This window comes from Phyllobates terribilis, unplaced genomic scaffold (genome assembly GCF_046119375.1).
Source record: "Phyllobates terribilis strain yellow unplaced genomic scaffold, ASM4611937v1 Scaffold_2__4_contigs__length_985480577, whole genome shotgun sequence".
Lineage (NCBI taxonomy): Eukaryota > Metazoa > Chordata > Amphibia > Anura > Dendrobatidae > Phyllobates > Phyllobates terribilis.
The window spans coordinates 904,724,018-904,845,913 of NW_027362762.1; the positions used below are offsets into that span (position 1 = coordinate 904,724,018).

Genomic DNA, 121,896 nt, shown 5'->3' on the forward strand with positions numbered 1-121,896 from the left:
GCAGAGGCAAAAAAGCCTTGTCATAGCAGCAGACAAGTTTTTGAAGCTGCTGGTGCCTCCAACGTCCCCCGAACAACAAGATGCAGGGTCCTTCAGAGGTTTGCAGCTGTGCATACGCCATCCTGTCGACCTCCTCTATCCACTTCACACAAGCAGAAACGGCTCCAGTGGGCCAAACATTACATGAAGACTGATTTCAAAACTGTTTTGTTCACGGATGAGTGCCGTGCAACGCTCGATGGTCCAGATGGACGGAGTGGAGGATGGCTGGTTGATGGACACCCCACGCAAACACGGCTACAGCGCCAACAAGGAGGAGGTGGAGTAATGTTTTGGGCTGGAATCATGGGGAGAGAGATTGTCGGCCCCTTTAGGATCCCTGAAGGGGTAAACATGAACTCCATAATGTATGTGGAGTTTCTCAAACAGCACTTCCTGCCATGGTTCAAGAAGAAGAACCGTGTATTCCACAGCAAGATCATTTTTATGCATAATGCACCATCTCATGCTGCACATAAAACATCTGCATCTCTGGCTGATATGAGCATAAAAGGGGACAAACTTATGGTGTGACCCCCATGCTCCCCTGACCTCTACCCCATTCAGAACCTCTGGAGCATCATCAAAAGGAGTGTCTATGATGGCGGGAGGCAGTTCACATCTAAGCAACAGCTCTGGGAGGGTATTCTGTCCTCATGCAAAACAATTGAAGCAGAAACCATCCAAAACCTGACAAATTCAATGGACGAGAGAGTTCAGAAGCTCCTTTCGAACAAGGGGTCCTATGTGAAAATGTAACATCACCTAGAATAAAGTTTTGAGTTGCAAACTGTTTGATTTCAGTTTCTAATAACCTGCTAATGCTTATAATTTCAAAAATGACCATTTTTTTGGTCTTTATTAAAATGAAAAGGTTGATCGAAAAGTTTGGGGGATCTAAGAGTGTGGCAACCCAGTAGTCAGGATTACTTCGAATTCTGACAATATGAGGGTCATGCTGCAGGTAGTGCAGCAAGAAGGCACTTATGTGTCTTGCGCATCTCGGAGCCCCAAAATTATTTTCCAGGCTAGATGCAGCTAAAAATTATTATTAATTTTAAATCTGGTGGAGCTTAGTATAGATGGCCTAATAGAATCAGTGCTGCACACTGCTACAAAGCCCAAATTATTTTCCAGCCAAGGTACAGATAAACATGATTAGTAATTTTAAATCTGGTGGAGCTTAGTATAGATGGCCTAATAGAATCAGTACTGCACACTGCTACAAAGCCCAAATTATTTTCCAGCCAAGATACAGATAAACATGATTAGTAATTTTAAATCTGGTGGAGCTTATTATAGATGGCCTAATAGAATCAGTGCTGCACACTGCTACAAAGCCCAAATTATTTTCCAGCCAAGATACAGATAAACATGATTAGTAATTTGAAAGCTTAAAACGGTTGGTGAGGTGATTTTAACCAATCATCAAGCTTTTACTCTCCCCAGGATGACACAGGGGTAGAAAAGTCGTTTCGGATCCATGATTTGTTCATCTTTATGAATGTGAGTCTGTCTACATTATCAGTGGAGAGCCGCGTGCGCTTATCTGTCAGCACACCACCAGCAGCGCTGAACACACGTTCAGACAGAACGCTGGCTGCGGGGCATGACAAGATCTCCAAGGCGTAAGTGGCTAGCTCCGGACATTTATCCAGATTGGAAGCCCAAAAAGAGCAAGGGTCCAGTGACACAGTCATGGCTTCAATGTTTACTTGGAGATACTCCTGTACCATCGTCTCTAGGCGTTGACTATGTGTCAGACTTCTGGTCTCCTGTGGTCTTGCAAAGGATGGGCTAAAAAAGTGGTGAAATGATTCCGCAAAATTGATGTTACCAGCAGATACTGTGGTTCTGTTACGGTTTGAGTGCTGAACACTCGACGGTCCCACGGTTGGCAAGTTGGAACTGTGAGATTCACTACGTGCACCACTGGTGTTTTGTGGAAAAGCACATGTAAGATTCTGCAACAGTCTCTGCTGATACTCCTGCATGCGTGCATCCCTTTCTATGGCAGGAATAATTTCTGCAAATTTACTTTTGTACCGGGGATCTAACAGTGTGGCAACCCAGTAGTCAGGATTATTTCTAATTCTCACAATTCGAGGGTCATGTTGCAGGTAGTGCAGCAAGAAGGCACTCATGTGTGTTGCGCATCCAGGAGCACCAAGTCCTTGTTGTGTTGGTGGCAAGGTAACAATCATGCTTCCTTCCTCTGTCCTCTCCCCCCAACCTCGCACAACAGAAATGTGATCAAGGTCTCCCTCATCTGATGAGTCTTCCATCAGTTAGTCCTCCACTTCTTCCTGGGCTCCTGCACCTTCCTCACTAGTTTGGCTGCTAGAATGCGCCCTGGTAAAACCATCTCCCCCACCCTCACATGCCTGCCGCCTTGGTGCTGCCGACCGTCTGGACCTTGCAGATGTTAGCCCTTCCGCATATAACTCCTCCTCCTCTACTTCCTCCACCTCCTCTTGTGCCACCACCTGACTCCGAATTCTGTTTAACATGTGCTCCAGCATGTAAATCACCGGAATAGTCATGCTGATAATGGCATCGACAGCACTAAACATCTTCGTCGCCATTTCAAAACTGTGCAGAAGGGTGCATAGGTCCCTGATCTGAGACCACTCCTCCAGCGTGATTTGCCCCACCTCTGGATCCCGTTGGCCCAGGCTATACGTCAGAACGTATTGCACCAGGGCTTGTCGGTGCTGCCACAGTCGCTGCAACATGTGCAGAGTTGAATTCCACCAGGTAGGCACATCGCATTTTAGCCGGTGAAGTGGCAGGCTCAACGACTTCTGTAGAGATGTAAGTCACTGAGCTGCGGAATGCGAATGGCGGAAGTGATCACACAGCGACCGTGCCCTCTGCAGAAGGCCATCTAGTCCGGGATAGTGGGCTAAAAATTGCTGGACAACCAGGTTCAACACGTGAGCCATACAAGGCACGTGTGTGACATTGCCCCGGCGAAGGGCCGCACCCAGGTTTGCAGCATTGTCGCACACAGCCTTCCCTGGTTTCAGGTCCAGTGGAGACAACCATTCATGAAATTGGTTCTCCAGAGCTGTCCACAACTCCTCAGCTGTGTGACTCACATTTCCCAGACATTTCAAAGTAAAAACCGCCTGATGACGTTGAGCCCTACTGCCAGCATAGTAAGGAGGTGTGCAGGATCCCTTCTGCGCAGTTAGAAAGCTTGTGGCATGACCAGACAGGCTTTGGGTGCAGGTGGAGGACCGAGAGGAGGTTGAGGAGGCAGAAGCAGTGGAAGAACTTTGACATAAAGAGGATTGACGCACAACTCGTGGGGACGGCAAGACTTGGACAGCAGCCCCTTGTCCTGCTGTCACCATAGTTACCCAGTGCCCAGTCAGCGACATGTAACGCCCCTGTCCATGCCTACTCGTCCAAGTGTCTGTGGTGAAATGCACCCTGTCACACACAGAGTTTCTCAAAGAAGCGGTGATGTTGTGTGCGACATGCTGGTGGAGCGCAGGCACACCTTTCTTTGAGAAGTAGTGCCGACTGGGCATCTGGTACTGGGGCACTGCGACGGACATAAGGTCTCGAAAATCCTCTGTGTCCACCAGGCAGAAAGGCAGCATTTCTGTAGCCAAGAGCTTGCAGATGGTGAAATTCAACCTCTTAGCTTTCTCATGGCTAGGAGGAAATGGTCTTTTACTTGTCCGCATCTGAGGGACCGAGGGCTGGCTATTGTGCTTAGACGGGGTTGATAAGGGTGTCCCCGGCAAACTGCCGGTCTGTGAGGAAGATGCAGGCGGACATGTTAGGTTGCCTTGATCCAAAGGTGGTGCTATCGATGTCGGACAGCGCTCAACACCAGCTGGTGTTACCACCTCCAAAGAAAATGATGACCTGCCAATCACGCTGGCTGTTGTGGGTAAAGAGGTGGCAGGTCTGCGCCCCAAAACAGGTGTGACTGCTGTCACCCCCAGTCACAGAGGATGAAGAGGCCGCGGATGCACAAGATATGGCAGACGGTGATTGGCCCGGCCGGCTACGCCGCATTGTAGCACAGTGAGCTTCCCACTGCAACTTATGCTTCATGTCCATGTGCCGGTTCATGCATGAAGTACTCAAACTATGTATTTTTTGGCCTCTACTTTGCTTTTGCTGACAAATGTTACAGATAACACGAGTTGGGTCATCTTTATCGATCTGAAAAAATGCCCAGGCTATGCAAGGCTTAGCACCCATGCGACCTGAAGAGCCACCACGACTTGTGGTGAGAGGCAGAGTTGTGTTTGAGGATGCAGTTGTTGACGTGCTTCCAGTACTACGTCTCTGTCCAGGAAGGCGCAACCTGACCTCGTCGTCACTAGCATCCTCCTCCACCTCCTCTGCTGACCTCATCTCTTGGCTGACTGTGGGTTGACAGTAAGTGGAATCTCCAACCTCATCATCATCACCCTGTGCGTTATCACACCCGTCGTCCTCAGAGCCAACCTGTTCCTGCCCTGACAAAAAACTAAAGTTGTCGCTCCAATCAGGTATTTGAGTCTCATCATCGTCTTCCTCATTGTCTCCACCAACAGGAGTTACAGTTTGGGAATGAGGGTCTACATTATGGTCAGAACCTTCTGCGTCTGGTCCTGGATCATAAAAGATTCTGGGCATCAGTGCAGATCATTTCCTCGTCTGGATTCACAGAAGCGCTGGAGTCGACCTCTGATTCCCAGGCTATAGTATGGGTAAACAGCTCTGCAGACTCAACTATCTGTTCTACCTCATACTCAGACGGGCAGCTGGAGATTTGGGAGCTGTGAGGAAGCAAGTACGATTGGGGTGACACCTTTGAGGACTGGAGTATTTGTGATGTTGAAGTTGATGTGGAGGAGAGCCCACTTAAAGGAACACTTGATATCCGTCGAAGCACCTGCTGTTTTTGTGCCTCATCTGGAATTTGTAGCGATTGGCATGGCCGTAAGAAAGGGATCTTATCACATTGTCCGCTAAAAGAAGTAGACATTTTAGTTTGGCTGGAAGATGGTCTTTCTTCTGCAGATGTTACTGTTGCTTTAACACCTACCCCACGGACACAACCTTTTTTCCCCTTCCCAACATGCCTATTCCCCTTTCCACCAGCAGCAGGCCTTTTTCCACTCATTTTGGTGGTTAACTAATTCACAACTCTGGAGTTGTTTGCACAAAAAAACAATGGATGGGAACCGAGCAGAGCTGAGTATCCAAACTGTGGTATTAGGCCAAAACTATTTGCTGGGTGTAACGGGTCTGGGAGGCGGAACCTCTGAGCAACTATACAAGGGGGCGATCCTTGTAAGGAAGCGGGTGGTGACCAGGGAAGACGGGCAGGTAGTTACAGCAGGTGACCGGGACAGTCTCTGGGTAAACGGGCAGGAGGTCACGGCAAGTGACCGGGACAGTCTCTGGGTGAACGGGCAGGAGGTCACAGCAAGTGACCGGGGCAGTCTCTGGGTGAACGGGCAGGAGGTCACAGCAAGTGACCGGGACAGTCTCTGGGTATAGGGTTGGTACGACCTGTGACGGCTGAGCCTCCAGGTAGGCTAGCAGGCGGATGGCAGGAGTGTGCTCCCAGGTGAGCAGGCGAGAGTCTCTGGATAAGCAGGTGGTCACAGCATGTGACGGCGGAGCCTCCAGGTAGGCTAACAGGTGGATGGCAGGTGTGTGCTCCCAGGTGAGCAGGCGAGAGTCTCTGGATAAGCAGGTGGTCACAGCATGTGACGGCGGAGCCTCCAGGTAGGCTAACAGGCAGGTAGCAGATGAGCACTCCCAGGTGAGCAGGCAAGAGTCTCTGGACTGGCAGATGGTCACAGCACGTGACGACGGAGCCTCCAGGTAGGCTAACAGACAGGTAGCAGGTGAGCGCTCCCAGGTGAGCGGGCAAGCTGGTCCATAGACAGACTGACAGGTGTCGGAAGGCAGACCGTCGGACCTCAGGCAAGCAAGCAGGAAAGCGGATGACAGGCAGGAATCAGGCAGCAAACTGGCAGGAAACTGGCAGGAAACTGGCAGGTAACAGGCAACGGGACCTGAGGGCTGAAGCAGAGGAGTGAACAGTGCAACAACATTGCTCGGGCACCTCCATTTTGGAGGAGGTGCCTTATATATGGTGAAGTCCTCCTGCCATTGGCCGGGGACTCCTTAGGATGGCGCACGCGGTCCCTTTAAGGGGGGGGAGCGTGCGCGTGCGCGCCCTAAGCACCGTGGCCGGGAAGGAACGCGCGCTGCCAGCAGAGCGGGAGGAGGACGCCGGGCTCGGAGCGGAGAGGTGAGGGGAACAGCGTCCCTGCCTAGCAGGGGACAGGGACGCCGACGCTACAGTACCCCCCCCTTTAGGCCCCCCCTTTTTTAGGCCAGACAGAAATTTAGCAAGGATGAGAGGGGCATGGATGTTCTCCCGGGGCTCCCACGTTCTCTCCTCAGGACCAAACCCCTTCCAATCTACTAGAAAAAAGGTCTTTCCTCTTACCCTTTTGGTGGCCAGAATGTTCTCTACCTCAAACTCGTCTTCAGCAGAAACCGGAGCAGGAGGCGTACCTGTAGACTTGGAAAAAGAGTTAAGTACCACGGGTTTGAGGAGAGATACATGGAAGGAGTTAGGGATCCGTAGGTTGGCCGGGAGTTTCAATTTATAGGCCACCGGGTTGATCTGACTGATAACCTCCAGAGGACCGATGAACCGAGGCCCTAACTTATAGGAAGGAATCTTGAGCCGGACATACTTGGACGAGAGCCAGACTTTATCCCCAGGACGGAATTGTGGAGGATCCAGACGTTTTTTGTCAGCGTGTCTTTTCATCCGCTCGGACGACTGACTGAGTGCGGATCGGGTACTCTCCCAAATGGAGGAAAATTTGTTAACGAGAGATTCCGCAGCCGGATTATCCACCGAGGTGGAGACGGGAAATGGGATCCGAGGATGCTGACTGAAGACTACAAAAAACGGGGATTTGGAGGAAGATTCGCTCTCGTGGTTATTGTATGAGAATTCAGCCCATGGCAGAAGATCCACCCAGTCAGAATGGTGGGCATTAACGAAGTGCCGGAGGTAACTGGTCAGGTTCTGATTGATCCGCTCCACTTGACCATTAGACTGTGGGTGGTAAGCGGAGGAGAAGTCCAGGGTGACGTCTAGCAGTTTACAAGTGGCTCTCCAGAAGCGTGAGGTGAACTGTACCCCACGATCCGACACGATGTGGAGGGGCAGGCCATGAAGACGAAAGATGTGGCGGATAAAATCTTTAGCCAGCTCGGGTGCAGACGGGAGGCCTGGCAGGGGAACGAAATGAGCCATCTTGGAAAAGCGGTCAGCGACCACCCAAATGACCGTACAACCAGCAGAGACGGGGAGATCAGTTATGAAGTCCATAACTATATGCTGCCAGGGGGCAGCAGGTACAGGAAGCGGAAGGAGGCGACCGGCTGGCAGATGTCTCGGAACCTTGTTGCGGGCGCAGGACACACAGGCAGAAACAAAGTCAATTACGTCCTTGTGCAGGGTAGGCCACCAGTAGTGACGGGTAATAAGCTGGAAGGTCTTTTTCTGACCGGCGTGGCCAGCTAGTTTAGACGAGTGACCCCAGTGTAGGATCTTCTCCCGATCAGGTACTGATACGAACGTCTTACCGGGAGGGAGACGATTTAAACTCACGGGAGCCACCTGCATTACTCTGGCGGGATCGATGATGTGTTTAGGTTCCTCCTCGAGATCACACACCAGAAAGGATCGGGACAAGGCGTCCGCCTTGATGTTTTTGTCAGCCGGGCGAAAATGAAGAACAAAATCAAAGCGAGCAAAAAACAAGGACCACCGGGCTTGGCGCGGGTTAAGTCTCTGGGCATGCTGGAGGTAAGCCAAGTTCTTGTGGTCAGTGTAAATTATTACCGGGTGAAGAGCCCCTTAGAGCAGGTAACGCCACTCCTCCAATGCCAGCTTGATGGCCAATAACTCTCGATCTCCTATGGAATAGTTGCGCTCCGAAGGGGAGAAGAGTTTGGAGAAGAAGCCACAAGTTACCATTCTCCCGGAAGACGATTTTTGGGTAAGTACCACTCCGGCTCCAGAGGAGGAGGCGTCAACTTCCAGGAAGAACTGCTTGTTGCCATCTGGGCGATGCAGCACCGGGGCGGAAGAGAAGGCCTGTTTTAAGGAAAGAAAGGCCTCCTCTGCTTCGGGCGGCCACTCTTTGGGATTAGTGCCCTTACGGGTGAGCGCAGAAATTGGGGCAGTCCGGGAAGAGAAGTGCGGTATGAAGAGGCGGTAGTAGTTGGCGAAGCCCAGGAACCACTGAATGGCCTTCAACCCCTCCGGTCGAGGCCACTTCTCGATGGCAGACAGTTTCTCAGGATCCATTCGTAGGCCGGTCTGAGAAATTATGTAGCCCAATAACGGAAGCGAGGTCTGCTCAAAAAGGCACTTCTCATATTTAGCGAAGAGGTGGTTCTGCCTGAGCCTGAGCAGGACCTGACGAACATCCCTCCGGTGAGTCTGGAGATCCGGAGAGAAGACCAAGATGTCGTCCAGGTACACCACACGCAGGAGTAGAGAAGGTCCCGGAAGATGTCATTGACCAACTCTTGAAAGACGGCGGGAGCGTTACAGAGACCGAAGGGCATTACCAGATATTCATAGTGGCTGTCCCGGGTGTTGAATGCCGTCTTCCATTCATCCCCCTGACGGATACGGACCAGGTTGTACGCCCCACGAAGGTCCAGTTTGGTGAAGATTCTAGCCCCCCTCAGACGATCAAATAATTCCGGAATGAGCGGAAGGGGGTACTTATTCTTCACCGTGATCTGGTTTAGGCCTCTATAGTCTATGCAGGGACGGAGAGAGCCGTCCTTCTTTTTAACGAAGAAGAAGCCTGCTCCCGCCGGGGAGGTAGATTTCCAGATAAATCCCCGGGCCAGGTTCTCCTCAATATATTCGGACATCGACCGGGTCTCAGCAGCGGACAATGGGTAAATACGCCCACGGGGAGGCGTAGTACCGGGTAACAGGTCGATCGGACAGTCGTATGGTCTATGAGGGGGTAATGTCTCTGCCTCCTTTTTATTAAAGACATCAGCATATGACCAATAAGGAATCGGAAGTCTAGGTAGATTAGCTGGGGTAGGAGAAGGACGGACGGGATGGACGGGAACCAAACAAGTCTTATGGCAGTCCTGTCCCCAGCGAAGGACTTCTCCGGTCTGCCAGTCAAGCACGGGTGCATGTCTCTGGAGCCAAGGTAGGCCTAGCAAGAGGGCATGAGAGAGTCCAGGCAGAACATGAAAGGAGATACTCTCAGAATGCAGCATTCCCACCTGCAGAGTAATGGATTCGGTGATGAGTTGGATGGGACGTGGTAAGAGGCCCCCATCCACGGCAGCGACAGATAAGGGTACAGCCAGAGGTTTGGTGGGGATGCGGTATTTCTCTACCAGGGACTGTGAAATAAGATTCCCGGCTGCTCCAGAGTCAAGTTGGGCTAGTTCGAAATAACGGTTCTCCCCGCAGACGATTGAGACTGACAACAGCAGAGATGGAGAGGATTTATTCTTGTCTAGGACGACCTCTCTGAGCGATCCTAGACACAGGCATTTCCCGACCTCTCCGGGCAGGTACGGATCCGGTGCTCCTTACTGCCACAGTAGAAGCAGCTCCCCTCGGCACAGCGTAAGTCTTGATGGGTTTTGACCATCTTGGTCTGGTCGACCTGCATAGGCTCAGGAGAGTGTGCCTGGGGAGAAACGGAGGGAATAACGGGTTTCTGGAAGATGGGAGCTAGACGTGGAAACCTTCTCTCACGAGAGACCTCTTTGGCGCGCTCCTGGAACCGTAGGTCAATCCAGGTGGCAAGAGTTATTAAGTCGTCGAGAGTGGTAGGAATGTCCCGACCGGCGAGTTCATCTTTAATACGGCCGGACAGACCCTCCCAGAAAACAGACACCAGAGCGTCGTTATCCCAGGCCAGCTCCGAGGCAAGGGTACGGAACCGTATGGCATATTGGCCCACGGTGAGATCTCCCTGACGGAGGCGTAGCAGAGACGATGCGGATGAGGTCTTCCGTCCGGGTTCATCGAAGACTTTCCGGAAAGCCGTGAGAAAGGCTGACAAGTCGGACACCAGAGGGTCTCCTCTCTCCCATAGAGGATTCAGCCAAGCCAGAGCCTCCCCCGTGAGGTGGGACATGATAAAGGCCACTTTGGACCGGTCGGAGATAAACTGGTGGGACAAGAGTTCGAAGTGCAGGGTGCACTGGTTTATGAAGCCCCGAGCTTGAGCGGGGTCGCCTCCGTAGCGAGGAGGTGCGGAAAGCCGGGGTCCAGAACAGGATACCATGGTATTGGTGGGCAGCGGCGCTGCCGGGTTGCAAGTCATGACACTAGCGGTGGTTGCTGGTGGAGCAGTCAGAGTGTCCAGGTGAGAGTTGACATTCCGCAGGTGACCCAGGATGGACTACTGTTGGGACCTCTGACTGGACAGTTCATGACATAGGTCCGAGAGCGAGGGAGCTTGGGTACCACCGGGTTCCATGGCCCGAGCAAACTGTAACGGGTCTGGGAGGCGGAACCTCTGAGCAACTATACAAGGGGGCGATCCTTGTAAGGAAGCGGGTGGTGACCAGGGAAGACGGGCAGGTAGTCACAGCAGGTGACCGGGACAGTCTCTGGGTAAACGGGCAGGAGGTCACGGCAAGTGACCGGGACAGTCTCTGGGTAAACGGGCAGGAGGTCACAGCAAGTGACCGGGGCAGTCTCTGGGTGAACGGGCAGGAGGTCACAGCAAGTGACCGGGACAGTCTCTGGGTATAGGGTTGGTACGACCTGTGACGGCTGAGCCTCCAGGTAGGCTAGCAGGCGGATGGCAGGTGTGTGCTCCCAGGTGAGCAGGCGAGAGTCTCTGGATAAGCAGGTGGTCACAGCATGTGACGGCGGAGCCTCCAGGTAGGCTAACAGGCAGATGGCTGGTGTGTGCTCCCAGGTGAGCAGGCGAGAGTCTCTGGATAAGCAGGTGGTCACAGCATGTGAAGGCGGAGCCTCCAGGTAGGCTAACAGGCAGGTATCAGATGAGCGCTCCCAGGTGAGCAGGCAAGAGTCTCTGGACTGGCAGATGGTCACAGCACGTGACGACGGAGCCTCCAGGTAGGCTAACAGACAGGTAGCAGGTGAGCGCTCCCAGGTGAGCGGGCAAGCTGGTCCATAGACAGACTGACAGGTGTCGGAAGGCAGACCGTCGGACCTCAGGCTAGCAAGCAGGAAAGCGGATGACAGGCAGGAATCAGGCAGCAAACTGGCAGGAAACTGGCAGGTAACAGGCAACGGGACCTGAGGGCTGAAGCAGAGTAGTGAACAGTGCAACAACATTGCTCGGGCACCTCCATTTTGGAGGAGGTGCCTTATATATGGTGAAGTCCTCCGGCCATTGGCCGGGGACTCCTTAGGACGGCGCGCGCGGCCCCTTTAAGAGGGGGGGAGCGCGCGCGCGCCCTAAGCACCGTGGCCGGGAAGGAGCGCGCGCTGCCAGCAGAGCGGGAGGAGGACGCCGGGCTCGGAGCGGAGAGGTGAGGGGAACAGCGTCCCTGACTAGCAGGGGGCAGGGACGCCGACGCTACACTGGGTTAGATGCAGAAAAAAATTATATTCAATTTGCAACCTGATGGAGGTCAGTATAGATGGACTAATAGAACAAGTCCCACACACAGCTAGAAGCCCAAATATTTTTTCAGAGGTAGATGCAGAAAAAATTGTATTCAGTTTGCAACCTGATGGAGGTCAGTATAGATGGACTAATAGAACAAGTCCCACACACAGCTAGAAGCCCAAATATTTTTTCAGAGGTAGATGTAGAAAAAATTATAATCAGTTTGCAACCTGATGGAGGTCAGTATAGATGGACTAATAGAACAAGTCCCACACACTGCTAGAAGGCCAAATATTTTTTCAGAGCTAGATGCAGAAAAAAATTATATTCAGTTTGCAACCTGATGGAGGTCAGTATAGATGGACTAATAGAACAAGTCCCACACACAGCTAGAAGCCCAAATATTTTTTCAGAGGTAGATGCAGAAAAAAATTGTATTCAGTTTGCAACCTGATGGAGGTCAGTATAGATGGACTAATAGAACAAGTCCCACACACAGCTAGAAGCCCAAATATTTTTTCAGAGCTAGATGCAGAAAAACAATATATTCAGTTTGCAACCTGATGGAGGTCAGTATAGATGGACTAATAGAACAAGTCCCACACACTGCTAGAAGGCCAAATATTTTTTCAGAGCTAGATGCAGACAAAAAATTATTTTGAATTTGCAACCTGATGGAGGTCAGTAAAGATGGACTAATAGAGAAAGTCCCACACACTGCTAGAAGGCCAAATATTTTTTCAGAGGTAGATGCAGAAAAAAATTGTATTCAGTTTGCAACCTGATGGAGGTCAGTATAGATGGACTAATAGAGCAAGTCCCACACACTGCTAGAAGCCCAAATATTTTTTCAGAGGTAGATGCAGAAAAAAATTATATTCAGTTTGCAACCTGATGGAGGTCAGTATAGATGGACTAATAGAACAAGTCCCACACACAGCTAGAAGCCCAAATATTTTTTCAGAGGTAGATGCAGAAAAAATATATATTCAGTTTGCAACCTGATGGAGGTCAGTATAGATGGACTAATAGAACAAGTCCCACACACTGCTAGAAGGCCAAATATTTTTTCAGAGCTAGATGCAGAAAAAAATTATATTCAGTTTGCAACCTGATGGAGGTCAGTATAGATGGACTAATAGAACAAGTCCCACACACTGCTAGAAGCCCAAATATTTTTTCAGAGCTAGATGCAGAAAAAAATTATATTCAATTTGCAACCTGATGGAGGTCAGTATAGATGGACTAATAGAATGATGCTATGCCCAAAAGATTTTACTTCACTAGGTGCAGTAAAAAAATTGGTATTCTATACACAGGTGGTATATCTTGCAACACAGATGGGCTACTCCACTGACTAACACACTCTGCAATAGGCCAAAAAGGATTAGCTTTGCTAGATTCAGCCAAATGCTGTGAAAAAAACTTGCACAGCACTGGCACAGACCTGCCTGGCAAAAACTGATAGGAACTGATGTAACCTAGTCCTGAAAAGGACTGCAATTACAATTAGTCTTTACTCCCAGAACCTATCTATTTAAGAGCACAGACCTGCCTAATAAAAGTCGTAGGAAATGCTGTAACCTAGTCCTTAAAAGGACTGCAATCACAACTATTCCCTACTCCCAAGCTATCTGTAGATTTGTGCGAAAATTGGCTTGAAATTAACAAGGTATAGCGCACACAGCAACAGCGGTGCCGTCTAACACGCAGCTGCAGCAGTGAGAAAATGGTGGCGACGGGGAAAATGGCTTGGTCTTATAGGGCAAGGACATGTGACATACACTGCCAATGACACATGCCCTTGCTTGTGTGAAAAAAAGCACTTCGCTCCGTGTGTGCGCTGCTGATAGGCTGACAGACTGCACCTCCCCACTGTAAATGCGGGAAAGAGAAAAAAAAATGGAAATCTTCATTATTCCTGCAGAGATCCATCCCCTGCCCCTCCCCCCGCCCCGCTGTACACTCAAACTGCATATTAACATTAATTTTCATCATTACTGAGAAAAAATCCAGTTATGATTTTGGTGCACAAACAGTTATCGAACATAACCTCGAACAGCCGAATTTTTCTCAAATCGTTCGTGTTCGCCGAACGGCTCGAACACCGCCCAAAACAGCTCGAATTTGAGATTGGTGAACAGTTCGAGTCGAACAACGCTCATCTCTAGTTGCCACACTCTTAGATCCCCCACACTAGATCTTAGATCAAACAGTTTTCAACTCAAAACTTTATTCTAGGTGATGTTACATTTGCACATAGGACCCCTTGTTCGAAAGGACCTTCTCAACTCTCTCGTCCATTGAATTTGTCAGGTTTTGGATGGTATCTGCTTCAGTTGTTTTGCATGAGGATAGAATACCTTCCCAGAGCTGTTGCTTAGATGTGAACTGCCTCCCGCCATCATAGACACTCCTTTTGATGATGCTCCAGAGGTTCTGAATGGGGTTGAGGTCAGGGGAGCATGGGGATCACACCATAAGTTTGTCCCCTTTTATGCCCATATCAGCCAGAGATGCAAATGTGTTATGTGCAGCATGAGACGGTGCATTATCATGCATGAAAATGATCTTGCTGCGGAATACACGGTTCTTCTTCTTGAACCATGGCAGGAAGTGCTGTTTGAGAAACTCCACATACATTATGGAGTTCATCTTTACCCCTTCAGGGATCCTAAAGGGGCCGACAATCTCTCTCCCCATGATTCCAGCCCAAAACATTACTCCACCTCCTCCTTGTTGGCGTCGTAGCCGTGTTTGCGTGGGGTGTCCATCAACCAGCCATCCTCCACTCCATCCATCTGGACCATCGAGCGTTGCATGGCACTCATCGGTGAACAAAACTGTTTTGAAGTCAGTCTTCATGTATTGTTTGGCCCACTGGAGCCATTTCTGCTTGTGTGCAGTGGATAGAGGAGGTCGACAGGACTCTGCATCTTGTTGTTCGGGGGACGTTGGAGGCACCAGCAGCTTCAAAAACTTGTCTGCTGCTATGACAAGGCTTTTTTGCCGCTGCTCTTTTAACCTGACGTAATTGCCTGTAGGAAAGAGTCCTCAATTTTCCCTTATCAGCACGCGCACGTGTGTACTGTGAATCAGCTACATACTTCTTGATTGTGCGATGATCAGGATGAAGTGTCTTGGCAATGTGGATTGTAGTCATGCCTTGACCTAAACACTCCACAATTTGTTGCTTCTCAGCAGCCGACACATCCTTTTTCTTTCCCATTTTGGCAGAAAATGTAGACGGCTTAATAATGTGGGACAGCCTTCTAAAGTAGTCTTGCCTTGCATTGGACACACCTGCCAAACTAATTAGCACAGGTGTCTGCAATTGCTTACAGTGATATAAAGAGCCCTGACACACATGACCATCAATGAGTTTAACTGACAAACAAACAAATTCTTCCCTTATCATTCCTAAACACTTTTTGCATAATAATTTGGAACACAGTGTACATGTGCTTTTCCACAAAACACCAGTGGTTCACGTAGTGAATCTTACAGTTCTAACTTGCCAACCGTGGTCTGTATGGAGTTGTTCAATAAAGGGCCCAAAATTAAGATAACCTAGACGGGAGAGGTCTCTATGAATAGGAATTCCTAAGTATTTGATACCCTGTGAGGGCCAGGCAAAGGGAAAGTTGGACTGGATGGAATCCTGTATGGATTTGGGGAGGGAGTCATCGAGGGCCTCAGACTTCCCTGCATTGATTTTAAAATTTGACCATGTAACAAAGTGATCTATTTCAGCCAGGAGACTCTATGGAGTGCTTTCTCAGCATCCAACGAGAGTATCTAATTACAAATTTTTAACTGCATCTAGCCCAGGAAATACTTTGTGCCTAGTAGCAGTGTCTGCTAGTCAGCGGATTATCCCAGCTGTTAAGCAAGCTACACTACCTGTAGTTTGGACACTTAATTTTTTCAAAGGAAATGGTTCGGGCCCCCGGGACACTCAGTGAAGAGCATCAGGGAGGCACCCCAAGGCATAGGGGCTGGGACTGGCGGTAGAACGCATTGTGGTGGACCGCCGAGCTCGATCCTTATAAAAGCTTTTTAACTGCAGCAGCTTTAGTGGACGCTACTGGAGCTGGAATTAGGCGGCTGCTGGCATGAGACTTGCCCTCCAATTGATCATTGTAAAAGGATTTAAAGTGTACTCTTTCAAATTAGAGAGACAATTTAAATTAAAAAGCTTAGACCTGCCTCCATCGCAGGGGGGCTTGCTCGATCCACCAGCGGACAGGCACCAGTATTGGGAGAGGGGGGCTGACCGTCAGGGTCCACCGCAGCTCTGGCACAAACCCGGCGACACGGAGGTCGCACGGGCAGGAACGGACTGGCCGTGTTGGCTTCGCACTTTTTTGGTTTTAGAAGGGCATGACATGCCTATATCTGTGTCTCCCCCTCCTTTTACTCCTCCACCTCTTTTCTTTTCGCATGACTATATGTACTTGTCACTTTTCCATGTGTTAGTTGTGTCTTCTGAGCAGTTTGTCAGCTTTTGGACACCTTTGAAGGTGTTTTCTATGTTTTTTGTTTGCCTGCCATTGGTTTTAGCGGTGTTCGACGAACAGTTCGGCGAACATACGGGTGTTCGACGAACCGAACCGAACTCGAACACTACGGGGGTGGCTCAACACTACTGCCCATCTCTTAAACTACCCGTAACCCAGTTCCAGGTGCACCAATTAGTCCTCTTAGTGCGTGCGTGCACTAGAGAAAATACTCCGCATTACATCACAGAGACCAGCCATCTCTGTGATACACACCTCGCATTGACTACACAACCATTAGCCACCTTACAATATATACATACAGTTGTGCTCAAAAGTTTACATACCCCTTCAGAATGTTTCCTTTCTTGGCCTTGTTTCAGAGAATATGAATGATAACAAAAAACCTTTTTCTCCACTCATGGTTATTGGTTGGGTGAAGCCATTTATTGTCAAACTACTGTGTTTTCTCTTTTTAAATCTTAATGACAACCAAAAACATCCAAATGACCCTGATAAAAAGTTCACATACCCCAGTTCTTAATACCGTGTATTACCCCCTCTAACATCAATGACAGCTTGAAGTCTTTTGTGGTAGTTGTGGATGAGGTTCTTTAATTTATCAGAGGGTAAAGCTGCCCATTCTTCTTGGCAAAAAGTTCCTGTAAATTCCTGGGCTGTCTAGCATGAACTGCACGCTTGAGATCTCCCCAGAGAGGCTCAATGATATTGAGGTCAGCAGACTGAGATGGCCACTCCAGAACCTTCACTTTGTTCTGCTGTAGCCAATGACAAGTCGACTTGGCCTTATGTTTTGGATCGTTGTCATGTTGGAAAGTCCAAGTACGCCCCATGGTTGTGGCCAAAAGGTTACATTTTGGTCTCATCACTCCAAATTGCCTTGTACCAGAAATTTGAGGCTGGTCTCTGTGCTGTTTGGCGTATTGTAGGCGAGATACTTTGTGGCATTTGCGCTGTAATGGCTTTCTTCCGGCGACTCAACCATGCAGCCCATTTTTCTTCAAGTGCCTCCTTATTATGCATCTCGAAATAGCCACACGATGGCGTGACCAGCACCGCCATCGTGGAGCGGAAGCCATTAGAAGGCCCCGAGTCACCGGCCATACGGGTGAGCACCACACGGTACACTCAGGGACGTGGGCTACTTTTACCCGCCTCTAGCAAGGTAGCCAGAAGAGTACAGTTAGCTGGGAAGGCCTACAACTCCGCCTGGCCAGGGGAGATCCCATCTGCTCAAGGACTGACCAGGCCCCGATCGCTAGCAAGTACTCCGGGAGGGTCTATCTTTGTCACCAGTAAAGACCCTGAACTACACGCATCGTCTCTGAGTGGTTCCTGCTACCCCCATCATCCACTTTGGCTGCCCTGAGGCCATACCCCTCCCGTTGGGGGTTATACCATCCCCGCTGCACCATCCTTCCACCGGCCTCAGCGGTCTGCCCTGCAGCGGCAGCTCAAAGCTGCATTCAACGGGTGGCGTAGTCATCCAACATCTACTGCTAATAGACTCGCCACTTAGTTTGACTCCCTGGGCACGGACCGGGTCACCGCCACGAGACTACTACCCCTATCTGATCCAGCTCCGGGTAAGCCCGCGTGCACGCGATGCCGCACGACACAGAAGGCCCAGGGGCGCGTCAACTTTTGGCGTAGTCGGCAGGATTTCGTGCCCGCAACCACCGGGTGCTGCGTGCCTGAAAAAGACTGTTCAAACTTACCAGTGGTGAAGTTTCCCGCCATCCGGCGCCATCTTTTGCCTTCTTCCCGCCATCCGCGAAGTTTTCCCGCCATCCGGCGCCATCTTCTGCCTTCTTCCCGCCATCCGTGGAGTTTTCCCGCCGTTGGACGCCATCTTGAAGACGCCGCGCGGGAAGAAGAGGGGCGTGGACTCCGAAGGCGCGAGAACTGAAGCCCCGCCTCACGTCCGGACGTTGCGTAAGGTCCTGGAAGGAGCCCAGCAGACGCCGACGTCACAGGAGCGCGACGGAAGGTCCTCGACCCTGACGATCCACTGCGGAGCCGCGGCCTACGGAAGAGGATCATCGCAAGGTAGGCCATGGTCCACTGGGGGGGAGGAAGATGTCGGATACGGAGGAGAGCTTCACTGCCTCAACCCCCGCCAGCGCCAGCGCTGCTGCAGTCATGCCTTTCACCATGCCCTATATCCCGGGAGCAGCCTGGCTACCCCAATACTCAGGGGAGTCACATACCCTGAATGACTTTAGAGAAAAGCTGGATAGCCTCTTCCAGGTGTACCCCCTCACAGAAGAGCAAAAAGTGAGCATCCTGGTGGCCCAACTAACCGGGGCAGCCCAAAGGGAGGTAAAGTCCTGGCCACCTGGGAGGAGGACTGTCGCAGGGATACTAACCCGGCTGAGGGACACCTTTGATACCCGCACCTCAGCCGAGATTAAGCTTAAATTCTATGGGTGCAAGCAGCGAGCACATGAGAGTATAAGGGACTATGCACTAAACCTACAAGAGGCCCTGAGAGCCATTAAGCAGACCGACCCCGACAGCGTGGGAAACGAGGACAGGCTGTTGACCGAACAATTTATAGAGAGACTATATTGCAATGTCCACCGAACCCAGTTGCGGGCCATAGCCTTACAGGATCCTCATCTGGACTTTGCACAGTTCAAGGACAGAGCCATCCGGGTGCTCCGAGAACCGGCACCGGGTGGCGTTGAGACCCACAGGCGCCCAGCTATCACTTACCACCAGGAGGCGGCGCCCTTGTCGGCAGGGCCTGTGGGGGCTGATGCGCAGGCTTTGAACAATGACCCGGCTCCAGACCTGCACCATCAGGTCCAAGAGCTAGCTAAAAGCGTTGCTGCGCTAACCCGAACTGTGCAGTCTTTACAGGTTTCCACTCCAGGGAAGATCCAGCTGGCATCCGGACCGGAGGACATCCCATGGCGCCGACCAAGGAGGACCCCACCGGCCAGAGGAAGACCCAGCGACCGATACAACGAGGACGGACAACCCATCTGCCACCGCTGCAATCAACCCGGACATATGGCAAGGTACTGTCCTTTAAACTGGCACAACCTGGGGTAGAGGGCCAACCCCCAGGAAAAAGATCACCAGGCCCATCGAACTGGCGCGACAGATATGTGGGAGGACGTCCAGTCTTGCCTGTGGTACTGGATGGCATTCCTATGAGTGCCCTACTTGACACCGGGTCACAGGTCACCACCATCCCGTACGTGCTCTTCAAGCAGTACTGGAATGACTCGGATATAACCCGCTACCCTGACGACGACTTGAGTATCATCGCCAGCAATGGTCAACCCGTGCCGCAGATCGGATTTAAAGAGATGACCATTAAAATCGGTAGAGTCGAACTGGCAGCACAGGGACTGATCATTGTAGACATTGACAAGCGTGAGAGTCACCCAAAGATAACTCTAGGAACTAATGTGATTGAAAATTGTCTTGCAGAGGTGATTTTCATTTTACAGCAGGTTGCCAAGAACGCCAGCTCCGGCCAGCAGCGAGTGCTCCAGAAAGAGATCCGGGCACTGATGCAACGGCAACAAGTGGAACTCTCCGGCGGTGAGATTGGTAGCGTAAGAATGTGTGACCCTTTCCCTATTGCCATGCCCCCGAAAAGTGAAATGATGATTTGGTGTCGGGCAGCTATTGGTCTGAGAGGTAGAGATTACCAAGCAATGGTAGAACCAGCCTATTCAGACAGTAGGCCCACCATTTTGACAGCCCGGGGGGTGGTTGATGTACGCCATGGGAGGGTGCCCGTTCGCATAATAAATATCGGGAAGAGGGAAGTGTACCTACCCCAGTATGCCACGCTAGCCAAATTATACACCATCAACCAAAATTCTATACAGTCTGTGGAACCCTTGCCTCCATCTCACCCGGAGGAAGGTAACGGCTCTAAGAAAATAATGGAGGATTGGTGTCAGCAACTACATTTGGGTACTGACTCCACTCCCTCCCATCAGAAACAGGGAGTCTATCGGGTGGTTCAAGAGTACGAGAGAGTGTTTAGTAAACACCCGTTAGACTTCGGGCGAGTCAAGGGGGTGGAACACCACATCCCCACGGGAGACCATCCTCCCATAAAAGAGAGGTATCGACCCGTACCCCCTGCGCACTACCAACACGCCAAGGGGATGCTTAGAGACATGAAGGAGGCTGGGGTAATCAAGGATAGCTGTAGCCCCTGGGCAGCCCCACTAGTCTTAGTCAAAAAGAAAGACAACAACATGAGAATGTGTGTAGATTACCGGAAAATCAACCGAATCACACACAAGGATGCGTACCCCTTACCAAGGATAGAGGAGTCTTTGGCTGCTTTAAAATCTGCTAACTTCTTCTCTACCTTGGATCTCACTAGCGGGTACTGGCAGGTTCCTGTAGCAGAGGCGGACCGGGAGAAGACCGCATTCACCACCCCGATGGGACTTAGCGAGTTTACTTGTATGCCGTTCGGACTCTGCAATGCACCAGGAACCTTCCAACGATTAATGGAGTGCTGTCTGGGACACAGAAACTTCGAGACGGTCCTGCTGTACCTGGACGATGTCATCGTATATTCCAAGACTTATGAGGACCACCTGAAACACCTGGCGGAAGTGTTCGAAGCCCTGGCAAGTTATGGCCTGAAGGTGAAACCCTCTAAGTGTCACCTCCTGAAGCCAAAGGTGCAGTACCTGGGACACGTGGTGAGTGCTGACGGAGTGGCTCCCGACCCTGATAAGATCACCGCAATTAAGGAATGGCCAAGCCCCTCCAGCGTAAAGGAAGTGAGGCAGTTCCTCGGGTTGGTAGGCTACTACCGAAGGTTTATTCCCGGTTTCACCAGAAAGGCAGCTCCTATGCAGGACCTCCTGATAGGCCAGTCCAGGAAGGCCAAGAACCAGAAGCCACCCTTCAGATGGGAGAAGCTGGAAGAAGAGTCCTTCCGCCAGCTGAAGATGGCCCTCTCGGGGGATGAAATCCTGGCATACCCTGATTATAGCCAGCCCTTTATCCTCTACACCGACGCCAGTAACATCGGGCTAGGAGCCGTACTGTCCCAGATTCAGCAGGGGAAAGAACGGGTAATTGCTTACGCCAGCCGAAAACTGCGACCCACCGAAAGAAACCCTGAAAATTACAGCTCATTTAAGCTAGAGTTCCTGGCAGTGGTGTGGGCAGTCACCGAACGCTTTAAGCACTACCTCGCTTATTCCCGGTTCACCGTGTACACGGATAACAACCCGTTGACACACCTGGACACAGCAAGACTCGGTGCCATAGAGCAGAGATGGATGGCCCGTTTGTCCAACTATGAGTTTACAATCAAATACCGGGCAGGACGCTCCAATACCAACGCGGACGCCCTGTCCAGGATGCCAAATCTACCGGATGTAGGGGAAGACTCAGAGGGACTGGAAGAAGTTGAACTCCCCGCATTCCACCGTCATGGGACTATCCAGTATTCCCACCGTGTAAGGAGTAAATCCGCTACGTTCAACCCTTTACCTCATTACAACTGGGCGGAGACGCAAGACAGTGACCCTGCCGTCCAACTGGTAAAGGAGATGCTGACTCGGCCAGATGCACGCCTTGACCCAGACGCTCCGGAGGAAGCCAAGCAACTGTGGGCTGAGAAGAGTCGACTGTTCCTTTACAAGGGGAAGTTGTGCCGCAGAATGGTTAACTCCCGGACGCATGAATTAATCTGGCAAGTAGTGGTGCCAAGAAGAGACGCAGCTATGGTGATGGAGGCATACCACGATGGAGCTGGGCACTTCGGATGGAAGAAGCTGGAGTTCTTGCTGCGCGGGCGGTTCCATTGGGTGGGCATGAGAGGAACCATCGAGAGGTGGTGCAGAGACTGTGGCCCGTGCAACCTAAGAAGGAAGGACCGTGCCAGCCAGAAGACTCCCCTGCAGTCCATCGTCACCCGGCAGCCGTTGGAACTGGTAGCCTTGGATCATGTAAAACTGACCCCAAGCAGAAGTGGCTACGTCTACGCACTAACCATCGTGGATCACTACTCCCGGTTCTTGGTTGTCGTCCCCGTCAAGGACTTAACAGCTCGAACAGCAGCTAGAGCCTTCTAGCAGCATTTCTGCCGTCCACACGGGTACCCGGACCAAGTGTTGACGGATCAGGGACCTGCCTTTGAAGCGGAGGTCTTCCAAGAATTCTGCACTCTGTATGGCTGCCGGAAGATAAGGACGACACCCTATCATCCGCAAACTAATGGACTTTGTGAGAAAATGAACCAGGTGGTGATAGATCTTCTAAAAACATTGTCCCTGGAAGAACGCAGTCTGTGGCCCGAGAGGTTGCCCGACCTAGTGGACCTATACAACCACATCCCGGTAGGTTCCACTAACTGTACCCCGGCTTACCTGATGAGGGCAAGACCTGGTAAGCTACCTGTTGACCTGGAGATGGGAGTCCTGACACCCGAGGACACTTCACCAGAAGCAGACTGGGACACAGAGAGGCAGCAGCAGTACCGGAAGGTACAGGAGAGCGTGGAGCGTAGTCTCTGTCAAGCTAGGGAAAGACAAGAGAAAACTTACAACCAGTATGCTCCCGCTGTTCCCCTGGTGCCCGGAGAGCAGGTCTTGAAGAGGAAAAGACGGCTCCATAAGTTGGACGACCAGTGGGAGAAGGACCCGTACACCGTACTGCCCTCCAGCCACGACAACCCGAAGGTCTGTACCATCAGCAAAGACGGAGGGGAAACCACAACCATTGTATCCCGGGATCACCTGAAGAAGTGTCCCGAACAGCTACGGAACCCTGAAGAGGAACAAGAAGACCCTCGACCCGTAGAGGAAGGGAAAGATATGGTTAGTACTGTGCTCGGAGACTTCCCTCGGTCCTGGACTCAAGTCAATGGTGCAGTTGTGGTACCCGTCCTCACGTTCCTCCAACCAGAATCCCAAGTACTTACAGAGCAACCGGTAGAGCTGGAAGAACAGCTGGTCCAGGAGGCAGAAGACTCCACACAAGCAGACCAGGAGGATCAACCCTCTGCTTATAGTGAGCCTGCCATACCCCTAGTGAGCCAAAGGGTCCGTAGACGGCTGCCCAGTTTACCCTTGACAGCTCCTATACCCTGTAGCTCAGGACCAGTCAACCAGCTTCGTAGGTCCACTAGGGTCACTAGAGGCCAGCTGCCCGTACGGTGGAGGATCTAAGTGTTTAAGTTATTTTATTAATGTTTATCTGTTATTGTTGCTTGTGTATAATTTTGTGTTTCTAGTTATTTACAGGAGTCTTTGGTGGATTTACCGGGAATCCTTTGTGTATAGTTGGAGCGTAACCCAGGGCGGACTAAAGACTGTTAAGGACTCGGGGCAGGACAGACCCCTACCTGGTTACGTCTCCCTGTTTTGGTGAAATGGACACCTTTGTTTTCTTCAAAGACTGCACCCGGTTGCGGACACACCGTGACCATCTTTATGTGTTTCCTTATTGTATTTTATTGTTGTTGTTATACCCTGTTATGTTTTTGTAAAATATGTTTAGTCCCGGAGTACTAAATTTCACTAGGGGGGAATGTGGCACCCCAGGGGTCTGGTCTCCACAATAATAGCAATATTATGTCTGAGAGCAGGTGGGAGGTCTCTTGGTCAGGGATCTTATGCATGCCACACCTCCTGCCCAGTCCTCGGAGGGGAAGAACTTCCCCTATATAATCCTGGGGGCTGAGGCAGGGCGGGGAGAGAGAGAACAAGAGTAGAGAAGAGAAGCAGCATAGGAAGAAACAACAGAAGCTCTGTGGGAGCAGTGCTACAAGGAGTCAGGGGCTGGCAGCTGCAGAGCTCGCCCTGACTGAGAAGTTATCACCGGACCCGGAGTCCGAGGCTGTGGGGACTAATCCTTACCCAGCAGCAGAAACCGACCGGCAGGGGATTGCAGGTCCTCTGGCCCAGAAACCCGAAGGCACGGTCACACGCGTGGGACCAGCACCGCCATCGTGGAGCGGAAGCCATTAGAAGGCCCCGAGTCACCGGCCATACGGGTGAGCACCACACGGTACACTCAGGGACGTGGGCTACTTTTACCCGCCTCTAGCAAGGTAGCCAGAAGAGTACAGTTAGCTGGGAAGGCCTACAACTCCGCCTGGCCAGGGGAGATCCCATCTGCTCAAGGACTGACCAGGCCCCGATCGCTAGCAAGTACTCCAGGAGGGTCTATCTTTGTCACCAGTAAAGACCCTGAACTACACGCATCGTCTCTGAGTGGTTCCTGCTACCCCCATCATCCACTTCGGCTGCCCTGAGGCCATACCCCTCCCGTTGGGGGTTATACCATCCCTGCTGCACCATCCTTCCACCGGCCTCAGCGGTCTGCCCTGCAGCGGCAGCTCCAAAGCTGCATTCAACGGGTGGCGTAGTCATCCAACATCTACTGCTAATAGACTCGCCACTTAGTTTGACTCCCTGGGCACGGACCGGGTCACCGCCACGAGACTACTACCCCCATCTGATCCAGCTCCGGGTAAGCCCCCGTGCACGCGATGCCGCACGACACAGAAGGCCCAGGGGCGCGTCACTTGGATATTTTTTTGCATCCCTTTCCTGTGTTATACAGTTCAACTACCTTTTCCCGTAGATCCGTTGACCATTCTTTTGCTTTCCCCATGACTCACAATCCAGAAATGTCAGTGGTTGGATGAAAGATGCAAGAGTCTGTCTGGATCCCAGAAACTCACTCAGCTTTTATGCACACACTGATTACAAGCAAACAGGTTACAGGTGAGGATGTTACCTTTAGTAGCCATTCAAACCCATTTGTGTCAAATTCTGTGCATGTTATCAGGCCAAAATCAGTATGTGAACTTTTGATCAGGGTCATTTGGATGTTTTTGGTTGTCATTAAGATTTAAAGAGAAAACACAGTAGTTTGACAATAAATGGCTTCACCCAACCAATAACCATGAGTGGAGAAAAAGTTTTGTTGCTATTATTCATATTCTCTGAAACAAGGCCAAGAAAGGAAAAATTCTGGGTATGTGAACTTTTGAGCCTTATATACAGTATATATATATATATATATATATATATATATATATATATATATATATACTAGATGGTGGCCCGATTCTAACGCATCGGGTATTCTAGAATATGTATGCGGCCGACCGGGCGTGACTAATCAGCGAAGCAGTGTTTAAATGGGTTGTGCACTACTTTAAATTAACCCCCCAATGTATCCCCCCGGGGCCCCTAATGAATTTTGTAATTACGTCATGTTGTCAATACTGCTTGTGACAACATCACTGACCACGCACAGCCAGCACGTAATTTCCCCCGGCTGCAGCCGGCTCTTGCTTCCGCTTACATCACGACTATTTGCGGCTGCAGCCAGGGGTCTCCTGTTCCGCGTACCACGGTGAATGAAACGTGACAGAAGTACGTCACACTGTGACTGACAGAACGTGTTCACTGAATGTGACAGAAGTACATCACACTCTGACTGACCGTGTTTAGTAAACGTGACTGAACTATGTCACACTGTGACTGACAGAACGTATTCATTAAACGTGACAAAAGTACATCACACAGTTACTGACTAAACATGTTCAGTACGTCATGGGCAGTTGGTGAGTCACATGACCACATGGGCGGAGTCAGCCCTGGCAAGTTCTAACCTCACTCAGACCTGCTGCGGGGGTCATTCCCATAGAACCTAAAGTGCCCTTGCCTGATTTTTTGGGGGGCGATCGGAAACAATTTTAAGGAGGGGTGCAAATTATATTTTCAACTCTGCCCTGCTTCCTCCGGGAATGAAGGTACTTGGGTGCGTGTTGTTATTTCCCTTCTTAGAGGGGATCCCCAGTCTTGGGCATTTTCATTACCCTCAGGTTCACCCATACTCTCGTCAGTGGAGTTTTTTAAGGCTATGGGGCAGATTTATGATGAAACGGACCAGGTGGCTTTAGCTGAATCCCATCTTAAGGCATTGTGTCAGTGGGACCTCACTGTGGAGGACTACTGCTCCCAGTTTCATAGGTGGGCCATAGAGACTGGGTGGAATGATACCGCTCTTCATAGTACTTTCCTATTTGGGCTAAATTAACATATTAAATATATGCTAGTGCACCACTCTCCTCCCTGGTCTTTGAAGGCCGCCGTGACTTTAGCTGTGCAACTTGATCGTAGAACACGAGAGAGATGTCGGGAAAACTCGATTCTCGGGCGGAATTCATCCATACTCTGTGCCGGTCCTGAGGCTGAGGGAGAACCCATGCAGCTTTGGTACCTCTCGGGAGTCAAGGCAGCAAAAATGCATCGGCGACAGTGTCTTTTGTGTAGTTCCTCGCGCCATCTGGTTCGTGAATATCCACCTCTGGAGCCGGCAGGAAATGACCATGACTAACTGGGTTCGGGGATCCCCAGTTGGGGCGCTCAGGTACCGCTAGCACAGAAATTACTTTTACCTATTATATCATTTAGCGGTAAGAGTGTGGAGGATTATGCTTTTGTTGATTGCGGGGGGTGAGAAGTTTTTTAAATGCTGCCGTGGCCAAGGAGTTGGAGGTTCCTCTTATCTCCTTGGATGCTTCTATAACATTTTCTTCTTTTGATAATTCTCCCCTTGCCCAGAGTATTGGGTATCGCACCGCTGAGCCAGTATCTATCACCACAGGATGTCTGCATAAGGAATAGGCATGCTTTTTTATTTTACAGGATCTTCCTATTGCTGTGGTGTTAGGTCTCCCTTGGCTTCACACTCATAATCCTATTATTGACTGGCAAAGGGGGGATATTGTTAAGTAGTCCCCCAACTGCCAATCCCAATTATGACATCGGCAATCATGAACTTCTTGCCATAAAGTTAGCTCTGGCAGAGTGGAGACATCTCCTTGAGAGAGCTAAGCACCCATCCACGGTGCTTACTGACCATAGGAATCTGTTTTTTTAAAGAATGCTAAGAGCTGAACTCGAGACAATCCCGATGGGCCTTGATTTTTACCAGATTAAATTTTTCGATCTCTTACCTCACTGGGACCTAGAATGTTTGGGCAGATGCTCTCTCTCGGAGCCTTTGTCCTAGTGAGTCTGAAATTACAGAATCTGATTTCATTCTTACAAAGGGTATTGTAGTCTCTTCTGTCAGTTTAGCGTTTGAGGTGGTTAAGGCTCAGAGGATGGCTCTGTCCAGCACACCTCATGATAAATTCTTTGATCCAGTGCAGTTACAGTTGGGCTTACTCAGCGAGTGTCATGACTCGGTCACAGCAGGCCACCCAGATATTAAGGGGACTTGTCACCTGTTGAGCAGAAAGTATTGGTGGCCGTCCTTAGGTAAGGCTGTTGAAGCTTATGTTAAGGCATGCAAGATCTGTGCCAGGAACAAGGTGCCTCACATCGCCCCGGAAGTGAAACTTCTCCTCTTGCCCATTCCTGTACATCCTTGGTCCCACATATCCATGGACTTCATTACGGATCTCCCTGACTCCAAGGGTATGACTACAGTGCGGGTTGTTGTGAACCGATTTTCTAAACAATGCCCTTTGGTTTATTTGGCTCAGTTGACCAGTGCGCAGGATTTGGAAGATGTGTTCCTTGTTCAAGTGGTAAGATAACATGGGGTCCCTATGAATATTGTCTCCGATTGTGGGTCCCAGTTTATCTCTAGATTCTGGAGGGCTTTCTGTAAACGCCTCGGGTCGGAACTCTCATTTTCATCTGCATACCATCCTCAAACTAATGGGCAAACGGAGCGAACCAACCAGTGTCTTGAGTCCTATCTAAGATGTTTTTGCTCCCATACTCTGCATGATTGGGGATCATACTTAGCCTTTGCAGAGTTCGCCCTAAACAATAGACACTTGTAGGTTTCTGGACAAGATGAGTGGTGAGATCCTGGAGGTCTCTCCTAAGGAAAGGGGGTACTGTTAGAAATCGTGGTTCTGTGCTCCCACCTGGGAATGGAGCAGGTCCAGTGCTATGCTACTCCGGTTGCAGGCGCCGCCATTGTCCTGACCCTGGAGGCGAAACTGCTACGCATGTGACGGCCCCCTGGGCCGTGTGGGGAACCCGGAACCGGGCCTTTTGTGGGATGCTGAGGGTTGTAGTCTCCACGTGGCGGTGACCCGGTCCGTGGCTCAGGGTGGTCAAACAAAATGGCAGTCTATTTATGGTGTTTGTTATTATTTATAAATTGTCCAACTACGCCACCCGTGGATTGCGGTCAGGATGAACTGCCGCTGCAGGGCAGACCACTGAGGCTGGTGTTGTGCAGGAGTAGCAGTGACGACACAGTCAGTGATGCAGTCCAGGGTCTTTACTCACAGTTCTTATTATCCAGACCACTACTGCAGGTAACGGCTGCCCACGTCGCACTGTGCTCACCAGGTGAGGGGCTCGGCAAACTCCCAGGTATCTCCGGAGGGTTTCACAGGACCCCCTTTATGTGTCCTTCCTCTGGCCTGTCGTACCCCACCAGTGACCACGCTTCTGTCCAGCTGCCTCAGGCCTTGGCGGGCAAACGTGCATTCCATTTGCCTGGACCCTATATGGTGCCTTCCTAGCGGGTGTAGCAAGGGGCTGCGCCACTTGAAATGTCGCAGCCTCCGGTTTCTAGTTGAGGGTAGTTCCCCGCCTCCACTAGTTTCGGGGACCGGTCTCCCCCCTTGGCCTGACCCCTCTACGCAGGTAGATACGGGCGTATGGTGGCTACCAGCCGGTCCACACCCCTGGGGTCCCTTCTTTCCTCTGTGTTCCTGGAGCCTCCTCCGCTCCCCTTCCTTCTTCCCTCTTCCTTCAGGCCCAGGCCTCCTGACAGAACCTGCCTGTGGAGCAGAGCCCATGCAGCAGCCCTGCTTCCTGTCTTCTCTCTGTCTTGGGCTAGGCCCACCTCCTGGAGCAGAGCTCCACAGAGCCCTGCTCCTGCTCTTTTCCTCCTCTGACTGACTGCTGCTCTAAGATGGCCCCCACCTTTTATATCTCTCTCTCTGTGAATTCAGGAACTGCTTCCTCTCTGCCCCTGCACTACAGGGTTCCCCCTTCCTAGGTGTTCCCTCCCCCCACTCCAGCCAGGGACAGGGACTGTCGTGCCCAACTTAGGGGCATATCGGTCGCCCTGCCCCCCGGAAATGTGGTATAGTGCATGCAGCTGTCGGGGTACTGATCCACACTCCATCCTTACCTGGAAGTGAGATATCACACCTCTAGGTGAGATGCAATACCTCTGTAGCAACCGAGCCCTCAGGGTGCTACACATGCACAGAGACTGTTCCAATCTTATGGAGCATCACGTTCTGGTGTTCTGGTGTTGTATGATGTGTGAGGACGCGGGACGCCATGTCTCTCACTGATTTCTCCGGTTGCCAGGCAATGCAGGATGCTGTGGTGTTTGGCACTATGCAGTGGTGGGATGTTGTCCATTCTGCTCTTCAAACTAGCAGGGAGTGGCTGTCTGGGGTTGATTGGGAGGTATTCAACTCAGCACTTCCGGCCGCCATTGGAACCTGGAACTGCTTGTCGGCGGGGGTGCCGGGGGTCGCACACCCACAACCAGACATTGATGACCTATCCTAAGGATGGGTCATCAGTGTTAAAGTATTAAACAACCTTTTTAAGTATGATAAGTAGATCAATTTGAAAACAAAAAAATTTGGACTACTCAAGTGGTTTTGGACCTTACAAATAAAGAATCACTCAACCGAATTGAAAGCCTTTTCATAAGTCAATGCTGCTATGACCCTACTGCCTGAGTTTTGTTGTACCTGTAGATTTGTGAATAAACCTCTTAAATTAATACCAATTGTTTTCTGCAACATAAGATTGGACTGGTAAGTAGCCACAATCAAGAGGATCACCACTTAAATTTTAGAGGATTAAAATGATATATGAAGTAAAGTGTCATAAGCCGATTTTGATGTATTTGATCATATATTCTCAGATATTTTCAAACTGGACACAAACTACCACATTTTATCCTAAATAGATCATTTAATAGAAAATTATTATCACTTGAAAAAAATACAATTTTGTACAGATTTAAATATTTAACAATTTTCAAATGTTTTGCTGCCGGTAGAGTATGGAGATTCTCGTTGTATCAGGTACTACAAAGGAACCATAAAAGGAACGCGAAAAGGAGTCAAACCATCTATATGTACCCCAAAATTGGAATGAATAAAAAAATCATCTAGTTACGCAAAAAACAAGCCCTCACTCTGCTCCTTAGACAAAAAATAAAAATATGCTAGGAAAATGGAGATACAAACCATTTTTTTGTGCTTTTTTTTTTTACAAGCATCTGAAATTTTACTACTTATTAAAATAAATAATTCGAGCAAAACTGGTATTTCGAAAATTGTAGTGACCTGGAGAATTCAGCTGCTAGGTCATCTTTATTCTACAATGAACACCGTTAAAATAAAACTTTTTTTTTCACGTTTTCATCCTGTTTTAAACGCCTTTCGTACTTTTCAGTACATTTATATGGTAAAATGAATGGTGTCATTCAAAACTACTCTTCGCCCCATGAAAAACAATCCCTCATATGACTATGCTGACAGAAATAAGTTATGCTTCTTGGAAGAAGGGGAGAAAAAAAAACTAAAGTGCAAAAATTAAAATTGGCTGTGAAGGCAAGGAGTAAAGAAATAAAAAAAATAAAAAAATTAAACAAAAAAACTATCAAAATATAAAATTATTTAACCCACATAGTAAATGCCATAAAGCAAAACAATGGCATAAAATCAAAACACCAGAAATGTTTATTTTTTCAGATGCCAAATCTCATCCACACAATGCAATAAAAAGAGATCAAAATGTTGTGTGTACTGCACATGGTGCCAATAAAAAATTCAGGCAAAAAACAAGAGCTCATACAGTTTCATTGACAACAAAGTAAAAACGTTACAGATCTCAGAAAATGGCTACACAAAAAGTCAAACAATTTTTGGGGGGCAAATTTTAAAGTACTCATATTTTTACATCATTCACTGTAATAATACTGACCGTTATTTTTACCGGACAATGAACACTGTAAAATCAAAACTCAAGAAACTATAGTGAACTGTGTTTTATTCACCATTTCACAACACTTGGATTTTTTTCCCATCTTTAGTACATTGTATGGTAAAATGAATAGGGTCGTTCAAAACTACAACTTGTTTTGCAAAAATCAAGCTCTCATATGGCTTTGACAATGGAAAAGTTCGAAAGTTATGATTCTTGGGAAATGGGGAGAAAAAAACATGAGCAAAAAAATGAAAATTGGATGCGGCAGAAAGGAGTTAACATCTTTAACATAAGTGATAAATGTGAGCCTAAAATTTACCAACTGCTATCTCAGCCAGTGTGAAAGGGTTTGTCTCAAAAAGGCAACTCCTTTTTCAATGCTGCCTTCCCATCCTTCAGCTCGTCATCGGTAGACCAACTCATCAGCTCAAGGTGATCAGCTATTACGGCTGAGTAGTGGCTGCCGCTGGCCATACTGATACGTCAATATGTAGATGCATTCAGCGCTCTAGCTCTATATACTCTCTTAGGCTACATGCATTTGGGGTGGAATTTCTGCTGTATATACCGCAGCAGATTTAGCAAGAAATCGGTTGCCCAATCTGTATGTAAAATGTGCAGATTTGCTGTACAATTCACCCTTTTGCACTGGTATCTTAATGCTGTCCGATTTTTTCATGGACCCATAGACTTGCATTACCAATTTTAATTCGACACTCGGATCAATATTAGGCATGTCCTTGTGATTTTGCACATACTACCCGGTTCACAAAAAAATCACAGTAATGTGAACAGTCTCATAAACTCTCATAGATTCAAGTGCTATCCATGGAAAACAGATACCACTCATACATTAAAAACTGACAGGTGTATGAGCCCTAATAAAGAGAGTAGTCAAGAGGACAGGCCATGGAAGCAAGACTGAAAACGGTTTTGTTTTTTTTAGGTAACATGCAGCAACTTTACTGGTATTATCGCACTTTTCTAAACACAGTGACAATATTTTACAAATTATATATTAGAGAAATATGTACATTGAAATACAGTAAATATTTTTGCAAAAATACATACACAAAACACATACATATATAAACTATATATATATATATATATAGATATATATATAAATATATATATATACACATACATATAGACACACACACAACATTTTATATATTACACATACATATAAATGTACAATATACATTCATTAATTCATTATGTGAAATGCAGAGGTTGACACCATACAATTTCCAAGATGCTTTATATGACTGCGTGACTTGCTAAAAAAAAAAGTTGGATGTACAAAAAATATACAAATATAATTCAAGTTAACTTACTTTATGTGATCAAAAATAGAGAATTTGCTGAAATAGTTCTTATATATATATATATATATATATATATATATATATATATAAAAATCATCTTTACTTACAAGTGATCTTCACATTAACATAAGTAAAAAAATATATGGAATGGCTAAATGGATGTCATTCTCATACTCATAAAGACAGTAGGGTCCTTGAACGTATCCTAGATAATCCGTAACTACTCGGCGGCTGATGTGATGAGTCCATCTTCCTCTTCCTCTTCCTCTTTGACAATGTCTATCATCAACAAGTGCATTCAACATCTTTGGTTAAAATAGCATCGATGTTCCCTTATGCCGGGCATTCATCTCCCTCCTCTGCGCAACAGGAAGTAAAAAAATTGGAGTTTTCACATGGAATAGGCAGGAAATCTATTTCAACATTTTCAACAAGGACAAAGTCGTAGCGGCAGAGCATTTCCCTGTAAATGCAAATTTTAATAGGTTATTCCTGATATACTTGCTCATGATTCACCTCCATCTCTATAAAATGCATTATAATTGAAGAAACTGTTCCTGGACCTGTGTGTCCTGTATCCTGCTTTTATGAATGGGTAATGCATCTTCCATAATACATCCTTCCCAAACATTGTAGCCCAAGAGTGAGCACAGTGACAATATGTGATTGGAGAGACTTTCTATACTTTCTATGCAAGCTTTTCAGAGCGCACTTTGATTAGAAATAAGCAGATTATTAGACTACAGTTTGGCCAACCCTTCGGTAACGGCCAACAGTCTAATGTATATGGGGGCCCACCGACTATACCCAGACAGATGATGCCGTGGTAGATAAGGGTTGGGCTACTTTATTTCCTGGGAGATAAGCAGTCACTAGTGCTGTCTGGCAGGGGCCTTCTCCGCTCAACCCTTTGAAAACACAGCAATGTCAGCTGTGCTAAAACTTCATGTGTATGTATAAGGGAGTCGGGAGACCTAGCTGATGGCTGAGCATTCATTCAGTCAATAGCTATCACATGTGTATGTGGACATTAAAGGGGTACTCTCAAGTTTAGAAGTTATTCCCTATCCATTGGATAGTCTGTAACTTCCTGATCGCTGGGGGTCCAATCGCTGGTGCAACCTCTGATCCCGAGAACCAGTTCTTTGAAGAGTTCCATGTGAATGGAGCGGAAGTTGATCATGTGCATTATTGCTCCTTTCTGTCATGGCGGAAACACACACGCCTCCTCAGCACTGCCCTATTCATTGTGATCACTGCATGGCTTCTCCACATGTCAGGCCATCTCGCTGAGTTTGCCTGTTGTAGCACTCCTCAGCACAGATGCATCTTCTTGCTGTTTCCACCTGGCTATAGGGGTGCACGGCCAGTCTCTACAGGAATTTAACCCTGCTGTGTCCTGCAGAGATAAGATTCCCTGGCCTACCAGTCCTTGCCTGAACGTTGGTTCTTGGTTCCTAGTTAGTCTGCTAGTGTCCTGCGCTTGTTTGTATTGTTACTCCTGTTATCGACCTTGCTTGTTTACCCATCCTGTTGGATCTCTCTGCTCCTGACGTCAGCTACGTGTATCAAACCTGTGTTGCCTGCCCTGACCTCGGATTGTCTGACCACATCTTTTCCTTCGCCCTCCTGTACCTCGTACCTGTGTCTCTGACCCTCCAGTCAGCTGCTTCAGACCTGGGGACTGACTTGGAGTGGTACCTGATGACTACTGGTGGCGGAGGCCAAGCCTACCCTCACCATCAGAGGCTCTAGTGAATACCCGATAGTCACTTAGTCACTCCAGGGTAAGCAGGCCGAAGGTGTAGTGGGTCCACAGCCACCAGCATTACACTTTCATTCTTATGGGAGTGCCGAAGACCAGTTAAACGAAGCACTTAGCTATCTCTGATGGTCCCAGAATGATTGAAATAAGCAAAAGATTGGCCACCGTTCCATTCACACAGAGCTCTTCAAAGCTCCCAGTTATCAGGATTGGTGGGGTGGCAGCAATCGTCAAGTTACCCCTATCCCCGAATAACTTCTAAACTTGAGAATACCCCTTTAACACAAGCAACTTCAGCTTCTTCCAGCATGGACAAAAAACTAGTTTACATCTTATTGAAAATGACTGAACATATTGCAAGATTTGTGCTTGGTATTGTGCTGCATGAAACTGGACAATCTCTTTGGATATTTTTGGCCTTTGTTTAATTAAACAGGTTAGCCAGTCATGTTACTGATAAGATATATCACCTGTCAGGATTAAAAGTAGATCTGAGCCTCATCCTTAGGACTCGCAGTTTGTATTTTGGTCCAATGACAGTACCAGTGGTAAACATTAAAGACATTTTTGAAATTTCTTCAGGCTCCTGATGAAACTTGGCCAGCAAGGTAACCTCTTTATTTTGCTCAAATGTGGTAGGATCTCTACAAAAAATAAACAAAAACAAAACATAAGTCGTAAAGTATAATTATATTTTAATACATAATAGAGTCAAAGTATTAAAATAGCAAATTTAGTTTAAGACAACTATAAAAGTATACCCCAAAATGGTAACAGCTTCAAGGCTGGGGATGTTCCAGCTTGTCGTTAGGGGTCTTATGTCTCATATGTTCAAGACATTTTCTCTCATACATCAACCAATGAAAATAACCTGTAAATATTCATGTTTTACACTGGTTGTGTGCAATACAAGCTGTTCAACCTTGATTGACAACTGATTGACAAAAGACGAGGAGCAAGAACAAATGTTACAAGTCTCTCCATATGGCCAGACGGGGACATGAATGGCAGATGCCTAGAGAAGGCAATAGAAAAGATCATCTTCCTTTTGGAGAAGAGATGAGATATTTTGCATACATTTTCCCAAAGAACATTGCTCCTTTCTACCTGCTTGATCTTCCTTCAGATAAGTAAATAGGACACTAAAATGAAATGTGTTATTCATGCTTCCTGTGTTAGACTGGGGTTGCAAAGGATTCACAAGTAATATTGATTCTGTTCAGCTATTATTGGACCCTTGTTCAAATATGTGCCTGTGCTTCTATATAATAGTAAACTAGGTAGTTTGTTTGTGTTAAGGGGACGGTTGCAAACAACTTTATTAAATAATGGAAAGCAACCGAACCCGGGGTCCGCGATGCAGCCTGGTGGACTGCGGCTGATCACCTTCCGGGTGAGAAGGTAAAACAAACCAACTGAAATAACAATCCCCTCCGTGTTACTGCACCCTGGAATGGGAATAGGGATTCGCACTATCTCCGTTAACTGCACGAGAGATGTGCGATAAATAATGTATCTGTAATCCTGTTACAGCACAGAGACTACACAGCAGGCGGTAGGATGCGTGGGTGCTCCCAGCCGGCGTGCTAGAGGACTGAGGAGTATCTCTCCACGTGGCTTACAGGCGGTGCTGGGAATATGGCGTCTGCAGACTGCTCGGGGTGTATGGCGACCCCTTTGTCGGAGCCAGACTGTCAGACGAAGCTACCTGCCTCCCTCCATCTAAGGCTGCCTATCCCCCGCTAAACCTGCCTGAATCAAGCTAAAGCACACGTGGAGCTCAAACGACCAAGCGTCCACACAACACCATCACTGCTCAATGATCAGAGCCACCGCCATGTTTGTGGGCGGGCTTTTTAAAGATTAAGCCCTGCCCACCGTCGCACTATTGGTGACATCACCCGCGACCAATCAGGCGGTGCCAGGTCACAGGGTCAGCTGACTCCCAAACCACCAATCACGGTCCGCCATGTCACGGGCATGCTCAGTGCAGAGAATCCTGGACTTAGGCTGCAGCAGCACTGTTTCCCTCCGCAACCTATCCTTCATGTTGCTAGGAACAAAGACCCAAGAGACAACCTGTACATCTCGTGCACCAGCTAGGCGTTGGGCCCGACGACGATGCTGAGCAGCATCCGCCCCAGCTGGACTGAAATGGGAGACCACAGTATCCACTGATGGTTCTGAACCCATTTCAAATCCAGCAAACACCCAATGCCTAACAGTTTTTCTGTACATACTGCATTCAGTTTACTATGCCAACTATATCTCATGTACAGAGTTTGGGGTCAAGTCCTGCAGAGCGGCCCACCAGGGAATTCACCAGCTTCCTTGTGGGCTAGTCCCAGTGACTCGCCCCCTGGGCCATGGGGCACTCGGATCCGGGCAATTAGGGAAACGATGGGAGTAGCAGTGGCAACCCGGTTCCGTGGCTCAGGGTGGTCAGGCCAATGGTAGTCTGCTATGTTCTGCTGATAATGTCCGACTACGCCACCCGTGGATTTGTGGTCATTAGGTACCGCCGCTGCAAGGCAGACTGCTGGGGCTGATGAAGTGTGCAGCTGGGATGGTGTGACTCCCCACGGGAAGAGTGCGGCCCCAGGGCAGTGTAGTGGATGGTGGGAGTGATGGTAGTGAGAGTCCCAGTGCTGGTAGTGCTGGAGGAGCAAGGAGCACACAGACAACAGGTTGCAGTCCAGGGTCTTTACTAAAACAGGTAAATTGACCCACACACAGTCCCGGCTAGGAGGGGAACTGGATGTCTGAGAGCAATGGGGAAATTGGCCCTGGTCAGGGTGAGGGTGTAGGCCTACTGTGCTTTCTGTGCTCCTTCTGGCTATCTCCTCCTGATAGGGTAACAGCCCACGTTTCCGAGCTTTCCGTGTATTCTCGCCTGTATGGCCTGCGACGTGGGTTCCTTTCTGCTTCCAGCCTTGTACGGCTTTACTGGTCCCTTCGGTTGTGGCAGGACCTCCAGGCTTCTTAGGCCAAGTAAAGTACAGTCCCTTGCAGACTGGTTCTCTGCTGGGGGATGTGGAATCCTTCCAGCCTCAGACACCAAAGTCTGGTAAAGTTAAGTCTTTTCTCTGCCAAGACAGGCTCTCTTCGCCTCTTGTCTCTGGCTTGTGGCTCTCCTCCTGCCACACTTCCTCTTAGGTGCAACACAACTGTCCCTCTCTGCTCTGGGACCTGAATCCTCAGATAGGTCGTCCAGTTCTCGCTAACCCTGCCCTCAGTACCAGCTTTTATAGGGGCAGCCTGCTCCCCCTACTGGCCTGAGACAGGAGGCATTGCATGCTAATGTTCCCCTGACTAGAGAACCTCCCCCTTGCTCTCAGACACAGCTTTAATTACACTTGTGGCATCCAGGTCAGGGTGACACATTCCCCCCTAGTGAAATTTAGTACTCCGGGACTAAACAGGAAATAAAGAATAACATGCATAACAATAAAACATTAATAGACAGACGACGACGTTCTTAAGGTCACAGTGTGGCCTGTGACCGGGTGTCCATATCACCAGCACAACGGGGAGCCTTAACCAGGTGGGGGTCTGTCCTACCCCAAGTCCTTTACAGTCTTAGTTCATTCCTGGGTTAGGCTCCAAACGCAGTCCATACAAGGTCCCGGTTATAAAAAGTCCATAACCTTTGAGTCCTTACGGTAGCTGCAAGAAACTGAAACACGCTATTAATAATCACGCAGGTAACTTGGCAAACATTTCAACATTTTGCAACAGGGTTATTTACAATTTTAGTACACTCTATATTTTCCAGCGAGCGGGTATCTGCCCCTTTGTGCTCCTGGTTGACCTCCTTAACCCACTGTCTGGTGGTGGACCAACCTGGCTTTCCCCACTAGCGTTAGGGGTACAGCTGTCAGCTGGGCTTACAGGTAGGGCAGGCAGCTGTCTGCGGGTCCTTTGGCTTACCGCAGGCATGGCAGGCTCATTGTCAGCAGAGGGTTGACTCTCCTGGGCTGCTGGTACAGGCTCTTCTGCCTCTGGAACCGCTTGCTCCTCTTCACCTTCCGGCTCCGGTGTTGGTTGTTGCTGGGCCGGTTGCAGGAAATGCAGGACGGGTACCACTATGGCATCATTTATGCGAGTCCAGGACTGAGGGAACTCTCCGAGGACGGTGCTGATCATTTCTTCCTTGTCCTCTGCGGGTTCAAGGTCACTCTGATCCTCTTCTGCACTACGGAGTTGCTCGGGGCACCTTTTGAGGTGGTCTCTGGAGACGACACTAGTGGTTTCTCCTCCGTCCTTGGTGATTACGCACACCTTTGGGTTGTCGTGGTCAGACTGCAGTACGGTGTAGGGTTCCCTTTCCCACTGGTCGTCCAACTTATGTAGCCTTCTCTTCCGCTTCAGGACTTGCTGCTTACCAGGTTCTAGGGGACCAGCAGGGGCGTGTTGGTTGAAGAGTTTTTCTTGCTTCTCTCTCACCTGGGCCAGGCTCTTCTCCACACTCTCCTGTACCTTCTTGTACTGCAGTTGCCTTTCCGTATCCCAGTCCGCATCCGGGGAGGTGTCCTCAGGTATTAGGACTCCCATCTCAAGGTCTAAGGGCAGCTTACCTGGTCTAGCTCGCATCAGGTAAGCCGGGGTGCAGTTTGTAGCGTTCACCGGGATGTTGTTGTACATGTCTACCAGGTCCGGCAATTTTTCTGGCCACAGGCTGCGTTCCTCCAGGGGCAACGTCTTCAGGAGATCAATGACTATATTGTTCATCTTCTCACACATCCCGTTGGTTTGAGGGTGGTAAGGCGTTGTCCGAATCTTCTTACAGCCATAGAGGTTTCAGAACTCCTGGAAGATTTCAGCTTCGAACGCTGGACCCTGGTCTGTCAGGACCTGTTCCGGATACCCGTGTGGACGGCAGAAGTATTGCTGGAAGGCTCTGGCCGCTGTTTGGGCTGTCAAGTCCTTTACCGGGACCACCACTAGAAAACGGGAATAGTGGTCCACGATTGTCAGGGCATAGATGTATCCTGACCGGCTGGGAGCCAATTTGACATGGTTCAGAGCTACCAGCTGAAGAGGCTGCGTGGTGACAATGGGCCTCAAGGGTGTCTTCTGGCTGGTGCGGTCCTTCCTCCTCAGGTGACAAGGGCCACAGTCTCTGCACCATTTTTCTACAGCTCCTCTCATGCCGACCCAAAAGAATCTTCCTCTTAGCAGGAACTCCAGTTTCTTCCAACCGAAGTGTCCCGCTCTGTCATGGTAAGCCCCCAGGACCATAGCTGCATCCCGCCTTGGGACCACGACTTGCCAGGTCAGCTCGTGCGTCCGGTGGTTGACAATCCTTCTGCACAACTTGCCTTCGTAGAGGAACAGCTTGCTCTTCTCCTTCCATAGCTGCTTGGCTTCCTCTGGGGCATCTGGATCTAGGCGGGCATCTTCCCGGGTCAGCAGATCTTTCACTAGGCGGACTGCAGGGTCACTATCTTGGGTCTCGGCCCAGCTGTGGTGAGGTAGGGGATTCATCATCACAGTTGTTAGATCCTCCTCCTTCACGCGGTGAGAGTGTTGAGCGGCTCCATACCGGTGAAACGCAGGGAGTTCAACCTCCTCCAGCTCTTCTGGGTCTTCGTCACCTTCAGGTAAGTGAGGCATTCTTGATAGGGCGTCCGCGTTGGCGTTGGTTTTGCCTGCCCGGTACTTGATCACGAAGTCATAGTTGGAGAGACGGGCCATCCACCGCTGTTCCAGGGCACCCAGTCTTGCATTGTCCAGGTGTGTCAACGGGTTGTTGTCTGTGTACACAGGGAACTTTGCGGAGTCCAGGTAATGCTTGAAGCGTTCCGTCACGGCCCACACCACCACCAAGAATTCTAGCTTGAAGGAGCTGTAATTCTCCGGGTTCCTCTCGGTGGGCCTCAGCTTCCGACTGGCGTATGCGATCACCCGTTCTCTGCCCTGTTGGTTTTGGGACAGTACGGCTCCCAGTCCCACATTACTGGCATCTGTGTGGAGAATGAAAGGCTGGCCGTAATCAGGGTAGGCCAGGATCTCATCCCCCGTGAGGGCCATCTTTAGCTGGCGGAAGGACTCCTCTTCCGGTTTATCCCACTTGAAGGGTGGCTTTTGACTTCGGGACTTAGACTGTCCGATCAGGAGGTCCTGCATAGGAGCTGCCATTTTAGTGAACCCGGGGATGAACCTTCGGTAGTAGCCTACCAACCCGAGAAACTGTCTCACCTCTTTGATGTTCGAGGGGCTTGGCCAGCTCTTGATTGCCGTGACCTTGTCAGGGTCGGGGGCCACTCCTTCCGCGCTTACCACGTGCCCTAGGTACTGGACCTTTGGTTTCAGCAGGTGACACTTCGATGGTTTCACCTTCAGGCCGTAGCCTGCCAGGGCTTCGAACACCTCGGCCAGGTGCTTTAGATGGTCCTCATAGGTCTTCGAATAGACGATCACGTCGTCCAGGTAAAGGAGGACCGTCTCGAAGTTTCGGTGCCCTAGACAGCATTCCATCAGCCGCTGGAAGGTCCCTGGTGCGTTGCAGAGCCCGAAAGGCATACAGTTGAATTCGCTCAGTCCCATCGGGGTTGTGAAGGCGGTCTTCTCCTTGTCAGCCTCTGCCACAGGAACCTGCCAGTACCCGCTAGTAAGGTCCAAAGTAGAAAAGAAGTTAGCTCATTTTAGTGCGGCTAAAGACTCCTCTATTCTAGGCAGCGGATATGCGTCTTTGTGGGTGATACGGTTGATTTGTCTATAGTCCACGCACATTCTCATGGTGCCGTCTTTCTTTTTGACCAGAACCAAAGGGGCTGCCCAGGGGCTACAGCTGTCTCTAATGACCCCAGCTTCTTTCATCTCTCTTAGCATGCCCTTTGCGTTCTGATAATGTGCTGGGGGTACAGGCCTGTGTCTCTCTTTTATTGGTGGGTGGCTCCCTGTGGGGATGTGGTGTTCTATCCCCTTTACTCTGCCGAAGTCTAGCGGGTGCTTACTAAAGACTCTCTCGTACTCTTGTACCACCCGGTAGACTCCTTGTTTTTGGTGCAGGGGAGTGGAGTCAGCACCCACATGGAGTTTCTGGCACCAGTCCTCCTTTTGTTTCTGGGAGCCATTACCCTCCGCCTGAGGAGATGGAGGCAAGGGTTCCACGGCCCTGATAGCTTTGTGTTCGACGACAAACAGTTTGGCGAGTGTAGCGTACCTGGGTAAGTGTACTTCCCTCTCCCCAATGTTGAGGATGCGGCACCCTCCCATGACGGACATCAACCACCCCCCGGGCTGTCAAAATGGTGGGCCTGCTGTCTGAGTACACAGGTTCTACCATGGCTTGGTAGTCTCTACCTCTCAACCCGATTGCAGTCCGACACCAGATCATCATTTCACTTTTAGGAGGCATGGAAATGGGGAATGGGTCACTCAGTCTTACGCTACCGATCTCACCACCAGACAGTTCTACCTGCTGCCGTCTCATCAGGGCTTTTATCTCCTTGTTGAGGACTCTCTGTTGGCTGGAACTAGCATTCACCGCCACCTGTTGTAGAATTACAATTACTTCTGAAAGACCATTTTCAATTATGTTAGTACCCACAGTTATTTTAGGGTGACTTTCATGACGGTCAATGTCCACAACAATTACTCCCTGTGCCGGCAGTTCAACTTTACCAATTTTAATGGTCATCTCCTTGAACCCCATCTGCGGCACGGGTAAGCCATTACTGGCGATGATGCTCAAGTTACTGTCTGGATACCGTGTGATATCAGCATCAGTCCAATACTGCTTAAAAAGTACATAAGGGATTGTGGTTACTTGCGACCCAGTATCCAGCAAGGCGCTCATGGGGATACCGTCCAGCACCACGGGTAAAACCGGGCACCCCCCAACGTACTTATGATGCCAATTATAAGGGCCTGGTGATCTTATGCCTGGGGGTCGGCCCTCTGCCCCAGGTAGGACCCGCTTAAATTACAGTACCTGGAAATGTGTCCGGGCTGGTTGCATCGACGGCAAATGGGCTGTCCATCCTCTGCGTAGCGGTCTGTGGGCCTCCCTCGGAACGACGGGATCCTCCTCTGTCGACGCCACGGGACATCCTCCGGACTTGAAGCCAGCTCGATGGGTCTTGACGGGTCCACTTGCAACGCCTGGACGGTCCTGGTCAACGCCGCGACGCTCCTGGTCAGCTCCTGGACTTGGTGGTGCAGGCCTTTCGACGGGGCTTGGTTCAGGGCCTGTGCATCAGCCTCCATGGAGTCCATAGAGGAGGGCGCCGCCTCCTGGTGGTAGGTGATAGCAGGGCGCCGGGGGTTTATAGCGCCACTGGTTGCAGATTCACGGAGCACCCTTATGGCCCTGTCCTTAAATTGGGCAAAGGTCAGGTCGGGGTTCTGAAAGAACATGAGGCGCAGTTGGGCCCTGTGGGCGCTAGACAGCAGACCCTCTATGAATTGTTCTGTTAGCAGCTTATCGGTGTCCTGCACACTGCCAGGGTCAGTTTGTTGAATAGCCCTCAAGGCTTCCTGTAGATTTAGGGCATAGTCTCTGATGCTGTCCTGTGCCCGCTGCTTACACCCATAGAACCTCATTTTAATTTCAGCGGAGGTACGTGTGTCAAAGGTACCCCGCAGCCGGGCCAGAATACCCTTCACAGTCCTTTTCTCCTCAGTGGGCCATGATTTTACCTCCCTCTGGGCTGCACCAGTTAACTGCCCTGTTAATATGCTGACCTTCTGTTCCTCTGTCAGGGAGTAAACGTGGAACAAACTGTATAGCCTTTCCTTGAAGTCAGTTAGGGCATGGGGCTCCCCTGAGTACTTGGGCAGCCAGGCCGCTCCAGGGATGTAGGGCAGGGAAAAGGGCATCACCGCTGCTGCAGCTGAGTTGGTGGTAGTGGGGGCCTCTGTGTCCGACATCTTCCTCCCCCCTAGTTAAGCGTGGCCTACCTTCCGACGATCCTCTTTTGTAGGCCGCGGCTCCGCTGCTGCTGCTGCTATGGACGAGGACCTGGCGTCGCGTCCTGATGACGTCAGCGTCGCTGTCTCTCCCTTCCAGGACCTTGCGCAGCGTCGGTGCGTGGGGCGGAGCTTCGGATCTCGGGCGGTTTTGACGTCCACGCCCCTCTTCTTCCCGCGCGGCGTCCTGAAGATGGCGTCCGATGGCGGGAAGCAGCTGCGGATGGCGGGAAGACGGCAGAAGACGGCGGGAAAAGGTCCAAGATGGCGTCTGATGGCGGGAATCGGCTCCGGATGGCGGGAAACGACTCCGGACGGCGGGAAACTTCGCCACAGGTAAGTTACAAAAGTCTTTTTCAGGCACGCAGTACCCGGTGGTTGCGGGCACGAAATCCTGCCGACTACGCCAAAGCTGACTCGCCCCCTGGGCCGTGGGGCACTCGGATCCGGGCAATTAGGGAAACGATGGGAGTAGTAGTGGCAACCCGGTTCCGTGGCTCAGGGTGGTCAGGCCAATGGTAGTCTGCTATGTTCTGCTGATAATGTCCGACTACGCCACCCGTGGATTTGCGGTCATTAGGTACCGCCGCTGCAAGGCAGACCGCTGGGGCTGATGAAGTGTGCAGCTGGGATGGTGTGACTCCCCACGGGAAGAGTGCGGCCCCAGGGCAGTGTAGTGGATGGTGGGAGTGATGGTAGTGAGAGTCCCAGTGCTGGTAGTGCTGGAGGAGCAAGGAGCACACAGACAACAGGTTGCAGTCCAGGGTCTTTACTAAAACAGGTAAATTGACCCACACACAGTCCCGGCTAGGAGGGGAACTGGATGTCTAAGAGCAACGGGGAAATTGGCCCTGGTCAGGGTGAGGGTGTAGGCCTACCGTGCTTTCTGTGCTCCTTCTGGCTATCTCCTCCTGATAGGGTAACAGCCCACGTTTCCGAGCTTTCCGTGTATTCTCACCTGTATGGCCTGCGACGTGGGTTCCTTTCTGCTTCCAGTCTTGTACGGCTTTACTGGTCCCTTCGGTTGTGGCAGGACCTCCAGGCTTCTTAGGCCAAGGAAAGTACAGTCCCTTGCAGACTGGTTCTCTGCTGGGGGATGTGGAATCCTTCCAGCCTCAGACACCAAAGTCTGGTAAAGTTAAGTCTTTTCTCTGCCAAGACAGGCTCTCTTCGCCTCTTGTCTCTGGCTTGTGGCTCTCCTCCTGCCACACTTCCTCTTAGGTGCAACACAACTGTCCCTCTCTGCTCTGGGACCTGAATCCTCAGATAGGTCGTCCAGTTCTCGCTAACCCTGCCCTCAGTACCAGCTTTTATAGGGGCAGCCTGCTCCCCCTACTGGCCTGAGACAGGAGGCATTGCATGCTAATGTTCCCCTGACTAGAGAACCTCCCCCTTGCTCTCAGACACAGCTTTAATTACACTTGTGGCATCCAGGTCAGGGTGACACACCAGCATGCCTGCTCCTGTGCGTGTATATATGTATGTATATCATATTGTAACACAAAAATGGACTATCAGAATCTATAGAGATAACAAAACTACCAGTTAACCTCTTTCCACTTAAAGCACCACTCCAGTGTTTTTTTATTATTACAGCACTGGAGTGGTGCTACTTATGCAAGTTCCTTACCCCTAGTCTTATGCTTACCTGCCGCCGTCTTCATCAGCGCTGCTTTGGTCGGTCTCGAGCAGTTTGTGAGCGGAGGTCACTTTTCAATACAAGTCTATGAGAGAATCGTTCTGGCTCTCGGACTTATATTGAGAGCTTGTAACTATTACATTACGTGTGACTTCCAGTCAGTCAGAAGCTGCGGTCACAAGATGGCGCCGCGGGACCGGAGGGGAGCCGAGAGGAGCTGAAGACGGCGGGGGATGAGTATAATATTAGATACAGGGTTCTTGCATTAATAGCACCACTCCAGCGATGCAATGAAAAAAATGCTGGAGTGGTGCATTAATGCAAGTCTACATAAACTGCAGCTTGACCTTGTACGTCCTTAGATCCGAGGTCAATAGCTATCACGACATCTAGGAGTATAGACTGAGAGAACGATCAATCGTAGGGTGCCGATGGGTAGCTACAACAGTCAGAGGTCTAACAATGTACTCCATGACTGCCAATCCCGCAAGAGTTTCCCCAGGTCTACACATTAATGGTCATTATGGTTATTAAAATATACACAAGTCATATTTTACCTTTCAAAAACTTAAGACAGTGTCATGCTTGTTATAGAGTATAAAAATGAATTGAACATAAGGGAGTAAAGTGTAACAAACAGAAAAATATAAATAATATAGCAGCCTGAGATTGGGAATGACAAAGCTTATCTTCTACAGTGGGCTGCATCCTTTTCTCTCCTACCTACTATATATCCTATAAATATCCTATAAATCCATATGTGAGTTACTGGGGTCAGACTGGTAGCTTGGGACACAATGCTTAATAACGACAGCCTCATTAATGTGGTTGTCACACTCATCATTCCTAGCAACCAGTCTGTCAGTTTACTGTCATATTACTGTAGAATTACAGTATTGCTTACAGTGAATACAGGAGGAAAAACTCAATAATCATTAATATGCAATAATTATTGTACAACTTTACACACAAGAATACAAACTAACTGGTATGAAATCTGTCATCTTTGCACTTCAGATAAACAAATGTACATTAAAGAACCACTAACAAAAAATGTTAACCCCTTCTACATACACTGCTCAAAAAAATAAAGGGAACACTCAAATAACACCTCCTAGATCTGAATGAATGAAATATTCTCATTGAATACTTTGTTCTGTACAAAGTTGAATGCGCTGACAACAAAATCACACAAAAATCATCAATGGAAATCAAATATATTAACCAATGGAGGCCTGGATTTGGAGTCACCCCCAAAATTAAAGTGGAAAAACACACTACAGGCTGATCCAACTTTGATGTAATGTCTTTAAAACAAGTCAAAATGAGGCTCAGTATTGTGTGTGGCCTCCACGTGCCTGTATGACCTCCCTACAACGCCTGGGCATGCTCCTGATGAGGTTGCGGATGGTCTCCTGTGGGATCTCCTCCCAGACCTGGACTAAAGCATTCGCCAACTCCTGGACAGTCTGTGGTGCAACGTTGGTGGATGGAGTGAGACATGATGTCCCAGATGTGCTCAATCGGATTCAGGTCTGGAGAACGGGCAGGCCAGTCCATAGCTTCAATGCCTTCATCTTGCAGGAACTGCTGACACACTCTAGCCACATGAGGTCTGGCATTGTCCTGCATTAGGAGGAACCCAGGGCCAACCGCACCAGCATATGGTCTCACAAGGGCTCTGAGGATCTCATCTCGGTACCTAATGGCAGTCAGGCTACCTCTGGCGAGCACATGGAGGGCTGTGCGGCCCTCCAAAGAAATGCCACCCCACACCATTACTGACCCACTGCCAAACCGGTGCTGAAGGATGTTGCAGGCAGCAGATCGCTCTCCACGGCGTCTCCAGACTCTGTCACGTCTGTCACATGTGCTCAGTGGGAACCAGGTTTCATCTGTGAAGAGCACAGGGCGCCAGTGGCAACTTTGCCAATCCTGGTGTTCTGTGGCAAATGCCGAGCGTCCTGCACGGTGTTGGGCTATGAGCACAACCCCTATCTGTGGACGTCGGGCCCTCATACCACCCTCATGGAGTCGGATTCTAACCGTTTGTGCAGACACATGCACATTTGTGGCCTGCTGGAGGTCATTTTGCAGGGCTATGGCAGTGCTCCTCCTGTTCCTCCTTGCACAAAGGCGGAGGTAGTGGTCCTGCTGCTGGGTTGTTGCCCTCCTACGGCCCCCTCCATGTCTCCTGGTAGCGCCTCCAGCCTCTGGACACTACGCTGACAGACACAGCTTCTTGCCACAGCTCGCATTGATGTGCCATTCTGGATGAGCTGCACTACCTGAGCAACTTCTGTGGGTTGTAGAGTCCGTCTCATGCTACCACGAGTGTGAAAGCACAACCAACATTCAAAATTGACCAAAACATCAGCCAGAAAGCATTGGTACTGAGATGTAGTCTGTGGTCCCCACCTGCAGAACCACTCCTTTATTGAGGGTGTCTTGATAATTGCCAATAATTTCCATCTATTGTCTATTCCATTTGCACAACAGCATGTGAAATTGATTGTCAATCAGTGTTTCTTCCTAAGTGGACAGTGTGATTTCACAGAAGTTTGATTTACTTGGAGTTATATTCTGTTGTTTAAGTGTTCCCTTTATTTTTTTGAGCAATGGATGTGTGTAGTGTAGGTGCATTAAAATATTTACCAATCGGTGTCTTTCTCAGTTGCCAGAACCACTCTGGTCCTTTTCCAACTTGCAAGACTTTAATTCAGACTCGCCGGATCACACTGCGTCATCTGTGAAGTTGTTTTTACAGTGTATATCTATGGAGGATCATAACAAGGCTCCATAGACTTCCAGTTCACACATAAATTCCACCGTGATCCGGCGAGACAGAATAGAAGTCACACGAGTTGAAAAAGGACCAGAGTGGTGCTGGAAACCGGGGCAGACTACGATTGGTAAGTATTTTAATGCACCTACACTACACATCATCAAGACCACCAGGTGAGACTTTAGGGTTGGGGATGATGACTTCACTTTAGGCAATAGCTGCATTTGTACTTTTACCCAGAGTATCACTTCATCCTCATAGCTTGAACTAAACTATGAAAACAATTGACTTCCATGAGGTGCAATACTGGTATTATACCATTAATTATACTTACTGGTCAAGCTTTGATTCCGTAACATTTCCGGATGTAGACACAAGTTTAATAGTGATATATCCACTATGTGGTTTAGCATTTAATGTGATAAAGTCCAAAAAATAGTGGAATACTAAAATAGAAAAAGACACAAACTCATAGTTATTGACTAATCTAACATGTACTGAACAGTAATATCATCTAGACTTTATACTTGAGAAGAAGACAAAGATAAACCACACATACTCAAAAGCAGCATTACAATTCTTGGCCCCAACACATTAACATATCATGAACCAAATAACCTCACTGCCCAGTGGTGTAACTAGTGGGTGCAGTGGTTACAATGGCACCTGGCCAAAAATGTCCCTTTGAGCAGACTATATTAAAGACCCAGGATTATTTTGGGACTTGTTGGAGATTTTGCATTGGAGGCCACAAGCTGCTTCAAGTTATGCCAATGTTGCTGCCTCACTCATGAACTTTTTCACATATGGTCAAATTTGCCAGCAATCTCTATGGAGATTCTGAAGTACCAGAGGACCCACTTATAGGCTGACTGGCTCATCTCAATAGCGGTCAGCCCCCTTCTATTCTAGCTGATACACAGACATATGATGAACAGTGCCAGCCCTGAGGGTTGGATGAACACTGATCCTGCTTTGATGGTCTATCCTAATGAAAGCCAAATTCTACAGTTCAGGCTCAAAATTATTCACCATTGGGTAGGATTTTTTTCACTTCAATTCATGTTATTGGGGCTAAAATCCATATTTCCAATTGGGTTTCATTAACATTTTTGCACCGTTTGCCTTATGTAGCCTCTATGTTGCACTGACTTTGTTGACTGCAGAATGGTTTAACTGAGAATCCAAAAGCCAACCACCGATCACGGTCTGACAGGGACTTTGTGACTTTTCTAGTAATATTTTTCTCAGTTCTTTTCAGCTGATTTATAACCAGAGACCACATCACAGTTGGATGGGTAGTAAAACAAAGAGCCTACAAGAGCCCAATGGTGCAAAAGTTTTAGGAAAAAAAAAATTGCAAAAATATTTTTTAGCCCCAAATACATGCATTTAAAGTGGTTGTTCCTTTTCAGAAAACTTTCTATTTGCTGCGGTAGTTATAAAAAACAAATACTTACCGTCCCGGGATCCAGCCCTGAGTCTCTGCCATTGCCCTTGAACTCTGTTGTCTGACTGCAGTGCTGGTGTCACATCAACAGCGCTGCAGCCAAACACTGACCTCAGCAGTGCATGTGTAGCTCGCACAAGCTGCTAAGTTTACTGATCAGCTGCAGCGCTGTCTACATTACTTTATTTGTAATGCCTGTGGAAAAGTAGTATAACAGCTTCATGGCCTTCCTCTATGGTACGTATTCCCTTGGATAATGGTCTTTCCCTTATTAATTCTGTTATCATACAGAATTCCATTTGTGCAACAAAATTGTGCATTCCCTTGTGACTTAAAGAGGTTGTCCACTACTTTTACATTGATGATCTATCTTTAGGATAGGTCATCAATGTCTGATCGGCTGGGGTCCGACACCCGGCACCCCCGCGATCAGCTGTTATCAGTGTCAGCGGCTGCCGGCCGGAATTATTCACTTGCCGAGCTGCTCCTTCTACATGTAGTGGCCGAGTCTTAGAACTACACATCCGCCTCCTATTGCTTTGAATAGGAAGCAGATGTGCGGTACCAAGCCCTAGCTAAAACAAGTAGATGAAGCAGATTGGCAAGTGAGTACTTCCGGATGGCAGCCGCCGACACTGATCGCGGGGGTGTCGGGTGTCTGACCCTGGCCGATCAGACACTGATGACCTATCTTTGGGATAGTTCATCAATATTAAAGTAGTGGACAACCTCTTTAACTAAATATATGCCTATTGTAGCTGAAGTCTTTACTATATGGATTCATGTTAATAAAACTGTGTTACGCATCTGCCTTGGCTCAGCAGGGCTTCATCACCTTCCTATGTACACACCTTTTATGTAGAGCTCAATGAAGAAAATACAAGAATTTAACAAAATAGTGCGGCCAGAGATAGTACAACATGGCTGTGCTTTCTGAAAGCAGCATCAAACCTATCCTCATGCTGTGTGAATTATTGCAGCTCAGCTTTAACCTGTTTAATGGAACTGACTTGGAATACCAAACACAACCCATACACAGATCTGGAGCTGTTCCAGGGAAAATGCAACCATGTTAATTTAAAGGGTAATTCCCAAAATGTTAAGTTACCCCGCTGGGGTTCTGACCGCTGGGACCTCCTGAGATCAGCCATCTCTAAAGGGGTTGTGCATGATTGGGGCTCAAGTCTACAGTCACTCTCTCTGATTTCAGAGTCGTGACTGCTCGAAGCGCACATTGTGTGTGCTGTCAGGATTCTCTGGTGCTGGCTCAGGGAGGAGGTGGGCACGTGACCGCAACTATATGATTTGCATACATGTGGTCACATGCTGACTAGACTTGCGCAGCCTTGCTCGATACAAGTGAATTGAGTGAGGTTGGACACTTCTAGAGGGAATGTGGCTGGATGTGTGCAAATCATATACTTGCACAACCAGCATGAGAGAATCCCGGCATTGAACACTGTGTGTGTTTTGAGGATTCACAAATCTGTATTCAGATAGAGTGACTGCAGACTTGAGCCCCAAGCCTGGAGAACCCCTTTAATGGAGCAAAACGTATCATGCAATACTTCTGCTCTCTCCATTGTCTATGATGGAGAATGATGAGCCCAGCGCTACACTATTTCCAGCAGTACCATAGACAATGAATAAAGTGGAGGAAGAGTATTCACAACACTGCTCCATTCAAGATGGTTAGTCTGGTACCCAAGTTTTCAGGGCCCTTCAGGGTCAGGCCCAAAGTGATCAGTAAGTGATCTGTTTTATTTTTGGAATAACCCTTTATCTATTCCCTATGAATGAATCTTACTCCTGGATGCCACCCTATGCCATACTGTCCATCCCACATGGAATGTAAACGCCTTGTATGTGTTCACCATCTTATACATGTCTCGTGTAGAAATCCTTTATGTAGAACATAATGCTACTTCTTGAGCTGACTTATTATCCATTCATTGAATGATTAGTGCCCATGCATTAGCGTCTTAGAGGCGGCTTACTTCTGCAAGCCTCTTTCCTTGCTTTCTGTAATTATATTTGTATGTTTACTGCATTTTCACAAAATCAAGGTCAAGTTGTTCACTTGTTCGCTTTGTTGTAAGAGACATGCGGGCTCAGTCAGTCCCTCGAGTGGCGGGCATAATTCTGTTTTGTACGCCCCTGCAGCATGGAAAAGATGAAAGATCAGTGCACAACCAAGAGAACAAAAGCGGCTCTGGGCTTTGACCACACAACAATATTTAAATAGGTCCCACGGTGAAAAGAAATCCATGTCTGAAGGGCGAGGATCAGCCCCAACTCGGCTACAACAAAGAATTAGGCCAAAACAAGAGACAAAACCTGTACCCTGAGCAGCCCTTCTTCTCATCATTATTCACGGCTCACATTGTTCAGTCTAAAGCAATTAGCGTTCCAAGCAAATGTCGCCGACTTCCCCAAGCCACTATTATCTCAGTCTGACAGCTTTTATTTTATGCAAATTCAATTTCACTCACTGCAAAATGGTTTCATCGAAGCCGTATCAAAAAAAGCTTTCGTCACTGGAGGATTCTTCGCCACCAGATAATCTCTCCACTTATCAGCATAAAAACCTGTAACAAATACAAGAGCAAAGCCATTAGCTGCACAGTGGATCGCAATCTACGTCAAGAGCATCGTATAATCACCAACAAAAATAAAGGAGATCCAGAAAAGAAAATATTGGTTTTAGAGGGAGTCCTCCAATTTCTTCGCAAACCCTTTTTATTAGAAATAGTTCACAAAAAGAAAATGATCACAGGTTATGTTGCTTTGAGGATCCTCATCGATCAGTGATCAGCTCGGTGGTAACCCTATAGAAAGTGTTACGTTTACCTGCAGTGCCACCACAGGAGAAATGAAGCATTACACAATTATTTTATAAAATGTATCTAATGCACAGATCTTTCCTTATCTTCTAGGGAAAGAGATGAACTTTATTGCCACTCTCCATTCTGGGTAAAAGATGAGGACATTGAACAGAGGACTGCCCCTATTGACCAACGAGGCTGCTTTTTTGGGGCTTAGGTACCATCGCTGAGGCGTGCATGGTGGTTATCGTAAGAAGACTCACCTCTATTTGAATGCAAAAAAAATATCACTGACTTTATTTATTAGTACTAGAGATGAGTGGAACAATCCGCAGAAGAACGGGTTGGAGTCCAATTTCCTTAAATTCGCGGTTCAATGCCCAGCTGTCATTTTGAAGATTCATATAGGGCCAGAAAATGGTAAAAAAATAAAAATAAAAAAAAAGTAATACTCACCTCATCGTTCACCTATCTAGCTGCCCTGCTGCTCCCTGCCCACCTTCCAGTTCTCTTTCTACCTTCATGCGCCACATCTTCAGCATCTTCACTATAGGCCAGCACTATGGGCTGCGACCAGGACTCGGGGTCATAAGGTCACGACGATGCCATGTCACCACGTGCAACGCGATCTTACAACGAGTAGTGATTGGGCCAGACTCCTCGTCTGTGGTGAAAAGGCCGGAAATGCGGACAGTGAGCAGCGGGAGAGGTAAGAGGTGAGGTGAGTATTAGGTTTTTTTTTTGTTTTTATATCTTACATTTTTTATGCTCTGTGGTCTAGAGAGAGCATAATAAGGAACATTCAATTTATGGCAAATTTATTTGGTGCAAATCAAAAATTTTGGGGAAAATTTGGCGAAGACACTAAATTTGAGAAGCGATCCGCTAGTACTTGTTGCCAACACAGATCAATGTTGTATATTTTCATTAGTCAAACTTACGTCAAAATTACTTTAGAAGACTGACCATAGGGAACACTGGGCAGGGCCAGAGGGCCAAGATAGTCGAATAATGCATTATTTAATGAATTCCTTTTTTTGGTGGCAACGGACTGCCTGAATGTAAATTTTTTTTCTTACAAAATGCTCAGAATGGGCAAAAAAAAGTCCTATTCAACACCGGATAATGCCCAGACTAACCTATTGACCCTTATAGGGTGCAATCTGAAAAGGTTTTCCTTGTCGCTGGCATATTGACTCACACACTTTGATCAGAATGTGCATTAAGAACCTTAAGTTTTTACGTGTGATGCATTATTGTAAATCATGCATATAATGTTTTCAGGGTGCTGCTGCATAGTGTTAGCATATATATGTTTGCATGACTGCCACAGTGTACTTGCCCCTGTGTATTCATCCAAAACTCCAGGATAAGCTAATCAATTTCTATATTTTAACATTGTGCATTCGGGGTGCGGCTACCTCCATGATCTTGCACCCTTATCCACCCAACTATGCTCATCAACTCATTTGAAGTCAGGGCACAGAGAGAGGGGACTCTGTAGAGGCAGCTTTGTCACTGGCAGATGGGCTCACACACTTTTATCGAAATGTGCAAAATGAACATCACATTTTAATGCAGGTAGTAATAATGGAATTAATTTATTAAATGTTTGCAGAGTGCTATTGCCTAGTGTTTGTATATACATATCTACATGACCCATAAACCCATTATGAGCATTTTCTAAACAATTTTACAGACCCGATAACCCTTTTAGCTGTATGACTGTATAAAGGGAAGCACGAAACTCTTTTAGTCTAAGGGCAGGTGCAGACTTTGATCAGAGTATGATCATAGTGGGATCATATTCTCTCGAATGAGGAGAAGATGGAGAAAAAAATGTCTCCATCTTTTACATTAATAATAATAATCTTTTTATTTAAATAGCGCCAACATATTCCGCAGCGCTTTACAATTCAGGCAATTTACAGACATTATCGGCACTGTCCCCATTGGGGCTCACAATCTACATTCCCTATCAGTTGTCTTTTGATTGTGTCAGTCCATGGAAATCAGACTGCACAGAGATCTCTCAAGTGCAGTCCGATGTTTTCCACAGGCTCACTGACTTGCATGGCCGAGTGCGATCCAATAATTGGATAAGACGTAAGCTTACAGCAATTCTTTACTCAGACTAGCTCGGTTTGAGAAAAAAATCTGACATTTCATAGAATCATAGAATGGTAGAGTTGGAAGGGACCTCCTGGGTCATCTGGTCCAACCCCCCCCCCCCCCCCCCCCTCAAAGCAGGATTCACTAAATCATCTCAGATTCATCATCTCAATGAACTTTTGACATGTATGTGAACTCTCTTGCTTTGATTTATCGCTTTCCACAACTCACTTAAGTATTTTCAGATCTCCACAGGTTACTAACCATATACCAATAATACAATTTGTTCCGCCTATCTTAGAATCTTGCTTTAACTTTCCCAGCTCCTCTCCCCCTCCCTAGCCTGACTCTGCTTTACGTCACTTGTCGTATTTACAACAGCACATGGCACTGATTTTTTTTCCTTTTTTTTTTTTTTTTTTTTTCTTTGGCCTATGTACATATGTATGTGTTTTCAGATTTGGTGTCATTATTAGCCTGAAGAAGAGACCTGAGTTGTCTCGAAAGCTTGCTATGTTTACCATCTTTTCAGTTAGCCATTAAAAGGTATCAACCACTGAGGACTCTCAGATTCCAACATTGTTCTATCTACTGGCTAACATGGTATAAATATTCTTTACTAAATCATCCCAGACAGATATCTGTCCAGCCTCTGTTTGAAGACGTCCATTGAAGGGGAACTCACCACCTCTCGTGGCAGCCTGTTCCACTCATTGATCATCCTAACTGTCAAAAAGTTTTTTCTAATATCTAATCTGTGTCTCCTCCCATTCAGTTTCATCCCATTGCTTCTAGTCTTTCCTTGTGCAAATGAGAATAAAGATGAATCTTCTACAATGTGACAGCCCTTGACATATTTGTAGACAGCTATTAAGTCACCTCTCAAGTCTTCTTCTTTTTTGCAAGCTAAACATTCCCAAATCCTGTAAGCGTTCCTCATAGGACATGGTTTGCAGACCGGTCACCATTCTGGTCGCTCTTCTCTGAACTTGCTCCAGTTTGTCAATGTCTTTTTTAAAATGTGGTGCCCAAAACTGGACACAGTATTCCAGATGAGGTCTGACCAAAGAGGAGTAAAGTCCGATAATGACTTCACGTGATCTAGACTGAATGCTTCTGTAAATACATCCCAGAATTGTATTTGCCTTTTTTGCTGCTGCATCACACTGTTGACTCATGCTCAGTCTATGATCTATTAGTATACCTAAGTCTTTTTCACATGTGCTGTTGCTTAGCTCTATTCCTCCCATTCTGTATATGCTTTTTTTCATTTTTATTGCCCATTCTGTTAGTTGCTGCCCACTGCTCCAGTTTATTTAGGTCTTTTTGAATCCTCTCTCTCTCTTCTCTAGTATTAGCTATCCCTCCTAGCTTTGTGTCATCAGCAAATTTAATCAGTTTACCCTCAATTCCTTCATCTAAATCATTGATAAAGATGTTGAACAATACAGGTCCCAGGACAAAGCCCTGTGGTACCCCACTTGAGACATTCATCCAACTGGATGTGAAGCCATTTACGACCACTCTTTGAGCCCGATCACTAAGCCAGTTATGAATCCACCTAACAGTTGCCTTGTCCATTCCATACTTGGTCATTTTTTCAATAAGGATGGTGTGAGATACTTTGTCAAATGCTTTGCTGAGGTCAAGATATACTATATCTACAGCATTTCCCTGATCCACCGAGTGATTCTGTCATAGAAGGAAATTAAGTTAGTCTGACATGACTTGTTAGTTACAAACCCATGCTGACTCTGGTTAATCACTTCATTCTTATCCAGGTACTTACATACATGTTGTTTAATAATTTGTTCAAAGATCTTTCCTGGTATAGAAGTCAGACTCACCGGACTATAGTTCCCTGGGTCGACCTTCTTCCCCCTTTTGAAGATAGGAACAACATTTGCTCTTCTCCAGTCTTCTGGGACTTCTCCTGTTCTCCAAGAATTTTCAAAGATTATGGAGAGTGGTTCTAAAATTTCTTCTACGATCTCCTTCAGTACTCTGGGGTGTAATTCATCTGGACCTGGAGACTTGAACTCATTAGCTAAATATTCCCTCACAATCTTTCTGTTTACAGATAACCTAGAATCTTCTATTCCTTTGATAGGACAGTGAAGATCAGTTGATGTTACATTTTCTTTCTAAGAGAAAACTGATGCAAAATAGGAATTAAAAAGTTCGGCCTTCTCAACATCCTTTCTTACCATTTCACCATTTTCATCCTGTAAAAATCCTATAGCATCTTTGACTTTTCTTTTACTTTTGACATACCCCCAAAATCCTTTTTTATTGCTTTTGATATCTCTTGCAAGCCTTAATTCATTGTCAGCTTTAGCTAACCTTACACGTGCCCTGCAGGATCTGCAGACTGCATTACAATCTTCCTTAGATATGCCTCCCTCTTTCCATTTGTAAAACATTTCTTTCTTTCTTTTTAGCATGTGTTTAAGTTCTGTGTTCATCCATCCGGGTTTCCTTAAATGCTTCCCATTCTTCCTACTTTTCGGAATTTTTAACGATTGTGCTTTGAGAATCTCATTTTTAAAAATGTCCCACCCTTCCTGGACATTTTTGTCCTTAAGAACATCCAGCCATTGGATCCCTCCTATTCTCTTTCTGAGTCGCTTAAAATCTGCCTTTCTGAAATCTAACCTTGAAGCTTGAGTCTTAACATGTCTTCCTCCCCTAGTTATCCAAAATTCTATAATAGCATGATCGCTGCCTCCTAGGGTCCCAGCCACTTTTACCTCCTCAACCATTTCCTCCTTGTTTATAAGGATTAGATCCAAAGTAGCAGATCCCCTTGTTTTCTCCCCTACCTTTTGGAAGATAAAGTTGTCAGCAAGAGAGGATAAGAATTTGCTTGACCTGTTAGTTTTACTTGAGAGAGATTCCCAACAAATGTCTGGATAGTTGAAATCTCCCATGACCACAACGTCATATTTTTGGGAGAACTTGGTCATTTGATACATAAAGAGTTCATCCATATCTTCAGTTTGCCCAGGTGGCCTGTAGTAAATGCCTACAATGGTGTCCTTTCCGTTGTTCTCTCCTTGTATTCTTACCCAAACAGTTTCCACAGAACTCCCAGTCTCTGAAGCTTCAATCTCTGTGCAGATATACGCTTTTCTAACATACAAAGCGACACCTCCTCCTCGTTTATCAAGTCTGTTTCTTGCAAATAAGTTGTATCCTTTTAGCCTTGTATTCCAATCATGTGTATCGTCCCACCAAGTTTCAGTGATTCTAATGACATCACATTCCTTTTCCTGCGTTAGTAGTTCCAATTCTCCTTGTTTGTTGCCCATGCTTTGTGCATTTGTATAAAAACATTTTAGTTTTTGATTGATTTCTCTTCCTCCCATCTTTTTATTATTTAGATTTTTTTGTCTTTGTTCTTTCTTTCCACTTCCAATAGCAGAGATCTCAATAGTATTTGTCATCTGTATAGCTTTTTCTGGCCTTTTGCTTCCCTTCCCACATTGTTCTAGTTTTTAAAGCTCTCCTGATGAGTGTAGTAAGGCAACTTCCAAATACACGTTTTCCAGTCTTCGTAAGGTGCACCGCATCTCTAGCAAGTAGTCCATCATATACAGTTAGGTCCATATATATTTGGACAGAGACAACATTTTCTAATTTGGGTTCTAGACATTACCACAATGAATTTTAAACAAAACAATTCAGATGCAGTTGAAGTTCAGACTTTCAGCTTTCATTTGAGGGTATCCACATTAAAATTGGATGAAGGGTTTAGGAGTTTCAGCTTCTTAATATGTGCCACCCTGTTTTTAAAGGGACCAAAAGTAATTGGACAGATTAAATAATTGTAAATAAAATGTTCATTTCTAGTACTTGGTTGAAAACCCTTTGTTGGCAATGACTGCCTGAAGTCTTGAACTCATGGACATCAACAGACGCTGTGTTTCCTCCTTTTTGATGCTCTGCCAGGCCTTCACTGCGGTGGTTTTCAGTTGCTGTTTGTTTGTGGGCCTTTCTGTCTGAAGTTTAGTGAAATGCATGTTCAATTGGGTTGAGATCAGGTGACTGACTTGGCCATTCAAGAATATTCCACTTCTTTGCTTTAATAAACTCCTGAGTTGCTTTCGCTTTATGTTTTGGGTCATTGTCCATCTGTATTATGAAACGACGACCAATCAGTTTGGCTGCATTTGGCTGGATCTGAGCACACAGTATGGCTCTGAATACATCAGAATTCATTCGGCTGCTTCTGTCCTGTGTCACATCATCAATAAACACTAGTGACGCAGTGCCACTGGCAGCCATGCATGCCCAAGCCATCACACTGCCTCCGTCGTGTTTTACAGATGATGTGGTATGCTGTGGATCATGAGCTGTACCATGCCTTTGCCATACTTTTCTCTTTCCATCATTCTGGTAGAGGCTGATCTTGGTTTCATCTGTCCAAAGAATGTTCTCCCAGAACTGTGCTGGCTTTTTAAGATGTTTTTTAGCAAAGTCCAGTCTAGCCTCTTTATTCTTGATGCTTATGAGTGGCTTGCACCGTGCAGTGAACCCTCTGTATTTACTTTCATGCAGTCTTCTCTTTATGGTAGATTTGGATATTGATACGCCTACCTCCTGGAGAGTGTTGTTCACTTGGTTGGCTGTTGTGAAGGGGTTTCTCTTCACCATGGAGATTATTCTGCGATCATCCACCACTGTTGTCTTCCGTTGGCGCCCAGGTCTTTTTGCATTGATGAGTCACCAGTGCTTTCTTTCTTTCTCAGGATGTACCAAACTGTAGATTTTGCCACTCCTAATATTGTAGCAATTTCTCGGATGGGTTTTTTCTGTTTTTGCAGCTTAAGGATGGCTTATTTCACCTGCATGGAGAGCTCCTTTGACCGCATGGTTACTCCACAGCAAAACCTTCCAAATGCAAGCACCACACCTCAAATCAACTCCAGGCGTTTTATCTGCTTAATTGAGAATGACATAACGAAGGGATTGCCCACACCTGTCCATGAAATAGCCTTGGAGTCAATTGTCCAATTACTTTTGGTCCCTTTAAAAACAGGGTGGCACATGTTAAGGAGCTGAAACTCCTAAACCCTTCATCCAATTTTAATGTGGATACCCTCAAATGAAAGCTGAAAGTCTGAACTTCAACTGCATCTGAATTTTTTTTTTTTTTAATTCATTGTGGTAATGTCTAGAACCAAAATTAGAAAAATGTTGTCTCTGTCCAAATATATATGGACCTAACTGTAGGTAATTCATTCTGTGATCCAGAAATCCAAATCCTTGTTGACGGCACCATCGACGTAGCCAGTTGTTCACCTGTAGAATCTTATTCCACCTCATTGTTCAATGGCCATCCACTGGGAGGATGGATGAGAAGACCAACTGCGCTCCCAATTCTTTCACTTTCTTGCCTAAGTTTTCAAAGTCACTGCAGATGGTTTCCAGGTCCTTTCTTGCGGTGTCATTTGTCCCCACATGTATTAGCAGGAATGGGTAGTGATCTGTAGGTCTGAAGAGTCTTGATATCCTGTCAGACACATCTTTAATTTTTGCTCCTGGAAGACAGCACATTTCTCTTGAGGTTATGTCTGGTCTGCAGATAGCGGCCTCTGTTCCTCTCAACAGGGAATCCCCTATGACCACCACTCTCCGTTTTTTCTTCACAACATTTTTCTTTCTCCATCCAGGAGGATTTTGAGGGCTTACAAGGTTATTCATTGTGGGCAAAGTCTTATCTTGCTGTATTTCTTCGTGGTTCTCCTGCGTGAGAGCCTGGTACTGGTTCCTGAGCAGTATGGGTGCTGACTGCCTCTCGATCCTCCTGTTTCTGTGGGTCACATGCTTCCATTCCTCTGTTTCATCAGGTGCAGTTCGAATTTCTTTTCTTTCTGTATCATGAAGAGATAATTCTGCTCTGTCTAAGCACTCTTCACCTTCCTTAATGATTTTCAAGGTAGTTAACCTCTCTTCTAGATTTCGCAACTTTTCCTCCAACAGGAACACAACCTTGCATTTCTGGCATGTGAAGTTTGGCTTTTCCACTGGCAAGTCTGTAAACATGTAGCAGGATATGCAGCTCACCAAATGGCTCCTGGACTCTTCCATGTTCTTATTGTTAATGTGTTAATGGCCCCATAGCATAATCTTGGTCCTGGTGCGATCCAATGCTTTCTCAGAGAGCACTAGGACCAATAATATGCTCGTCCACACCTGCCCTAATACAGAAAAATGAGCTTTGGTTGTTATAAGTATACATGGTGCCATGAGCTTCTACATGGTGCCATGAGTTTCTCTGTAGGACTTGATAAATATCAGTAAAAATAAATATTACAAGTCTAATGAGCTAAATAATCACCAAACACATGTAAAGGTATGTACGGGAAAAGCATGCTCTTCATTCCTCCTTACTAAAACGGGCGCATTTTGTGCATTTTAAAGGGAACCTGTCATCAGGATTTTGCTAAGTAAACTACAGGCAGTGTCAGGTTGGCGCCGTTACACTGATTAATATGATACCTGGGTTGATTAAATCCATCTTGTGGTTGCTGTTTAATCTTTAATTGTAGTTTTCAGTTAATTAGATTCTCGTCCTCCAGGGCGGGCCTGTGGGCGGGGCTTTATTTGGTGCTGTGTTCTCATATTCATCCTTATATGCTTAAATGACTGGTCACTGAACCTTCAGTGACCTGCCTCCTATTTTAAATGCTGGACTTGCGCAGTTCATATTGCGGCCTTTGGCTCCAGCAAAATGGCTGCGGCATATGCGCAGTAGCATATATCGGCAAGCGATGCTGTCAATCTGCGCAAGCCCCGCCCACCAGTGGGGTAGGAGTAGATATAAGGGGAAGCATTTGCTGGTTAGGGTTAGTTGGAGATAGATGCAGAGTTAAGATAGTGATAGAGTGAGGGATTAGATGAAAGCAAGATTAGGCCAGTGGGCTGATTAGCACAGAAGAGTACGAAACTTTTGGGAGCAGCATGCTGATGGCCACCACCAATTTCAGCGGTCCATCCCAGGATATCCGGGGTCATCGGCACGAATTAGGTACGGAAGTGAGTGCCTTATTCATCTTCCAGAAGGGCAAGCTGGATGGGAAGCCATGTCAGAGAAGTGGGCCAGAAAACATGGGAGCTGCAGAGCCAGATATAGCGTCTCAGGGGCCTCGGGTGTCATTAAACAAAGGATGAGCTCAGGCTGAACAAAAGGACAGAGTGAAAATGTACTGTGCTGTAACTTTGATTGAATACCAGATGTTAAGTAAAGTAGAACCGTTTAAAAAGGATAAAGCATCTGCTGTTGACGGTTTGCCTGCATCTGGATCGGGAATCGCAGAGCAAGCGGAGTCTTCGGAACCAAAATTGAGTGTTATCCACTTTACACAGGCCACACGACAGACAGGACATTATTTACTTGTGGGGTGCTAGGATGTGGGAGAACAACAGCCCCTCGTCTATGACTACCGTCCTGCGCACACCTGAAATTTATGCCATTTCTCAGTGAGAAAGAAGCACAATAGGGCCAAAAGTCTGTGTTCCAGATGATAAATTGGCATGCCACAAATTGTCACGCTGATGGTTTCTACATTTCCATTGTCGCACACCACATTTTCTTATAAAGGAAACATGCCAGCTACCTAAAGCCACCACTAGAAGGAGATTAAGAGCTTTTGCAAACTCTTATATGTTAAATTTAATGATAAGACATTATGCAGTTAGCTCTAAAGATACTTCTAGTGGAGGCTGAAAAAAAGTCAATAAGTTATATTTTAAAGGGATTATGTGGCATATTTGGGCATGCAGGTCTTAAAATGTAAATCCATCAACACTTTTATATCCCTTATCTGTTGCTGCATTCCCGAGTAATTAAAATTTCAATTTATATGCAAATGAAGCATTAAGTTCTCTTGGCAAGACAGAGCACTTCAGAAACCACTGTCCTTGCCCTGTCAAGGCAACGAAATCATACAGTGAGCTATCAGTCAAGCTAAAGACACAGGTGCTGGGTAGGGAAACCCACTCCTGAAGAAGAGATTTGTTAGGCGCTCGTTCATACTCAGAGCACTTAATGCCTCATTTCTATACTAATTAAAATGCTAATTACTCAGGAATACAGCAACAGATAGAAGATATAAAGGTGTAGATGGATTTACATTTCCAAGACCTGCATGCCCATACATGCAGTTTTGGAGGGTTGGGTTGATGTTATTTACAGATTCCCTTTAAATATATAAATATATATATATATATATATATATATATATATTTATACTGAAATGAGTCAGCTAAAAAGATTCAGTAAGTTACAGAGTGTCAGGTCCCCTTTTTTCATGGTAATTTTAGGATTTACACAGACGTTAAATATTGACCTAATGGCTAGGGATGAGCGGACCCATGGAAGTTCGTGTTCTGGTACCCGACCCGAACTTTATTCCAAATTTCAGTTCGGATACCAGAACTGTACCCGAACTTGAACCAGAACTCCATTGAAAACAATGGGGACCCGAACTTTTAGCTGCAAAATTCATTCTCTCTCTCACACACACACACTCTGTCTCACACATTCTCTTCCCCCGGAACTCCAAACATTGCAACGGACTTCCAGGAGAAATCTGTTTGGTGATTAGCACCGAACACTAACTGTCCGGTACGAATGCCAAACTTGTAAGTTCGGGTTCGCTCATCTCTGCTAATGGCATATCAGAAAATCCTAAAATAAAAAAATATATATATATTTTTTTGCAAAATAAGACGCGTGTAATAAAATTCTCAGTAATATACAATGTAAACATAAAGATTCAAAATGTACTTTACCTAAGACTGGGCAGCCGAGGTCTCCAAACTCCTGGCAATCCACACATTTTCCAATTCTGTAATTTTTGTAATTTTCGCAGGGAAAAGTCACAACACTACAAGAGTCGCTCAAGGATGATATGTACAGAAACACCGACCGCTGGTGGTCACACTTGAAATATTCAGAACCTGCACAAAGAGTCATCAGAGACTGAGTATATGTTGTGCAAAGTTATATTCTATTATGAATTAGTATATAAAAAAGTACACTGTTTATCGGAAAAGCACACAGCCTGGCCCCAGAAGTAGAGGTCAAAACTGGCATTTTTGACAACCAAGATAGAAGACAGAAATTTAGGTGGAGAAACTCTGATTTCCATTAAATCGAATTCCAATATGTCACCCAGTCTATAATGGGTATATTGTAATAACAAAATAATGTGACTCTTCAGTTCAGAAACATTAGAAAATCTTCCAGTACTGTACTCCTATGTTATTTCCATCACATGCACTAAGGGTAAATTCACATAAGTGATGACATTTCACAAAGATATCAGCATTGATGTTTGCCATTTCAAGACAATTTTGGGACAATATCAGTCCCTCCTAAGCACATACAGGAACGCTCTTTTGTGAGTGGATATTATATAAACACCATCTCTTTCTAACCAGCAACATCCTCAAACTTGTCGGGACTGTTTCCAAAAAGGGCTGATTTGGGACTGTTAGAAACTTACCATACCACCAAAATATGCCATCGCTTTACATTTGGTTAAATGGGCAAAAGAAAAATTGTGAAGGAGACGCAGCACTAAACCTCCACTGCACCCCCTTCAATCTCAGGGTCAGCGGGCATCCCAGAGATGAATTGTAGTAGAGTGCAATGAAGGAGGATTCTTGCAGGAGGTGCCAGAGATGAGGGAAGGTTGCCATCTGCTGGCCAGACGAAATAAAGCGGACCCAAGTTATGCTAGAAGAGTTGAAGGGGGAACAGATTCAGATGCTGGACCTGATCAGATGACCTCCAGGAAGGATTTGCTGGATATAAAAAAGCCCAGCGTGCCAAGACACAAAGATTTGGCGCCAGGCTGCAGAGTGGAGCAGACGTGTTCCAGAGGGATCGCAGATCTCAGTGCGACAGGCCCCAGCCGGAGGCCTGCGCTGGACCAGAGTCAGACACCGCCTGAGAAGCTCTGGATTCCTCACAGAAGCGCCCTGAGCCCTGCATTTGTGGCCCAGAGTAAGGACCTGCACCCCACACGGAGTAAGTACCCAGGGCCCAACACCGCCTGTCAAAAGTCGAGGTCTGGATCCCCTTACCCCAAGCGTGAGAGACTACTGTCAACAGTCAAGTCGATAAGAGCTGAGAGAGGACTGCGACAGGAGAGACGTGCCAGCAACAGCGGAGGAATCGGAAGGGCCTTCACTTTCAATTTCCACTCACGGTATCGGGGACAGTTGGGATTAGGATTTCAGGTTGAAAGGGGGCTGTTTGGTGCGTGAGAGGCTAAACGGGATCTGATAGACTCTATTCAGAAAAGACTTTTGGCCTAGCAGGAATAACCAGTGACCCCTACTAGGGCCATACAAGGAGAACTCACGTGGTGACTCCTATGACTGGGTGCATCACACTTTTGCAAAGAACTTTACCGTTATTCATTGAAACTGTTTCTCATTGTTATTCCAATTTGCTGTTCATTATCCCTGTTACTAACCCCTTTGCATAATACTTGTTATACATATAAAGTGGTTATATACAGTACAGACCAAAAGTTTGGACACACCTTCTCATTTAAAGATTTTTCTGTATTTTCATGACTATGAATATTGTACATTCACACTGAAGGCATCAAAACTATGAATTAACACATGTGGAATTATATACTTAACAAAAAAGTGTGAAACAACTGAAAATATGTCTTATATTCTAGGTTCTTCAAAGTAGCCACCTTTTGCTTTGATGACTGCTTTGCACACTCTTGGCATTCTCTTGATGAGCTTCAAGAGGTAGTCACCGTAAATGGCCTTCCAACAATCTTGAAGGAGTTCCCAGAGATGCTTAGCACTTGTTGGCCTTTTTGCCTTCACTCTGCGGTCCAGCTCACCCCAAACCATCTCGATTGGGTTCAGGTCTGGTGACTGTGGAGGCCAGGTCATCTGGCATAGCACCCCATCACTCTCATCCTTGGTCAAATAGCCCTTACACAGCCTGGAGGTGTGTTTGGGGTCATTGTCCTGTTGAAAAATAAATGATGGTCCAACTAAACGCAAACCAGATGGAATAGCATGCCGCTGCAAGATGCTGTGGTAGCCATGCTGGTTCAGTATGCCTTCAATTTTGAATAAATCCCCAACAGTGTCACCAGCAAAGCACCCCCACACCATAACACTTCCTCCTCCATGCTTCACGGTGGGAACCAGGCATATAGAGTCCATCCGTTCACCTTTTCTGCGTCGCACAAAGACACTATGGTTGGAACCAAAGATCTCAAATTTGGACTCATCAGACCAAAGCACAGATTTCCACTGGTCTAATGTCAATTCCTTGTGTTCTTTAGCCCAAACAAGTCTCTTCTGCTTGTTGCCTGTCCTTAGCAGTGGTTTCCTAGCAGCTATTTTACCATGAAGGCCTGCTGCACAAAGTCTCCTCTTAACAGTTGTTGTAGAGATGTGTCTGCTGCTAGAACTCTGTGTGGCATTGACCTGGTCTCTAATCTGAGCTGCTGTTAACCTGCGATTTCTGAGGCTGGTGACTCGGATAAACTTATCCTCAGAAGCAGAGGTGACTCTTGGTCTTCCTTTCCTGGGGCGGTCCTCATGTGAGCCAGTTTCTTTGTAGCGCTTGATGGTTTTTGCAACTGCACTTAGGGACACTTTCAAAGTTTTCCCAATTTTTCGCACTGACTGACCTTTATTTCTTAAAGTAATGATGGCCACTCGTTTTTCTTTACTTAGCTGCTTTTTTCTTGCCATAATATAAATTCTAACAGTCTATTCAGTAGGACTATCAGCTGTGTATCCACCAGACTTCTGCACAACACAACTGATGGTCCCAACCCCATTTATAAGGCAAGAAATCCCACTTATTAAACCTGACAGGGCACACCTGTGAAGTGAAAACCATTTCCAGTGACTACCTCTTGAAGCTCATCAAGAGAATGCCAAGAGTGTGCAAAGCAGTCACCAAAGCAAAAGGTGGCTACTTTGAAGAACCTAGAATATAAGACATATTTTCAGTTGTTTCACACTATTTTGTTAAGTATATAATTCCACATGTGTTAATTCATAGTTTTGATGCCTTCAGTGTGAATGTAGAAGTTTCAAAGTCATGAAAATACAGAAAAATCTTTAAATGAGAAACTTTTGGTCTGTACTGTATATATATACATCCCCGACTGTTCCCGTCTTGTGTCTCTGAGCGTTGCATTCCAGCATCTGCATTACAGAATGACCGCTGATCACAAAGCGATGGCATATAATAGCCATATTGTAATATATAATTGTTATCTAATTCCAGAGACATGAGGAAATCATTAGCAGAGTGCACGTAGATATGATGATTGCAGTCAGAATATATAGACAGTCATTTATTAGGCATAAAACTAGAAAAGTAGTAAGTCTTTTTTGGTACAAACATTGAAGTCAATTATAATCAATTCAAATCAACAAATCAATTAAAAATGTTGCAAAGGGCACTCAAAACCTTAAAAGTGAATGTCCATCCTTAAACACCATTTTGTTATTTATTTATTTTTTTGAAGCTGCCTAAATTACTTAATCCAAATTTTATACTACGCACCACTTCAGCTTTTTTATTGAAGCAGTGGAAGGGTGCTAATAATCCGAATTCCCTAACCCTAGTATTATATTTCTCAGCTGCCATCTTTGCTTTTATCGGCTCCGCTCCGGACGGTCTCTAGCAGTTTGTGACCTGTCGGATCGCTCCAGTGTTAGAGCGATCCAGAACACACTACTCAATGTAGGTCTATGAGAGCCAGAACGAGGCCAGAATGAGTCTCTTATAGACTTGCATTGAGAGCTTGTGACCGTTACTTCTGACTTACAGTCAGTAAGGAGCTGCGGGAGGAGGGGGACTGGAGCATTGCCAGGAAGAGCTGAAGATGGCGGCTGGTGAGTATAATACTAAGGGCAGGAAACTTGGATTAAAGGCACCACTTCAGCGCTGAAATAAAAAAAAATTATGGACTGGTGTTTTAACTGTTGTCCTCTTTAATCAAAAAGGCTTAAAAAAAATAGAACTTTCCTTCTATTGCTTGAAAAATATAACAGCTGTGGGATAAATCTGCCCCAAGTCTATGCAGAAAATCAGTTCTGATTACTATAAAGAATGTTGGACCTAATCCTGAAGTGATCTGGTCATTTTAAATCATTTCTTTTGGAGGCAGCAAATAGATTTACCTGATAATATGGTTTTCGGACAACCAGGCTGATCGGTTCCTCCATTTGGGTAGAAATCAATATGTCCTAAACTTTCCCGATAACCTAGAGCTGGAAAGGAGATAAAGGAAAAATGTGACATATTCTGATTTCATGTACGATACTGGACTATGGAGCATGAGGCCCATCAGGAGACCCAATTCTTTTGCTTCTGCTATACAAATCAAGTTTATGTAAAGTATTATTGAAGTGTGAACGTTTCACCAGATTATCATCAATATCAACTGATAAATTACTCTGAAAATAACCTCTAAAATGTACACGCCTTGATCAAAACTATTGGGACACTTCTCTCAATCATCAATTCTTGTTTTTCATTTAGTCCATTGCTACATTCTAAAGAGGCCACTGGTACCTGCGTGTTCCTATAATAGGAGTCACCGGTATAACATCCATGACGTTTCTTCCCTCCTAAATCTTCCCCCATCTCCTGTGTGAGTGATATTGAGAAGTGGAAGGAACCGCAGCAACTCAGCCACAAAGTGGAGACCCCGTAACATTAAAAAGCGGGGTCACCGAGTGCTGAAATATTAATGGTTCAACATGAGACAATTTTAGCTTTCAACTTTGTGGAAAATGATTGGGGAAGTCCCTTTTCTTTTTCACATAATTGTGCCCAGTGCACAAGGTCCATAAAGACATGGCTGGGTGAGTTTAGTGTGGAAGAACATGACCATTTAAGAAAGGAGATTGTGAGTGCGGCCTCTCCTCCAACATCAGTATCTGACCTCATAAATGCTCTTCTGAATGTATGAGCTATAATTCTCAAAGAAACCTCCAAAATCTCGTAGAAATACTTCCCAAGAAAAGCAGAAGTTGTTATAGCTGCAAAGGGGCCAACTCCATTTTAAGGTCTATGGATGTGGAATGGGAGATCATAAGAGCACCTGTAGGGGATATGTGTAGGCGGCCAATACCTGTGTCCATATAAAGCATATACCATATTCTAATAATATGCAACAACTTATATATATGGAAACCCCTCTTTAAGTTTTTACATTGAGTTAAATTTGTAGGCAATTGTATATTCAAACAGTGGTCTCCAGGCATTACAAGTCTACAACTCTGGGCATGCCCTGGTAACCCCAGGTTTTTGCTGTGATTTGCAGTTTTGCAACAGCTCTAGAGTCAAAAGGTGGAAAGCTAACATGTTATTGAGATATCACATTTAAACATTCACATATTTTATTCTTACATTTTATGCCTATTCAAGTGTATACAGACGTCAGAAGAATAAGTAGTCAGAGAATTAAGGCAAGTGTAAGGAAATTACCAACTAACATAAACCGCTTTCTGTGAGTGCAATCAATAAATTACATTTTTGCCGTCTCATTGACTTCTATTCTCTTGAAATTCTTAAGAAACTGTCTCTGTCTTATCTAAAGCATTTAATTCAGGAAATCATAGGTTGTATATCTTCTCTCCCAGCTAATGGTGCGACAGCACAGAAAATACAAAAATGATATATTGCTTGCAAAGCCGCAACTAATTTTTCAATTACTGAGTGAAGCTTAAGAAGTAGCTATATAAAAAAAAAGAACTTCAGATGGTCGGCGTAAACAGTCTTGATTGGCATCTTCATGTGTTTTTATGCATACTTTATGAAAGCGGCACTGATATAGGAGATATATGTGTTACTGAAACAATTCCAAATTTTTGCTAAAATAACTTACTGCACAAAGAGAATATATTGCACGTAAAACAACATAATTACAGCACAACGCAAAGAAGTGAAAATAAGTCCAAGGCACTGCCGATAAGATGAATTATGGCTTTATAGTGGAGCACCAATTGTATACAGCTTGAGGAAACAATGAAATGTAGTTGTTTTTGCTTATGTGCTTAACAATAAAGCAGTAACTCATCATGTTGGTGGTGCCTTGGCGTATAGGCGTTCTAATTTCTTGGGTGGACTAAGGGACCCCATACACAATAAATAGCTGTCGACCAAACGATGACTTGGCTGATAGCCATGTCTGCCGACTGTCATGCCAGTGACTCGCGCAGTTTCTAAGCGCCATCTTTCATATTCCGGCTTCATATTTTGAACTTATGTTACCCGCCCCATTCTCAGACTGTCTGACCAGGTCTCTGTCTTTGCCCTCTGTGCTTCATATTTGTGCCTTTGACTCACTGGTCAGCTTCCGCAGGTCCGAGGACTGCCTGGAGTGGAACCTGGTGACTACCTTAAGACTCCAAGCCTATCCTCACCATCAGAGGCTCTAATGAAAATCAGGTAGTCACTTAGTTATGCCCCTCCAGAGTGAGCCTGGCCAATGGTACAATGGGTCCACACCCACCGGCGTCACATCGACTCTTCCATATACTTGCGCATGCGCTTTGCCCAGCGCCCCTGTGTTCTCCACAAAAGAGCTACTTCCAGGCCTGTTAAGAACACAAACTCTCGGTCAAGCTGAACGCTTAATTGTATGGGTGAATATGGAGAGATAGCTGCTGCCATATGACCAACAGTTATCTCATGTGTATGGCCAGCATTCTTCACAGAATACCGCTGATCACTGGGGGTTCAAGTAGGGGAACACTTCGTGATCATCTTTTTGTCAAGCTACGGAAGGATTGTCCAAAGTGGACTAGACAGACAATTTTAATTTTTTTTTAACTTATATATTTACCATCAATGTCAGAATGGACAACATCTACGAACTTTGCATCACTATAATGCAATCTGTCTTCGGGTGGTTTCCCGTTGAATAATGGTCCAGCAGGATCCAGTCCTACGACCCAAAAGAAAAGAAGATCCAGTAAAATAATCCTGAAGTATTCATATAGAATAATAAAAACACAAATATATTACCAATAAGTGACAAAGGTGGATCCTAACAGGGGAGGACTGAAGATGAAGGGGCGGTTAACAAATTAAAAAGTTTTTTCTACTTCTCTATAGAGAAAACAATTCCAAAGTAATGACAATGATCCTAGTGTAAGGGGGGATGGTCCTGGCCATTGGGATCTGGCTGACAAAGCACATTACATAATAATACTGTCGTCACATCTGGAAGGTGATGGGATAAAAGAAACAGAAATAATCACCTGTTATTCGACCAATTGAACCATTGTACATTTTACCAACAAAACCAGAAATATGCGCCCCAAGGCTGACACCAATCATGTAGATGGAGTCCAGTGATCCTCCTTGGTTCTGTAATAATACATATATAGCTAAAAATTAAACGAAGATATAGGCATTAATGTGTTACAGTTTAAAATATACATCTTATGCCAACAAGAAGTACATAATTCGATATATTGGCAATATGGTGGGAAGTTGCCCCAAGAAAGCAAGGAATCGAGGGAGTGGTGCATGGGAATTTCCTACTACATACACTTCATGACAGCTCCGCTTCCCTACATCAATCTCATGTTTCTAGGAGCTAGTGCATCGATGCAGAAGAGAATGTAATGGAATGTTGCCCAATGGGCAGAGGCACCAGCATGTACTGGCAGGATGTGTTGTTCTATACCATCATTGTACCAGAACTTCATCTTATTTCATCAGCGGTCAAGAATCAGTAATGTGTGTTCCATGTGTGTTGTAAACTTACAGATTGCAGTCTTCTGCCGTTTCCAGCATCGGTCCACTCCTCTCCTGGATCATGTGACCGCAGTTGTGATTGGCCTCTTCACTCCCATGTTTGCTATCACTTCTCAATGTAAGTCAGAACAAAACACTCATAGATCTCTATTAAGAGAGAAAGCAACAGTCGGCAGTGTGAGCAAGTCACAAGATGGTGGAGTGGAACTGGAAACGGCAGAAGACGGCGACCTGTAAGTTTACTACACATAGAACATATGTTACTAACAACTGCCTGATGGGGAAATAAAGAAAAACACCAGAATGGGACTTTAAGGATTTTCCCCAGTTCTCATTGCTGCCTACATAGTAGCATTTTAGAAACAAGTGGCACAGACCAAGTCATCAGTTGAGCTCACTGACAAATTCTCTGGAAACTCATTCTACAGTCGGCAAAGCTAAGTACTCTGTGATACATAAATGTTATAGAAGCAAAACATTCAGCAATCTTAACCCATTACTGACCGAGCCAATTTTGACCTTAATGACCAAGCCCAATTTTTAAATCTGATCAGTGTCACTTCATGTGGTAATAATTCTGATAATGGTTTTTTGTGATACATTGTACTTTATGTTTGTGGTAAATTTAGGTTGAATTGTCTTGCGTTTATTTGTGAAAATATCGGCATTTGGGCAAAAAGTTTAAAAAAATGATACATTTTCAAACCTTTAATTTTACATCCTTAAACCAGTTAGTCACGCTGTACAAAATAATTAACAACTTTTCCCATAACTCTACTTTAGATCTGCATAATTTTTCAAGCGTCATATTTTGTTATCATGGTTTAAAAGTTTAGAAGCAATTTTACAAAACCTGGTTTCTTTAGGGACCTATTCAGATTTAACTGGACTTTGAGGGGCTGATATATTGGAAACTCCCCAGGAGTGATACCATTTTAAAAACAGCACCCCACAAATACTCCAAAACTGCTGTCAGGAAATTTGTTAACCCTTCAGGTACTACACAGGAATTAATGCAATGTGGAATGGAGAAAAGAAAAAATTGTAAATTGCAAAACTACACAAAGCAGTTCATTAAATGACACATCCCTGGAATAAACCTCCCTCTCTTACCTGTATGAATATCTAGTCTTTTTTAGACAATTGGGCGTGATCTTCAACTATTCTCTCCTTTATTCTTCTTGAGATAAAAATACTAAAATAGATATTGGGAAGAGGGGTCCATATATCAGGAAAGGAAAAGCGCAGGCACAAGAGAAAAAAGATGCCGGATTCAGGAGAAAAGTGGTTTTCATACCAGATAAAGAAAGTGACATATTTATGGCAAGTGACGGATTCTCTTTCAAATGAGCTTTATTGGCAAGGCAAAATACACATTAGTATTGCTAAAGCAAATGAAGGGCGTCTTACTCCGCTATACTGTTTCCCTTCCACCACCACATTAACTGCTAGAGATGAAAGCTGAAAGGTGTTAATCACACTCAGATCTGCTGTACTCCAGCACATGTAATCTCTCTGCAGTGAGGAGAGCAGACTGGGTTAATAGGTCTCATACAGACTGTTCTAAGCTATAGCTTAGGAGTGTTATTTTCACCCTTGTATGAGGATGCCTGCCTTATCATTGTCTGCACTATCAGAGTTCTTAGAAGTTTTTGTAATAAGACTGCCAAAGATGAGAGCGGAAAGCTGTTAGTTAAAGGGGTTGCCAGATTTGTCATGAAAGTCTGAATCGTCACAGCACGTGTCGCATCTATCAGGATTCCTCGGTGCCAGCGTTCATGTGACCACAAGTTACATTTGTAATACTCATGGCCACATTCTGACTTTATGTGCTCAGCCTCGCTCAATTCACTTGTATCGAGCACGTTTAGTTGGAATGTGGCCGGATGTATGCCTATCCCATACTTGCAGTCACATGACCGCCAGCACAGAGAAATCTCACACCGCGCACTGTGAGGATTCATGAGTCTGCAGTCACACAGAGTGACTGCAGACTTTCATGATAAACCTGGACAGCCTCTTTAATCACACTCAGGTCTGCTGTGCTCCAACACATCATTACTCTGCAGTGAGGAAAGCAAACTGTTTGTCAATGCTAATGTGGGGGTGTGCTCTTTCTCCAGTGTGTTTCTACCTGCTTATGATTGGCCAGTGTCAGAAAGGGAGAGAAGTACACACCCCCAGTGAAATCTCTCTGGTAACGCCCACTTGCATTTGGAAAATATTAACTGTTTAAATGGCAAATTTTGCTAATATTTCCGCATCATAAGTGAAATAAAAAAAAAGTTTTATTTTGCTCTACAGCACCAACTACATCGTGTGCCCAGTTCAGCATGAAAAATCTGGTGAAAGGTCCTGTTTAAATATACAATTTAAGTTTAATTGAAAAGTTAGTATGTGTAAATAGAAAAGACAGCCAAAGCTTCGATTTGTCTCAGACTTTGAGCACAACTTATGTCCTATGGATCATCGCTGATACAGGGGCTGACTGCATATTTTAGAGAGTGCTGTGGTATTTTTCACCAACTACCCTTAGACCTAAATGCATTATCATGGAGTCCATTATGTTACATTAAGAGTCTATCATTTTGTTGGGAAGAATACACCTGCATGCAGCACTACTTTTCCCAATCAAAAATGACAGAATCTGTACCAGAAGCTGCTAACAGATCCGTCTATGTAGATGTGAACACACTCCCAAAGTTGCATTTCTCATGTGACACAGTGCTTAAACATTAGACATGATAACGCAGGTCCTTACTCCCTGACCTTTCAACCTACAGACTGATTCATCTAGTTCTTATATAGTGACTAGAGATTACACACATAACCAAGAGAACCTGCTGGCGGCTCATAGTAAATTCCTCTATAATTAGTAGTAGGAAAGTGACTCTTGCATTTTTAATAACTTTTATCTAATGACTGACTGTAAATTGAAAGCTGCATTGTTTATTTATCTGCAATTTGCAGAAAAAAGATATATATATTTATATATCTATATATAGATATATAAACCAGAGAAACCTGACCAGCACCTCCTAGTGTGAACTGGTGCCAGCTGCCGTAACTATAAAATATATCAAAAGAATGCAGCAGCACTCCATATGGCCAAGATACGTCTTAACAATGAAAATAATGAAAATATTAGATCTAAACTGTTTTGCTTACCAACAAGTACTTACAAACAATGAAGGTTTTTAGCGCATAAATTGGCCAATTCATGTGTGCCAATCAACCACGGCAAGGTAGATGCCCAGAAGAAGACATGTTTGTCCGTTTAGTTGTAGGCTTGTAGCCCAAAAGTGGCATGTTAGGCAGAGTAGTTACCCATTAGGGGGAGGTTACCTTGCCGTGGTTGATGGGCACACATGAATTGGCCAATTTATGCGCTAAAAACCTTCATTATTTGTAAGTACTTGTCGCTAAGCAAAACAGTTTAGATCTAATATTTTCATTATTTTCATTGTTAAGACGTATCTTGGCCATATGGAGTGCTGCTGCATTCTTTTGATATATATATATATATATATACAAGGGGCATGCTTATGTGGCTTTGAAATTCTACTGCATCCACCTTATTCACCCGACCTCGAACCATCAGACTTCCACCTCTTTCCAAAAATGAAGTTATTTTTGAAGGGCAAGCATTTTCCAGATGATTAGACTCTGATTTCCAAAATCACAAAGTGGCTTTTGGAGCAACCTGTCAACTTCTACAAGCGAGGTGTTTACAGTTGCTTAAAGAGATGGAAGAAGTGTGTGTCCCTAGGTGGCACCTATGAAGGACTAATAACTGTGCTGAGTTTCATTGCTCTTAGTCCACAAGAAGTGGGTCAGGGGAAATCTTTAATCAACGCCCCTCATATATATATATATATATATATATATATATACATATATACAGTTGTGCTCAAACTACTGTGTTTTCTCTTTTTAAATCTTAATGACAACCAAAAACATCCAAATGACCCTGATCAAAAGTTCACATACCCCAGTTCTTAATACCGTGTATTGCCCTCTCTAACATCTATGACAGCTTGAAGTCTTTTGTGGTAGTTGTGGATTAGGTTCTTTAATTTCTCAGATAGTAAAGCTGGCCATTCTACTTGGCAAAAAGCCTCCAGTTCCTGTAAATTCCTGGGCTGTCTAGCATGAACTGCGCGCTTGAGATCTCCTCAATGATATTGAGGTCAGCAGATTGAGATGGCCACTCCAGAACCTTCACTTTGTTCTGCTGTAGCCAATGACAGGTCGACTTTGCCTTGTGTTTTGGATCGTTGCCATGTTGGAACGTCCAAGTACGTCCCAAGCGCAGCTTCTGGGCTCATGAGTACCAAATTTGCCTCCAGTATTTGCTGACAACATGCTGCATTCATCTTTCCTTCAACTTTTACCAAGTTTCCTGTGCCTTTGTAGCTCACACATCCCCAAAACATCAGCGATCCACTTCCGTGCTTTACTGTAGGAACGGTGTTTCTTTCATCATAGGCCTTGTTGACCTCTCTCCAAATGTAACGTTTATGGTTGTGGCCAAAAAGTTCAATTTTGGTCTCATCACTCCAAATTACCTTGTATTCCTTTCCTGTGTTATACAGTTCAACTACCTTTTCTCGTAGATCCGTTGACAATTCTTTTGCTTTCCCCATGACTCACAATCCAGAAACGTCAGTGGCTGGATGAAAGATGCAAGAGTCTGTCAGCATCCCAGAAACTCACTCAGTTTTTATGCACACACACTGATTACAAGCAAACAGATCACAGGTGCGGATGTTACCTTTAGTATCCATTCACACCCATTTGTGTCAAATTCTGTGCATGTGATCAGGCCAAAATCACCAGGGTATGTGAAGTTTTGATCAGGGTCATTTGGATGTTTTTGTTTGTCATTAAGATTTAAAAAGAGAAAACACAGTAGTTTGAAATAAATGGCTTCACTCAACCAATAACCATGAGTAGAGAAAAAGTTTTTTTGTTATCATTCATATTCTCTGAAACAAGGCCAAGAAAGGAAAAATTCTGCCGGGGTATGTAAACTTTTGAGCACAACTGTATATATACACACACATACAGTCATGGCCGAAAGTGATGGCACCCTTGAAATTGTTCCAGAAAATTAAGTATTTCTCAAAAAAATTATTGCAATTATAGATGTTTTGTTATACACATGTTTATTTCCTTTGTGTGTTTTGGAACAACACAACAAAACAAAGAAAAAAAAGGCAAATTGGAGATAATTTCACACAAAACCCCCAAAGTGGGCCGGGCAAAATTGTTGACACCCTCAGCTTAATATTTGATTGCACACCCTTTGGAATAAATAATTGCAATTATTCACATCCTATATCCATCAACAAGCTTCTTACACCTGTCAACTGAAATTTTGGACCACTCTTTTTTTGCAAACTGCTCCAGGTCTCTCATATATGGCAATTTTAAGATCTCTCCACAGGTGTTCAATGGGATTTAGATCCGGACTCATTGCTGGCCACTTCAGAACTCTCCAGAGCTTTGTTTCCATCTATTTCTGGGTGCTTCTTGATGTATATTTGGGGTCATTGTCCTGCTGGAAGACCCATGACCTAGGACGCAAACCCAGCTTTCTGACACTAAGCACTACATTGCGACTCAAAATCCTTTGGTAATCTTCAGATTTCGTGATGCCTTGCACACTATCAAGGCACCCAGTGCCAGAGGCCGCAAAAGAAAACAAACAAACATCTTTGAACCTCCACCATATTTGACTGTAGGTAACGTGTTCATTTCTTTATAGGCCTCATTCCATTTTCGGTAAACAGTAGAATGATGTGCTTTACCAAACAGATCTATCTTGGTCTCATCGGCCCACAAGACGCTTTTCCAGAAGGATTTTGGCTTACTCACGTACATTTTAGCAAACAGCAGTCTAGCTTTTTTATGTCTCTATGTCAGCAGTGGGGTTCTCCTGTCTTAGCATTTCATTTGATTCAAATACTGACGGATAGTTAGCACTGACACTGATGCACCCTGAACCTGCAGGACAGCTTGAATTTCTTTGGAACTTGATTGGGGCTGCTTATCCACCATCCAGACTATCCAGTGTTGCAATCTTTCTTCAATTTTTCTCTGCCATCCACATCCAGGGAGATTAGCTACAGTGCTATGGGTTGTAAACTTCTTGATTATGTTGCACACTATGGACAAAGGAACATCAAGATCTCTGGAAATGGACTTGTAACCTTGAGATTGTTCATATTGTTCAACAATTTTGGTTCTCGAGTCCTCATACAGTTCTCTTCTCTTTCTGTTCTCTATGCTTAGTGTGGCACACATAGACACACAACGTAAAGATTGAGTCAACTTGTCCCCTTTTCATCTTGTTTCAGGCGCAATTTCCATATTGCCCACACCTGTTACTTACCACAGCTGAGTTTTGAACGAGCATCACATGCTTAGAACAAAGTCGTTTATCCACAATTTTGTCAAGCCTATTTTGGGGGTTTTGTGTGAAATTATGTTCAATTTGCCCCTTTTTCCTCTTTTTTTGTGTTGTTCCAATACACATGAAGGAAATAAATGAAATATGTGTAATTGCAATAATTTTCTGGGAGAAATACTTCATTTTCTGGAAGCATTTCAAGGGTGGCAACACTTTCCGCCATGACTGTGTGTGTATATATATATATATATATATATATATATATATACACACACATATATATATATATATATATATATATATATATATATATATATATATATATATATATATATACAGTGCCTACAAGTAGTATTCAACCCCCTGCAGATTTAGCTGGTTTGATAAGATGCAAATAAGTTAGAGCCTTCAAACTGCAAACGAGAGTAGGTTTTATGAACAGAAGCATAAATCTTACAAACCAAAAAGTTATGTTGCTCAGTTAAATTTTATTAAATTTTAAACATAAAAGTGTGGGTCAATTATTATACAACCCCTATGTTTAATATTTTGTGGAATAACCCTTGTTTGCAATTACAGCTAATAATCGTCTTTTATAAGACCTGATCAGGCCGGCACAGGTTTGTGGAGTTATCTTGGCCCACTCCTCCATGCAGATCTTCTCCAAGTTATCTAGGTTCTTTGGGTGTCTCATGTGGACTTTATTCTTGAGCTCCTTACACAAGTTTTCAATTGGGTTAAGGTCAGGAGACTGACTAGGCCACTCCAACACCTTGACTTTTTCCCTCTTGAACCAGGCCTTGGTTTTCTTGGCTGTGTGCTTTGGGTCGTTGTCTTGTTGGAAGATGAAATTACGACCCATCTTAAGATCCTTGATGGAGGAGCGGAGGTTCTTGGCCAAAATCTCCAGGTAGGCCGTGCTATCCATCTTCCCATGGATGCGGACCAGATGGCCAGGCCCCTTGGCAGAGAAACAGCCCCACAGCATGATGCTGCCACCACCATGCTTGACTGTAGGGATGGTATTCTTGGGGTCGTATGCAGTGCCATCCAGTCTCCAAACGTCACGTGTGTGGTTGGCACCAAAGATCTCGATCTTGGTCACATCAGACCATAGAACCTTGAACCAGTCTGTCTCAGAGTCCTCCAAGTGATCATGAGCAAACTGTAGACGAGCCTTGACATGACGCTTTGAAAGTAAAGGTACCTTACGGGCTCGTCTGGAACGGAGACCATTGCGGTTGAGTACGTTACTTATGGTATTGACTGAAACCAATGTCCCCACTGCCATGAGATCTTCCCGGAGCTCCTTCCTTGTTGTCCTTGGGTTAGCCTTGACTCTTCGGACAAGCCTGGCCTCGGCATGGGAGGACACTTTCAAAGGCTGTCCTGGCCGTGGAAGGCTAATAGTAGTTCCATAAGCCTTCCACTTACGGATGATGCTCCCAACAGTGGAGACAGGTAGGCCCAACTCCTTGGAAAGGGTTTTGTACCCCTTGCCAGCCTTGTGACCCTCCACGATCTTGTCTCTGATGGCCTTGGAATGCTCCTTTGTCTTTCCCATGTTGACCATGTCTGAGTGCTGTTCACAAGTTTGGGGAGGGTCTTAAATAGTCAGAAAAGGCTGGCAAAAGAGATCTTTAATCCACACATGTGAAGCTCATTATTCTTGGTGCCTGAACTACGTCTTAATACTTTAGTGGGACCAAACAGAATTCTTGTGGTTTGAGGGGTTGAATAATAAATGACACTCTGAATTAACTTTTTACGTTTTTAAAAAATAAATAAATTAAAAAAAAAAATTGCTGCAGTGCATTTCCCACTTCCAGGCTGATCTACAGTACAAATGTCACAATGCCAAGTTAATTCCGCATGTGTCAACCAGCTAAATCTGCAGGGGGTTGAATACTACTTGTAGGCACTGTATATACAGGGTGGTCCAAAAGTAGGTGGACAGAAAGTGTAATAAGGTAATGAAGGGGGAGATTTATCAAACACTAAATTGCAGCCGCCTGTCTGGATCATCCTCCAATAAACCATGAATTAGACGTGGACGATAAGCTTTCCACCCAATAGATTTCAGGATTCGCATGATAGAAGCTCGTGAAATTCCCAATTCCAAAGAGACTCTTCTGGTGGACTTTATTGGACTCTGAACAAATGTTTCAGCAACAAGTAGTTTATTATCTTCTGTACGGACTGTTTTGGGTCGACCAGTTTTTGGAGCTTTAAGGATTGAGCCAGTGTCATTGAATTTGTCACGAATGCGGTAAATGCTTTGTCTCTTTGGGGCTTGAGTACCAAATGTTTCAACCCAATTTGCTCTAATGGTTTCAGCATTTTGAGATTTCCAATACTCTGTTAAAATCCATTTTCTTTGATCTGTATTTAAATTATTTGCCATTATGAGTTATTAGAATTATCTGAAAAGAAAACAGATTTGGGGGAGATCTATCTGTGAAAACTAGATCTGTGAAACTGGCTCAGTTGCCCTTAGCAACCAATCAGATTCCACCTTTCATTTTCCAAAGAGTCTGTGAGGAATGAAAAGTGGAATCTGATTAGTTGCTAAGGGCAACTGAGCCAGTTTCACTTTACACCATGTTTGATAAATCTCCCTCTTCATAACCTTATTACACTTTCTGTCCACCCACTTTTGGACCACCCTGTATATATATATATATATATGTATATATATATATATATATATATATATATATATTTATTTTTTATTTCCTAACTTTGCTTTTATCAATATTTCAACCCAAAATAGGCCATAAATGTGTGATCATTCAGCGTTTGAACCACCAAACTCCCATCAATCAGCAAAAAAGAGCAGGGACAGTAAGAAAAAAGCTGTGACAATTTCAAAATGTACCCAGGCAGTAAAGCACATCAGTGCATAAATAAAAAAAAGCTTTATTCAGACGACCATTATTCTCATATGAGTTCTATCCATATTTTTCACAATAAAAGATTTCCCCATTATAGTCTACAGGGCTGTTCAGCGGTTCGCAAAAAAAAAAAAAAGTACACCTGTCCGTTTTTATTCCAACTCAGGAGATCTCCACTTAAATTCACCCATTAAAGTCTATGGGTCTGTGAAAAACTCAGTGCTAATAGACATTGCTAGATTTCTATATATTTTTTTTTTTTTGCATTTTTTACCATTTTTAAAAAGTAAAAAAAAAATGCAAAATGCCTTTAGAAAAAATTGGTTTGTGTTGCCATATTTGAGAGCCATAAACATATTTTTCAGTTGAGTAAGGTGAGGGCTTGTTTTTTATTTTATTTTTTTGCATTATGAGTAGAATATTTTAATTGGCACCATTTTGGGGGGAATATTACTTTGAATGCTTGTTTTTAATTTGTTCTTCATTTTTTTGGGGGGTGGCCAATAACAATAGTTTTAGCATTTAAAATTTTATATTAATGGTATTCACTGCGCAGGGTAAAGAACACGGTATGTTAGTTCCTTCTATTGCAGGCACTGCAAAGCCAAATATACTCATTTTATATTTTTTTTATGTGATGAATAGGATAAAATAGAAGATTTACTTTTTTTTTCTATTAGTCCTACCAGTCCCCCTTTTAAGTCCCTATAGTCCCCGCTAACCTATGTACAGAAAGAAAATGTAAAATATATATTTCAGAAACATCTGAATGAAAAGTTTACAACATTCCCTGGGCTAAAAATACCTGATGACAGCAAGGTGAGAGCAGACAGAGCAAAACTCCTCAAATACTTGGACAAGGAAACTCTGTTGAGAACAAGTCCTGGTCTCTTGCGTAATACGAGAATCACGTAATCATAGAAGACACAATGAGTCAAGGTGCTGTCAGCCAAGAACTAGATGATGCAATTATGGTGGGAACCCAAACTATAATGATTACATTGGACTGAACAAAAAATTATAACAGAGCCTATCTGAAGAAACCTGTTTCTGACGTTATCCTAGGTCTTGAGTCTTGTGGAATTAGGAAAACAGTGTCACGAGAAGGTGGCAGAAATGTTGGCCTTTTTATCCTGAGAAACCATGCTCTGAAATAACTAAAGCACAGGTTCCTTTAACATAGGAAGATAAATTGTCTGCAATGAATGCGACCAATGATATAAAAAGTCAATCAACACTCATTTAATAATATTTACATGATGAAACTATCGTGAGTGTTCTTAAGGGTTTGCACCATCAGTCATGTGATGCCCTTACATTGTCGGCTGTACTTCCTGTCTACACAAAGGGATGTGTTGACGGCAAAGGATCATTCTTATGTATTTACAAAAGGTGTAATTAATAGCAAATGAACATGTTAGAATTTGATTGCTGGAAACACTGGGCACTGATTGGGAAGGATCATTTTGTCGATCATCGGCTCACATATTTCATGGTTTTGGTAGAATATATAGTTTTAAACGCGTTAGTTATTTTTTGTCTTCATAGCTCGACCTGTGAATTTACTGAAGAGAGGCTGAAGCTTTTGAATTGGATGGAGTCTTGGCTTTTTCCTTCAATGTGGATATTGCTGTGCTGTGGATAGGTGCTACGTTGTTAGTAGTGATGAGCGAGCACTAAAATACTCGGGTACTCGTTGCTTGGGTCGAGCACATTGGAATACTCGGGTGCTCGACCCGAACAACGAGCCCAATGTAAGTCTATGGGAAACTCAAGCATTTTTCAGGCGGCTCCCCCCGGCGGTCTGCAGAGGGCCTAAAAATTGCCCAAATAGATGGGAACAGTGCTCAAATGACATGGGAACAGCATGGGGAAGACCCCTGGAAGCATTTCTGACTCCCAGATCACTGCTGTGAACAATTTGTCAGAGGTATTATGCCACTTTTACGGACTAATAATAAAACATACAAAAACTAAACCAAAATGGATTTTCATGGGAAATATGTTAAGAAACATCCTTTCCAGGGTAATGACTTGTATATAAAGCAAAATAAATAAACAAAAACAAAAATACTCCTCCAAACCTTGGGCTATGTTCACACTTAGCGTTTTTGATGCGTTTTTGCACTTTTGCATTGCTTTCAACAGTGACAAATGCATTCACCGGGAAATGTCATTTTAACATTTTACAACCTTATCTGGCCATGTGGTGTGTGAGATACCATCAGCCACATCGTGTTTCATTTATGAAGGAGGGACTCTGAAAGTCACAAAGCCTATTTTTATATGGCCATCAGACGGCCTTTACTATTCTTAAAGAGCCAGCAGTCGGCAGTCACTGTTCTTAGAGAGCCATCAGCCGGCTATGCTTTATTGTTCCCATTACTAAAGAGTGGGTCTCCTATATGGTTATTGCGTATGAGGTGAGTGGCAGGGCTGCCCAAAATTTGGACGCACCCCAATACCTCTTTGAAGAGACTTAGAGGAGGACCTCCTGAAAACAATGTTCCCATTATTAGGAAGTAGGTCTCCCATTGTGTTTGCCTATGCAGTGAATGCAAGGGTTGCCAAAAATTTGGAGGCACTCCAATGCCCCTTGGAAGAGACGTGGAGGTCAGAGGGCCTCCTCAAAACAATGTTCCCATTATTAGGAAGTGGGTCTCCCATTGTGTTTGCCTATGCAGTGAATGCAAGGGTTGACAAAAATTTGGAGGCACTCCAATGCCCTTTGGAAGAGACGTGGAGGAGGGCCTCATAAAAAATGTTCCCATTAGAAAGGAGCGGGTCTCCTATACTTCTAATGTCCATACCCTAAGTGTATGGGCTGACAAACATTTACCCCTGGGGGGTATACATGAACATACTGTATAAAATTTTTTTTACGGGCATCATAAACACCCTTTAAAAAAATTATGTGGGTGTTGCATCACGGACCACCGTCACCCTGGTGATATGGTGGTGGAGGATGAGGATGAGGAGAAGGAGGAGGACAAGAGCAAATAGCCAAATCAGGAAGTGTGACGCCCTCCCTGAGCGGTGGGGTTACTCGGAGCTGGGTCAGTGTAGGTGTTGCGGGGGATGCAGTCGTGGCCTCAACCCGTTCCGTGCCCAGGGCTGTCACATGAAAATAATGGGCTTCTTTTAGGATGAGTGGTTTGCTTGACTACGCCACCTGTGGTTTCTGGTGAAGGCCACCAGCGCTGCAACAGTCCTCTGAGGCCGGTGTTTTGGGCAGCTCGGTTGGTGCTACTCCCCACAGGCGGAGTAGGCCTCAGGGCAGTAGTTGGAGAACTGTTAGGAGGTATGGTGGGTGCAGTGCCGCGCAGGAATAAACAAGCAGAGGCGGTGAATGAAATCATCCGGGTCATTACTCACTTTAGATGAATTTTCAGCCGCAAAGCTTCTCTCTGCTACACACGGCGTACTGCGGCCACCGGGAAGGGGGTTCAGCACTTCCCAGGTAGATCAGGAGCACTTGTCAAGACCCCGTCAGTGTGTTCCTCTCCTTCTCCGTCTCCTTCTCTTCCCGCTTGTGTCCCTCCCTGGGATCCACTAAGCCGCCGGGCCTTTCCAACAGTGACGTGAAGTACACAGTCAGATATCGGGGGCCGGTCACCCCTTTTGCAGCAGGAATCCCTCTGGGTAGGCCAGAGTAAAGAATACAGGTGGCGACTCTGCTCCGTCCGTATCCCCCTGGTATCCTTTTGCCTGTGGAGCCTATCTCCTCTGCTCCCCTCCAAGGCCTTCTTAGGACAGGACCTTGACCGGGTAGAGACAGTGGTTAACTCTGACCCGCTCCTCGTCTCAAGGCCAGAGTATGAGGACCATGTATCTTCAGCCAGCTGCAGACTCTTGCTGGACCCTGACAGAAGACCACAATCAAAAGACCTTGAACTTAAGATGGCCGTGGATTAAATATGAATCAATAAGTGCTTCCTAAAAGTGTGTCCTCCACTCTCACCCACTACATGGTTCCCCCTATCTTTGGTTCCTCCCATCTCCTCTATCCCGGGCCGGGGCAGCACCCTGGTGCATTTAGACCCCCTACAGGACAGGAGTGGTGTAGTGTTGAGTGGTGAAGTGGGGTCCTGTGAGATGCTCCATCCTTACCTGGAAGAGGAGATACCACACCTCAATCTGAGGTGTAGTACTCCTGTGGCGACTGAACCCTCAGGGGCGCCACAGAAGCGTATACCCATGTGTGGGTGTGAAAAGGTGCATGGGAATACACCTCCCAAAAAAAGACACTGGATTTGAGTTTATGCTACGCTGCTATAATTCGGTGGTGTTGAGAAGTCTGGCCCAATCCAGCCCTTGTTCATTTTTATAAGAGTCAGCCTGTCAGGATTTTCAGTTGACAGGCGGATGCGCTTATCACTTATAATTCCACCAGCGGCACTAAAAACCCGCTCTGATAAAACGCTAGTGGCAGGGCAGGCCAGGACCTCCAAAGAGTAGAGAGCCAGTTCATTCCACATATCCAGCTTGGATACCCAATAATTATAAGGCACAGATGAATCCCAGAGGACTTTGGTACGGTCGTCAAGATACTCCCTCAGCATCTTCCCAAACTTTGCACTCCTTGTGAGAGTACCCTGCGCCTCAGGGCCTGTGCGATGGGAGGGGCTGAGAAAATTCTCCCAGAACTTTGACAGTGTTCCCCTGCCTCTGCTGGATTGGAATTGTGTCTCTCTCACCTGTACTCCTTGGTTATCCAACGAACTGTGACCTCTGCCGCCAGCGATTTCAGATGGGAATTTTTTTAATAGTTCCATAACAAGGGCCTTCTGGTACTGCCCCATTTTTGTAGACCTGTGCACCTCAGGAATATTAGATAGAAAGTTCTCCTCGTAGCGTGGGTCTAGAAGTGTCACCAACCAGTAATGACTGTCACCCAAAATTTTGAGAACGCGAGGGTCATGGGAAAGGCAGCGTAACATAAGCTCAGCCATGCGTGCCAGACTGCTAACAGGCAAGACTTCCGTGTCCTCACCAATAGGACGACTGATCATGCTCCCCTCCTCCTCCTCTCTGTCCTCAGGTCATCCACGCTGAACAGACGGTATGACAGTTGTGCAGGTAGTAGTAGTGTCGCCTGTGGGGCGTTGGCGTTCCAAGGAGGGGTATGGACAACTGAACACTGCGCTGGGACAAGGACGTGGATGTGCTTCCTGATGCTGCTACTTGAGAGTGTGCAACGATAGGTGGAGGGCAGGAGGCATCTTCGCATGCACCATGGACAGGGGATTGGCTTGAATGTACAACAGCGGAAGAAGCCATTATGCCACCTGCAGACATTGTTCCTGGACCCTGGGGTTCGGCCCACAAAGTCGGGTGCTTTGCTGCCATGTACCTGATCATGCTGATGGTGGTCAGGCTGGTAGTTTTGCCACCCCTGCTGATGCTGGCCTGGCAGGTGGTGCAAATGGCCTTTTTGGGGTTATCGGCAGAGTCTTTAAAAAACAACCAGACTCGGGAACTTCCTTCGTGTTGTACTGGCAACTTCCTTCGTGTTGTTGTTACGGGAAATGGTTGCCTGCCTTCTGTCTGCGGCCACACACTGCTTCTTCCTGCCTGTTGGGGTACTCTGCCTCCCCCCCCCTGTGTGCTGCTGTCCTCGCTCTGCATGTCCTCCTGACAGGTTGGGTCAGTTACTATATCATCCACCACCTCGTTTTCCACTTCCGCACCCTGGTCCTCCTCCTGACTTTCTGGCAATTGTGTCTCATCATCGTCCACCTCTTGTGACACTTTCCCACCGTCGCCTTCGTGTGACCGTGGCTGCACAAATATTTGGGCATCGCTACATGCGATCTCCTCTTGCCCCGCTTCAAGTGGACCGGGCGAGAGGCCCAAATCTATAAATGGAAAAGTGAACAGCTCTTCGGAGAGTCCAAGTGTGGGATCAGTTGTCTCCGGGCACTCGGCATGGTGGGAGGAAGGAGGATCAGGGTGAGGAATATGCAGTCCAGACTCACGGCTACTGAGACTTGACCGTGTGGAAGACAGGGTGGTGGTGGTGGTGGCAAAGTGACTGGAAGCATTATCTGCTATCCAACCAACAACCTTTTGACACTGCTCTGGGTACAATAGTGGTGTGCTGTGGTCTCTTAGGAATTGGGACAGGAAGGTCGGGCGAAAAGATGTGGGTGGCACAATTTCAGCTTGGCCACGGCCTCGGCCTCTGCATGCACCATCACGTCCAGTTCCCCATCCCTTGTCACGAGCCTTGCCCATTTTAAATGGAGGACAATATTTTCCATATTTTCCACGCTCACTGCAAATGACTGAATTTGGAGCGAAGTTATATGTAATCCATGTGACGGAGAAACCACAGTTTTAAATACCCGGCCTGTAGGTAACTATTTTGAACAGCAAACCGGTGTCAAAAACTTTGCTGACACACTGAAAAAAAATTAGCATGGAGGCCAGAAATGGCAGAATTTTCAGAAAACGTATATGTGATCCGTATGACGGACAAACCACAGTTTTAAATACCTGGCCTGTAGGTAACTATTTTGAACAGAAAACTGGTGTCAAAAACTTAGCTGACACACTGAAAAAAAATTAGAATGGAGTCCAAAAATGGCAGTAATTTCAGCGCAATTATATGTGATCCGTGTAACGGACAAACCACAGTTTTAAATAGCTGGATTTTTAGCACTGTAATATGGAAAGGACCTGGCTGTATTCTGCAGTGTCAACAAGCAAATGGCACAGAAAAAACGGTGTTCTCTGGATTGCTTTTTAAGCAAATAATGAGGATTAAGATCCAAAAAAAATTATTCCTGGCCCCTGAGACCTGGGCCTAGTTCTAGAAATATGTAACAGCAGCAGCATACAGAACTGGAATGCAGCCTCTTGCGCTATATGCACTGCAGTCTGCTATATACACTGCCTGCCTGCCTATATACACTGCCTGCCTGATATCTCTGCAGATGGATTAGTCCTCAGAAGGACTGTTTGTTGAGATGGATATGTGTAATGTACTTGTTTTCTCCCTACACGACCTAATACACAACCAAATCTCTCCCTGACGCCGCAGAAGCTCTCCCTACACTGTCTGATATAGACCTGATGACGCTGTGCGGCCAGCCAATCACTGTAATGCCACAACCAACATGGCTGCGGCATTACAGTGAGTGGCAGGCAATCCCTGCATGTTGATTGTCGCTCTAAAGAGCGCCAAACATTCAGGGAGGGGACCCAAGCATCCGCCCGAGCATCTTGCAAGTACTCGGCGAACTCCGAGCATCTCAAGTACTGAGATGCTCGGGTGAGTACTTGCAAGTTTGCTCGCTCATCACTAGTTGTTAGGCCCCATTCATACATCAGTGTTTAAACACGTACGTGAAAAATAGTACCTGAATCAGTATTTTGGATCAGTTTGTCATCAGTGTTTTGTCCGTGTGTCCTTTTTTACCATCAGTGTTTTTCATGGATGGGTAAACAAATTAATAAATAACAAAGCTTTTCCTATACTTTACAATGCTAAATATGGACAGCACAAAGATGGAACACGGATGTCATCCGTGTGCTGGACGTCTTTTTCACAGACCCATAGACTTGTGTTGGCCCTTGTCTTCCGTGATACTGGAGAAATACGAACATGTCTCTGTGAGTTTTGCATGGATGCACGGTCCGTGAAAAAAAACACGGACAGGTGAATAGCCCCATAGATTAGAATGGGTGCACGATCTATCCATGAAAAAAATGGATACAACATGTAAGTGGAACATGCATCTGTGAATGAGGCTTTATGGTGGGCAAACGCCATTCAATTCCATGTGTCAACTAAATGCCCCCAAGTTCCCCATAGTGGTGTTTGTGGGTAGCAGGTTAAGCTTATATCTATGGGTATGCTGGGAATCTAGAGCTTTGCATCAGGAAAACTGAACTCCAGATACTATAATGATATATAAGGAATTGTATTAGAAAATCATTTCATACTTAAAGAGGACTTGTCGCCAGGTCAAAAGTTTCCCGTTTTTACTTTTAATTTATTCCTGCAGCTCTCCTGAGTAATGTGTATTTTTTTGCGTTTTTACATTTGCCTTTTTATTTAGTACTACTTGTTATGGTTTTTACCAAGGGGACGTGGCTTACAGGATAATTATGCAGAGCAGCCTAAATACACACCTCCAAAGAATTCTGCAAGCCACATCTCTTTGGAAAGTACTATAAAAATTAGCACCAAATACAAAAGGCCTATATATCTGGAAATGTAGAGCAAATAAAAAAAAAATGGAACAGTCAGGGGAACAGAAGGATTAAAATACGAGCAAATGTTGGCCACTTTTCATCTGGTGGCCGGTTCTTTTTAAATAAAGCAAGGTGTTAAAAGGCGGTGATTTACTCCAGCCGCATTATCAGAGGCATACTACAAGATGTCAGCACTATAAAGCAGCACATTTTCTTACCAACATTTGATCAATGAGGTTTTTCAATATATCAGCAACTTTCTTGGTTTTTCCAGCAGCATTGTGATAGATCAGTGTTGTGGCACCTCGGTTCCAGTCAACTAAGATTATATTGAAATCACCGATGGAGAGCAGCTTTTGTACAATTTCATCTAACCACACAGGAGGAGACCCAGTCGGCCTGTACCCATGGGTAATAAAAATGGTCTTTCTCGAAACATCCAAATAGTTGAATGCCGTGGTATTCTCCTTGTTGAGGTCTGCTGAACAGTTTGCATTGTCTCTGGTGTATAACAACAATTGCACATGTAGATCAGTCCCAATGACGGCGTCATGAATGTCAAGGTCTGTGAATTCATGGCATGTTTCTTCAGAATCTGAAAAATCAAGATTGAGAGGAGATAAGAAGGCTGCCCCAGAAATTTACAAGACATGCACATCATAGCAAAGATGGCAAAACCTGCCAACTTTGGCAGGACAAGTCAATATATATATAGGGGTTCCCTTTTTCTCCCCTGAGAGATGTTGACAACATGCTACTAAAGCATACAATTTACATCATAATCAATAAAAGCATACACATCTCCTGACAGAGTATCATAAAATCTTTTCTTTTTTCAGAGCCAGTCATCTTGCACCACTCATCTCTTACTATTTCAAGTCATAATCGAATGGTAAAGAAGGTCACGTGTAACAGTAGCTGTGACAAGAATCACTCCCATTGCAATTAGGGACAAAGAAGTAGAAGTTTACGCACAGGCTGTGTGAATGGATAGAGTGGGTACAGCTGACGAAGTCACTAACTAGCACCTGCTCATTAATCCATTCTAAAGCTGCAAGAGGAGCTGTGGAGGAATGGAGGATTGTTAAATATACACAGCTCAAAAAAATAAGGGAACACTCAAATAACACATCCTAGATCTGAATGAATGAAATATTCTCATTGAATACTTTGTTCTGTACAAAGTTGAATGTGCTGACAACAAAATCACACAAAAAACATCAATGGAAATCAAATTTATTAACCAATGGAGGCCTGGATTTGGAGTCAACCCCAAAATTAAAGTGGAAAAACACACTACAGGCTGATCCAACTTTGATGTAATGTCCTTAAAACAAGTCAAAATGAGGCTCAGTATTGTGTGTGGCCTCCACGTGCCTGTATGACCTCCCTACAACGCATAGGCATGCTCCTGATGAGGTTGCGGATGGACTCCTGTGGGATCTCCTCCCAGACCTGGACTAAAGCATCCGCCGACTCCTGGACAGTCTGTGGTGCAACGTGACGTTGGTGGATGGAGCGAGACATGATGTCCCAGATGTGCTCAATCGGATTCAGGTCTGGGGAACGGGCGGGCCAGTCCATAGCTTCAATGCCTTCATCTTGCAGGAACTGCTGACACACACCAGCCACATGAGGTCTGGCATTGTCCTGCATTAGGAGGAACCCAGGGCCAACCACACCAGCATATGGTCTCACAACGGGTCTGTGGATCTCATCTCGGTACCTAATGGCAGTCAGGCTACCTCTGGTGAGCACATGGAGGGCTGTCCGGCCCTCCAAAGAAATGCCACCCCACACCATTACTGACCCACTGCCAAATCGGTCATGCTGAAGGATGTTGCAGGCAGCAGATTGCTCTCCACGGTGTCTCCAGACTCTGTCACGTCTGTCACATGTGCTCAGTGTGAATCTGCTTTCATCTGTGAAGAGCACAGGGCGCCAGAGGCGACTTTACCAATCCTGGTGTTCTGTATCAAGTGCCAAGCATCCTGCACAGTGTTAGGCTGTGAGCACAACCCCCATCTGTGGACGTTGGGCCCTCATACCACCCTCATGGAGTCGGTTTCTAACCGTTTGTGCAGACACATGCACATTTGTGGCCTGCTGGAGGTCATTTTGCAGGGCTCTGGCAGTGCTCCTCCTCTTCCTCCTTGCACAAAGGCAGAGGTAGAGGTCCTGCTGCTGGGTTTTTGCCCTCCTACGCCCCCCCTCCACGTCTCCTGGTGTACTGGCCTGTCTCCTGGTAGCACCTCCAGCCTCTGGACAGTACGCTGACAGACACAGAAAACCTTCTTGCCACAGCTCGCATTGATGTGCCATCCTGGATGAGCTGCACTACCTGAGCAACTTCTGTGGGTTGTAGAGTCCGTTTCATGCTACCACGAGTGTGAAAGCACAACCAACATTCAAAAGTGACCAAAACATCAGCCAGAAAGCATTGGTACTGAGATGTGGTCTGTTGTCCCCACCAGCAGAACCACTCCTTTATTGAGTGTGTCTTGATAATTGCCAATAATTTCCATCTATTGTCTATTCCATTTGCACAACAGCATGTGAAATTGATTGTCAATCAGTGTTGCTTCCTAAGTGGACAGTTTGATTTCACAGAAGTTTGATTTACTTGGAGTTATATTCTGCTGTTTAAGTGTTCCCTTTATTTTTTTGAGCAGTATATTATGTTTTAAACTTTTGGGCCTCCTGGGTCCTAGAGGTGGATCATGGTGCTTCTAATCAAAAGGCCAAACAGTTGTTTTAAGATTCTCAGACAATAACTACCAAAATGCAGCTGTTTTTCTCCGGAAAATACCCAAACACCATCCCAGAAGAACAGCATAATTGTAACACATGTAGATCGTGGACCCACTGCGCCATGGGCCGGGGAGAGTCTGGGGGGACGTAACTAGGGGATCACCTGGGTTTTCACTAGAGCCCCTGATGGTGTGGTTAGACTTGGGCCACAGGTAGACACCAGGTGCTACTCCAGGACAGATCCCGGTACCGCGGTAGCTGGCCCCAAGGGTCAAGACAGAAGACACAGACTCAGAGTCCAAGGTGGGACCGGGTAATGGTGGAATGGATTTTAGTGCTAGTAAAGATGGGACAGGATAGTAAGCACAGATATTGGTTAATGTGCCGCAGAAGCGATTTCAGGGTCAGGTACCACAGGTGCAGTTTCTGGATCACGTACCGCCGGAGTGGCTTCAGGTTCAGGTACCGCAGGTGCAGTTTCAGGTTCAAAGTACAGATACAGATCAGACTGGAACATGTACTAGATCAGATGCAGGCTCAGGCACCTGACAACGGGCTTGCAGCTATCAGACTGCAACACTCAAATGTTGCTTAGGCACCTCCCTACAGGTGGAGGTGCCTTACGTACTAAGTGCCTCCCAGCTATTGGCTGGGGACACAAAGGATTACACACGCTGTCTCTATAAGAGACCGGGAGTGGGCATGCAGCTGCCCTAAGCAAGCCGCCAGGGAAGCAGTGCGGCGCATGCCGAGACTGAGATGCGGGAGCCAGAGCAGGGGACACGACAGGGCGGCGAGTGATAATCCATATGATGAGACATCAAAAAGTTTCAGAGAATCTGGCCGTTATGAATGTGGGAATCATACTTGCTGTCTAAAATGAAGTAGTCAAAAAACATCACAGAAAAGAAACAGGCCTTACCAACACCAGGTCAGATTACCAAAGCACAAGCAGGATGCAAAAGGTGCAAAATACTGAAGCACAGTGTCTGGCTTACAGCCTACTAATGACACCCATCATTTTAAATCAAGCGGGCTGTCCAGCACTATATACGTGCACCCCACAAGACAGATGCCCCAATTCACCCAACCAAGTGAACCCAAGTGTTGGTTGCATCACTGTGCATCACACCTATCTGTGTGACTGGCATCCTATGCAAGCCCCATCTGTGTGCATTTATAATACTACACAGCCACTCGCATATCTGCCAATTCATGGAGGGGGTGGCTGTCGCACCAGTATTTTGCACCTGTGCTGCCCCCGCCTTTATCATGGGGGTATGCAGCATCCTGCTTGTGCTTTGGTAATCTGACCTGGTGTTGATAAGGCCTGTTTCTTTTCTGTGATGTTTTTTGAATTCATGTCCTTTTGTGAACTGTTTTTAATTTTAAAATGGAGAAATCCTCTATTTTTATTTCCTAAGTGCCTTTACTAGAATCACTCCTTTTACAAGTTATCACAATTTGGGACATAGGGGACAGCAGGCAATACAACAAAACAGTGTGTGACACCAATAGCAATTGTATTTTATTGCAATGTTTCCACCAGGAAGAGAAACTAAATGAATCATCTTACCTATTCCTGTGACGCGCCCCCTGGGCCGTGGGGTACTCAGTGCAGGGCCGGTCGGTGCAGGAGATGTCACAGTGGCAGTGACCCGGTCCGTGACCCAAGGCGGTCAATAAAAGAGGATTATAGTTCTTATAGTTTAATGTTCGTGACGGCACCTGTGGTATGCGGCTATATGGAGCCGCCGCTGCGCTGCAGATCCTCTGGAGCTGATGATGACGCAGAAGAGTTGGTTCAGCTCTCCACAGGCAGAGCTTAGCTCCAGGGCAGGAAGTGGTGATGTTATAGATGTTGCTGTGCAGTGTAGTGCAGGAGATGGCGCAGATAATGACCAGTCCACAACTTAATGGCGGTTTCCTCTAATCTTTACTTGCGGTTATTGGGCAGACTGGGGCACGGGTACTAGCTGGTAGCAGAGGTCTGGACGGCCTGGAAGCAAGTTGGGAATCCACCTCGCCAGGTGAAGTTGTAGGCCTTCCCTTTGCTCAAATCTCTTTGGCCCTGCTGCTTATAGCTGTGCTGCGGCCCTCTTCCCTGAGTAAAACGTCTTTGTGCTCACCCGTATGGCAGACAGCTCGGGCCTTCCTGGAGCGTCGCTCCTATGTGGTGGTGCTGGGCCCTATGTGCTGCTGAGCCTCCGGGCGTCTGATGGGGCCAGGAGACCTGCAGTCTTTTGCCCTCCGGTTTTTGCTGCTGGGCATTCAGTGCCCCACAGCCTCGGACTCCGGTTCTTCTACGCTCCTCTCTGGGGTAAGCTGCCGTGCAGCTCCACTCCCCAGGTCTTTCCTCTTCGCTGTCCTGACTTCCACTCCTCTCACTAACTAACCCCGCCTCCAGATTCCAGTTGTCAAGGGGAGGAGCTCCCCTTGCTGGTCTGGAACCAGGAAAGTGTTGCATGCTAGTATACCTGACTAGGGGACCCCTGCTTGCTTCCAGGCATGGCATCACCTCTTGTGAGGGAAGCAATGCCACTGTGGCAACCGGACCCCTGGGGTGCCACACCTGCATCCTCCTAAACTGCTACTCGTCAAAAAAAGAACGATTTGGTCTAGACGACAGTTATTCGATTTTACCCAGAGTATTTATCGACTCTTAAACCCTCATGTGGTATGACTTACAAACTTTTCTAGGGAAAGATGGAATGAATTTTATACTAGGCAATATCTCTGTCTATTACAATCCCTTTAAATCAAGCACTTGTTAAATTTGATAACACATTATAAAGTATTTAATCCTAACAGGTAGATACGGCGGAAAGAAATTATTATTTAATTTTTTCTTTTTTAGGGAAGTCATCGCTCCTGAGACATGATTGACAGTGTCCCATCAAGTGTCATTCCCAGAACGATGCTCCATAGGTTGCAGTACAGAATCAAAGTTACCGGCTCCCGCGAGAACACGCGGCTCTGAACAGTGGTGACATCAGTAACTACACCGCAGTTACTGATGTCATCGCTCAAGAGACATGACCGGGAGTGACTTATGAAGCGTCGTTCTCAGCACAGAATCAGTGGACGTCGTGGGAACAACATGGATTAAGTCGGAGCTGTGGGGATTATTTTTTAATTAGTGAATGAAGGACTGTTTCTTGTTTTTATTTCTTTAACTCTCTCTTTTTTATGTCTTTCAGGTTCCCATTTGTCGACTACTTCAGATTCGGTGTACTTCGTTGTTTTTTTTTTTTAACAGATTGGTGAAACAGGGCTAGAGTCGCGGGAGTTTTTTTAAAATAAAATATTGGTGTCTTTTTTTTGTTCTTTTAACTTATTGGGTTAGTAATGGGGTGTCTGATAGATGCCTCTTCATTACTAAAGCCAGGGCTTGATGCCAGCTAACATTACACAGCTGACATCAACCCAATAAACCATTCCCCCGATTGCCAAAGGCTGGGAAGGGCCCAATAATCAGGGACCTTTCCAGCCTGATAATATAAGCCTGCAGCTGTCTGCTTTACCTTGGCTGATTATCAAAAATAGGGGGGACCACACATAATTTTTTTATTGTTATTTATTTATTAGGTTAAATAAGGCTAAACACCTTTTAGTGCCACATGAAAGGCACTAAAGGGTGCAAGTTTATTTTATGTAGGGGGCTCGTCTACATGTTTATATGTCTACAGGATATCTATATATTCTATCTATCTATCTATCCCATATCTATCTATTTATTTTCTATCTATTCTACCTGTATATAAGATTGCTTTATTTATTTGTAAACTAGCTTTAAATTATGGTACATAGAGAATTACATAGAAGTATGTAAAAGATGATGTTAAAAACGCATTGAATACGGATTGCATATGCATGTCATACGGATGCTAGGTAAGGAAAAAAATATAAAATAAAATTGTACTCTTGCATAACACTCACGACATAAGTTGAATCATACGGATTCCACTCATCCAACTTTTCAGGAGCAACATCGGAACTATTTTTTATACCCTAATGTCTGCGAGCCCTATTACTGATACATTTTAGATATAACACTTCGTTCGAGCCATCCCCATTCTACAGCAAGAATCGCAAATTCATATATCTGTCTAAAACCCTATTTGCAAAGCTAATCACACTCACTTCACAACACACTTTTCGAATGAGAAAAGTGCAAAAGGGCGAAAAGTCACAAATATCTGTGCAAAACTGACATGTCAAAATCTGAGAATTTTTGACAACAAAATATTGATAAAAAACCTTGATAAATTCACCTCTTGGTTGTAATTAGTGACACTTGTACTGGGGTAATTCATCATGGTGTTTATATCAGAAAACAAGGGTATAAACATCACAAATTTTTGCACAATGCTTAATGAATTTAATGCATCTTATTCCAGCGGGCTTTCACCAACAATGATGTAGGAATGGGCTTGAGGAATTGGTCCCAGATTTAGACAATTTGTACAATATTTTGTTCTCATATATCCAAAGCACATATTCTACAATCTGTAACATTTTCTAGAGCACAAATGTCAAAATAATCCTATTTACTGGTAGGGGCTTGCCACAGCCTCAAATCAATGAAACGTCAATGTGGCTTAGAATAACCTACACTTCAAGCTCATAGGTCATAGGCCCCGGCCCCACTATCAGTATTCGGTCAGTATTTTTTCTCAGGAGCCAAACCAGATGAGAAACAATCAGAGAAAAGATACAATAGAAACAAGTCACCAATTCTGCATTTATCACCCACTCCTGGCTTTGGCTCCCACTCCTGAGAAAAAATACTGACCAAATACTGATTGTGGGGCCGTGGCCTTACAACAGTTTTCCAAAACTGAAGAATCAGGGAAAATGTCAGCTGTGCTTCTTTGTATTTAACCATTTGTTCCCTGATTGCTCCTGCTTGGTCTTTCATTTACCATGGTCCAGTATACGGTGGTAGTTATTGGTCACATCACGGCGGTATTATTAATACTTGAAGTTATGCTATAAAGCATTACACAAGCTTGTGGGGAAAAATGTCCCTTTTTGATATTCAAAATATCAGCGATAAAAAGTTGGATATAAAGTTAGACAATTTACTCTAAATCAGCTGAGAGATTAATGAAAAAGTCGAAAGAAGTCAAAAGAATAAGAAGAAAAAAAGAAAGGCAGAAAATGATTCCATGAAAGCCACTCCAGTAAATTAAAAAAAAAAATAAATTTAGCTTAATGAATATTCGCTTGAATACAAGGAGAGACCAGCAATATAGGACTATAAAAATCAAAGACCCTCTATTAATTCCCATAGATTAAAGGCGTTTTCTGGCTTTACAATATTGATGACCTCTCCTTAGTATATGTCATTGATATCAGATCAGTGTGGGTTCAACACCGGCACCCCCTACCAATCAACTGTGCTTAATGGAGCTATGCTGTTCAGCTCTGTTCACTGGACCCACATTGATCTTAAACTGATGATCTATCCCTTTTAAGTGCTCTTTCACACGTCCGTGTGTCCGGTACTTATGGTGACAGTTTCCATACGTACCGGAGACACTGACACATGCAGACCCATTCAAATCTATGGGTCAGTGTGTTTCCACGGACCGTGAGTCCATGTGCTCCACACTCTGACATGTCCGTTTTTTGGACGACAGCACGGATCACACAGACCCATTCAAGTCAATGGGCCTGTGTAAACACGTGCCGCACACAAATGCCATCCGTGTGACACGTACCAGCGCTGTTCCCAATCGCTGGGTATTGAATGCTGCCCTCATCATGGTTCCCTGCCGGCGCTGCGATCAGCCCCAGTAGGGACAATGATGAGAGTAGTAGTGTCTACTTCCGCAGTGTCCGAATGTAAAAATAAGAAAAAAATAAAAAATCCTTATACTTACCTTTTCTAAGTGTTCCCCACTGTAATCCATGAGACCAATAAGCAGAGGAGCCAGGGAGAATGAGCTGCTGCAGCAAGCGGCCCCAGAGGGAACCACGATGAGGGCAGCGTTCAGCACCCGGCGCTTGGGAACAGCGCTAACTGTACACTGATTCCCAAGTGCCGGTAAGTGTGATCCTGATGCGGCACACGAGCGGCATACGGTTGCCATATGTGTGACACACACGGACTCACGGACACACGGGACACGGATATCTCCGGTACCACTTTTCCGGTACCGGAAATATACGGATGTGTGAAACCGGCCTAAGACAGATAAAAGGTTTAAAAAAAATGATCCAATAAACTCAAAAATTGAAAAAAAGAAATAGAATAAGGTTCATAAATAATATATAAAAAAGAGCAGAATGAAAAATAATTCCTTGATGAGCATTGGATTGTAGCATATTAATCACTCGGTAAACCCTTGATTTATCTTGCTCTGCAGCTATATTTGTCTCTGAACTTCTGCGGTCACCACTGATAACATAATTCCGGTATGTTACCATACAATACATTCCAGAACAAACATTGTTCGTGATCACACCCTGTCTAGATGTGGAAAGTACAAAGAAAAAAAAGGAATGTCAACAGATATTGAAGAGACTGCCAATAACCCCCCTTCTGTTATACACGCCTTATATGCTTAAATACGCTCCTTACTATTGAAATTGCAACACCAAGAAGGAAAGGTTGGGGAATTCTGGAAATCACTTAATGTTAAGAAAATGATGACAAAATGGAAGCAACATTTCCAAAACATTTAAATTTATTCAGTATCGTGTATGAGCACCAAGTGCAGAAATACCTGCACTTACAGCCTTGGCTGATATCAATGAAGTCATTAATGGTTGTCTAAGTAATGTCCTGACACACCAAAGGGACTTTTTCACATATATCATTTCCCACAGTACAGAAGTGTGCTCCTTGGTATTTCTGCCTGGTTTTGCAGCAGGTATTCCAGTCTCTTTTGAGGTCACTACAATGTGCCAATACACTACTTTTTAGAGAGAGTTCTAGTCTTCTTCATCATTGAACAGGAAATTTGCATTTTAAATACTTAGAGGAGCATGGCATGGCCTATAAGTCTCCTTACATTGGCTTTGCATTCTTCACAAGGAGAAACGGTCCCCCTTAGACTACCTTTATGGATGCACCTTGAACAGGTGCTGCACTGACTGTAAAGTCAGACACAGTGCACCTATATTTTGCCCCCTATATTTCCTCCACCTGCTGTAAGGCATTCGGGAACACCGTTACTGATATCATTAAAGGGGTTGTCCGGTCAAATGTGATAAATCTGCAGTCACTCTGTGTGACTGCAGACTTATGAATCCCCCTAGGCACTGTGCGCTGCAGGGATTCACCAGTATGAGATCCGGTAACGGAGGGTATGTATGTGTTATACATACCCCAGCCAGTGGGCATGGCCTTGCTTTCCATACACTTGTATTGAGCGAGGCCCCGCCTTCTAGTTGGAAGTGCCCACTGGCCGTCCACGTCACTAGATGGGGCGTGGCCTTGCTCCATACATGTGTATATAGCGAGGCGGCGTTGAATGGCCGGGGGTATGTATAATGTATACATAGCCTCCGGTCCCAGGTCTCAAAAAGGCGAATCTCTGCAGCGCACAGTGTCTGCGCTGGGGGAATTCATAAGTCTGCAGTCACACAGAGTGTCTGCAGACTTATCACTTTTGACCGGAAAACCCCTTTAATTAACAAACACAGAAATGGTGACAGAGGTTCACCAGCTCCAGTTCAAATGAATGTGGAGCTGGAATGCAGTACCTGGCAGCTGTTCCATCTCCATACACTGTTAACTTACAATCACCATGAGAGATGACAAAAACTGGAGTACCAGATATCAGACTGTAAAGAAGTGGAGAAACTGTCAATACCACCGTTAAAGATCTTATGATTATGCAATGCCATGTTTTAAATGTTGTTTAGCCTATTTTTTGGCCTGTAAAAGTTGGTAAGCTGCAGACACAGTTATTGGAGCCAGCCCATGGAGGGAGGAGTTACGTGGGAAAAAGTAACTAGGTTCCTGTTAGGCAAAGATGGAAGACTGCTGACAGAATAAAGGACAATTAGTCCTAATGTTTGCAGACCTACATTGTTTTAATGGGTGTTGTGTGTGAAGAAGGGAGCCCATATTGGATAGCACGTTCTGAAGCAAACAAGAATTAAGTGGCAGAAGGATTCCTTGTCTCAGGCAAGTGGAGGCCTACAGCAAATGCTATCTATATTAGATAAGCAGTGGAAGTGCAGCCAGACCTGGTGGTCATAGAAGAGAAGATGGCCAGGCTGGGACACGTGTTCTCCTACAGGGAACTGCAGATGCAGTGACACAACAAGGAGTGTGTACCCCTCATCAAATGGACTATGAGAATAGTAGTGAGGAGTTGTAGCAACGCACCTCAGCCAGTGAGGTCCTCACATGAAGGGAAGATGGAGATTCCCATAGTGGTTTGCTGGTCTAATGTCACAGAAGTAATGTACCGCCATGTGTATCCGTAAAGTTCCTACCTCTGGAGTGTGCAGTAGAAGTATCCTTAAAAATATTGTGCCTGCTATCTGATGTATATACTTCTCATCAGTTTGTTCAGTAAATAAATATTTATTTTTGGACTTTGATCTCCCCCATTCATCTCTACCTCATTGACTCATGGCCTGCCAAGTCAAGCAGTAGCATGCGGTCTGCTATGGCATATACCTAAGGTAACAGCACACACACCCGGCAAGGAACCCTGTTTTTCTGTAGCATGGTGGGGCATGGATGCGACCCTTGGCAAAGGCCTCCCTGCCCATTACATTTGTCATAGTTGGCAGGATCAAGTCTCACAGAAGAAAAAAACTGCGGGATAGACTTGTGAAAAAGGGAACATGGTGATTGCTTCATATGAAAAGATGAGGTCTGAATTGAATAGCAAGAAAGAAGAACCCCTCTCCCCCCCATCGTAGGCGTAGATTTTGCAAAGATTTGCCCAGCCCTTTGGGGGTCCAGCCTCAAACAGGGAGTGCCGTGTGAAGAGTAGCCGGCCCACTGCGGGAGGTGCACGGCAAAGGAAGGCAAGATGAAAGTAAAAGGCCTGTATATAGGATGAGTCAGTAGAGGCGGAGATGTGGCACCCCTGAGGGTTCGGTCGCCACAGAGGTACTGCATCTCACCCAGAGGTGTGGTACCTCACTCTCAGGTAAGGAAGGAGTACTGCTCGGGACCCTAACACCTGCATCCAACACATACCAGCAGTGAGAGCAGGGCAAGATTGCTCCTAAGGGAGAGCACAGTCCCTGGTCCCTAGCTGAGGGGAGGAGCTATGTAGTGGATGTGGGTGGAGGAAGTAGCTTAGGGGAGCACATGGAGGAAAGTATAAATAGAGAAGCCATCTTGTTTGAGTAGAGTTGTAGTAGTGAGAGGGAACAGTCTACAGTGAGAGGAGTTGGGAGCAGGAGCTCTGTAGGCGCTCTGCTCAGGCAGAGGGCCTGAGGAGAGGCCCAGGACTGAAGGAGAAGGAGAGAGGAGCAGGAAGGGCTCCAGGAACGAGGAAGGGACCCGAGGGGTACGGGCAGTGCTGGAGGCCACCCGTACGCCCGAATTTACCAGGAGGTGGAGGGGTCAGGCCACACAAAGGGGACCAGTCCCTCAACTAGCGGAAGACTGTACATCTCAACTAGAAACTGGAGGCTGCAGTATTTCAAGTCCTGCAGCCAACAGTCCATATCAGGCTCACCAAGAAGGTAGCCATAGAGGACCCAGGGGAAAGAACAGACGTCACCCGACAAGGCCCGTGGGTACCGGATTGTGACACTTGGTATGAGGTGCAGGGAGACGGCCAGAGAGAGAACATACAGAAGGGGGTCACGCTAAGTACTCCGGAGATATCTGAGGGTGGACTGAACCCCTCTCTGAGTAAGCGCAGAATGACAAGGGAAGTTACACTGGTACCTGTAACTTGGACTGCAACAACTGTGAGTAAAGACCTTGAGGACTGCACCCCACTGTTTCTGTGATTATTAGCTGCGCCATTACCCCTGCACTACAATGCCCAGCATCATCTACTTCACTACAACATCTACACTGCCCTGGAGCTAAACTTTATCTGTGGAGAGCTGAACCAACTCGGCTGCACTAACACCAGCTCCAGAGGTTCTGCACAGCAACGGCGGCTCCACCTAGCCGCATACCACAGGTGGTGTCACGAACACTATATATAAAAACTATAAAATCTCCTGTAAATAAACCCCTTTTGAATGACCGCCCTGGGTCACGGACCGGGTCACCGCCACTGTGACATCTCCCCTAGCAACGACCTGCCCGGCACCGAGTACCCCATGGCCCAGGGGGCGCGTAAGAGACACCAAGGAAAAGGCATTACACGCCAGATACATGGCCCACAGAACAGTGGAGCTAAAACAGGAAGTGCGCAGCAAGGAGAAGATCGGCGCCATTAGTCTGCCAGGAGCTGGAGAAGAAGCAGCAGTGCCAGATAAGAAGGCTCATCGTGACAGAACCAAGACCCATCTCCGGGATCAGAGAGCAACAAAGACGACTTGGACCTCCCTGGACTGTTTGCTGAGACAGCAGAGGTTCATTCAAAAAATCCACAAAGGACCACTTCAGCACCACTGCCTGGATCAGCAACTGGAGGGAAACCCACATCCTAGTTCCCTTTGATAACCGAGATAGGTCGGGAGAGATTCCACTATTTCTTGGGGCAGCTCTGCATGGTGGATATACAGCCAGCAAAGAGAAACACCGAACATGGGGTCCAACAAACATGAAGAAAATAATAGAGAAGAATAATAAACCTTTATTGGACAAAATTTAGTTAGGCTATGGGTTGGACTAGATGGACTTAGTCTTCCTTCAACCTTAAAAACTATGTTAAAATGGTATAGTGGCACTACACACACAAGAGTGCCGGCACTGTAAAAATATATATAGATCAAAGAACAAACCTTCTAAAATACAAATTGGAGGATCACACTGGAGACAGTATAAATATACAGAACTAGGGTCTATCATACAATGCCAAATACATGAAGATATATGATACATACCACCATGTATATATATGATGCATAAGAACACGTACAAACCATGTATCAAAAGTGAAAAATGTATGTTAGTGTGAAAAATAAAATCATACATACTGTCATACAAACACCTAGAAAACTAAATATGAACACCTGAAGATATCAGCTGCTGGTGCCTCGTGGCTGGAGGGGGGTGATCTTCTCATGAATAGTTGGTCAATTTTGACAAATAACAGATATCAGGCTGTGCTGCTGTAATGAAGAATCCTTAGGACCAAGATGAGTTGAACAGATTTTATTTCCACAACGCGTTTCAATGCTGGACTAGCATCTTTTTCAAGTGAAAAAAACAATTGCATATACGGTCACCATATGGCAGTGATATCAGTTTTGGTCTTTGTATAGAGATTTTTTTTAGTAACAGCATGGTCATCTGTTGACATTCTCCTACATCCACTATTAGTGTGTGCCACCATAGTTGTAATCAGGGTTACCTGGTTAGGGGCCTACTGGGAAATTTCGCTTCACCCTGAATCGAACCCCTTGCTATGCCTCTGCATTTAAGATATATGTAGGACTCATCATTAAAGAGGACAATCCTCCATTGCGGTCTTGCACTCCACTACGATAGCCTTTGAGAGTGGTCAATGGATCACCTATATCTGGACGTTTGGCTTGTAATCCAATGTCGTGCAAATGCTTTCTGATGCTAGACACTATTTGACACCTCAGGCTTGGTATGTGATGTCCAATTTCACTTGCAACACACTATGGATCAATCGTGGAATCAGTGGTGCGCCATTTCTCCAAAGTGTCCCAGGAACTGCATATTGTTTGTGCTACTGTGAGCAGCCTGTGTGGCTTAAACGTGCTACCATGGTCTGCAGCATCTCCAGCCTTGTCTTCTATCGAACACATTAGAGACGTCATTGGTTGTCAGTTGCAAGAAGAGTTGCCAGGGAGTGACCATACACATTAGATGGCTGTCGGCAGAATGACGCTATGGCAGATTGTTCGGCTGACAGGTATCTCACCGTGTCTACCATGCAAACGAACTCACATTTGTTCTTTGTGAGAAAGCTGTCAACAGACATGTCTGGTCGTGGCTTATCTGTGAGAAAACAAAACGACTGTCAGTCCGAAATTGGACATGCCCGATCAACATCTCCTCCAACAATCAGTCAGCCGGTGCCCCCATACGCATTAAAGTTTTGGCCAAACCCCTTAACAACATTAGTCTAATATGTATGGGCAACTTTAAAGTGGAGTCTGACTGTGGGAGGGAGTTCATGCAAGAGTCACAAGTGATCTTGGGACACAGCCTGATCACTAGGCCTCTACTAAAGACTGTGGAACGTGCTGCAACTTTTCTACTGTTCAAGAGATGTTGCCACTAAGGGCTCCTTCACACGACTGACCGAGTGCTGTCTGTGAAAAAAACGGACTTCACTCGGTGCAAACAAGCAATTTTTTTCACTGACCAAATGTGCATGTGACGAGAAAAAAAAAAAAAAATGGCAGCATGCACTAGTTTCTTCAGTAAATCGGATGAGACTTACCATTCCAAGTCTATGGGAGCTTAAAAAAAATAAAAATAAAAACGCAATATATTACACTAATGGCAAAGTGGATGAGTATTTTTTTTAAATCCCATCTGTCCAGATATTACCCAGTTCTGCGGATTCTCACCTTTTGGTTTTTCCTGTGTAGTGCATTGTTTTCAGTTGATTTCACATCTAGTGTGGATGAACCCGGATGTCCAGTTGGTGGTTTTTTTTATATGAAAGTAGGTAATATTGAAGGCATGTGTTTTTAATGGGGTCAAATATGTAAGAGCTGAAGACGATATTTACACAGACACCGTTTGACAGCAATGGGAGGGGATCACCTCTGGTTTCAGCCAAGTAAATAACACCAACCTGCTAGCCAATGTTCTCATGATGGTGGCCATAGACGACAATTCAGGAATAATGCAAGGACATGTTAAATGTAAATACATGGTCTGTCTGCAATAAGCAACATTTTTAAGGGTCAGAGTGAGGGCTCTTTCACACAATCTTGACCAAACTTATTAAATGGAGCAGTGAAAACAAGCGGTTTATTTCATTGATCAAAATTGCGTGTAAAAATTGTATTATGAGCATGCACAAGTTACTTTTGTAACTCGGATGAGACTCGATCATTCGAGTCTATCGGTGCATGAAAAAAAGTGCATGAAAAAAATTGGATGCCACATGGAGCCACAGTATAGCATCCGATTTTTACGGACATATTGCAATTCTGTAACATAAGAAACTGTAAATGGTCCTGTAAATGATTAATAGCTGAGGCTGTAAAAAATGCACATGGATAACAAGTGAGAAAAAAAACTGTCCCACTTTTCTGGATGAAACTCTGAACCTAAACAGGTATTTTAAGAATTATGATAGATTGTATTCTACCTTTTTAAAAGGGAAATAATAGTAGTAGAGGTTTGCAAGAGATCTGTCAGAAAAAATATAATATAATCCTGATAATAAGATTAGCAATTTATGAGTCCAGCAAGCAGGGCCGGCTCCAGGTTTTTCTGGGCCCTGGGCGAAAGAGTCTCAGTGGGCCCCTTTAACACATACCACGATTCATGATGCAGAGATACAGCGGAGGAATATATATATATATATATATATATATATATATATATATATATAGTACAATGCAAAGATTTCACTTCTTACATTACATGAGTGATATCTATTGTAAATTCCACAATAGCTCAGAAACCGGTGAATCGCTCCACACAGAATACTGGCCCCCATATAAGGCTCCATACGGAATACTGGCCCCCATATAACGCTTCATACAGGATACTGGCCCCCATATAACGCTCCATACAGGATACTGGCCCCCATATAACGCTCCACACAGAATACTGGCCCCCATATAACGCTCCATACGGAATACTGGCCCCCATATAACGCTTCATACGGAATATTGGCCCCCATATAAGGCTCCATACGGAATACTGGCCTCCACATAAGGCTCCATATGGAATACTGGCCTCCATATAAGGCTCCATACGGAATACTAGCCCCCATATAACGCTCCATACAGGGTACTGGTCCCCTTATAAAGCTCCATACAGGATACTGGCCCCCATATAACGCTCCATACAGGATACTGGCCCCCATATAACGCTCCACACAGAATACTGGCCCCCATATAACGCTCCATACGGAATACTGGCCCCCATATAACGCTTCATACGGAATACTGGCCCCCATATAAGGCTCCATACGGAATACTGGCCTCCACATAAGGCTCCATATGGAATACTGGCCTCCATATAAGGCTCCATACGGAATACTAGCCCCCATATAACGCTCCATACAGGGTACTGGTCCCCTTATAAAGCTCCATACAGGATACTGGCCCCCATATAACGCTCCATACAGGATACTGGTCCCCTTATAAAACTCCATACAGGATACTGGCCCCCATATAACGCTCCATACAGGATACCGGTCCCCTTATAACGCTCCATACAGGATACCGGTCCCCTTATAACTCTCCATACAGGATACTGGCCCCCATATAATGCTGCATGCAGGCTGTTACCCCCCACATAATGCCCCATACAGCCCCCCCCCTTTTAATGCTCCATGCAGGCTGTTACCCCCCACATAATGCCCCATACAGCCCCCCCCCTTTTAATGCTCCATGCAGGCTGTTACCCCCCACATAATGCCCCATACAGGCCCCCCCCCTTATAATGCTCCATGCAGGCTGTTCCCCCCCTTTATAATGCCCCATGCAGGATGTCGTCCCCCCCTTTATAATGCCCCATGCAGGATGCCCTCCCCCTTCTCTTTATAATGCCCCATGCAGGCTGTTCCCCCCCCTCTATATAATGCCCCATGCAGGCTGCCCCCCCCCTCTATATAATGCCCCATGCAGGATGTCCCCCCCCCCTCTATATAATGCCCCATGCAGGATGTCCCCCCCCCTCTATATAATGCCCCATGCAGGCTGTTCCCCACCTTATAATGCCCCATGCAGGATGTCCCCCCCCCTCTATATAATGCCCCATGCAGGATGTCCCCCCCCTCTATATAATGCCCCATGCAGGCTGCCCCCCCCTCTATATAATGCCCCATGCAGGATGTCCCCCCCCCTCTATATAATGCCCCATGCAGGCTGTTCCCCACCTTATAATGCCCCATGCAGGATGCCCCCCCCCTCTATATAATGCCCCATGCAGGATGTCCCCCCTCCTCTATATAATGCCCCATGCAGGCTGCCCCCCCCTCTATATAATGCCCCATGCAGGCTGCCCCCCCCTCTATATAATGCCCCATGCTGGCTGTTCCCCACCTTATAATGCCCCATGCAGGATGTCCCCCCCCTCTATATAATGCCCCATGCAGGCTGCCCCCCCCTCTATATAATGCCCCATGCAGGCTGCCCCCCCCTCTATATAATGCCCCATGCTGGCTGTTCCCCACCTTATAATGCCCCATGCAGGATGTCCCCCCCCTCTATATAATGCCCCATGCAGGATGTCCCCCCCCTCTATATAATGCCCCATGCAGGCTGCCCCCCCCTCTATATAATGCCCCATGCAGGATGTCCCCCCCCCTTCTCTTTATAATGCCCCATGCAGGCTGCCCCCCCCTCTATATAATGCCCCATGCAGGATGTCCCCCCCCCCTTCTCTTTATAATGCCCCATGCAGGCTGCCCCCCCCTCTATATAATGCCCCATGCAGGATGTCCCCCCCCTTCTCTTTATAATGCCCCATGCAGGCTGCCCCCCCCTCTATATAATGCCCCATGCAGGATGTCCCCCCCCCCTTCTCTTTATAATGCCCCATGCAGGCTGCCCCCCCCCTCTATATAATGCCCCATGCAGGATGTCCCCCCCCCCTTCTCTTTATAATGCCCCATGCCTCCATACATTAAAAAAAAAAAAATCAAATACTCACCTCCCTTCTCCTCACCTGCTACCTGCTGCCTGCTGCTCGCCGCTCGCCGCTCGCTGCTCGGCTCCGAACTCTAGCGTTGTCGGCGTCTTCCAGCTCAGCGCTCCCTGTGACGGCTCAGGGAGGGCGCGGTGAAAAGACGTCACCGCGCCCTCTGACCTGAGACGTCACAGGGAGCGCAGAGCAGGAAGACAGTGGATCTGCGGAGGCACGGGGAGAGGTAAGTATCGGGCTGCCGGGGCCTGAGCAAGCGGCGGAGAAGGGAGGGCGCTGACACCGCTCTCCTCCGCCCATAGCACAGCGGGGTGCGCGACCGCCAGTGGGCCCCTCTGCCTGCTCAGGGCCCCGGCATTTGCCCGGGTGCGCCGGGTGCTGACGCCGGCCCTGCCAGCAAGAGTCCCCATTACCACCATCTTGGTACTCCTATAAAGCTCAGCCTGTGGCTGGTCTTCGGAGATGGTAATTGTCATCATACACTACAATGCTAAAGTATTGCTGTATATAGTAATAGATCAAATTATTGCAAGTTCAAGTTCCCACGATCAATATTTGGTGTGTTGTATTCTGCTGCATATTTTTGTGCACAAATAGCCACCAAATAAAACAGTGTCTTACATTTGGAAAAAAGCACATTGGATTTCTATAAATCTCATGCTCACTGTGCTTTCTCTCAATTTCTCTTACAGTATATATGTGCTTTATTAGTGGATTTTCCAGTTAGACTTGAATGAGATGTGAAAAATCTGCATATGCATTTTCATATTTTCATTAAGTTTTTTTTTTTTTAAAGCAAAAACGCAATAAAAACGCATGTAATTTCCTTGTGATTTTATAAAAAAAAAAGTTTTCTGAAGGCTAAGTAACAGGAACTTTCCAAAACAAAGCAGTTTTATCTAGAACATGAAGTACCAAAAAGAAAAGAAAAAAATGCACCTGAAAAATATTCTTGTATAAAAATGCACTGAAAGGAGCAATGCGAAAACGCAAATGTGGCACCCCAGGGGTCTGGTTTCCACAGTAATGTAATGTTATGTCTGAGAGCAGGTGGGAGGTCCTTTGGTCAGGGATCCTGTGCATGCCACACCTCCTGCCCAGTCTTGGGAGGGGAAGAACTTCCCCTATATAAACCCGGGGCTGAGGCAGGGTTAGGAGTAGAGAAGAAGCAGAGACAAGAAACAGTCATAGGAAGAAACAGCAGAAGCTCAGTGGGAGCAATACTACTACGAGTCAGGGGCTGGCAGCTGCAGAGCTCGCCCTGACTGAGAAGCTTTCTTACCGGACCCGGCGTCCGAGGCTGTGGGGACTAACTCTTACCCAGCAGCAGAAGCCGACCGGCAGGGGATTTCAGGTCCTCAGGCCCAGAAACCCGAAGGCAAGGTCACACGCGTGGGACCAGCACCGCCGTCGTGGAGCGGAAGCCATTAGAAGGCCCCGAGTCACCGGCCATACGGGTGAGCACCACACGGCACACTCAGGGACGTGGGCTACTTATATCCGCTTCTAGCAAGGTAGCCAGAAGAGTACAGTCAGTTTGGGAGGCCTACAACTCCGCCTGGCCAGGGGAGATCCCATCTGCTCAAGGACTGACCAGGCCCCGTTCGCTAGCAAGTACTCCGGGAGGGTCTATCGTTGTTACCAGTAAAGACCCTGAATTACACCGCACCGTCTCTGAGTGGTTCCTGCTACCCCCATCTTCCACGTCGGCTGCCCTGAGGCCATACCCCTCCCGTTGGGGGTTATACTATCACGCTGCACAATTCTACATCGGCCTCAGCGGTCTGCCCTGCAGCGGTAGCTCCATAGCTGCAAATCAACGGGTGGCGTAGTCGACACTCAAATAACACCTATCAAGACTGCCACACACTGAGTTTGACTCCGTGGGCACGGACCGGGTCCCCGCCACTCGGAGACTACAACCCTCATCTGATCCGGTTCCGGGTAAGCCCCCGAGCGCGAGACGCTGCGCGACACAGCAGGCCCAGGGGCGCGTCAACTTTGGCGTAGTCGGCAGGATTTCGTGCCCGCAACCACCGGGTACTGCGTGCCTGAAAAAGAGACTTTCAAACTCACCTGTGGTGAAGATTCCCGCCATCCGGCGCCATTTTCAGCCTTCTTCCCGCCATCTGTGAAGATTCCCGTCATCCGGCGCCATCTTCAGCCTTCTTCCCGCCATCCGTGGAGTTTTCCCGCCGTTGGACGCCATCTTGAGGACGCCGCGCGGGAAGAAGAGGGGCGTGGACTCCGAAAAGCCCGCGAGAACTGAAGCCCCGCCTCACGTCCGGACGTTGCGTAAGGTCCTGGAAGGAGCCCAGCAGACGCCGACGTCACCGGAGCGCGACGGAAGGTCCTCAACCCTGACGATCCACTGCGGAGCCGCGGCCTACGGAAGAGGATCATCGCAAGGTAGGCCACGGTCCACTAGGGGGGAGAAGGATGTCGGATACGGAGGAGAGCTTCACCGCTTCAACCCCCGCCAGTGCCACCGCTGTCGCCGTCATGCCTTTCACCATGCCCTATATCCCGGGGGCAGTCTGGCTACCCCAGTACTCAGGGGAGTCACATACCCTGCAGGACTTTAGAGAAAGGCTGGATAGCCTCTTCCAGGTGTACCCCCTCACAGAAGAGCAAAAAGTGAGCATCCTGGTGGCCCAATTAACCGGAGCAGCCCGAAGGGAGGTAAAGTCCTGGCCACCTGGGGGGAGGACTGTCGCAGGGATACTAACCCGGCTGAGGGACACCTTTGATACCCGCACCTCAGCCGAGATCAAGCTTAGATTCTACGGGTGCAAACAGCGGGCCCATGAGAGTATAAGGGACTATGCCCTGAACCTACAAGAGGCCCTGAGAGCCGTTAAGCAGACCGACCCTGACGGCGTGGGAGACGAGGACAGGCTGTTGACTGAACAATTTATAGAGGGTTTATATTGCAATGCCCACCGAACCCAGTTGCGGGCAATGGCCCTACAGGACCCTCATCTGGGATTTGCACAGTTCAAGGACAGAGCCATCCGGGTGCTCCGAGAACCGGCACCGGATGGCGTTGTGACCCACAGGCGCCCAGCTATCACTTACCACCAGGAGGCGGCGCCCTTGTCGGCAGGGCCTGTAGGGGCTGATGCGCAGGCTTTGAACAATGACCCGGCTCCAGACCTGCACCATCAGGTCCAAGAGCTAGCTAAAAGCGTTGCTGCGTTAACCCGAACTGTGCAGTCTTTACAGGCTTCCACTCCAGGGAAGATCCAGCTGGCATCCGGACCGGAGAACATCCCGTGGCGTCGACCAAGGAGGACCCCACCGGCCAGAGGAAGACCCAGTGACCGGTACAACGAGGACGGACGACCCATCTGCCGCCGCTGCAATCAACCCGGACATATGGCAAGGTACTGTCCTTTAAACTGGCACAACATGGGGGTAGAGGGCCAACCCCCAGGAAAAAGACCACCAGGCCCATCGAACTGGCGCGACAAATATGTCGGAGGGCGTCCAGTCTTGCCTGTGGTACTGGATGGCATCCCTATGAGTGCCCTACTGGACACCGGGTCACAGGTCACCACCATCCCGTACGTGCTCTTCAAGCAGTACTGGAATGACTCGGAAATAACCCGCTACCCTGACGACGACTTGAGTATCATCGCCAGCAATGGTCAACCCGTGCCACAGATCGGATTTAAAGAGGCGACCATTAAAATTGGTAGAGTCGAACTGGCAGCACAGGGACTGATTATTGTAGACATTGACAAACACGAGAGTCACCCAAAGATAACGCTAGGAACTAATGTAATTGAAAATTGTCTTGCAGAGGTGATTTTCCTTTTACAACAGGTTGCCAAGAACGCCAGCTCCGGCGAGCAGCGAGTGCTCCAGAAAGAGATCCGGGCACTGATGCGACGGCAACAGGTGGAACTCTCCGGCGGTGAGATTGGTAGCGTAAGAATGTGTGACCCTTTCCCTATTGCCATGCCCCCAAAAAGTGAAATGATGATTTGGTGCCGGGCAGCTATTGGTCCGAGAGGTAGGGATTACCAGGCAATGGTAGAACCAGTTTACTCAGACAGTAGGCCCACCATTTTGACAGCATGGGGGGTGGTTCATGTACGCCATGGGAGGGTGCCCGTTCGCCTAATAAATATCGGGAAGAGGGAAGTATACCTACCCCGGTATGCCACGCTAGCCAAATTATATACCATCAACCAAGACTCTATACAGTCTGTGGAACCCTTGCCTCCATCTCACCCGGAGGAAGGTAACGGCTCTAAGAAAGTAATGGAGGATTGGTGTCAGCAACTACACTTGGGAACTGACTCCACTCCCTCCCACCAGAAACAGGGAGTCTACCGGGTGGTTCAAGAGTATGAGAGAGTGTTTAGTAAACACCCGTTAGACTTCGGGCGAGTTAAGGGGGTAGAACACCGCATCCCCACGGGAGATCATCCTCCCATAAAAGAGAGGTATCGACCCGTACCCCCTGCACATTACCAACACGCCAAGGGGATGCTTAGAGACATGAAGGAGGCTGGGGTAATTCGGGATAGCTGTAGCCCCTGGGCAGCCCCACTAGTTTTAGTCAAAAAGAAAGACAACACTATGAGGATGTGTGTAGATTACCGGAAAATCAATCGTATCACACACAAGGATGCGTACCCTTTACCAAGGATAGAGGAGTCTTTGGCTGCTTTAAGATCTGCTAACTTCTTCTCTACCTTGGATCTCACTAGCGGGTACTGGCAGGTTCCTGTAGCAGAGGCGGACCGGGAGAAGACCGCATTCACCACCCCGATGGGACTTAGCGAGTTTACCTGTATGCCGTTTGGACTTTGTAACGCACCCGGAACCTTCCAACGATTAATGGAGTGCTGTCTGGGACACAAAAACTTCGAGACGGTCCTGTTGTACCTGGACGATGTCATCGTATATTCCAAGACTTATGAGGACCACCTGAAACATCTGGCGGAAGTGTTCGAAGCCCTGGCAAGTTACGGCCTGAAGGTGAAACCCTCTAAGTGTCACCTCCTGAAGCCAAAGGTGCAGTACCTGGGACACATGGTGAGCGCTGACGGAGTGGCTCCCGACCCTGATAAGATCACCGCAATTAAGGAATGGCCAAGTCCCTCCAGTATAAAGGAAGTGCGGCAGTTCCTTGGGTTGGTAGGCTATTACCGCAGATTCATCCCCGGTTTCACCAAAAAGGCAGCTCCCATGCAGGACCTCCTGATAGGCCAGTCCCGGAAGGCCAAGAACCAGAAGCCGCCCTTCAGATGGGAGAAGTTAGAAGAAGAGTCCTTCCGCCAGCTGAAGATGGCCCTCACGGGGGATGAAATCCTGGCGTACCCCGATTACAGCCAGCCCTTTATCCTCTACACTGACGCAAGTAACATCGGGCTAGGAGCTGTGCTGTCCCAGATCCAGCAGGGGAAAGAACGAGTAATCGCTTACGCCAGCCGAAAACTGCGACCCACCGAGAGAAACCCGGAGAATTACAGCTCCTTTAAGCTAGAGTTCCTGGCAGTGGTGTGGGCAGTCACCGAACGCTTTAAGCACTACCTCGCTTCTTCCCGGTTCATCGTGTACACGGATAACAACCCGTTGACACACCTGGACACAGCAAGACTCGGTGCCCTAGAGCAGAGATGGATGGCTCGTCTGTCCAACTACGAGTTCACAATCAAATACCGGGCAGGACGCTCCAATACCAACGCGGACGCCCTGTCCAGGATGCCAAATCTACCGGACGTAGGAGAAGATCCAGAGGAACTGGAAGAAGTCGAACTCCCTGCGTTCCACCGTCATGGGACTATCCAGTGTTCCCACCGGTTAGGGAGTAAGCAAGCCGCTACGTTTAACCCCTTGCCTCACTACAACTGGGCGGAAACGCAAGACAGCGACCCTGCCGTCCGGCTGGTAAAGGAGATGCTGACTCGGCCAGAGGCTCGCCTTGACCCAGACGCTCCGGAGGAAGCCAAGCAACTGTGGGCAGAAAAGAGTAGACTGTTCCTTTACAAGGGGAAGTTGTGCCGCAGAATGGTTAACTCCCGGACGCATGAACTAATCTGGCAAGTAGTGGTGCCACGAAGAGACGCAGCCATGGTGATGGAGGCATACCACGACGGGGCTGGACACTTCGGATGGAAGAAGCTGGAGTTCCTGCTGCGCGAGCGGTTCCACTGGGTAGGCATGAGGGGAACCATCGAGAGGTGGTGCAGAGACTGTGGCCCGTGCAACCTAAGAAGGAAGGACCGTGCCAGCCAGAAGACTCCCCTGCAGTCCATCGTCACCCGGCAGCCGTTGGAACTGGTAGCCTTGGATCATGTAAAACTGACCCCAAGCAGAAGTGGCTACGTCTACGCACTAACCATCGTGGATCACTACTCCCGGTTCTTGGTTGTCGTCCCCGTCAAGGACTTAACAGCTCGAACAGCAGCTAGAGCCTTCCAGCAGCATTTCTGCCGTCCACACGGGTACCCGGACCAAGTGTTGACAGACCAGGGACCTGCCTTTGAAGCGGAGGTCTTCCAAGAATTCTGCACTCTGTATGGCTGCCGGAAGATAAGGACGACACCCTATCATCCGCAAACTAATGGACTTTGTGAGAAAATGAACCAGGTGGTAATGGATCTTCTGAAAACGTTGCCCCTGGAAGAACGCGGTCTGTGGCCTGAGAAGCTGCCCGATCTGGTGGACCTATACAACCACATCCCGGTAGGTTCCACCAACTGTACCCCGGCTTACCTAATGAGGGCGAGACCTGGTAAGTTACCTGTTGACCTGGAAATGGGAGTCCTGACACCCGAGGACACTTCACCAGAAGCAGACTGGGACACAGAGAGGCAGCAGCAGTACCGGAGAGTACAGGAGAGCGTGGAGCGAAGTCTCTGTCAGGCTAGGGAAAGACAAGAGAAAACTTACAACCAGTATGCTCCCGCTGTTCCCCTGGTACCCGGAGAGCAGGTCTTGAAGAGAAAAAGACGGCTCCACAAGTTGGACGACCAGTGGGAGAAGGACCCGTACACCGTACTGCCCTCAAGCCACGACAACCCAAAGGTCTGTACCATCAGTAAAGACGGAGGGGAAACCACAACCATTGTATCCCGGGATCACCTGAAGAAGTGTCCCGAACAGCTACGGAACCCTGAAGAGGAACAAGAAGACCCTCGACCCGTAGAGGAAAGGGAAGACATGGTTAGTACTGTGCTCGGAGACTTCCCTCGGTCTTGGACTCAAGTCAATGGCGCAGTTGTGGTACCCGTACTCACCTTCCTCCAACCCGCATCCCAAGCACCTACGGAGCGACAGGTAGAGCTGGAAGAGCAGCCGGTCCAGGAGGCAGAAGACTCCACACAAGCAGAACAGGAGGATCAACCCTCTGCTTATAGTGAGCCTGCCGTACCCCTAGTGAGCCAAAGAGCCGGTAGACAGCTGCCCAGTTTACCCTTGACAGCTCCTACACCCTGTAGTTCAGGGCTAGACAGTCAGCTCCGTAGGTCCACTAGGGCCACTAGAGGCCAGTTACCCGCACGTTGGAGGATTTGAAATGTATAAGTTGTTTTATTTGTGGTTACCTGTTTTTCTTATTGCTTGTGTATAATTATGTGTTTCTAGTTGTTTATAGGAGTCTTTGGTGGATTTACCGGGAATCCTGTGTACATAGTTGGAGCGTAACCCAGGACGGACTAAAGACTGTTAAGGACTCGGGGCAGAACAGACCCCTACCTGGTTACGTCTCCCTGTTTTGGTGAAATGGACACCTTGCTTTCTTCAAAGACTGCACCCGGTTACGGATATCCGTGACCACCTTTATGTGTTTCTTCTTATTGTACTATTATTGTTGTTATATCTTGTTATGTTTTTCTAAAATATGTTTAGTCCCGGAGTACTAAATTTCACTAGGGGGGAATGTGGCACCCCAGGGGTCTGGTTTCCACAGTAATGTAATGTTATGTCTGAGAGCAGGTGGGAGGTCCTTTGGTCAGGGATCCTGTGCATGCCACACCTCCTGCCCAGTCTTGGGAGGGGAAGAACTTCCCCTATATAAACCCGGGGCTGAGACAGGGTTAGGAGTAGAGAAGAAGCAGAGACAAGAAACAGTCATAGGAAGAAACAGCAGAAGCTCAGTGGGAGCAATACTACTACGAGTCAGGGGCTGGCAGCTGCAGAGCTCGCCCTGACTGAGAAGCTTTCTTACCGGACCCGGCGTCCGAGGCTGTGGGGACTAACTCTTACCCAGCAGCAGAAGCCGACCGGCAGGGGATTTCAGGTCCTCAGGCCCAGAAACCCGAAGGCAAGGTCACACGCGTGGGACCAGCACCGCCGTCGTGGAGCGGAAGCCATTAGAAGGCCCCAAGTCACCGGCCATACGGGTGAGCACCACACGGCACACTCAGGGACGTGGGCTACTTATATCCGCTTCTAGCAAGGTAGCCAGAAGAGTACAGTCAGTTTGGGAGGCCTACAACTCCGCCTGGCCAGGGGAGATCCCATCTGCTCAAGGACTGACCAGGCCCCGTTCGCTAGCAAGTACTCCGGGAGGGTCTATCGTTGGTTACCAGTAAAGACCCTGAATTACACCGCACCGTCTCTGAGTGGTTCCTGCTACCCCCATCTTCCACGTCGGCTGCCCTGAGGCCATACCCCTCCCGTTGGGGGTTATACTATCACGCTGCACAATTCTACATCGGCCTCAGTGGTCTGCCCTGCAGCGGTAGCTCCATAGCTGCAAATCAACGGGTGGCGTAGTCGACACTCAAATAACACCTATCAAGACTGCCACACACTGAGTTTGACTCCCTGGGCACGGACCGGGTCCCCGCCACTCGGAGACTACAACCCTCATCTGATCCGGTTCCGGGTAAGCCCCCGAGCGCGAGACGCTGCGCGACACAGCAGGCCCAGGGGCGCGTCACAAATAGCCTAATTTAGCCAATTGGTCAAAACAGCAGCAAATACTCATCATGGGAACACAGCTGAGGTGTGTGCTCTTTTTTACTGCTTCCAAAATGTTGGCCCTTTACTAGAAATATACTGTTTCATTGGATTCATTGTAAAACAGATTAAGGCCATGTTCACACATTTAGTATTTGGTCACTATTTTAGATCAGTATTTGTAAGCCAGAATCAGGAATGGAACAATCAGAGGGAAAGTATAATGGAAATTACTTGTACATTGTTCACCCACTCCTGATTTTAGCTTACAAATACTGATGTAAAATACTGAACATGTGAACTTGGCCTGACAGTGAGACACTAACTGCAAAGATGAGTAATCTCAGGAATCTGCCTTTGACATCACAAATCCTCCTATAATGTAACACACCAAGATAAGCCCACAGGCTAACATGCAGCGTGAATACAATGCTCAGGAAATTAAAGTTCATAGGAACAGAACGGAACATGAATGGATGGCGGGTTTACACTGGCTGATCTCCTGCAATCACAGCCACATCGCGATTCAATCACTGATCTGAGCTGTGTGTACAGATACAATACATGGACAAAATTATTAGGACACACCTCTTAATCATTGACTTCAGGTTTTCATTCAGTCTCATGCCCCTCGCCATGCCGTCTGCCTTTACTAACGTGACAGAACAATACCAGAGCGGTTCTGTAATAGGAGCCACTGGAGTAACGAGTCCGTTCATGACATTTCTACCCTCCTAAATATCCCAACTCCACTTGTGAGTGATATTACTGAGAAGTGTAAGGAACTGCAGCAACTCAGCTACGAAGTAAAGACCCTGTAACGTGCGGGGTCACCGAGTGCTGAGGGGCAGAGGACAGAAAAGTCACCAACGCTCTGCTGACCCCATATCCGTGTAAGATATGCAGATCTAAAATATCAAAATACTGGTTTATATTATTTTGCATTATAACAAAATAGAGTTTATGCAGATAATAGTTCCCTAATCATTAGACATTTGGTTAAATTCTAAAAGGGTCTTAAAAATGGTAATCAAGAGGCTTGGATCATTGTTTACATTATATTAAAGTACAGAAACTCAATGTCCCATTGTATTACAACCATTAGGGGGTGATACCTCCTGGCCAACATGTCTTTGTGTCATCTCAATACAATGTGTTTATGAAAATGAACCAGGACGGCATTCAAAATGCTAACTAGGGAAGACATGATAGCAAGATCCTTTGTAAGGATTGTCGGGAAAGAAGAGATTGATGAATACATTTCACAAGATGAGACATAGTGTCTCCAGGTTGGTGGGGGAAGTGGACAGGTATCTGAGAAGGGATATTAAACCAAAGGTGGAGGGAATTAGGAGAAGAAGGTTGTCATTCATGGATGGGACAGAGAGAGAGGTAGGCCATACCATGGAGATGAGGGACACACCAAGGTGGCATAACCTTGGCCATCAAAGTCAATAAAGCTCCATTAGAAATGGATGGCACGCGGAAGTGCCATCCAGTTTGAACAGATCTGTTCTTTGCACATAGTTGTGTGACTAAGGTCTTATATGTTCTTATTTATGTACACCCTTCAAGCTTTCGGGGTACAGCCACAAGGGCTGGATATATAGCAGAGTTTCCACCTTTGAAAGTTAGTAGCGTCAAAATAAACACTGAATCGCGCATATATCACTAGAGAAAAGTTGTGACTTTACTGCAGACTTCATCCTTTTGGAAAAGGTTAAATCCAGTGTGGAGATCTACTGTATAAACTGACCAGCTGCGGATGTCAGTATGCAAGTAGAAAGCAAATCCAGATGGAAAATCTGCTGCGAATCCGATTCACATGATCCTGCCCGATGGCCTCATTCAGATGTCTGTACTTACATTTTCTATCCATGTTGGTCACAGATAGAACACGTACCTATTATAGTCTTCGGGGCTGTTTACATGTCCATGTTTTTTTTTTTGTGGACCGCATGTTTACAGAAGAAAAAATCACGTAGACCTGTCATCGACAAATCACCAATACAATTCAATGGGTTTGTGAAATTGAAACAGCACATATATGCCATTCTTGCGTTGCCCATTGTTAACACTGTAATGAGTAGGAGAAGTTCTGCAATTTGTTATTTTTGCATACGAGAAAATCACTGATGGTAAAAACTGACACATTGAGCGAACACTGCTGAAAATCTGATCCAAACCACAGCTGAAATTTGGTCAGTTTTTTCAAGTACGAGATGTTTGTATAAGACCGTAGAGTTCAGGAGTACAACACTCTTCAGATTCATGTTCTGCAAGCTGTGACTCTTCTGCAGCTGTGAAACTACAACTTCCAGCATGCCCTGGGAGTGGTACTTTTATAACTGCTAGTGATGTACAGATTGTGGAACACTGTCATAGATTATAAAATCTTTGGTGCAGAACCCTATTCCAGGGTTTAAGATGAAAAAACTAATGATCATACAACATCTGGCTGTGGATAAAATGTATAGTTCCCGGAATATGAGAATGGAGACAACACTCTATTCTGTGAATGGACGATGATGAGATGAAGAACAGTGACAGCCCATGAGAATACCACTCATAAAATACAGGCCGCCATAAACAGCGCCACTCTGCACTATAATCAATGCAATCCTGATGATAACACATCATACAGTTCTAGAGGATTACTTAGAATTCTGATTGCAGAATATAAAGTTTAAAGTATAAAGTAACAATCCTTACCAGGTTTCACATAGTAGATCTGACAGAAGAAGAAGCAGCAGAGACCCAGGCACAACTTTAACTGCATAAGTGAAGCTAATGCTCACAGAGTTCATGAAAGAAGAGGCGCTGCAGCAGAAACGTCTGGATCTGTGCACACAGGGTGACAGGCAGGAAGTGTGGAGCCTTCAAGTGACAGCTTCTAGGTGCTGCCTACCTGGACTCCTCCCCACTAGGGATAGGCAGCTTCAAGACAGCTGATTTCATTGCACCTTTAACTAACCATATACTGGCTGGAATCAGACAGCTGCAGTGGAACCTGTATTTCCACTTTACAGTATAATTTTTTCTGGGTGTTCTTGAGAAATGATCACCAATGACGACAGATTCCAGAGGGTGCTGTAATATGAATGGATGGATCAGAAGAGCAAATAGGTCAGGTAGGTTCTTACCAACCCAAGGGTCCATAGTTGAATGTCCCATTGTCTGATCAGCCTACTCTGATGCTGCCAAACAATAATGTAAGTTCACAGAGTTTTTTTATGAGGATTTTGAAGAGGATAAGCTTCAAAATCCACATCAGAATATTTCAAGCACTTTTTTCTTGTGGATTTTGTTTAAAAAAGAAAACAACATGAATATACAGTACCCTGAGGGCCCATTTAGATGTCAGTTTTCTTGTACGAGTGCTATCCGGGTTTTTCACAGATAGCATTCGTACCTATGATGGTCTTTGTGGCTGTTCACATATCTGATTTTTTTTCTCAGGTTTTAAAAAAAAAGTGGAGACATGTCCAATTTTGATCCGAGGGTTGGATCAAAATTTGGCAAAGCTCATCTTACATTTTTGCAGACTATCAGAAAGAAGGTGGGGAAACTTTTCTTTTTTTCTCCATGTATGAAAAGAACTGATGATGACACTTGAACCACACTCTGATTAAAAATAAATCAGTCCATTTTTCTTGTACATGGAAAATACTGACGTCTGAATGAGTCCTAAGAATTGGAGCCTCACACTTAAAATTCTTGCAATATGTTCACAGTAGAGTGCAGATTTCACTTCTGAATGTTGTAGATGTAACATCTGCAGCACACTACAGTACGAGCCAAGTGGTTGTTATTTTATCAAATCTGCACATTGCAGTAAGGCTGCGTGCACACTATGCGTTTTTCAAGCGTTTTTGCCACGGAATTTCCGCAACGAAAACGCTTATAAAACGCTTGGTAATACGTGCCCCATGGTCCACAATGATAATCTGCATGCGCTGTGCACATGCTGCGGAAATTTCCGCTGCGGATTATCATTGCGGAAAAATCCGCAGCATGTCCATTAATTTTGCGGACACGCAGCGTAATCGCCGCCATTGATTTGCATTGGACCGCGTGACATCCGCATCACTGCATCTGCACATGCGGATATCACACGGTTCAATGTGCGGATGGTACCCAGGTCTGGAGAAGATGAGACTCTCCTTCGGACCCGGGTACCATAGAACCTGTAAAAAAAATAATTTAAAATAAAAAATAAAGATTATACTCACCTTCCGATGTCCTCCTGGTGTTTTCTCCCCTCCGTCTGGTCTGCTGTATGGGTCGTGGTGTTGTGAAGGCCCAGCCATGATGTCAGTGAGTCATGTGACCTGTCACATGACTCAATGATGTCACCGCAGGTCCTTCACAACACCGGGAGCCGCCCAAGACACCGGACAAAACACTGGGAGGACATTGGAAGGTGAGTATAATCTTTATTTTTTATTTTTTACCATTCTTATTCTTTTTTTTTTTTAACTAACTTGGTCACACTACTATAAATCTATGCCGGTTGCATGGATTTATATAGTGTGACCAAGTTGTCAAGCACTTTTCCAAATGATGCTAAAATCGCTTGGAAAAGCACTTGATAACCCGCATGCAGAAATGCATGCAAAAAAGCTTGACAAACGCTTCTATCTGTAAGGAAAATCGCATGTAAAATGCGCATGCGTTTTTCCTGCCAGGGAGAAGCGGAAAAAATATGCAGCATTTCTGCATTGTGGGCACATAGCCTAACAAAACTGTGTGGAAATTGACTTGCGGTACAGGTGTAACAGTGCCCAGGGTGGTGGCCGTAGGCGAGTGTCATGTGTCCGACACCATGGCACATTACAGAAAAAATGAGAGTTCTGGATGTGTGTGTGTATGATGGCAGTGTTGCTATTGGTACCTTCACCTTCAGTCCAGTCCCGTTCCACTCCTCACCAGGTCTATTAGACTTCAAGACGAGGGCTCTAGGCACGTTCATGAATACAAGGCACTCTTTACTTGGCAACACACTGTAGTTACACAATGCAGCAGGCAGTGTACTTTGCAACTTCTTCTGTCTCATAAACAGGCACATTCTTATCGGTTTCGGGTGACGGCACTTTACATGTGTGCGGTAGACAAGCAGAGCAACTGGGATACACCTCCATCTTCCCGGTGCAGGGACACACGAGTCAATATGTTATGCTGCAAACCCTTCACCCAAACAGCAGTCTGTGATCCATTATCCAGGGCCTCCTTGGAGCCGCGTCCCTCTATCATGTCCTCAGCTGGGCAAGAACCTTCTCTCACCAGGGCCCCCCACATCTGGCCAACACTGAACTTGCGTCTTCCTTTCATTCTCCTAGTAATGGCTTCAACTGCTAGCCTGCTGAACTGGAGCTCAGCCGCCTCTAAAGTTCCTTCATGATTCTTGCTGCCTTGTGCCTCTCAGCTCCACACTAGCTCTGTTCCTTTCCAGATCTCTGCACACTCTCTTCTATTACATCGATCACTTCCTCAATCTCTCACTACCCAAAGATCCCCGATCCTCATCCTCCTCAATATGGGCTGTCCTTACAGTTAACACTGTCCCTGATGTCTGTTGCTGGGCAGACCTAACCTTTCAACCGATTCTATACAGAAGCAAAGAGGAAAACCGTGACATCTTGTAACCGTTGGTTAGCACTGCAGCCCCCAAGGAAATTACATTTTTTTTACCACAAGAAAACATATTTCACACATTTACATTAAACTCATTGATGTCTTCAGAGGAAAACATGACAGTTGGTCCACCTCCTAACACAGATTTTAATGCAATGTATAGTGTGAAATCAGAGATAAAGATGCATTAAAATCAACATGTAAAACATTCAGATTTTATTGCAAACTCCATGAATACTGCAACGGTCTTTTTTTTGCTACAGATTATGTCTTGCATGGATGTACCCTTGATACAGCTCATAGGTCAGCTCTCATTGCTTTCATATTCAACTCAAAACCCCCAGAAAGGCAAGAACTTATCCTTATCTAATTATCAGAAAATAAGGGATCCATGA

The 121,896-nt window shown here is 46.3% G+C and overlaps 1 protein-coding gene across 1 annotated transcript; it reads right to left on the bottom strand.

Annotated features, from left to right (window-relative positions):
• Nucleotides 1–30,423: 30,423 nt before the first annotated feature.
• Nucleotides 30,424–118,760, bottom strand: LIPI (lipase I). Its single transcript, XM_073668236.1, has 10 exons — nt 118,580–118,760; nt 88,494–88,870; nt 70,263–70,371; nt 69,845–69,946; nt 67,173–67,262; nt 62,775–62,942; nt 51,531–51,626; nt 47,923–48,034; nt 34,719–34,892; nt 30,424–32,946 (listed from the first exon to the last, which is right to left on the bottom strand). Exons 1-10 carry the CDS (start codon nt 118,644–118,646, stop codon nt 32,817–32,819), a joined length of 1,425 nt encoding a protein of 474 aa, XP_073524337.1. The 5' UTR covers nt 118,647–118,760; the 3' UTR covers nt 30,424–32,816.
• Nucleotides 118,761–121,896: the final 3,136 nt, after the last annotated feature.

Coding starts and splice junctions, on each gene's coding strand:
- LIPI (XM_073668236.1), bottom strand. CDS start 118,646: ATGCAGTTAAAGTTGTGCCTGGGTCTCTGCTGCTTCTTCTTCTGTCAG. Junction 62,943..67,172: donor TCCGAAAACCATATTATCAG/GTAAATCTATTT, acceptor CTCTTTGTGCAG/GTTCTGAATATTTCAAGTGT. Junction 48,035..51,530: donor TTCGATGAAACCATTTTGCA/GTGAGTGAAATT, acceptor TTTCTATTTTAG/TATTCCACTATTTTTTGGAC.